Here is a 144,179-nt window from a genome sequence, read left to right as displayed (position 1 = left end):
CTGTCGAGCAATTGATAAAATTGAGCATAGTTATGAGAATATCTAGGTATGATCATGTATATAGGCATCACGTCCGTGACAAGTGGACCGACTCCTGCCTGCATCTACTGCTATTACTCCACACATCGACCGCTATCCAGCATGCATCTAGAATATTAAGTTCATAAGAACAGAGTAACGCTTTAAGCAAGATGGCATGATGTAGATAAATAAACTCATGCAATATGATAAAAACCCCATCTTGTTATCCTCGATGGCAACAATACAATACGTGCCTTGCTGCCCCTGCCGTCACTGGGAAAGGACACCGCAAGATTGAACCCAAAGCTAAGCACTTCTCCCATTGCAAGAAATATCAATCTAGTAGGCCAAACCAAACTGATAATTCGAGGAGACTTGCAAAGATAACCAATCATACATAAAAGAATTCAGAGGAGTTTCAAATATTGTTCATAGATAAACTTGATCATAAACCCACAATTCATCGGTCTCGACAAACACACCGCAAAAGAAGATTACATCGAATAGATCTCCAAGAGAATCGAGGAGAACTTTGTATTGAGATCCAAAGAGAGAGAAGAAGCCATCTAGCTAATAACTATGGACCTGAAGGTCTGAGGTAAACTACTCACACATCATCGGAGAGGCTATGGTGTTGATGTAGAAGCCCTCCGTGATCAATGCCCCCTCCGGCGGAGCGCCGGAAAAGGCCTCAAGATGGGATCTCATGGGTACAGAAGGTTGCGGTGGTGGAAATAGGGTTTTTGCTCCGTATCTGATGTTTCCAGGGTACATGGGTATATATAGGTGGAAGAAGTACGTCGGTGGAGCAACGTAGGCCCCACGAGGGTGGAGGGCGCGCCTGGGAGGGTAGGCGTGCCCCTGCCTCGTGCTCTCCTCGTTGATTGCTTTACGTAGAATCCAAGTCCTCTGGATCACGTTTGTTCCGAAAATCATGTTCCCGAAGGTTTCATTCCGTTTGGACTCCTTTTGATATTCTTTTTCTGCGAAACACTGAAATGGGCAAAAAACAACAATTTGGGCTGGGCCTTCGGTTAATAGGTTAGTCCCAAAAATAATATAAAAGTGTATAATAAAGCCCATTAAACATCCAAAACAGGATATAATATAGCATGGAACAATCAAAAATTATAGATACGTAGGAGACGTATTAATAAGTTTGTCCGAATCATGTTAGCAATTGCCACATTTTATGAAATCTGGCAAATGGATGTCAAAACTGCATTCCTTAATAGATTTCTTAAAGAAGAGTTGTATATGATACAACAATAAGGTTTTGTCAATCCTAAAGGTGCTACCAAAGTGTGCAAGTTCCAGCAATCCATCTATGGACTGGTGCAAGCATCTCGGAGTTGGAATATACGCTTTGATGAGTTGATCAAAGTATATGTAGTCTTATACAAACTTGCGGTGAAGCCTGTATTTACAAGAAAGTGAGTGGGAGCACTACATCATTTCTGATAAGTAGATGTGAATGACATATTGTTGATAAAAATAATGTAGAATTTTCTGGAAAGCATAAAAGAGTGTTTGAAAGGAGTTTTTCAAAGAAAGACCTCGGTGAAGCTGCTTACATATTGAGCATCAAGATCTATAGAGATAGATCAAGACGGTTGATAAATTTTTTCAATGAGAACATACCTTGACAAGTTTTTGAAGTAGTTCAAAATGGAACAGTCAAATAAGGAGTTCTTGCCTGTTTTGCAAGGTGTGAAATTGAGTAAAGACTCAAAACCCGACCATGGCAGAAAATAGAAATAGAATGAAAAGTTATTCCCTATGCCTCTGTCATAGGTTCTATAAAGTATGATATGTTGTGTACCAGACCTATTGTGTACCTCACCATGAGTTTGGCAAGAGGGTACAATAGTGATCCAGGAGTGGATCACTGAACAACGGTCACAATTATCCTTAGTGGAATAAGGAAATGTTTCTCGGTTATGGAGGTGACAAAGAGTTCATCGTAAAGAGTTACATCGATGCAAGCTTTGACACCGATCTGGATGACTCTAAGTCTTGATCTAGATACATATTTAAAGTGGGAGCGATTAGCTAGAGTAGCTTCGTGCAGAGCATTGTAGACATAGAATTTTTTTCAAAATACATACGGCTCTGAATGTGGCAGACCCGTTGACTAAACTTCTCTCACAAGCAAAACATGATCACTCTTTGGGTGTTAATCACATAGCAATGTGAACTAGATTATTGACTCTAGTAAACCCTTTGGGTATTAGTCACATGGAGATGTGAACTAATCACATAAAGATGTGAACTGTTGGTGTGAAATCACATGACGATGTGAACTAGATTATTGACTCTAGTGCAAGTGGGAGACAGAAGGAAATATGCCCTAGAGGCAATAATAAAGTTGTTATTTATATTTCCTTATATCATGATAAATATTTATTATTCATGCTAGAATTGTATTAACCGGAAACTTACTACATGTGTGAATACATAGACAAACAGAGTGTCCTTAGTATGCCTCTACTTGACTAGCTCGTTCATCAAAGATGGTTAAGTTTCGTAGCCATAGACATGTGTTGTTATTTGATGAATGGGATCACATCATTAGAGAATGATGTGATGGACAAGACCCATCCGTTAGCTTAGCACTATGATCGTTTAGTTTATTGCTATTGCTTTCTTCATGACTTATACATGTTCCTATGACTATGAGATTATGAAACTCCCGAATACCGGAGGAACACTTAGTGTGCTATCAAATGTCACAACATAACTGGGTGATTATAAAGATTCTCTACAGGTGTCTCCGATGGTGTTTGTTGAGTTGACATAGATCGAGATTAGGATTTGTCACTCCGATTGTTGGAGAGGTATCTCTGGTCCCTCTCGGTAATGCACATAACTATAAGCCTTGCAAGAAATGTGACTAATGAGTTATTTGCGGTATGATGCATTACGGAACGAGTAAAGAGACTTGCCGGTAACGAGATTGAACTAGGTATGATGATACCGATGATCGAATCTCGGGCAAGTAACATACCGATGACAAAGGGAACAATGTATGTTGTTATGCGGTTTGACCGATAAAGATCTTCGTAGAATATGTAGGGGCCAATATGAGCATCCAGGTTCCGCTATTGGTTATTGACCGGAGATGTGTCTCGGTCATGTCTACATAGTTATCGAACCCATAGGGTCCGCACGCTTAACGTTCGATGATAATTTGTATTATGAGTTATGTGATTTGATGACCGAAGTTTCTTCGGAGTCCCGGATGAGATCACGGACATGATGAGGAGTCTCGAAATGGTTGATACGTAAAGATCGATATATTGGAAGGCTATATTCGGACATCGGAAAGGTTCTGAGTGGTTCGGGTAGTTTTTTGGAGTACCGGAGAGTTACGAGAATTCGCCGGGGGAAGTATTGGGCCTTCATGGGCCTTAGTGAAAAGGAGAGAAGGGCCACAGGGGGAGGCCACGCGCCCCCCCATGGGCTTGTCCGAATTGGACTAGGGAGGGGGCGGCGCCCCCCTCTTTCCTTCTCCCTCTCCTACTCCTTCCCTCTCTTCCCTCTTGGAAATGGAAGGGGACTCCAACTAGGATTGGGAATCCTAGTTGGACTCCCCCTATAGGCGCGCCCCTCTTAGGCCGGCCTCCTCTTCCCCCATCCTTTATATACATGGGCAGGGGGCACCCGAAAGGCACTCCAAGATTTGTCTTAGCTGTGTGCAGTGCCCCCTCCACAGTTACAGACCTCGGTCATATCATCGTAGTGCTTAGGCGAAGCCCTGCGCCAGTAACTTCATCATCACCGTCACCACGCCGTCGTGCTGACGGAACTCTCCCTCGTCCTCAACTGGATCAAGAGCTCGAGGCACGTCATCAAGCTGAACGTGTGCTGAACGGGGAGGTGCCGTACGTTCGGTGCTTGGATCGGTTAGATCCCGAAGACGTTCGACTACATCATCCGCGTTACTAAACGCTTCCGCTTTCGGTCTACGAGGGTACGTGGACACACTCTCCCCGCTCGTTGACATGCTTCTCCTAGATAGATCTTGCATGATTGTAGGAATTTTTTTCAAATACTACGTTCCCCAACAGGAGACGGCCGGCGAAGGGAGTCGCAACGCCCTCGGACCAGCTACCTGCCCTGGCGGCGTCCAACGAGCGTGTTGGTGTCAGGACGAAGGATCTGGCCAGGGCGGCGAGGCGGCTTCTTGGTGGCGGTCGCGGCTGTGTCTGGGGAACGGGGGCGGGAAGCTTTCGGTTCCCCGGTGGCAAGACGGCGGTGGCGGGCGACGTGGGAGGTGGCGGCGTTGCAAGGGGCATGTTGCGGCACCGGCAACTGGTAGAGGCACCGGAGAAATGGGCGGCGGTCGTCGGTGTCAAAACCGGCAGATCTCGGGTAGGGGGTCCTGAACGGTGCGTCTTAGGATCGAAGGTAACAGGATGCAGGGACACGATGTTTACCCAAGTTCGGGCCCTCTTATTGGAGGTAATACCCTACTTGCTGCTTGATTGACTTTAATGAGTATAGGGGTTACAAGAGTGGATCTACCTCGAGATCGTAATGGCTAAACCCTAGATGTATAGCCTGTATGATTATGATTGCCTCTACGGACTAAACCCTCCGGTTTATATAGACACTGGAGGGGGCTAGGGTTATACAGAGTCGGTTTACAGAGAAAGGAATCTTCATATCCGTACGCCAAGCTTGCCTTTCACGCCAAGGAGAGTCCCATCCGGACACGGGGGAGAGCCTTCCATCTTGTATCTTCACGGCCCATCAGTCCGGCCCACATCACATAGCCCGGCCCCTAGTCCAGGACTCCCTCAGTAGCCCCCGAGCCAGGCTTCAATGACGACGTGTCCGGCGCGTAGATTATCTTCGACATTGCAAGGCGGGTTCCTCCTATGAATACTCCAAAGCAAAAAAAGAACTATATTCGATTCCTTAATGATGACGCAGTACCCGGCTTTTATATCTTCGGCTCTGTCAGGTGGGCCCTCCATGACTATCCGGACAGTTTCAGCTCCACATTAAACATCATACCCTTCGGCTTCTGCGCCACCATCGCCTCGGCTTCCACGTGTCGGATGAATACAAAGGGTCCAAGCACTTTTACAGATAACACCTTGACGACATAGGGCAGGCATCTATTTAAGGAGATCGGATCTCAGACGCCATTCTCAACGAGGCGAAAATCCTTAGAGCTTGCCCCAGGAAACCACACAAACATGGCCAGTACTCCCAGTTCTTCCTCACGCCCCCATAGTCCCGAAAAAGGTGATTGGGAGAGCTGTTCGATATCCCATGCCCATCTGACCAAGCTCCAGGTGCAGGGATATCCCCCCCGCCCCGCCCCGCGGATCTAGTGCCTGTTCGGGCGGGATTAACTTCTTTCACTAGCAAAGTCCTGGCAGAAAATTTCCCTAATCCTTCAGAAGGGGAGCGAGTGTGCTTCGTTTCCTTTCTTTCAAGAGGCGTTGGATTTCCAATCCACCCTTTCCTCCAAGGTCTCCTAGAGTACTACGGACTCCAGCTGCACAATCTCACTCCGGGCTCCATACTGCACATCTCGGGCTTCATCGCTCTTTGTGAGTTGTTTCTAGGCTGTGAGGCCCATTTTGAGTTATGGAGGAAGCTTTTCTGCCTCGTCCCTCGCTCCTAAAGGGATCCATATTCGAGGTGGGCGGTGCCGAAGTATTGCGCATAGCTGCGACAGGATACCTATCTGGCACTCTGAAGAAGGCATCCGAAGAGTTCCCTCGGAGTGGTTTTATATTGAAGACGTTGTTCTCTCAGACCCAATCCGACGAGGCCTACTCGAATTTTCCAACGCTTCGTTAAAGAAGCGCCACAGCTGGCGCCCCCGGAGCCTCGAGGAGGAAGATAGTGCGGAGGTTAAAAAGTTAATGGACAAGATAAATATACTCGCCCAATCCGGACTGCCCATAATTGAGGTAATGGCGATTTCCATAACGTGAGGCGTTCAGCCACTCCAATCCAGAGGACTCCCCATGTGGAACTACAATAGGGAGGATGACACATCACGCTACGGGCGCAAGGGTCCGGACAACTTCGCCGCCCTAGCCGCCATGTTTGTTGATCTTTATAAAGGGGAGAAAGAGGAATTCACCTGCCTGAAATGCCGAGAGGGTTTTTCCATGTACAACCCTCCTAGCTGGGTGAGCCGTCGCTCCGTAACCTTACTCGATCCTTTTCCTGAGTCGTACTTCATAGAACTTTAATCCGACTATTTTTAACATGAATGGAGGAAGGTTGTCACGGGGATCTTTTGAAGAGGATCCGGACATATTCATAGAGCTCAAGGAGGGGGTCTTCTATCAGGCGAGCTACGATGGCACGCAAGTGGCCATTATAGCCTATTATCCCGGCCTTCTCCCCTCCTCACATGTAAGTATCCAGGAGACGTCTCCTCCAAAAGAGTTTCCTCATTGCGCCTCACCCACCGTACTGTCTTGTGCTTCAAAGGGGCGGCGCTCATCTCGCCACGCCGCGTCAGAAGCGTCCCTTAAGAAGGCGACGCCTGCACAGGGCGTGTCTTCGAAGAGAAAGGTGGACGGCGATACCGCCAAGCCCCCACCTTCATAAAAAGGTACGGTTTTATAGTACGCCCTTGGCAGATATTCCGAATTGTGACGTTTCCTGCTGCGCCATATTTTTAGGAAAAGCATACGCCGGACTATGTCTGGAGACCTCGCCGGTCATGCATCGCCCAATCCGACCTCCGACCCCGCCCGAGGACTAGGGTTGATACAGGTGCGATGCCGGATTGTTCTCTCCCCGAGGATTCGGATAATGTATCCGTTACCACTTCGAAGTGGAGAGTGCGATGAACCATCGGCGCCGGAGGGCGGCTATGCGTGATCCGGCTTTCACCGAAGAGGCATTCAATGCCTTCAGCTCAGCGGATGCATACATCCGAGCTGCTCGGGATGGGCTCGCTGGAGCCACTCACCAGCTTTCAAAGGATATGTGGGTAAGGCTTTTGTGTAGATTCAATAATCCTGTGCACCAGTAGCCCCCGAGACTTAAAGTAGTTGGAACAACTGATTTAAGGATCGTTGCATAATCAGGTACTCACGGAGAAGAACAACATGCTATCGCAGGAGCTTGAAAAGTGCCGGGCCCAGCTAGCTGCTGTCACCACCGAACTGGAGCAATCCAAGAAGGCACCGACTCGTAATGTCAACTACTGTCCGAAAAATATGATTCTGTACCGGCGATGTTTTAACATAAGCGTCGTTGCGTTGACAGTGGCAGGATCGGCGGATCAGGTAGAAGAGGAACTAATGACCGCGCGGGTGGATAAACAGCATGCCAAAAGGCAAGAAGCCGCTGGTCAACGTATACTAACATGGACCAGGGATGAGAAGAACAAGCTAAAGGATGCTAACAACAAGCAAGCCAAAGAGCTGAAAAACATACGAGCCCAACTGGCGTACGCCTTGAAAGAGAACAGAAAGTTGAAAGGCGGCATATTCAGTATGCCTTTTAACCTTACTTTCGTACAGTTCTCTAATGCGAAGTTTTAACAAGCGTATTTATGCAGGTGTGCTGACTGGGTGGCCCGAAGGAGAGGTGTCCGGATTTCAAGGTGATCTATTACAAGAGCTGTCCAAAGTGCATGAGCGAGCCCGGAAGGCAATGAGGAACATTGCTAAAGCTCTATGGCCAGCCGATTCACCTCCAGGAAGCATGGAGGAGCACGTGAATTTATTCAAGGGAGCTCGTCGCCGCTTTGGGCTATGGAAGATATCAGCCTGCCGAGAAGGCGCACGAGAAGCATGGGCCATGGTGAAAACACGGTACACCGGACTTGATCCGAATCATATGGCCCGGGTCGAGCCTCAGGGACTAGATGGACAGGAAATTCCTGTTAGCTTAGTATATGACCAAGTAAAGATAGCCGCCAAGTTTCCGCAACAGGATTGTAAGCTAGACAACTTATTAGATGGTCTAGAGGAGGAAGAAGTTTTCGAGTCCAAGTAGCAATGTACTGTTATCACCAAACTTTTCTCCAGCCGAACTATAAAACGATTGTCATGGCAGACCTTCTACTTAAACCTTTGAAACTCGTGGTTCGGAGTGTTTCTGAATACTATACCGTTGGTAAACACTAAAGTACGTTCGGAAACTAGGCGGTTCGGTCATAGTTGCTTGGACAGACAAGTTGTATTCGGGGAGTTATGTTATATTACATTTGATCGTAAGAAACATCTTCCAGAGAGAATAGTTCCGTTAAGGGTTCCTTTCCCTGGGCCAGCATGCGTTATTATGCATGCCAAAACTGTGATGCGAAAAATCACAATACACACAATTTTTTGGGGGCTTATATTGCAACGAGGGTAGTTCGTCTTTTGTCCACCGACCAATTATTCCCTTAAGAACGCTAGCTTTCGGCTTCACCCGTCTGAGGTACATGTCCGGATAACCCGGCTGTAACAATCGCAGAGGTGCTCCCTTTATGCCCTAGCCGAGCAAACGGGAACGTAGGGCATAAGCACAGGAGCCAGGCAACCCAGCTTGGCAAAAACTTAAGTCATAAAGGTGCATACAATGGCGAAGAAAGGGCATATATGAGGAGACGACACATATATACAGTGAGCTTGATGCTCCAGAAATAATAATAAGCTTCTGTGACAAGAAGCCCCCAGGTATTGTGGGGTATGTACATTTAAGGATGTAGACCCCTTGAGTGTGCGGTTTATCCGAACACGGGCTAGAAGTCGTATAAAAACGAAAAGGAGAAAAAGAAAACAAAAAGAAAGGTAACGAACAATGAGTCCGGACTTAGGCGTAGAATCTTTGGAGTCTGGCAGCGTTCCATGGGATCGGCTCTAGGCGATTGTCCGACGCATTACGAAGGCGATAGGCTCCTCAAGTGGGAACTTCATCTATAATGAAGGGACCCTCCCATTTGGGCTTGAGCTTGTCCTTTTTCTTCTCTGGTAGGCATAGAACGAGTTCACCGACATTATAAGTCTTGGCCCGCACTTGTCTGCTTTGGTATCTTCGAGCTTGTTGTTGGTAGAATGCTGAACGGGCTTTGGCGACGTCGTGCTCCTCCTCCAGGCCATCTAAGTCATCTTGCCGATCGAGCTCGGCCTCACTCTCTTCGTACATGCGTACTCGAGGTGAGTCATGAATAATATCGCAGAGCAAGGCGGCCTCTGTGTCGTACACCATGAAGAACGGTGTGTATCCGATCGTGCGATTGGGCGTGGTCCGCAGCCCCCAGAGTATGGAGTCGAGCTCCTCGACCCAGTGTTTATCTGACTCCTTTAAGGACCGTACTAGTCTGGGTTTAATGCCGATCATTATCAGGCCATTGGACCATTCGACTTGACCGTTTGTTTGAGGGTGATAGACGGAGGCATAATCGAGCTTGATGCCCAGATTGGCACACCAAGTTTTTACTTCGTGGGCTATGAAGTTAGAGCCATTATCGGTGATGATGCTGTGTGCGACACCATAACGGTGTACGACACCGGATATGGAATCTATCACTCGTCCGGCTTCGGCCGTTTTAACTGGTTCGGCCTCTATCCACTTAGTGAATTTATCTACCATGACCAATAGATATTTTTTCTTATGGCTTACCATGTCAAGCCCCCAAACCGCAAAAGGCCAAGTAATGGGGATTGTTTGCAGGGCGGTAGGTGGCATATGGCTTTGATTAGCGAAAAGCTGGCATCCTACACAACGTTGGACGAGTTCTTTTGCATCTGCTCGGGTCGTAGGCCAGAAAAAGCCGGAACGGAAGGCCTTACTTACAAGGGCCCGAGATGCGGCGTGATGACCGCCAAGACCAGCGTGGATTTTGGCCAGGAGTTGCCGCCCTTCTTCTTCGGAGATACATCTTTGAAGGACTCCGGTAGTACTTTTCTTGTAGAGCTCTTCTTCATGAACCTTGTAGGCTTTCGATCGTCGAACGATGCATCGAGCCTCATTCTGGTCCTCAGGGAGCTATCGCCTATTAAGGTAGGCCAGGAAGGGTTCGGTCCATGGGGCTATTACTTCCATGATTACATGGGCTGATGGTGTTATTTCCATGGCCAAGCCCCCGATGATATCGGGATTGCGTTCGGAATCTGGGGGTATGATCGGATCCGGACTGGTGTTGCCGCTCTTGTCCTGCCATACCACGGATAGTTTCAAAAGCCTCTCCACAAAGGTATTGGGTGGGACGGGGTCGCGCTTAGCGCCCATGCGAGCAAGGATGGCCGCCGCTTGATTACTATCTCGGGCCACGTGATGGAACTCGAGCCCCTCAAACCGAGCTGATATTTTAAGTATAGCATTACGGTAAGCCGCCATCTTCGGATCTTTGGCATCGAATTCTCCGTTTATTTGGGATATTGCGAGGTTGGAATCCCCGCGTACCTCAAGGCGTTGTATGCCCATAGAGACGGCCATTCGAAGACCATGCAATAGGGCCTCATATTCGGTTGCGTTATTGGAGTCTGTATACAGTATTAGGAGCACATAACGGACTGTGTCTCCTCTGGGGGATGTCAGGACGACACCGGCCCCAAGTCCGGCTAGCATTTTAGAGTCGTCGAAGTGCATCACCCAGTTGGAATATGTGTCGTACTCTTTAGGGAGTTCGGCCTCTGTCCATTCGGCGATGAAGTCAGCCAACACCTGAGATTTAATGGCTCGGCGTGGCTTATATGTTATTTCAAATGGTGAGAGCTCAACAGCCCATTTGGCAATCTGGCCGGTGGCGTCTCAGTTGTTTATGATATCATTAAGTGGTACTTCGGAAGCCACCGCGATCAAGCACTCTTGAGAGTAGTGCCGCAGCTTCCTGGATGCCATGAAGACTGCATATGCTATCTTTTGATAATGTGGGTATCGGGATTTGCATGCTGTGAGGACCGTCGATACATAATATACTGGTTTTTGATGTGGGAATTTATCTCCCTCTTCCTCTCGTTCGACGATGAGCACCGCACTCACCACCTGGTGCGTTGCGGATATGTATAATAACATGGATTCGCCGACATTAGGCGCAGCCAGGATTGGGTTGCTTGCTAACAAAGCTTGTATTTATTCTAGTCCGACTGTTGCAGCATCCGTCCACTCGAAGTGGTCAGTGCGTCGGAGCAGGCGATACAATGGTAATGCCTTTTCTCCTAATCTGGAGATAAAGCGGCTCAATGCTGCCACGCACCCGGCTAATTTCTGGACCTGCTTGAGGTCTGTTGGTGTAGCCAACTGTGACAGGGCTCGGATTTTGGCTGGGTTTGCTTCGATTCCCCTATTGGAAACGATGAACCCAAGAAGTTTTCCGGCGGGGACGCCAAAAACGCACTTTTCCGGATTGAGCCGTATGTCATATCTTTGGAGGTTGTCGAATGTAAGGCATAAGTCGTCCACCAATGACTCGACATGCTTAGTTTTGATGACTGCATCATCTACGTATGCCTCGACTGTCTTGCCGATTTGCTTTTCCAGGCACGTTTGAATCATGCATTGGTATGTGGTGCCGGCGTTTCTGAGCCCGAAGGGCATGGTGTTGAAGCAGAAGGGTCCGTAAGGGGTGATGAACGCCGTTGCGGCTTGGTCGGATTCCTTCATTTTTATTTGATGGTATCCGGAGTATGCGTCGAGGAAGCACAGTGAGTCGTGTCCTGCGGTTGCGTCAATAATCTGGCTGATGCGAGGTTGTGGGAAGGGATCCTTAGGGCAGGCTTTATTAAGGTCTTTGAAGTCGACACACAAGTGCCAGGATTTATCCTTCTTTGGCACCATGACCAGGTTTGCTAGCTAGTCCGGATGTTTGATCTCTCTGATAAACCCGAATTCAAGTAGCTTAGCTAGCTCCGCACCCATAGCATGTCGTTTGGGTTCGGAAAATCGCAGCAACATTTTCTTGACTGGTTTATATCCCTTTAATATGTTGAGGCTATGTTCGTCCAGCGCGTGTGGGATCCCTGGCATATCCGAGGGGTGCCAGGCAAAGATGTCCCAATTGTCGTGCAGGAACGCACGCAATGCGGCGTCGATTGTCGGATCCAGCTGTGCCCCGATGGAAGCTGTCTTTTTGGGGTCCGTCGGGTTAACTTGAAATTAGACTATCTCGTCTGCTGGCTTGAAAGAAGTGGATTTAGGCCTTTTATCGAGAATTACGTCGTCTCTATGCACTGTGGAGCGCAGAGAGGTTAGCTCCTCCGCCGCGAGGGCTTCGGATAGTGCCTCAAGGGCCAGGGATGCGGTTTTGTTTTCGGCGCGGAGTGCTATGTCCGGATCACTGGCGATAGTGATAACACCGTTGGGCCCCGGCATTTTGAGCTGTACTCGTAATGAGGTATGGCTTGAAAGCATGTGAATGCGTCTCGCCCTAACAAGGCATGGTATCCGCTGTTGAAAGGGGCCACCTGGAAGATTATTTCTTCGGATCTGTAGTTCTCCGGCGTGCCGAATACCACATCGAGTTTAATTTTCCCCGAGCATCTTTCTTCCCAACTGGGGATGATTCCTCGAAAGGTTGTATTACTTTGCTCGATGCGACTCCTGTCCATTTGCATTTTATTGAGCGTGTCTTCGTAGATGAGGTTCATTCGGCTGCCGCCGTCCATGAGCACCTTAGTGAGGCGAAAGCCGTCAACGATTGGGTTTAGAACCAAAGCAGCCGGTGCTCGGACTGATCGGGCCCTTAGCTCGTCGCTGGCGTTGAAGGTTATCACCATATCATTCCAAGGATTTATTGCGGCCACATGATTGACTTCGGCGAGGTCGCGGAGCGCCCTTTTACGCCGATTGTTTGAAGAAAAGGTCTCAAAGACCGTAAAAACATCGAGGTTGTTATCCTCGGGGGAATGCTTTGCCGGGGTGGTGATGGTGAGGATAGCTTGACCGCTTTTGGCCACCTGCCGGAGAATCCAACATGCCCGAAGGCTATGAGTTGGTTCGAAATTTGGCATCGCGTGTATCTGACAGGGCTTGTTGAGCCATTCATCAAGGACAGTTATGTGTCCCGGTAAGGGCTTAATTTTCCTTTCCGCGAGGTAATGATCAGGTGCCCTGTAAGGGTGCATCCTTTTTGCCCGGCCGATGGGTGGCTTAAAGGCCGGTGGTTCCCACCGAGCTGTCTGGGCTTTCCAAGCGCTTTCCATTGCGCAATATTTCTGTACTATGTGTGCCAAATCTGCAAAGTGCAGTATGCGGCGCCGATTGGGGGCATTGAGGATCCCCTCGTCCGTACAGTTGCGGCAAAAGACTGATACCGCATCGTCGTCGCAGCAATCTTTAATCTTGTTTTGAACAAGTAGGAATCTAGCCCAAAAGTGATGGACTATTTTCTAAGGTTGCTGTCGTATATACATTAAATCACATATGTCCGGAGGACCGGAATTGCTTGGAGAGTATTGATTGTGGTGGGTGGGTGGGCTTAAATTTGAACCCTGACCCACTGTGGAATCCGGATTTTGAAAAATCTCTGAGGTCATTGGCCCAGGATCCGGAGTGTCCTGGGGTTTTTTAGACTCATCACCTGATTCTATTTTCGGAGGACAGATGATCTCATCTTGACGATGAGTGTCCGGCTCATAGGGCTCGGAGATCCGAACATAGTTTGTTTTCAGCATAAGAGGAATGGTATCCTCAACTTGTTCTTCCACGACAGTCACCAGGTGGGTGACAGGTGGAGACCTGATTTCCCTCTGATCGGGTTTAAGCCCAATCAGACCTTAATCTGTTGCGACCCCTAGGGCGGCGATGCGATCTAGCAGTTCGTTTAAAGACGAGACATCCGCTGGATCCATCTTATCAACGCTTTCGGGGTTGATGCGGAGGTGATCTTTGGCAATCCGGGGGACCGCCTTGGGCTTAATGGTCGGGCGGGCGCCTATGGTGAAATTGCCGATTCGGAGATCTGCCCAGGAACTAGGGCCCTTCCAGAGGTGATTTTGCCGCTGACGACGAGGCGAGCCATCGGTCCTTCCATCGACAACATAGAGGAACTCTCAATGAAAGCACCAATGTCGGTGTCAAAACCGGCAGATCTTGGGTAGGGGGTCCCGAACGGTGCGTCTTAGGATCGAAGGTAACAGGAGGCAGGGACACAATGTTTACTCAGGTTCGGGCGCTCTTAATTGAGGTAATACCCTACTTGCTGCTTGATTGACTTTGATGAGTATAGGGGTTACAAGAGTTGATCTACATCGAGATCGTAATGGCTAAACCCTAGATATCTAGCCTGTATAATTATGATTGCCTCTATGGATTAAACCCTCCGGTTTATATAGACACCGGAGGGGGTTAGGGTTATACAGAGTCGGTTTACAAAAAAAGGAATCTTCATATCCGAACGCCAAGCTTGCCTTCCACGTCAAGGAGAGTCCCATCCGGACACGGGGGAGAGCCTTCCATCTTGTATCTTCACGGCCCATCAGTCCGGCCCATATCACATAGCCCGGACGCCCGAGGACCCCCTAGTCCAGGACTCCCTCAGCGGTGTCGGCAACGAAGGAGGCGGGCGAGGGTTTGCTGTAGGAATGGGAGAGGATGGCCAATGTGCCACCGACCAGCGGGCTAGGGGAGGAGTAGGCGGGCGCTCGCGCGCGTCTGTCTCGTGTCCGCGCCGACGCAAATCTGGCTCAAAAATGGGCTGGGAATGGGTCGGCAGGCGGACGAAAAGCGGACGCGCGTCCGTCTGAGTCGATGCGTTGGGCCGACTTTTCTATGCGTCGACTCAAACGGACGCGCGCGGACGAAATGGGTGGGTGCGTTGGAGTTGCTCTAATGTATTTTTTTAGGGGAAGCCTGATATAATGTTTAATACTTCCTCCGTCCCATACTATAATTTTGAGCAACAAAAATATGAGGTCAAAATTATATGCCTACTGTACATACATACTGGTGGTGGTGGATACATGTGTATGGCAACAAGGACAAGCTGTCAGTGTCACCGGGAATACAAAAAGAGGATATGGTTTGCATTGCTTTCGCTCCTAGTCGTAGGCAGGCAGGCACATCATGAGCACCCCCACTTGTGAATAGTCTACTCAGGTATAGTAGTTTCAGTCGTGCGTGCGCTCTTTTGCTGAAGCGTATACGGAACGCCCTCCTGGCCCCGTTCATCTCTACACGTCTTGCCTAATGAAGGTGGTGGATGTAGTACTACACACAGTAACAAACAAGTCAAGACAAACGAAGTGATCTCCAAAAGCTCTACCACGTGTATGGTCCATGCAGCATCATCCATGCGCAATGAGATTCGTTTTACATAGTAAGATTTTCATGGTTAAATAAGCAAAGACAAATGATCCACGAAGAATATGTAAAGATCCGAATCACTACTTCCTTTTTTCTGATATATATAAAAGCTAGTACATGCATTTCCCTAATGAAGCTAGGTTTGCTTTGCTGTGCTCTGATTTAAATTGCAAAACTTAGGGGCTTCTTTAGGTCTATAATTAGCACTCAATGCCTCATGCGCTGCATGGTCCATTATGCATGCCACTACTAACATGGAGCATCAAAAAGTAATGAAAAGCCCTGAAGCATGTATGCAGTACACATGCCCAATTAAAGGTGCATTTGTTGCTTAGTGCACCACTTGATGATCCATCCATCCAGGGGCGCCTTGCATCGGTATGATTAAACTATGACGAGGAATCTGCAAATACGATTAAGACCAGCGCAAAGCCCTGATTAACCATAATCAAATCTGACAAAGAGGGATTCATGTACGTGCAGCAAGTACTCTACTCCTCCTAGTGCTTCTCTTGCTTTCCAACCTTTGCACAATGCATATTATTATAGGCCACCACAAAGATCCAGCTGATCATGCCATGGTTCAAAAAATTTAGGGTTCTAAGCAAAGGTTGGGTTGGGAGGAGGTCAACAACTTCGTTTGTTTTTTGTTTTAGTTAGCCTTTTCGCCCTAACACCTGCGCCATTTTCTAGTACGTACGCCCATAGCTGTGCCCATTTGGCATTGTTTTAGTAGGTAGTCCTAAAGCGTACTGGCACTGCGCCATTTGGAGTATAGCAAATGAGAATGACTTGTCACCGGTACTATTTGATACGTATATAGATATGTATACATGTCTAGAAAATTAGTTAGTGATAACAACTATACTGCTTTGTCTTGCTGGAGATTAGCGAGTTGCATTGACGTGAAACAGTCCATTTATAATACTATCGCGCATTACTTGCTAATCTGCAAACCAGGAGGTTGACACGTACGTGCAGTACAAGGACTTGCTACCAAACGGCGTACTCATGATGTAGATGGACAGGTATTTTGATCATTTGCGCTTTTAAGTACTGGTGTGTCCATTAAACGCACATTTGGTGAATTTTTCCAAGTTGCTTAAAGTGTTTAAAGTCCAAAAATTATACATTTATTTATTTAGGAAGCAGCGATTTGGTGCCCATGTGCAGATGCACATTGGTGTGACCAGTAAATCATTTAAAATCATAAATTTTTCAGAAAAAATGATTATTTTTTCATCCAAGATGCTTGAATGCGTGACGTGCATGCTAAAATTCGTGATGTTTCAACATTTGAGGAGGTTGTAACAAAAAAAAAGGGTGTGAAAGAAACTTTACAAAGTAATCTCTTCGTCCCATAATATAAGAGCATTTTTTATACTAGTCTAGTGTCAAAAACACTCTTATGTTATGGGACGGAGGAATTACATTGGTTGGGCTCGAATTTATTTTTTTTGCCTAGAACTTCTCGAATGTCCAAACATCACCAAAATTTGCATGCTTCTTGGACACTCGATCATCTCCGATGCCAAAAAAATAGTAATCAGATTTTTCCAATTCTTCTACTATTTACTCAGAAGTGGATTACCGATTTATTCTCTGCTACTTAGAAAGGACCAATCCAATTTACAAAACAACTTGTTTTTGTTGTGAAAAAGAATCGGGTGGAATCAGTCGCTTCATTTTGACTTGAAGCTAGTGATTTATAGAATAAAGTTTGGTTCCTTATTATTTTAGTTTGCATTTGTTTTACCCAACGTGGATTCTGCACGAAACTCTAAGAAAATAAGCGGGAAAAGGAAAATAGAAACTAGCTAAAGGAAACAAATGTAGAGGAAATTTTTTTTTTGAAAAGGGGAAAATGTAGAGGAAAATGACTCGTGTCACATGATTTTGGCATTTCGCAAGTGTGTACGCTACACGCCCTGGGTCAAGATTAGCAACCGGTGTGAGTGCACGCAGAATATTGGAAGTAGCGTACCTGTGTCATTAGATTCGATAAAATAGCATCAGCCCTGCATCGAATCGATAAGGTTTGGCAAGTGCACAGCCTGCTTTGGCGTTTTTTTTGGCCCGTAAACCGTAGGACGATTGTTCTGACCTTTAATATTGGTATATATACTGCTTTTTTCTCCTTTTTTTGAAGTTTACTGCTTTTTTTCTTTGAAATGTAAATATGGCAGTGTCCGTTTCGAAAAAAAAAATATGGCAGTGTCACTTTAAGGAAGCTTGGATCACACAAAACCACTGCCGCGCGCACACTCGATGCCCCGAAAGAGGGCACCCCGGTCAACGCTCCTGTGCCTGTGCGCGCGTGCGTTCGTACGTGTGGTGCGCGGCGTAGAATGCTGCTCACGAGGGAGGCCGCCGTATTGCGGGCAGCGGAGTGCATGCCCGTGCCTGTGCTGTGTGGAGGTGCTGCTTTTCCGCCCATATCCTGCAGTGTGTGAAGCAATTTCGCAGTTTTTTACTCACACTGAGACGGTGGCGTGTCGTCCGCACGACTCTTGAGATGTCCCGTCCCGTGCGTGGCAAAGGTCAGCGCCCCCGCTTTGTACTACAAAATCTAATCTATACGGGTGTGTACGTACGGCCTGCGGGCGGCAAAAATGATGATGGCTACGTACTCTACCACCTTTCCGCTTTGTACAGCAGCACATGCATGCAAATAATTTCGGAAGGAGCCCGTGGAGGCACTTTCCTGGTTCAAAAGACAAAACTTGCGAGATCAGTAAACTTAGAGGTAAATACACCGGGAGTCATATAACTTGCACACGACGTTTAATTTGGTGCATAAGCTTGCAAAATACATGTTTTTGGTCATCAAACTTGCGCGAACATGCAAACACAGTGCTTTCTATCATATCCGGCCGTATCCCGTGCATGAGCGGCATGCCAACGTGGCAAGGGCCCGCTGTCAGTGGGCAACCCACGCGTGTTTTTTCCAAAAGGCACCCTTGCATTTCATTTATTTACGCAGAAAATCATGAAATAAAATGAAAAAGGCTGGGGTAGTGAGGGTGGGATTCGACCCATTACCTGCTGCAATTTGCGCGCATATGCTATTTAATCGGCAAACTAACTTTTAACCTTTAACATGCACAATTAGCTTTATATAACAGGACCATACGAAATAAAATAGAAATCAAAACCGGAAAAGGGTTCGCAAAAAAGTGGAAGCCCTGGTTCGACCATCCGGTCACAATGACACATGAAGAGATAAACACAATTTAAGAAAACAACTTATATTCGAGATAATTTTTTCGGACAGATCGACTAGATTTTTGTTTAAATTTGAATAATTTTCAATTAAAACATCTAGATAAAAGAAATATAGTGCAGAATGAATGCATTTTTTTACAGAAAAGTCAACCAAATTTCTGTTTGAATACGTTTTTTAAATTAGTAAATCTAGATAAAACAAAATATAGTGTAGAAGAATGTACTTTTTCGGAAAAATCAACTAAATTTTTGTTTGAATTTGAATAATTTTAAATTAAAAATCTAGATAAAATAAACTATACTACAGAATGAGTGTACATAAATTGTTTTGAAAAAATCAATGAACTTTTTGTCTGAATTAGAATAATTTTAAATTTGAAAATCTGAATAAAAGAAAATATAGGTCAGAATGAATGTACATAATTTTTTCGGACAAATCACCATTCTTTTAGAATTTCAATAATCTAGATAAAAGATAATATAGTTCATAATGAATGTATGTAAATTTCCTTCGAACAAATCAACTAATTTTTTTGAATTCGAATAATTTTAAATTTGAAAAACTTGATAAAAGAAAATATTGGCCTGAATGAATGGACGTCAATTTTCCTGACAAATCAACTAAAATTTTGCTTGAATTCTAACAAGTTTAAATTATAAAGTCTAGACAAAGAAAATGTAGTGCAGGATGAATGTACGTAATTTTCTTTCAGACAAATCTGCGGAAAATTTGTTTGAATCTAAATAACTTAAATTTGATAATGGTGAGAAAAGAAAAATATTGTTCTAAATGTGTACCTTTAGCCTGGTAGTCCAAATGAGAAAAGAAAAATATTGTATATATACCGTGGTAGTCCAAATAAAAGAACAAGATCAGCTGGTGTCATTAGGACGCTAGCGCTACTACAGCTAGTGGCCGGTTCGAACTCCCTCAGACCCATTTTTACAGCACAATTAATTTACAACGCACTATGACGGGTAGGACCCACCGGAGACTGTTTTAACATTTCCTATGTTGGAGGGCTTTTGTACGAAGTTAAGAAAAACTTGAGGGTGTTTCTGTAAAAAAGATATCACGTGCACAGCGCTACAGCTGCTCACAATGGGCCCTGGCCACCCTGGCATGCCACGTAGTCAGTGAATACACCGGCGTATGGGGAAATGTGACCGTATTTGCACGCCCGCGCAAGTTCGATGACCAGAAACACGTATTATACAAGTTTATGCACCAAACTGACTGCCGCGTGCAAGTTCTATGACTCCTGGTGTATTTACCTCTAAAACTTACTCAAAGTTAACTGCAACCCGCTCCCCCACCCCTTCCCTGTTCCCCCACGTCCGCTCGCTCGGCCCCTCGTGCGCGACGGGCGGACTCCAATCCCCCGCTCTCCCAGCCCTCCTCCCCGTCGTTCTTCTCTGTCGCCGTTGTCGGCGTTCCGCCGGGCCCTGCCCGTGCGGCTGTGGCGGCGGCGGGACGGCTTTTCCGCGCGCGCGTAGGGGGCCGCGGGGGCCCTCTGACGGCGGCGGTGCTGCTCGGCCGCCGGGGGTGTGGCTCGGCGGAGGCGATCTCGTGGGCCACAGGTGCCCTTGACGCGGTGACATGATGGCGCTCGCGGTTGGCGACGCCCGTGTCGGTGTCAAAACCGGCCGATTTCGAGTAGAGGCTCCAGAACTGTGCGTCTGAGGATCAAAGGTAACAGGAGGCAGGGGACACGATGTTTACCCAGGTTCGGGCCCTCTTAATGGAGGTAATACCCTACTTCCTGCTTGATTGACTTTGATGAGTATAGGGGTTACAAGAGTTGATCTACCTCGAGATCGTAATGGCTAAACCCTAGATGTCTAGCCTGTATGATTTTTCTTAGCCTCTACGGACTAAACCCTCCGGCTTAACACCGGAGGGGCCTAGGGTTATACAGAGTCGGTTTACAGAGAAAGGAAACTACACATCCAAACGCCAAGGTTGCCATCCACGCAAAGGAGAGTCCCATCCGGACATGGGGGAAGGCCTTCTATCTTGTATCTTCATGGCCACCAATCCGGCCCATGTCATATAGCCCGGACGCCCGGGGACCCCCTAATCCAGGACTCCTTCAGTAACCCCTGAACCATGCTTTAATGACGATGTGTCCGGCGCGTAGATTGTCTTCGGCATTGCAAGGCGGGTTCCTCCTTCGAATACCCCAAAGCAGTTGAACGAGAGAACTATATCGGGATCTGTACAATAGTTACAACCCTGAACCATAAGGTCAAAATAGTTAAACAAAATAAGTCATGTCCACTGACAACTTTTTCGGTGAGACGTTATGACCGGCCTTATTATTATTTCGAACCATTCATAGCCTCTCGCTTCGCGTTCGAGGCGCGGTCTTCATTGACATGTCTTGTCAAAGCAGAGATCATGTCCCCTTATTGCGGGATTCTCATCAATACGAGTTTGGGTAATCCAACCGTGCCGTTTGCACAACCCCTTGGGAATAAGCAAGTTTTAAGGCTCGTGAGGGGGCGCTTGATATTCACTGCCTTTATAAGAGGATAAGGACCCATCTTTTCACCCCACGCCCTCTTCTTCCTCGGCCTTCCCATCCTCGAGCTCCAACTCTCAAGCTTCAATCTTTTCCATCACCACCAAACACTCTAGCATGTCCGGATCCGGCTCTCAAGGCAAGTGGGTGTCCTCCTTCGTGACGGAGAAGAACATCAAGGAGCTCTGGGAGGAGAGGTACTTGACAGCGGAAATCACACACAGGCTCCCTGCAAAAGAGCAAATCATCCCCACTTCAGAGCCCGGTGAGAGGGTTGTGTTCATCCCTCACTTCCTCCGTGGACTAGGGTTTCCCCTCCACCCCTTTGTTCGTGGTCTCATGTTCTATTACGGGCTAGATTTTCACGATCTAGCCCCGAACTCCTTCCTCCATATCTCGGCATTAATCGTCATGTGTGAGGCATTCCTCCGCATTCCCCACAATTCGGCATGTGGCTCAAGGCTTTCAACCTGAAGCCGAATGTGGTTGACGGGCAGCACGCGGATTGCGGTGGCGCCATGGTGAGCAAACGCCCCAATGTTATCTGGCCCAGAGGGGCCTTTGTGGAGACTGTCAAGACATGGTAGCAGCAGTGGTTCTACATCACCGAACCCCGCGGCACCAAGTGGGCGGCCGCTCCTGCTTTCAGATCCGGACCCCCGCCGCGGCTTGCGTCGTGGACCAACAAGGGTCTGGACTGGGGATCATCCGACGAGGTGTTGATGCTACAAAAGCGCATCAAAAGTATCATAGAGAAGGACACCAGCCTCACTGACGTGATCCAGATGATGCTCATCCGCCGAACCCTTCCCTGCCAACGCCGGCCTCTCCGCATGTGGGAGTTCAAGCTGGAAGGGTCGCGGACTCTGCAGCGATTCTTCGGCACGACGCACAAAGTGATTTGGAAGCTGCTCTTCAAGACTCAAAGGTCGTGGCCAGAGACGCCCGAGGACATTGGCCTCGACTGCAATCATCCGGCTTCCCCGGTAAGTGCTAAATTTCCGAACATGACTTAGTTCATCAGTCAAAGGTTGTGCTCTGAGAATTCTATCCTGTAAACAGGGCTAGACAAAGAAGGCGGAGCAGATCAGGTGTCCGGCTCCACTCCCCGAAAACCCAGCTGATCCTCTATTAATGAGGATGCTGGTCCTGGCGCCCTATCAGGTGCCGGAGAAAAAAGGCCAAGAAGAAGAACAAGGAGGCCAAAGGTGGTCTCCGCCGTAGAGGTACTTCAGATGCGGTGTACGGAGAGACCGAAACTCATTCCTCCCATGAGTAAGACGAAGATGAAGAGGAGGAGGAAGAAAGCAAATCTCCCCCTAAGGGGAGGAGGAAGAAAAGGGCGGCCTCTGAGGACCCAGAGGCGGAGGCGCCCAAGAGGGGGAAAATATTCCTCCCGGACGGCTCGGATTAGGATGTTGAAGCCATCCCCGAGTGGCGCCCCTCGCCGCATCATAATTATACGAGGGCGCCTTTCATATGCCCAATCTTTACGATTGAAATCTAACTCGTTGTATGGTGCAGTCCTGCCCGCGATCTCCCCCAACAATCATCGGAGGAAAATTCTTTGGATCCGGGGATGATGGAGAGCGAATCGCCTCCGCGATCCTCCCCGCCTATCGCCACAGACGACACCGAAGTGTTGTCGCGAAGGGCCTCTCCGGGCAACAGAGCGGTATGGGAGGCCGCCAAAACGGCGCCAGAAGATAACGCTTTGGCTGCCGAGAACATGGGGGGAGTAATCCTCATGGAGAATGACGACGGGGGCCTCGACCAGTCCGGCACCCAGCCGAACACTCTTCCGGAAACCCAAGTGGCTCCGGAACCGAATAAACGACCCCCTTCAAGGGAGGGGGGAGCACCAACTCCAGCGGCGACCTCCACTAATCCGGAGGCGCCGAACACACTGATGGAGGCACTACAACGTGCTTCTATCACGGAGGAGCACCGCACCCTGATGGGTTTGGTGGTAGAAAAGGTTCAGTCTGCCAAGAGCGGGCTGAACGAAGCCTTCACTGGCCTGCTAACAGGCTGATACGTCTCCAATGTATCTATAATATTTTGATTGTTCCATGTTGTTTTATTATCAATCTTGGATGTTTTAGTCATTTTATATCATTTTTTGGCACTAACCTATTGACATAGTGCCAAGTGCCAGTTGCTGTTTTTTCCATGTTTTTTACATCGCAGGAAATCAATATCAGACGAAGTCCAAGTGCCACGAAACTCCACGGAGAATTTTTATGGGCCAGAAGGAACACAACGGGCCCTGGTTGCACCTAGGGGGAGTCCCGAGGAGGGGACAACCCACCAGGGCGCGCCAGGAGGGCCAGGCACGCCCCGGTGGGTTGTGCCCACCTCGGGTGCCCCCCGGACCGCCTCTTTGCTCTATAAATACCCCAAAAATCCAGAAACCCTAGGGGAGTCGACGAAATATTCATCCAGCCGCCGGAGAGTCAAGAACCACCAGATCCGATCTAGACACCATCTCGGATGGGGTTCACCACCTCCATTGGTGCCTCTCCGATGATGTGTGAGTAGTTCTTTGTAGACCTTCGGGTCCGTAGTTAGTAGCTAGATGGCTTTCTCTCTCTCGCTGGATTCTCAATACAATGGTCTCTTGGAGATCCATATGATGTAACTCTTTTGCGGTGTATTTGTTGGGATCTGATGAACTTTGAGTTTATGATCAGTTATATCTTTTTATATCCATGAAAGTTATTTGAGTTTCTTTGATCTCTTATATGCATGATTTCATGTAGCCTCGTATTTCTTCTCCGATATTTGGGTTTTTGTTTGGCCAACTTGATCTATTTATCTTGCAACGGAAAGAGGTGCCCGGTAGTGGGTTCGATCTTACGGTGCTTGATCCCAGTGACAGAAAGGGAAACAACATGTATGTATCGTTGCTACTAAGGATAAAAAGATGGGATCTATATCTACGCAATAGATAAACGGATCTTGTCTACATCATGTCATCGTTTTTATTGCATTATTTCGTTTTTCCATGAACTTAATCTCTAGATGCATGCTGGATAGCGGTCGATGTGTGGAGTAATAGTAGTAGATGCAGGCATGAGTCAGTCTACTAATCTTGGACGTGATGCCTATGTAATGATCATTGCCTGGATAGCGTCATAATTATTTGAGGTTCTATCAATTGCCCAACAGTAATTTGTTTACCCACCGTTTGCTATCTTTCTCGAGAGAAGCCGCTAGTGAAACCTACGGCCCCCGGGTATTCTTCCTCATATATTGGCTTGCGATCTACTTTTCCTTTGCATTTTTATTCAGATCTATTAAACCAAAAATACAAAAATACTTTTCTGCACTTTATTTTATTTGCGATCTATTATTTCAATCTATTACCAATTTCTGGCATCGTTACCCGTAAGGGACTGACAACCCCTTTAACACGTGAGTTTGCGAGGTGTTGTTATTTGTGTGCAGGTGTTGTTTACGTTGTGTTGCTTGGTTCTCCTACTGGTTCGATAACCTTGCTTTCTTCACTGAGGGAAATACCTACCGTCGTTGTGCTGCATCATCCCTTCCTCTTTGGGGAAATACCGACGTAGTCCTAGTAGACAGGAGCTTTTCTGGCGCTATAGTCAGAGAGCAATCAAAAGGAATTTCTGGCGCCGTTGCCGAGGAGGATCTTCAACATAACCAGGTTCCTAATCACAAATCTCATCTCCTCTCAATTTACATTATTTGCCATTTGCCTCTCGTTTTCCTCTCCCCCACTTCACAAAAATTTACCGTTTTATTCGCCTCTTTTTTTCCGTTCGCCGTTTCCTTGCCAGATCTGTTTTTGAGTGCAATCTTGTTATGTAGTCATCATGACTCAAGAGAACACCAAGTTATGTGATTTCTCAAATACCAACAACAATGATTTTATTGGCACTCCGCTTGCTCCTCCCGCCACTAGTGCGTATACTTGTGATATTAATACTGCTTTGTTGAATCTTGTTATGAAAGATCAATTTTCCGGTACTCCTAATGAGGATGTTGCGTCCCATCTTAATACCTTCGTGGAATTATGCGATATGCAAAATAAAAAAGACGTGGACAATGATGTGGTCAAGATGAAATTATTTCCGTTTTCTTTGCGTGATTCTGCACAAATTTGGTTCTCTTCTTTGCCTCGTAATAGTATCGATTCTTGGAATAAGTACAAAGATGCTTTTATCACTAAGTATTTTCCTCCCACAAAAATTATTTCCCTTAGAACCCAGATCATGAATTTCAAGCAACTTGAGCATGAGCATGTTGCACAATCTTGGGAAAGGATGAAAATGATGCTAAGAAATTGCCCAACTCATGGGTTAAATCTTTGGATGATCATACAAACTTTTATGCGGGGTTGAACTTTGTTTCTCGTAATCTTTTAGATTCCACCGCGGGTGGAACTTTTATGTAAATTACTTTGGGTGGAGCCACCAAATTTCTTGATAATATCATGGCAAATTATTCACAATGGCATACCGAAAGAGCTCCTACTAGTAAAAAAGTTAATTCGGCTGAAGAAATTTCTTCCTTGAGTGATAAAGTTGATGTTCTTATGAAATTGGTTGCTAGTAAAAGTGCTCCTATTGATTTTAATGATATGCCTTTGTCTAGTTTGATTGAGCAAAATAGTGATGCCATTGATGTGAATTTTATTTCTCGCAATAATTTCAACAACAATGCTTATAGAGCAAATTTTAATCCTAGGCCTTTTCCTAGTAATTCCTATAATAATTATGGTAATTCCTATGGAAATCAATCTTAAAATAATAATAGGAATACCTTTGATCTTGAGAATAATATTAATGAATTTATCAACACGCAAAAAGTTCTCAACACTTCCATAGAAGAAAAGTTGAATAAGATTGATGATTTGTCTAGAAGTGTTGATAGAAGTGCTCATGATGTGGAAAATCTCAAGTTGGAAATTTTTGCGCCTAAAGTTGATGAATCAATTAAATCTCTTTATGTTTCTATGGATGAAAGTAAGAAAAGAACTGCTATGCTTAGAGCTAAAATAGAATTTTTAGAGAAAACCTGTTCTAGTGATTATTCTTGCAAAAATGATGAAGATCTTAAAATAATTGGTGTTTCTTCTATTGATTCCTTGTTTAGTAAAGATAAGATTGATGAAAAAGGGACTGGAGAAGAGTCAACTTTAGGTAGAAGGCGTCCCAATATTTCGGAGGGTGAAAATCTTGTTGAGAAAATTGATAAAAGTGGATTTGGAGAGGTCAAAACTTTAGTTAGTGATGCACCCACTCTTCTGGATTACAAAGACTTTAATTATGATAGTTGCTCTTTGATTGATTGTATTTCTTTGTTGCAATCTATGCTAAATTCACCCCTTGCTTATGAACAAAACAAAGCTTTTACTAAACATATTGTTGATGCTATGATGGAAGCTTTGGAAGAAAATTGGAATTAGAAGTTTCAATTCCTAGAAAATTGCATGATGAATGGGAACCTAGTATCAAAGTCAAGATTAAAAATTATGAGTGTTTTGCTTTGTGTGACTTGGGTGCTAGTGTTTCCAGAATTCTGAAATCTTTATGTGATGTGCTTGGTCTTACTAATCTTGAAGAATGTTCTTTGAATTTGCACTTGGCGGATTCTACTATTAAAAAGCCTATGGGAAGAATTAATGATGTTCTTATTCTTGCAAATAGGAATTATTTTCCCATAGATTTTATTTTTCTTGATATTGATTGCAATCCATCTTGCCCAATTATTCTTGGTAGACCATTTTTACACACTATCGGTGCCATGATTGATATGAAAGAAGGCAATATTAAGTTCCAATTTCCTTTGAGGAAAGGTATGGAACACTTTCCTAGAACAAAAATCAGGCCACCTTAAGAAACAATCATGAGGGAATCTTATGGATCTTGAACCAAAGATGACAAAACTTAGATCCTTGCCTTATGCCTAGCTAAGGGCGTAAAACTATAGCGATTGTTGGGAGGCAACCCAATGAATACAATTTATTTTTGCTTTTTGATTTATGTTCTTGTGTGTTAGCACAATTATGCTACTGGTATTATTGTGTTTTTGTGTTTAAATTAGTGTTTGTGCCAAGTAGAACCAATAGGATCTTCTTGGGTGATAGTTGTTTGATCTTGCTGAAAAAGACAGAAACTTTGTGCTCACGAAACTAATTGTTAAAAATCACCAGAACGTGATAAAATGCCAATTATTTTTGAAAAATATCAATATACAAATTATCTAGGTTTTCCTAGTTTTTCAGAATTTGTAGAGTTCCAGAAGTATTCGAAAAAATCAGATTGCTACAGACTGTTCTGTTTCGACAGATTCTATTTGCTTTGTGTTGTGTGCTTATTTTGATGGCTCTATGGTTTTATTTGATGAGTTTTTGCCATAGAAAAGTTAAAATACAGTAGATATAATACAAAAACAAAATACGAATTGGTTTGATACAACACTTATAGTAGTGATTTATTTTTCTTACACTAACGGATCTCACGAAGGTTTTGTTGAGTTTTGTGTGATTGAAGTTTTCAAGTTTTGGGTTATCTTACGGTGGATGAAAGAAGGATAGAAGAGCCTAAGCTTGGGGATGCCCCGGCATCCCAAGCTATTATCCAATAATGAGCAACCAACTAAAAGTGGGGATGCCCCCGAGTGGCATCCCCTCTTTCTTCTAACGACCATCGGTATTTTACTCGAGGCTATATTTTTATTCGTCACATGATATGTGTTTTGCTTGGAGCATCTTGTATGATATGTGTCTTTGCTTGTTTTATTTTGTGTTTTAAGTCATCAATCCTTGCTGGACACACCTATTTGAGAGAGCCAAAATTATATCATGACTTGTTAGATTTGCTCTCTATGCTTCACTTAAATCTTTTATGAGCTAGGACTTGCTCTAGTGCTTCACTTATATCTTTTTGAGCACGGTGTTCTTTCTTATTTTTTGAAGAAATGCTCTCTTGCTTCACTTAGATTTATTTGAGAGTTAGTAAAATTTTGAAGAAATTCTCTCTTGCTTCACTTAGATTATTTTGAGAGAAAGAAAAATTTGTTATGCTCATGATCTTCAGTTATATTTGTTTGAGCTTATGAAAAGCAACACATGAAAATTAGTCCCAAAGTTATAGATATCCAAGAAGGATATAATAAAAACTTTCATGAAGATCATTCGACAAAATAAACTTGATTCTTAGCAATAGTTTTGAGATATGATGATATGATATGCGAGTTATGTTGATGAGTAATTGTGCTCTAGTTAGAATGTTGGTGTTAAGGTTTGTGATTCCCTATGCACGTACGAAAGTCAATAATCATGTAATGAAAATTATATCCTTGTGGTGCATTATTCGGTGTTAATTATGCTTAATGCTTGCTTATGAGATTATTCGTTTCTTGGTTGGTCGCTTCTCAATCTTTTTGCTGGCCTTCATTTTGCACTAAGTGTGACCTCTACTTGTGCATACAAAATCCTTTAAACCAGTTTTGCCACATGAGTCCAATATATCTACCTATATGAGGTATTCTTTTTCCGTTCTAAGAAAATTTGCATGTGCCATCTCTAATTTTCAAAATAAACTTCTCTTTTGTGTGTTTGTTTCGCTTGCGGAATAGTAACGCGTGGCTAATATTTTTCATGTTGGATGTGTTATTCTCACGATGAGTGTTTACTCACTTGTCATTGCACGAGAGTAAGGCAAAGGTTTTAGGGATTCCCAGTCCCGAAATGCAAGAATGAATTTATTTTATGTTGTCAAATAATAAATTCCTTAGAAAGTGTTGGTGTGGAAGGCACCCGTGGATATGGCTAGCCATGGAAAGTGAAAGAATGGTGGAAAAAGGAATAAACTTTATTTTCTGTTTGGGAACCGCCTATGGCATATCTAGCATGCAAAGTGTTGGGAACTCTGAGTCGTTTCTGTTGGTGGGATGGATACACCTCCCAAAATGTTTTTATCTCTAATTTTTTTGCTTTGAGCTCTCGCACCTCTACAAATCCATACTTCCCTCTGCGAAGGGCCTTTCTTTTACTTTATGCAATTTTTTTATTTTGAATTTGAGTATCCATCTTCTCTTATAAAAGCACCAAATAGGAGGCAATATGATCGTACTTAAGTATTGGGTGTAGCTAATATTCGAGTGTGTTTCATGAATGGATCAATGTTTGAGCATGATGGGCTAGGGATAACTTGTTTTAGCATTGATATTTTGAAAGACATGGTTGCTTGTTGATATGCTTGAGTATCTGATACGTCTCCAACGTATCTATAATTTTTGATTGTTCCATGCTATTATATTATCTATTTTGGATGTTTAATGGGCTTTATTATGCTCTTTTATATTATTTTTGGGACTAACCTATTAACCGAAGGCCCAGTGCAAATTGTTGTTTTTATGCCTATTTCAGTGTTTCGCAGAAAAGGAATATCAAACGGAATCCAAACGGAACGAAACCTTCGCGAGGATCTTTTTTTGAACAAACGCAATCCAGGAGACTTGGAGTGGAAGTCAAGGAAGCAACGAGGCAGCCACGAGGTAGGAGAGCGCGCCCAGGGGGGTAGGCGCGCCCCCACCCTCGTGGGCCCCTCGTAGCTCCACCTACCTATTTCTTTCGCCTATATATTCTCTTATACCATGAAAACATCCAGGAGAGCCACGAAAAAAAAATTCCACCGCAGCAACCTTCTGTACCCGTGAGATCCCATCTTGGGGCCTCTTCCGGTGATCGGCCGGAGGGGGATTCTAGCACGGAGGGCTTCTACATCAACACCATAGCCTCTCCGATGATGTGTGAGTAGTTTACCACAGACCTTCGGGTCCATAGTTATTAGCTAGATGGCTTCTTCTCTCTCTTTGGATCTCAATACAAAGTTCTCCTCGATCTTCTTGGAGATCTATTCGATGTAATACTCTTTTGCGGTGTGTTTGCCGAGATCCGATGAATTGTGGGTTTACGGACTTGATTAGCTATGAATATTCTTTGGTTCTTCTCTGAATTCTTACATGCATGATTTGATATCTTTGCAAGTCTCTTCGAATTATCATTTTAGTTTGGCCTACTAGATTGATCTTTCTTGCAATGGGAGAAGTGCTTAGCTTTGGGTTCAATCTTGCGGTGCTCGATCCCAGTGACAGAAAGGGAAACGACACGTATTGTCTTGTTTCCATCAAGGATAAAAAGATGGGGTTTATATCATATTGCTTGAGTTTATCCCTCTACATCATGTCATCTTGCCTAATACGTTACTCCGTTCTTATGAACTTAATACTCTAGATGCATGCTGGATAGCGGTCGATGTGTGGAGTAATAGTAGTAGATGCAGAATCGTTTCGGTCTACTTGACACGGACGTGATGCCTATATTCATGATCATTGCCTTAGATATCATCATTTCGGTCTACTACTATTACTCCACACATCGACCACTATCCAGCATGCATCTAGAGTATTAAGTTCATAAGAACGGAGTAACGTATTAGGAAAGATGACATGATGTAGAGGGATAAACTCATGCAATATGATATAAACCCCATCTTTTTATCCTCGATGGAAACAATACAATACGTGCCTTGCTGCCCCTGCTGTCACTGGGAAAGGACACCGCAAGATTGAACCCAAAGCTAAGCACTTCTCCCATTGCAAGAAAGATCAATCTAGTAGGCCAAACCAAACTGATAATTCGAAGAGACATGCAAAGATAACCAATCATACATAAAAGAATTCAGAGAAGATTCAAATATTGTTCATAGATAAACTTGATCATAAACCCACAATTCATCGGTCTCGACAAACACACCGCAAAAGAAGATTACATTGAATAGATCTCCACAAGAATCATGGAGAACTTTGTATTGAGATCCAAAAAGAGAGAAGAAGCCATCTAGCTAATAACTATGGACCCAAAGGTCTGAGGTAAACTACTCACACATCATCGGAGGGGCTATGGTGTTGATGTAGAAGCCCTCCGTGATCAATGCCCCCTCCGGAAAAACACCGGAAAAGGCCCCAAGATGGGATCTCACGGGTACAGAAGGTTGCGGCGGTGGAATTAGGTTTTCCTGGATGCTTCTGTTGGTTTGGGGGTACGTAGGTATATATAGGAGGAAGAAGTACGTCGGTGGAGCAACATGGGCCCCACGAGGGTGGAGGGCGCGCCTGGGGGGGTAGGCGCGCCCTCCTGCCTCGTGCTCTAATCGTTGCTTTCTTTGCGTGGACTCCAAGTCCTCTGGATCACGTTTGTTCCGATAATCACGTTCCCGAAGGTTTCATTCTGTTTGGACTCCGTTTGATATTCTTTTTCTGCGAAACTCTGAAATAGGCAAAAAAAACAGCAATTTGGGCTGGGCCTCCGGTTAATAGGTTAGTCCCAAAAATAATATAAAAGTGTATAATAAAGCCCATTAAACATCCAAAACAGAATATAATATAGCATGGAACAATAAAAAATTATAGATACGTTTGAGACGTATCAGACTGCCATTCTGCAGGGTAGACCGGATTCGTTTGATAGCGTCTGAGGGCTTGGCTGCCGATTTAGTATTTGGCTCAACAAGGCCACCCTGTACTTCGGCTGCTAGGGCCGCGGTATGCTCCTCAGTACGGAGGGAGCGCTTCGTGTTTCCATGAACTGTAATAACGTCGCGAGGTCCAGGCATTTTGAGCTTTAAGTAAGCATAATGCGGGACCGCATTGAAGCGGGCGAAGGCGGTTCTCCCGAGCAGTGCGTGGTAACCACTACGGAAAGGGACGATGTCGAAGATCAAGTCTTCGCTTTGGAAGTTGTCTAGCGAACCGAAGACCACTTCCAATGTTATTGAGCCCATCTGGCGGGCTTCTACAATAGGTATTACTCCTTTAAAGGTGGTTTTAGTGGGCTTGATTCTTAACGGATCGATGCCCATTTTGCGGACAGTGTCCTGATAAAGCAGGTTAAGGCTGCTGCCGCCGTCCATAAGGACTCGCGTGAGATGGAATCCGTCGATAATTGGATCGAGGACCAATGCTGCCGAACCTCCACGACGGATACTGGTCGGATGGTCTCTACGATCGAAAGTGATCGGACAAGTTGACCATGGGTTAAATTTTTGGGCGACTGGCTCTATGACATAAACGTCCCTTAGTGCGCGCTTGCGCTCCCGCTTGGGGATATGAGTGACATAGATCATGTTCACTATTTTCACCTCGGGGGAAATTCCTTTTGCCCCCCTGTGCCCGTTGGGCGAGGCTCTTCATCGTCGTCCTCGCTGTGTGGCCCTTTCCCCATGTGTTCGGTGTTTATTTTACCGGCCTGTTTAAAGACCCAACAATTTCTGTTGGTATGGTTGGCAGGCTTGTCCGGGGTGCCGTGGATTTGGCAAGGCCGGTCTAGTATTCGGTCCAAGCTGGATGGACCATCTTTGTTTCCTTTGAATGCCTTCTTCCGCTGACCGGGTTTAGAGCCACTGAATCCGGCGTTGACCGCGGTGTCTTTGGTATCTTCATTGTTGCTTGGACGCTTGTGTTTGTTGCGTCGTGGCTTGCCGTTGCCATCTCTGGCTTCGGAGGTACCATGGTCACTGGTGTTGTTGCTTCTACGAGCTAACCAGCTATCTTCTCCCGCACAAAAGCAGGTCATGAGTGCGGTGAGAGCTGCCATAGACTTCAGCTTTTCTTGGACGAGGTGTCGGGCAAGCCACTCGTCGCGGACGCTGTGTTTAAAGGTCGCAAGGGCTTCGGCGTCCGGACAATCGACAATTTGGTTCTTTTTAATTAAGAACCTGGTCCAGAGTTTTCGGGCTGACTCTCCGGGTTGCTGGACTATGTGGTTGAGGTCATCGGCATCTGGAGGCCGAACATAGGTACCTTGGAAGTTGTCTCTAAAGGCATCTTCCAAATCTTCCCAGCTACCAATGGAGTTTTCTGGGAGGCTGTTCAGCCAGTGCCGAGCTGGTCCCTTTAATTTTGGCGGGAGGTACTTGATGGCATGGAGATCATCACCGCGAGCCATGTGGATATGGAGAAGAAAATCTTCAATCCATACTGCGGGATCTGTCGTTCCATCGTATGATTCAATGTTCGCGGGTTTAAACCCTTCTAGGAACTGGTGCTCCATTACCTCATCAGTGAAGCATAAGGGTGTGCGGCGCCTCTGTATCGGGCGATGTCACGACGCAGTTCGGATGAAGTCCGTATGCGGTTTTCGGCCCGGGTGAGGTTGTGCTTGTCACGCCAGGCCTGATGACCGTCTTCTCGCGTTGGAGCACGCCCCCTTGATCCATAGATTGATCTGGTCTGACCGGCTCTATTGTCTAGGTCCTTACGTAGGTCGTAGGTATAGCCCGTAGCTGTTACCTCCTTGCCTCTACGGCGGGGAGGTGCGGGCTGATGTTCGGCATAAGTAGCCGCTCTGTCCTGCCCACGTGGTGGTCGGTGAGGTTCATCGGCAGCTTGATACTTTGGCGGTATTGGCTCAAGAGCCTCGTCGTCAAATTGTGGTAGTAGCTTGCGCTCCGGGTAGCTCTTTGTTAGGCGTTCGAGGCCGTATTCTTCGGCTGCCAGGACTTTAGTCCATCTTTCATTGAGCGTATCTTGTTCGGCTTGAAGCTGTTGCTTCTTCTTCTTTAGGCTTCTCGCTGTTGCGATTAGCTGGCGCTGGAAGCGCTCTTGCTCGAGGGGTTCCTCTGGCACGATGAAATCTTCGTCGCCGAGGCTCACATCATCCTCGGAGAGTGGTAGATAATTACTATCTTCTGAGTCCTTGTTCTCGACCGGATCGTCGGGGTTAACTTGCCCCTCCTCCCAATCATCCTATTCGGATGTTGGTTCGACGGGGGCTTCGGGGTCTTCGGCGTTCTCCGGAGTGTCATTGTATCCAGTGCCGGTACTGCTGTCCTTTCCGCGACGCGATTTTGAGCGGCGCCGCTGACATCGACGCTTTGGAGGTGCCTCAGCAGGCTTGTCCTCAACCGGATCCTTCCCGCCGTCGCCGTCATTCTCTTTGGGTGTGTCCACCGTATACACGTCATATGTGGAGGTGGCCGTCCAACGTCCGGTTAACGGCGGGTCTTGGCCTTGTTCGTCTCTGGCATCGTCATCCATGCCGTCAATGTCTGCGGAGGCGTAGTCCAGCATGTCGGTTAAATCTTCGACAATGGCTATGAAGTGGGTGGTGGGTGGGACGTGAAATTCCCCGCTCTCAGCCCCTAGTCCAGGTTGGGCGTAATTCGTAAGCGATTCCTCTGTAATGGTGAGGGATCGCATTAAGTTCAAAGCCTCATTTAAGAGCGAGGTTTGGACGAGGAAGCGAGAGTCCGCGGGGCTGGCCGGGGTGAGAGCCGCCTGGCCACGCCCGCTTGGCGTGGACTTCGAGAGTTCGGATCTGGAGTCCGGGGGCGAGTCCGGCTTTTTGACAAGGGGAGCTCGGTTCGACTCCGGGTTTGCCAATGACGCAGTCCCCTCCGGATCTCCCGCAGTGAGCTCCATAATTGCCGAGAGTCCGGCGGGCTCTAAACTCCCATCTTCGGACCTAGTAGTCTGCTCTGGGTCTAATGCCAGGGCGGTGGTTGGGGCCGCGAACCCTTCGAAGATCAAGTCTCCTCGGATATCAGCGACATATTTCAGATTTCCAAAACTGATCTGATGACCAGGGGCGTAGTTGCCGATCTGCTCCAGGTGGTCAATCAAGTTGGCGCGCAGTGCGAAGCCGCCGAATATGAAAATTCGGTCGGGGAGGAAAATCTCCCCCGAAACGGCATCATTGTGGATGATCGATCGAGCCATCGAACCTTCTTTCGACAGTACAGTGGAACTCTCAATGAAAGCACCAATGTCGGTGTCAAAACCGGCCGATCTCGGGTAGGGGGTCCCGAACTGTGCGTCTGAGGATCGAAGGTAACAGGAGACAGGGGACACGATGTTTACCCAGGTTCGGGCCCTCTTAATGGAGGTAATACCCTACTTCCTGCTTGATTGACTTTGATGAGTATAGGCACTAGTAGGAAAAGGGGCTTTTACCCCGGTTCATAAGGGCCTTTAGTCCCGGTTCAGGAACCGGGACTAAAGGGTCGTTACTAATGCCCTAGCCCTTTAGTCCCGGTTCTTACACGAACCGGGACTAAAGGCCGTCCACGTGGCCGGTGCGGGGAGCCCAGGCAGGAGGGCCTTTGGTCCTGGTTGGTGCCACCAACCGGGACCAATAGGCATCCACGCGTCAGCACCTGGCAGGAGCTGAGGTTTTTGTTTTTTTTGAAGGGGGGGGGGGGTTGGGGGTTTTGGGGGGTTAATTTAGGTTGTTATTAGGTAGCTATTAGAGAGAAGTGTCCTCTCTTATATCTCCGTGCTTGGTTTACCAACGCTACGTACTGCTATGCCTAAACATGGCTTAGATTGAAGTGAAGGCAACATGTGGTGCATGTCAAAAGTAATACTAATCCGGACTTGATCAAGTTTGGATTGTACTACTTTCGACACGCACCACATGCATGTTGCCTTCACTTCAATCCAATCCATGTTCATTTCACCCGCTGATATATAATAACTCTTCATGCACGCATCATGCATCATCATATATATATAATAACAAGTCCTACTAATCATCATCATACAACTTCTACTCGTTATTAATAACAAGTCATACGATCGATCATCATCCTCACAGTCATCGAACCAACCCTACTTAATTGTTCTTAGCACATGATCATCAGTATTAGGTAGGACCGAAATACCCTCTTTAAGGTAAAATAGCATAAAACAATATAGACCCTGACTCTCCATTATGGAGAATGGAGATCATCCTGTCTCCAATTCTTGCGCCTCGCTTCCTTTTGCTTCCAAGAAGCTCCTTGCGACTGTCCATACATTTTTTCCATTCTTTGATTTGCATGTCTCCACTTCTTTTAGAAATCCGGTATGGACAGTTGAGATTCGTAGGATGACCTGGTTGTATATTCAAAACATCAAGCCTACCATTCTGATACATCAAATGAGGCACACAATCCTCTGGGATTATCTGTTGAAAAACATAGTAATAACTTCATAGTTAGCAATGATAATGCACTAGTTTTAGAACTATGCAAAATATGCACGGATGTCGTAATAGTAAGAAATCTTACCAGGGTATCTCCATAGTAGTTACCGTAGTTCACCACGTGCACTAGTGGCACGTATGGAGGACCATAATGATGAGGAGTTTGATTGTAGATATTGTAATTCTCAATATCAGTACAAAATCCGACCAGATGAGTTTTCTCCTTATAAGTTAACTCAGAGCCATCGGTGTAGTAGGTTCTGTCTACCATGTTCCGCACATTGTTTGAACAATCAAAATAAGCTGTCAATGAAAATAAGCTGTCAACTATTTTGAAATGAACAATATAAATTAGCTAATAACTATGTTTGAGAAACTCACATAGCGGTAGAATTGGAGGCGTATCAACAAGGACCCAAATGTCCATATTGTCTTGCTCGATGTCAGGATCACCAAGATCCATGGTGACAAGCATACCCTCATCAAAACCATACATCTTGCAAAATGCTTCCCAATTTTTGCAACCAAAATGGGTTACGCTCTCAGAATTATACAGCTTTACTTCAAAATCTATATCATGATGGGTCCTTAGGTGAATTTTCTTTGTTTCCATACTTTCATGGTCTTCAAAACCCATCCTCTCCAAGACGTAGCGTCTTGCATGGCATGGGATAAGCTAGCCGAATTGTAAAAGATGAAAAGTACACGTTGAAATAGTTGAAGTCGTGCTTAATTACGAAAAAATAACACTTGTCGTCGTTGCGTACCGTTTCAACATCGAACGTCTCCTCCAGCTTAATACTGAAGCGCCGATCTTCGTCCAGGTGAGGCCTGTCGCACTGACCTCGGTCGTCGTGGCACCAGTCGCACTCCCCCGGGAGACTTTCGTCGTCCGAGTACGACATTTCCTATGTTCATATATAATTCAAATATTAAACATCTACAATTAAATATATGTACTAAAAAACCTAAGTTAGATCATTATTATTCATCACGGGTTGACTATCGGTTTGTCGAGTCTTTTCTTGAAAACTCTCAGCTCACGTGGTGTATACATTCGACCGTTGGTGATGGTCGCTCCTCCCTTTGTCCCCGTGTGCATTACACCAAAATGTCTAGCTAGCACACGGGAACAAAGGAGAAGCGACCCCCACGACAACAGTCGGGATTCTTCGTCCTCTCATATATATATGGTGGAACTCTCCCTCACTGATTCCTCTCTGACATTTGCGACCGTCGGTGATGGTAGCTCCTCCTTTCGTTCTCGAGTGCATTACACCAAATTGTCTAGCACACGGGAACGAAGGAGAAGCTACCCCCACGACAACACAGTCGGGATTCTTCGTCCTCTCATATATGGTGGAGACTCGACAGACTTACAGTCAACCCGAAATATCGTTTAATTATCTTTCTAAAAGAGGATTTGGCTGGTCTCACCTCGATGTCGGAGGGGGCGGTGACGGGGACGACGGCGGGGATGATGGAGGGGCCGGGGGGCTCCTAGATTTCTGCGAAAACAAAAACCCTATAAGCTATCAACTAATCATAGTGCTCTCCAATTTTAGCATTCAAAGTAGGATCGGAGTAGTTTTCCACTTTGAGCATTCAATAAGCAAAATCAAATCACAAAATAAAGTAGTATTCAAATTAGGATGCATTCAATTATAAGCAAAACTACATCATCTCCATGCGTCCGTACATCGCCGAATATTATCACTAATACACCTCGAATACTATCATACATATAGCATCGCTAGTACAGCTAGAACAGTAGCGCCCGACGGACATCGGCGCGGGCGGTGGACACCCAAAGGGACGGAACCATCACAGGATCATAGCTCCAGTGAGATCCCTGAAGAACCTGCCAGGTACTGTCGAACCTGCCCTCCAACGCAACCATGTAGCGACGGACGTGCTGGTCCTCCTCGCTGACACGGTGACGTACCTCCTCCGCGGTGTCCGGAAGCCTCGGCACCGTCACTGGCCCACGCGAGCGCCACCAAACAAGGATCGGGTCAACGACGGGCTGGTTCCTCACCAACCTACGCCCACCGGAAGGTAGCACCTCCCAAAACCAGCCCGGCGGAGCCCAGTCCCGGACATGGCCCCTCTGATCAAGCCGGCCTCCTCCGCCGAGTCGACGACGAGGATGCGGGATAGGCATCGTCGACGTCGATGCGGGAATAATTGCTTTAACTAAAAAAACAAACTAGTTCTATTAATTTCCTTACTATAAATAGAATAAAGTAGTACTTACTAAAAATAAACTAGCTAGTTTAACTAGTTCTATTATTTTTCTAACTAATTCTATTAAACACTTTCTAGGTAGTACTTACTAAAAGTTATCGGGGAGGGGGGTACATATATCGACAACGACATACCCGATAAAAAATAAGAAGAGGAAGAAGACGCAAAAAAAGAGGAGAAGAAGAACGGAATAGAGGAGGAGATCGAAGAAAAAAAGAAAAAAAGAGGAGAAGAAGAAGAAATAGAGGAGAAGAAGAAGAAATAGAATAATATATTATTCTATTTCTTCTTCTTCTACTCTTTTTTTTCTTCTTTTTCATCTTCTTATTTATTTCTCCTCTACTTCCTCTCCTCTTCTTCTCTTCTTCTCTTCTTCTTTTCCTTATTATTTTCCTTTTTTCTCTCCTTCTTTTTCTTCTAAATATGAACATACATAAATGACTTTGATCATACACAATTTCTATGAACAAAAAAAATCATAAACATTCTATGAACAAAATTACAACAGAAAAAATCATAAAAATTCTATGAAAAAATTGATATATCCTTTGCATATGAACATACAAACATTTGCATATTCAATAATAATATCACCAAAAAAATCTAAACTACACATCTAAATTAATACATCTAAATTACAACAACTAAATTATCTAATTAACTACACATCCAAATTAATACAACTAAATTACAAATCTAACTACACATCCAAATTAATACTACACATACAAATCTAATTACATCCGAATTAATACTACACATACAAATCTAATTACAACAATCTAATTACAAATCTAACTACACATCCATTATAGGAAGGAGGAGGAGGGGATCGGGGCGGCGCTCACAGGGTGGCGGAGGGCGACGGCGTGGATGGCGGAGGGCGACGACTGGCGACCGCGGCGGGCCGGGGGCGGAGGGCGGCGACAGTGACGTACGGGGCGATGGCTCGGGGGCGCGCGGCGGATGCCGATGGCGACGGCGGCGGGGGCGGAGGACGACGGCGACGGGCGATGGCGTGGGCTCGGGGGCACGGGCGACGGCGACGACGACGGGGCAGCCTGGCGGCGTAGTCGTTGGGCGTCGGGGGGGACACTGGCGATGGAAATCAGCAAATTTCCAAAGTGTTACTTATATAGCAAAGGCTTTGGTCCCGGTTGGTGGCTCCAACCGGAACCAATACCCACCCTTTGGTCCCGGTTGGTGCCACCAACCGGGACTAAAGGCCTCTTTTCACCAGCGCAAAGGGCGGGAAGCAGAGGCCTTTGGTCCCGGTTGGTGGCACCAACCGGGACTAAAGGGGGGGCATTGGTCCCGGTTGGTGCCACCAACCGGGACCAAAGGCCTTGCGCTGCCCGCGGCCAAAAGTTTAGTCCCACCTCGCTAGTTGAGAGGGGCTCGGAGTGGTTTATAAGCTCCACTGCGGCTGCCCTCTCGAGCTCCTCTCAAATGCAGGCTTACTGGGCCTAATGTCACACTGTGCTGTCTGTTGGCCTATTGGGCCTTCTGCGGGCCTGAATCCTGGCCCAGGTTGGGTTTCTAGTCGTATTCAGGCCGTGGTGGCCCAATAGGTGGCAGTTTTTTAAATTTTTTGCATTATTTATTTTCTTTTGTTTTTTGCTTTATTTTTTAATTCTTTTTGCTTTTAGGTCAGCAAAATTATAAACTGTCTGTTAGTGCCATTAGTTTTAGAAAACATATAAACTTTCTATTAGTGCCATTAGTTCTTTATGAAAATTCTTTTTGCTGTATTTAGTTTTTTTATTTTCTTTTTTGCTATATTTATTTTGTTTTATTTCTACTTACAACAAAAAACTTATTTATTTTTATTTTTCTAATTACTTATTTATTTTACTTTATGATAATTCTTTCTGCTATTAAAGTTTCTATCAAAAAAGTTCTTTATGAAAATTCTTTTTGCTTTTAATGATTAAAAATAAAAAAGAGGCGCAATGCGCGTTGATTTGCTTCAAGCCTTTCGGAATAGTCTAGACCGCACTGCACATAGCTCGATGCAGTCTACCTTATTCCTCAAGGCTTGAAGCTAAGCAACGTGAGCATTGCGCCTCTTCTTCATCGTCTCTGCACTCAGGGCTTATAAACCGCTCCTAGTGCCTCTCAGCTAGCAAGGTGGGACTAAAAAACTGCTTAGCTAGTAAGAAACTCTAGTACCGGTTCGTGCCACGAACAGGTACTAAAGGTGCTCGTGGGGCCACAGCCTCATTAGTACCGGTTCGTGGCACCAACAGGGACCAAAGGGTGGAATTGGTCCCGGTTCAAAATGCACCATTCAAAGCCACATCATCATTTGTCAATCCTTTCTGACTTCATTTGTTATTTTTCATGCATTTACTAATTATTTTGAGCTATAAGACCCTAAAATTGAAAAGCATTTCAAATGAACTCTGAAAAGGTTGAAAGTTGGCATGATATCATCATTTCATCCACATAGCATGTGCAAGAAAGTTGAGAGGGTTACGGCAAAAACAGGATGCACTTCGTGTAAAACGGACAATCTCTTTCAAAGTATCAGGATTTCATCCGGAAACTCGTCTGTTACAAAGGGATTTCATTTTTTAAAACTTATTTGAACTCCTGACTTTTTGTGTGTTCAAAATGCACCATTCAAAGCCACATCATCATTTGTCAATCCTTTCTGACTTCATTTGTTATTTTTCATGCATTTACTAATTATTTTGAGCTATAAGACCCTAATATTGAAAAGCATTTCAAATGAACTCTGAAAAGGTTGAAAGTTGGCATGATATCATCATTTCATCCACATAGCATGTGCAAGAAAGTTGAGAGGGTTACGGCAAAAACTGGATGCACTTCGTGTACAAAACGGACAATCTCTTCCAGACGCATTTTATTTTTATTTATTTTACTGCTGCTATTTTTATTTATTTTACTGCTGCTATTTTTACTTAATTTATTAAGGTTTATTTATTGTAGTTACTATAGTTTATTTTATTTTATTTTATTAAGGTTTATTTAGTTTTATTTATTTTATTAAGGTTTATTTATTTTATAAATATAAAAAATGAAAATAGATGCGCTTATAGAGAAAATTCAACCTAAATTCATAATAAATTTCTATGAAATTTACTGTGAATTTAGGTCAAATTCCCTATATAAGGGCATCTATTTTCACTTTAAAAGGCAGAGAGGGACGGGCTTATAAACTGGTGTGAGCCCCCTTCGGTTGGCGAGGTGGGACTAAACACTGGCTGCAACTAGGACCAGCCCTTTAGTCCCGGTTTGTGGTATGAACCGGGACTAAAGGGTGGTGGGCCAGGAGCGTGGCCCATTGGTCCCGGTTTGTACCACCAACCGGGACCAAAGGGTCCATACGAACCGGGACCAATGCCCACGAGGCCCCGGACGGCCCCCTGGGCTCACGAACTGGGACCAATGCTCACATTAGTCCCGGTTCGTGACTGAACCGGGGCTAATGTGAAAACTGCCCTGTGACCTTTGCCCCGTTTTCTACTAGTGAGGGGTTACAAGAGTTGATCTACCTCGAGATCGTAATGGCTAAACCCTAGATTTCTAGCCTGTATGATTTTTCTTGGCCTCTACGGACTAAATCCTCAGGCTTATATAGACATCGGAGGGGCCTAAGATTGTACGGAGTCGGTTTACAAAGAAAAGAAACTACACATCCGAACGCCAAGCTTGCCATCCACGCAAAGGAGAGTCCCGGACACGGGGGAAGGCCTTCTATCTTGTATCTTCACGGCCCACCAATCCGGCCCATGTCATATAGCCCGGACGCACGGGGACCCCCTAATCCAGGACTCCCTCAGACCGCTCGGCGCGATCTGGGCTGGCGCGGGCCTACTGCTCGGCGCGCAGTGGCCTTGCTCCCTGGTGGTGGTGGCTAGGCGCCGGTGATCTATGGGCGGTGCTGGCTTCGTTGGCCGGCGTGCTGTAGTGTGGGGACAGGAACTGTCCGGACTCATTTGGGTCCGGCCGGACCGTCGGGGCCTGGCAACTCCTTGTCGCCGCGACCAGTCAGCCCCACATGGGCGATGGAGGTTGTCCCCTCCCACCGGTCGAGCTGCGGTTGCTCCCGTGGCCGTTGTCTCCTTTCCCTTCCTCCAGGTCTCGTGTTGGCGATCCCAGTGAGACGACGATGTTGGTTTGGTGACCATGGTGGCACAGGCTGGTGGGCGGCAGATTGCGTGGTGCATTACGGAGAGTCTGGGGTGGTGGTGGTTGTTTGGTTCGGGAGAAATCCCTGGCGGCTCGTCCGACTCCGACGTGACGACACCTGCAGGCGCCGCCGGACCATCTTGAAGGGCGTCGGGGATACCCCTTCCCGACTGCCCTCCGCGTACCGGGGAAAATCCTAGGACTCATTCGGGCAACAGCGGCGGCGCCGTTGCATTCCTTCTTAAAGGTGTTGCTTGGTACGCGACGCTCCTAAATGCTAGGAATGCGGTGGTACTTCTCCGGAGGGTCAAGCGGTTGCCGGTCTTCATCGCTTAGTTGATCTGCCGGTGTCGGTATTTGTTTCTCTTTTCTTTCTCTTGTTTTTCCTTTTGGATTTGTTTGTGTTGTGGTCCCAGCGAGTTGGATGCATCGAATGGTTGCTTTTATCTTTACCAATATAAAAAGACCCAAAAGGGCATATCCAATTAATCTCGGCCATCGACTCATGTCAATCCAGCGACCTAGACTATTTCAATGTCGAGCGCTCAATACATTTAGTGTGCAGTTAATTTCATGCAAAAAATAATGATAATCACATAATAACAGGCAAATAATATCCTACTTAATATCCGCATGCACTGAATATACTTCCAAATTAACGTGCATTGCACGTACACATTGACTAGTCTACACCAATATAAAAAGACCCAAAGGGGCAGATTCAATTAATCCCAGTCATCAAATCATGTCAATCCAATGACCTACACTGCTTCAATGTTGAGCGCTCAACACGTTTAGCGTGCAGTTAATTTCATGTCAAATATAGTGCTAATCACATAATAACACGCAACTAATATCCTACTTAATATCCGCATGCACTTAATATACTTCCAAATTAATCTATATCTATACCAATATAAAAAGAACCAAAGGGGCAGATCCGATTAATCTCGGCCATTAAATCATGTCAATCCAACGACCTACACTGCTTCAATGTCGAGCGCTCAACACATTTAGCGTGCAGTTAATTTCATGCCAAATATAATGCTAATTACGTAATAACACACAAATAATATTTTACTTAATACCCGCATGCACTTAATACACTTTCAAATTAACGTGCATTGCACGTACACATTGACTAATCATAAAATCATAGAAATTAACACACAAATAACGGCATACCTAATATCCACGTGCATTATATTGCCTAAATATTAACTTGCGTTGCACGTGCGTATTTACTAATAATATAAAGGAGGGAAATCCTTTATCATAGAAAAAAAAGACAAAACTTGCACCAGTTGTGAACACGCGGGGAATTCATGAGAAATGCACACGATTCAGTTTGATTTTCGCAGACGAGGGAGGGCAGGAAACCTGCTGTTTGCACGTAAACCAAGACTGCTGCAATAAAGCGCCAACAGCGTGCAACAGTGCCGGAATAAGACTGCGAATTAAGCATGAACAGGCTACAGAGCAACCTAGGAATCACATGCATCACTGTGCCTCGTCGCTGACAGCGGGCTCGCCACGGACTCGTATTCTTATTCCAAGATCGATTTTTATATATTCCCGCGCTCCTGAAATCCACAGTAGTTTTCAACAACGCAAGCTTAATTGCTAGTGACAAAACAGATACTTAACCCTGCCATTTGGCCCTTGCACATACCACACATGACCACATCACAACAGCTTGCCAGCATTGATTGTTGTTTGGGTGACACAAGCAGGGGCTAGCTAGCTTCCCGTGTCACGTCTGGTATGAGCTCATCTTTTGGCCCGAACCAAGTGGCCGGCGCCATCACCTTTCTTCCTTTTTCTTTTCTGCCGTCCCCTGTTGCTACACCAACTTTCACAATGACACAATTGAAATATTGAACAATAGTTTACACGTATTGATGTATTACTGTACATACTGGCCTTAATTTCCGGGCCTAGTTAATTCAAAGTTTCACTTATCAGAGAGTCCATCGCATCTTATTTCTAAAACAAGTGCCTGGCAATAAGGATCCAATAATGCTACACCTACGTGATGCTTTACGGAAGGTTACGTAAATCCATCCCACGATACCCCCCCCCCCCCCCAATTTTCAGGGTGGGCCCGTGTGGCCAGGTAAGGCCCAATATAATTCCATTACGTCAGATCGCAAGTACGGTACGTAAAATCCTTACGTAAATGTAGCATCTCTCTCAAGAACCTCTAAGATAGTATTCCCTCTAAGGCTTTCCGAAATTCTCGCGACGATTTTCCTTCAAAACAGACATCGAGACGGAAGAGACATTTTTTATTGACAGAATTGAATTTGCTTGATTTAATCGTCACAATGAGATGATTATTTATTTATTTATTAGAAAAGAAGGTTAAACCCCGGCCTCTGCATCAATCGATGCACGCAGCCATCTTTATTAATTATTTTACAAAGGGCTCACAAGAATATACATCAATCCACCGAAGCCATCACTCACACCTACAAACTCGATAATGTGGAGTGCTCTCACTCCCCATATCTAAAACCAGTGTCGTCGTCGATCCGTCCACATAATGTATCGATACCAACAGCCGGTGCAGCCTACCGAAAGCGCACACCATATGCATACGTTTTAGAAGCCGCCATCATCATCAGACCACTGACCCATCTTCAGAAGAGAGATCCGCATCTTCCTTGCCAGTCCGGACATCCATCGACACCACCACGGCGCCCAACGGCGCCACGCCCTGCGCTCGTCCGTCCAGACGCGAAGACTCTAGAAGATCCGTCGTGCGTAGCACCTGCCAACCAGGCATGACTCAGCGTAGCACCTGTTGGCCATGCATGACTTGACAGCTCCATTGAAGCTCCGTGGAAGACGAAGCGCTCCATCTCCTACCTTTGTCTTCCCGCACGGCTCCATAAACGATGCTCCCAAGAGAGAAACGACACCGTAGTACCGCCATCATCCGATCTAGAAGACCAGATCCTAGGGTTTCCCCCGAAGCAGCACGAGTGGGTCGACAACAGTTACACGAACATGCCTTCATCAAGGTAACGACGCAAAATGCCGCCATCCCCCGCCAACGGCTCGGTTTTCACCGACAACTATGTCTCCCCGACTCATAGCCGGGACTAGATGACGAATCTTGAGATCCGACCACCCAACCACAGGCCGGCCACATTTGACGGAAGAGATGACCACCATCGCCGGCTGCACCGGTCAGAACAGATATAACCGGAGGTGCCGCCGACGCGACCACCAGGCCCTCCACGCCACCGCCGCCGATCCAAAGGCAGATGGCGCGCCGCGGCCCGAACAGGGCAGGCCGCCGCGCACGTAGCCCTGTGCCGCCTCGGACGCCGCCACGCCACAACCAATCGCCGTCGCCAGCACTGCCACCACAGCAGCCATTAAGACGTTGGCCGGCCGCCGCACCGCCGTAATCCAGATCTGGGCCATCATGAACCAGATCGGTGCCGCCGCAGCCCAAATTAGGGTCACACCCTCGAGTCAGGGAACCCTGCGTCACCCTATGACCCGCGAGAGGGAGGAGTGCCTCCGCCGCCATCGTCGCACGCACAGGCTATGCCCGATGCCGGCCACCGGCGACGACAGAGGGAAGGGAGAGGAAGGAGCGGTGACCTGGCGGTTAGGGTTGGAGCCCCTCGGCCGCCCGCGCGGGGAGCGACGGATGGGAGGGTTTAAAAGATGGCAAAATGGCGACAACTGGTTCATTAACCAGAGGAAACGTCACAATGAGATGATATATCCACAAAGACTTCATACACATCATTTACTCACTCCGTCCCATAATTTAAGAGCGTTTTTTGTATTATGAGATGGAGGAAGTAGTACATAATAAGATGAACACATCCCTAACAAACACGCATGGCCACGGTAATGAAAAACTGATACCCCTTAGCACAAAGAAGTTTGTGTGCCGGAGGAGGAGGATCGATTCGAAGACTAAACTGTGGTCCATGCAAAGTAAAAAAACAAGAAGAACACCTGAGCAACTTACTCCAGCCAAATAGCTAGCTAATCAAGACAAGCAAGTAGATTAATGAACCACTGATCCTATTGACATCTCTATCTAGCTAGCTTTTTGACCGGAGTTAATCCCCTTTCCATTAAAGATATAACGGAAATACAGCCAGTTTCGAGTTCAAACAAGGGAAAGGGAAAAAGCGAGATCAAGCACTTCAGGGAAACCTGCTGTGGGCGTTCGCAATCGAAACGCCCACTACGAGGCGAAAACCCTGAAGCACCATCAACACGCAACGAACCAAACTAAAGTTCAGACCACATTACAGCCCGCACAAAGGCAACACAGGTAAGTAGGACATCAGAAACAAACTCCACACAAAAGCTTCCAAGTGTCTTGGCATCTCGGCCCGATCACTCCAAAAGGCTTCCAAATGTCTTGGCATCTCGGCCCGATCACTCCACGGCGTCGCCCGCGTGTGCAGTCGCGCAGAGTCTCATCATCTCTTTAGCGTTCTCCTTCAGAATCATCGCACCACGCTCCAGCTCCATTCGCCTTTCGCCCTTCAGGAGACCTGCCCAATAAGATAGGTGCATCAAAGCATTGAAATAATCTCAAAAGGAGATGACAATTTCTTGAATTCAAAAGTAGCCTGGTTTCTACGATTCCAAATAGCCCAACATATAGCCGCCAGCCCCATAGTGAAATATCGTTCCCCTTGAGGAAGAAATGCATAGCACCAAGAGTAAAACTGGCACAGATTGTTGGGACATAAATCGGACCCAAGCATCGCCCCCACAGTGCGCCAGGCTACCCTTGGCACTGGACAGAGAAAGAACAAATGTAGATAGGTTTCTGTGCAATCGCAGTAAGAACAACTGGGATTGCTAGCCCAGTTCCGACGCTTCATAACATCCCTAGTCAGGACAGCATCCTGGAAAAGTTGCCAAAGGAAAATCTGGATTTTGGTAGGTAATTGGCCCTCCAAATCCATTTATAGTCACAACCAGCAAGATCTCTCTCCAGATAAGAATACATGGATTTAGTGGTATATTTGCCTTTGGGTCCAGCAGCCCACACAATCTTATCTGGACCAGCCGAAGTGTCAATGTTGTCAACAATTTTTTTGACCTCATCGAATTGATAGCACAGGTCTGCATTCAGCCTGCGTCTGAACATATCTCCACCAGCACGATTCATAAACTGAGCAACAGTATCGTCCTGATAGTTAGCAATACTGAACAAGGCCAGATAGGTGATATCCAAAGGCGGATGGGTGCCAATGGGGTTATGCCACAACCTGGCAACATTGCCATTATTGACAATCACTTCCCTCCCGGCCATATACATCTCTTTTACTTTAAGTAAGGCTTTCCAAACAGGGGAGTCATGAAATTTTGTTTTCACACTAGCTAGTGAATTCTTAAGATATTTTGCTCTCACCACATCTTGCCACAACCCCTCCCCTGTATCCAACTTCCACCACCACTTTGCTAAGAGTGAGATATTCTATTTATGGAGGTCTTTCACACCCAGCCCTCCTTTATTCTTAGATCGACACACCCTGGTCCATTTTACCGGATAGTAACGTTTTTCCCATCCCACCACACCAAAAAAACTTATGGCGATATTTATCGAGTCTCCCGATAAATGTCTTAGAAAGTAGAAACATCGACATATAATAGTAGGCAATGCTCGAGAAGGATGAGTTCAACAGAGTTAATCTCCCACCAGAGGAGGCAAAGTTGCCAATCCACGAATCACAACATTTAAGATATTGAATTGCTATATACTCCCAGTCAGAATTCCTCAAGGAAGAGTAGCTAACCGGTACTCCTAGATATTTCATAGGGAAATGCCCTATCTGGCACCCAAACAGATCAACATATTTTTGAAGGGTCACATCGTCCCTCCCCCCCCCACACATAGCACTTCACTTTTAAGAAAGTTAATTTTCAGACCGGACATAAGTTCGAACAAGTATAGCAAGAGCTTGAGATTAATTGCTTTATCAATATCATCTTCAATGCAGAGGACTGTGTCATCTGCGTACTGTAACACAGCAATTCCATTTGGAATGAGATCTGCTGCCAGCCCATTAAACAAACCATTTTTATGGGCATTGAGAATCATTTTCGAGAGGCATTCAGCCGCTAGGTTAAAGAGAAAGGGGGATATGGAATCTCCTTGCCTCACCCCCTTACTACTTTGGAAATAGGGGCCTAAGGTGTTATTAATCTTAACACTAACAATGCCATTCCGTAGAATTTGGCCGATCCAGCCGCACCACTTCTCATTGAAGCCTCTCATTTTGTGACATTCTAAAAGAAAATCCCAATTCACTTTATCATACGCCTTTTCAAAGTCAAGTTTTAGGACTATCCCACACTTCTTCTTAATATGTGTGTGATGCAACACTTCATGCAGTGTTAGTATTCCATCCATAATGTTCCGTTTTTTGATAAAAGCGTTTTGGTGCCGGCTGATGAGCTTATCAGCAAACATCGCCACTCGATTATCCAACACTTTGGTAATGAGCTTGTAAGGGCACCGCAACAAACAGATTGGCCGGAATTCTTGGATTTTTTGGCCCCATTGACCTTTGGAATTAGGGTGATCACCCCATAATTCAGTCTTTCAACGTCTAGGGAGCCTTCATGAAATGCAACAAACTGGTTCATAATATGCTGTTTGACAATATCCCAGCAGAGTCGATAGAATTCTGCTGGAATGTTGTCGGGGCCAGGTGCTCTATTGCTTTTCATGGAGAATAAGGCCTTCTTAACTTCTTCTTCACTAAAAGGTCTGGTTAAAAACTCATTTTCCTCAGCTATTAGTTTTTCATCCTGCCCCTAAGTGTCAGGGTCTAAATGGAAAATGTTTCCCGGGGCTGGCCCGAAGAGTTCTTTATAGTAATCTGTAGCATGTCTGAGCAAATCATCTGTCCCTTCAATCACAGTGTCACCACACGAAAAGGAGTGGATGGTATTCTTTCTTTTCTTTCCATTGCTATGGAAGAATGCAGTGTTCTGGTCTCCCTTCACAACCATGTCTCATGGGATTGCTGGAGCCAGAACAACTCCTCGTTGACCATGAGTTGTTGCAATTCACCACTCAAGGTAGCACGCCTATCCAGAATGTCAGGTCCAAGAGGACCGTATTCTTCCATAAGCTCAATATCTGCGAGCTCCTCTTTAATTATTTTCTTCCTTTTCTTTCTCATGACCAAACTTGTCTGAACCCCATCCTTTTAAGTAATGCTTGAATCATTTTAATTTGATGTTAAGCACATCAATTGGATTAGAGGATCTAACAGGCCTTTGCCAAAAAAATTGACCAAAGGCAAAAATTCCTCATTGGTCATCCAGCTCATCTCGAACCTAAACTCTCTAGGTTTAGGTGATTGGGGACAGGCACTGTTAGTAGACAAAACAAGAGGGTTATGGTCTGATATGTCTCTAACCAGTTTTCTGGTAGTGACCAAAGGGAATAGATCTTTCCATTCACTATTCATCAGGATCCTATCCAGTTTTTCTAGAGTAGGATGGGCTTGATTGTTAGACCAGGTAAACATCCCCCCTTGACATAGATCTCTCGTAAACACATAGTGTTAATGATGGCATTGAATCTGTCTATATATCGTGAGGCCACCATTTTTTATTCTTCTCTCCACAATGGCTTAAGATATTAAAATCACCCCAAATTATATAGGGTATTGTCAAGTGACTACAAAAATTAGCCAGCTCAGAAAGGAATTCTTCCTTCTGTTCATCATGGGCAGCCCCATATACATTAAGCAAAGCCCAAACACATTTCTTAGCCACATCAAACATGATCACTTGTAGGATATATTTACCCATAGACCAAGAAATTATTTCTAGCTTTTCTTTCTTTACCCCACAAAGCACCTCCTGATTTACCAATAGAGGGAATCCAGTTCCACTCAAAGATTTTATAAGGATCAATATTTCTAAAAAAACTAGAAGAGAATTTTTTCTTCATAGTTTCTTGCAAGCACAAAAAATCTAGGGAATGATCATTTATGAGGTCAGAGAAGCAGGTCATCATCCCTTTTTTTCCTGCTCCTCTGCAATTCCAAAAAATTCCATTCATTTGGGGCATTTTCTCCCCCCCTCCCCCTGGTCACTCTGCTAGGAGATTTAGCAGCATTACCAGTATTAGCAATGGACTCCATTGCTTTTTGACTTCTAGTTCTAGATCTAGATAGAGGTGTCTGAACTTTTTTAGAACTTGGTTTTTTCCTAGGCCCCACCACTGTAAAATCAGAGGTGTCTCCCTCAGGATCATCCCCCATCTCATGTCAATAGGGATGTCCTCTCCTTTCCCATTAGTAAGAAACATAACCTCATCAGGAGGTGTATGTTTTTCTACAGCGCTATTTCTCACATTTTCAAGTTCCCTAAGAATATCATTTTTAGATAATTCCATATCAGGTATCATAACTCCCATTTTCCTAGCTCTAAGCATCATCTCAGGGTTAGATAGAACTACAAAGGAATTAACAGAGGTGTTACCTTCCAAATCTCTCTTCTTGCAGACTGCTCTTGCCCTGTCCTCCACTCTCTCCAGATTGAGTAGTGTGTTTCTGGTACTGAACCTGAGTACATTTTCAGGTAAGAGAGGTGGTGTCGTACACTGTACTCAATTGTATTGTCTTCATTAGCCACAAAAGGGCCTTCCATCTCAACCACCTCAATATTCTGCTTCACACTCTCAGCATAAGATTTGTTCATTTTGTTTGTGTCAACACCGCGCATAACAGTCTGAGCATCCATTTCAGGAGTATTCGGATTTTTTTCTCATCACTTTTAATCCCAGCAGCAATGACCTCTTGTTCCATGATGTGGATCAGCAGGGTATCATGATTAGAACTATCAGATGTAACTGAGACAGGTGATTCCATGGGGTCAGCAGCGCATTGTTTTCCCAGCTGAACCCTTTCTCTTATATCACCCCTCCCTCCTGAAGAACTCCCCACAATATCATCAAGCACATTAGATCTCTTCTGCTTTTTATCTGAAGGGCCATCCTAATCAGCAGGATCAGCAGGAGCCCTATTGTGCAGATTTTCCCTGTCTGGGTCTCTCACCAGCACTTGTTCCACATTAAAGGTGAAGTCATAGAAGCGGTCACCCAGGACTGATTCAACCACTAGGATAATCTCATCCACATTGCGACACCCGAGCTTAACTCTAAGAGAATCAGGACGATGCAGGGTAGCCATGTCTATCTCCAGAGGGATTCCTGCCAGAGATGAAACAAAAGCCACATTCCTCTCACATATTTTGTCCATCGGGATCATGCCCACCTTGACCCAAGCTTTTTCAAGAATACGTTTGGCACCATCATCATGGTTCCATCTAGTAACCCTCACCACTGCCCCGCATGGTTTCATGGTCATGCGATCACTATAGCAAGCCTTTTCCACCTCTCTAGTATTAGGAAATCACATTAAAAACACACCAGGTTCCACTAACTTAGCAGAACACCTCCAGGTTTTACCCAAATAAAGGAAGAACGCATCGTTCATCTGTTTCACAGTAGGGTTCCCTTTCAGCACAATGATAATAACATTGCATGATCTCTCTCTAGCCTGCTGTGCTGAACAATAGTCATGCACATAGAAAAACCCCTACCCCCTAGCTTGAAACGCACACATAGGAGCGATACACTCCGATGGCAAGAATTCCACGCATATAGAAGCTAGGTGACCCAACTTGCTGCATCTCTCACAGAAAGCTAACGGGCAACGAGTCGGAGCATGACCACCAGATTTGCAGATGGGACAGAGATCTCCAGAATTGGAAGGGGGCACCTGATTTTTGGCCATGGCCCACGAGGTCGAAGGAGCAGTAGTTGTTGGGGCCGATTCAGTAGCTTGGTGCGAGCTCCCTCCACCCGAAGCCGCCGAACCCTTGTTCTTCTCCACCCACACGCCCCCAGAGCTAGAGCTCCGTCGCTCCGTCGCCGCCGCCGCCGCCTCCCAACGCGAGGCCTCGGACGTGTCGGAGATGCCAGTCTTGTCGGTGTTGTTGTTGTTGGAATCCCTCCGCCATGAGAAACGGCCACCGCCGCGGTCGAATCTGCCCGCACCGCGGTCGAACCGACCACCGCGGTCGAAGCGCCCGCCGCAGCGGTCAAAACGACCCGCGCCGCGGCCTACGCGTCCAGCACGGAATCCCTCCCTGCGGTCGCCACGAAATCCCTGCCCCGCCTTGTCAGCCATGGGATCTGGCGGGCGCGGAGGAGACGCGACAACCTCGGCGAACGATCTGCAATCACCGCCGATTTTTCCCCGCCACCAGGAGAAGGAAGAAGGGGATTAGATCTAGGGTTCTGCTGTGCCACCCACAAATGCGAGAGGGCAGCGTCTAGGTCAAGGGGGAGGTGAGATTTGGCTTTTGCACTCCCCCTGGGCGCATGGCGCGGTGGTAGGCGTCCAGGATTGCCGTCCACGTGGTCGGCATCCGCCATTGGTGGCGCCTCCCCCCCCCCCCCCCCCCGCGGCCCCATGCGTAGTGGGTCGGGTGCGGTGGCGCGACGCCCTGTGCCGTGTACCGCAGGATCTGTCACGTTGCTCTGGTCCGATCCCCCACCGACCCGCCGTGGATCCACTCCGGCGGTTGTCGGAATCCTGTCAATCACCCTCGCAAAAAAACATGGGAACGAGACGATGAAACCAATATCCACCAACTCGTGCTCACGAAGCGCCCGCGCGTCGATCACCCTGTCCTCATCCTCGAAGAGGACGAGGCACAGAGCATCTCCACGGAGGAGGAGCTCGCCGTCGCGTAGATGGACGGTGCGCGCCGTCGCCAGATCGTGTGTCGTCAAGCGTCATCGCGGCTGGAACATGAACAAACAGTGATCAATAACCTCTATCTAGCTAGCTAGCCTCCAAAACCAGCCGTGCCACAAACTAGAAGGCAAAGCCAGCTTTCAAACACACACGAAGAAGTCTCCATTTTCAACTAGGCCAAGACTCACGGGGTGAGCTTCATGTGACTGACCTCTTCCAACTAGGCCTAGTTAATCAGATTGTTAACCAGCTAGCTAGATGTTATTACACCTGGTCTACTTGTACACCATGGAGAGAGACACACAACACAAAGTCACAAACATCTAACCAGCCTAACCACTAGAGACTCTCTCTGTCTGACTAGCTTTTGTTCCCATGCCCTTGTTTGTGAGCTGTGACAACAAAACGTAGCTTGCATGCAGCTCGCAGAGGGCGCAGGAAAGCAGCTAGGCTGCCCAGCCGATGGGCACGCCAAGCTCGCGGTTTGTGGTTGGGCTCCTGCCTAATTGTCTCATTAGACGACATAGATCCTCCTGCCTAAGTGCAATTGTCCCGTCGATCCCCAATCATGGGGGGCAACGCAAGGACGCCGAGCAGAGAAGTGTTTGGAAAGCAAGCAACAATGGCGCGTCATCATTGACATGGATAGCCAAAGAGAATATACATAAAGGCCAATGTTGAACTGAAAAGGCATGGGTAGTTGTTGCACCAGCTCACAGCCTCACACTTGCTTGCGTGAAATGAGTGGAAATTTCTGAAGCAAATCCGAACCCAAAGTTGCCTCAAGGTGCCATGTTGAAATCTCCCTGGACGGATGGGCAGTGTGATCACTACGGGCCGACGTCGACGGTAACTTTCTAGAGTAGTTTCTAGGCCTACATGTAACACGTCGCAATTCGCAGCAACTTTGCAACTTTTCTCCAAGCTGTGTCTGTATCCAGCTATCCACGGGTAGAATGGAATGATGGGCACGGAGGAATCGTCTCAGGGTGCATGGCAAAAGCCAAAAGGTGGATCCTGTCATCCCACACTAGTGCCTGTTTCTCTGCCTTTTTGGTCCTACAGGGTGTTGTTTAGCGGTGACAGGCGGGCCCGGGCAGATACCACGTCTGGTCTTGGAGTGGTCATTAGGGTTTGACCGGCCTGTCACTTTTAGAAAGTAACTAGTGTACGTGTTAAGTGTCCGTGTCTATCCGGAGCTTTCTATCTACTCCTAGTACTGTAAAATAAAATTAAGTTCAGTGATCAGGTAAGAAAATTGCTTGCTTTTGAGCTGACGAGACTAATTGCATGGGCATTAAATACGTGCGTACTCCTACATTGCAACCATGGCAGATGAGGAAGGTAGGTGAGCAAGTGTGAGCGTGTGACCTCATCGTAAATTTGCAGTGTCACTCCTATTGTAGTACTCCTGCCATCCTTGTTTCAGGGCATGTACATGATAAAAAATAATTTGAAGCATCTATATTTATTTTTTCTCCTCAATGCAAGCTATCATTAGTGGGCCTCATTAAAAAAAGAAAATAAAGACTCTAATACACATGCATCTTTACTTTTTACTCCAACTTTTCAGCTTTTGTCACTGGACCACACTTTTTCTCTTCAAGCACCCGCCTTCTGAAAAGGATCCTGCTTCCCTATCCGAACCTACTTTACGTCATATCCGATCCTACATGGTATGCGAGGCATTACCTTGAGGCTATATGCATTGTACATGCCCTCATGGAAGAAACGGTTCGTTGCATCACGGTGGTTGAGCGTCTCCGCATAGATATAGACAACGACGCCATCAGCGTTTAGGTTGGGCCTCGACCCCCATGCAGGTTCTGGGGGTCCGATTCCGTCTTCTCACGTACTCTTAGGCTTCAACGCCGCCCACATAATGCTACAGTCTCTGGGCGTTGGGGCGTCAATAAAGCTAAGTGCAAGAAGGTCACCCTGCCCGCCCTAGCTATAGTTCGTTGCGCGATCGATGGGTCGATGTGGTCTCGGCGACCGAGATATCCGATCGAGCTGTGCGAGTTAACAGCATTCATATCGTTCACAAGATCTCCGTGTCTGCCTGCCTCATATCTCATAGCTAGGGACGTCTAGTGTTGGTGGTGTCTATGTCTGAGTGTCTCCCGTGCACATGACCGACGCAACTGGTCCGTAGGGACGTGGCCACCGGTGCTCTGCATTCATGCATGGCACGGTTAAGTGCGTGTTGGAAAAGATTAAGTAGTTACCTGAGTCCAAAAGAAAAGTTGAAGCTGGAGATATTACCTCAGATTCAACAACATCATGGGACTTCTCGTCCGATGATGAACAACATATGCTAGCGCTTGTAGTTTGGATTTCCTTTTTTCCGTAGGACGTGTGTCAACTGTCCAGCGTGACATCTTCTTCTTCTTCTTCTTCTTCTTCTTCTTCTTAGTTACCTGAGTCCAAAAGAAAAGTTGAAGCTGGAGATATTACCTCAGATTCAACAACATCATGGGACTTCTCGTCCGATGATGAACAACATATGCTAGCGCTTGTAGTTTGCATTTCCTTTTTTCCGTAGGACGTGTGTCAACTGTCCAGCGTGACATTTTCTTCTTCTTCTTCTTCTTCTTCTTCTTCTTCTTCTTGTCTGTGTTGCAAGGAACAGCGATCTTCAGCCATGGACGCTGATATGGCTTTTTATAGTGTCTTCCTTCATCATTTTACTTATATGGGAATTCGCTGGCTTTTTCTCTCTCTCGGGAATCGTTTGGTGCAGATGGAATAACTATCATTGTCCAAAGGCGAAGAGTAGTAACGCGGAATTCTAGAACACTATTCGTACTTAGCGCTTCAAGTGCCAGTTACTTCGTTAACAAAATGGCCCGCTCAAATCACTTACTCCCAGCACTGGCCCCTCCAGTTTTTTTTGGCTAGGTTCCTGTGGTTTTCGTGTTTTGCCGGTTTTTGTTTATTTTCTGCTCCTTTTTTCCTTCTTAATTCATAATTCTGTAAAATTCGTGATTTTTTCTGAACTTGCAAACTTTTATTCAAATTCGTAAACTTTTTTTAAATTCATGAACATTTCTCAAATTCGTGATTTTTTCTCCAAAATTTTCCTTTTGCAAGTTTGTGAAGTTTTTCAATTTTCATTTTTTTTAAAATTTCTTCAATTTATCTAAATTTTTCACATATATTTTTTGAAGTCGTATTGTTTCTGAAAAAAAAATCAATTTTCCAAGAAAAGTCAATGGTCAACTGTTCAGCGGCGGACCGATCAACTACTGTGAAGCAGGCGACCAGGGTGGATCCTTACACGACGCAAAAGGCGTTTTCTTTTTTGAGGGAAACCATAGTCGCTTTGTTCAACTAAAATATAGGGTACAATTATAGTGTCATGAGGCTACACTAGCCAATTATATCGACCATGGGCTAAAGATATCACACCCTTTACAAGATTATGAGCCTCCATATTGGATGCTCTTCCTTCATGAATTATTCGAACCTCATCAATCTCCTGTCAGTCGTATGTTGATCTCTCTTAGAATGGAACTGTAGGTGTACCTGCTGTCTTCGTTAATGTGTTTCACCACCGATTCTGAGTCACATGTGATGATGATCCGGTGTATGTTCAGGTCAGCTACGAGAGATAAGGCCTCCAGGCATGCCATAGCTTCCAGCGTGTCCGGGTCATCGCATATGTTCACTACTAGAGAAATGCCTATACACAGGAGCTTAGTAGTAGCGTAGCGCTTGAACACGGTAAGCGTTACTACTATGCACTTGCCAGTAGCGTTGTATTCATAAAACACGCTACTACTATAATTGCCAGACCGTTGCCGGTAGGCCAGGCATAATAGTAGCGCTTGTATGTAGAACATAGCAGTAGCGCTTTCTACATACGAGCACTACTACTACGGGCACCTTATCCACGCTCTGGCCCGCGCTCGACCTCACTCTCCCCCTCACACACTCTCACTCGCGCGCCTCCGCCGCGCGCCGTCGCTGCCGCCGTCCCCCGCGCCGGTCTTCTCCCGCCGGCCGCCCTCGTCCGCGCCGGCTCTCCTCCCCGCCGGCCACCCTCCCCCGCGCCGGCCTCCTACCCCGCCGGCCGCCCTCCCGCGCCGGCCCTCCTCCTCCGCCGGCCGCCCCCCTAGCGGGCCGTCCTCCACCGAGAGGTACTCCTCCCCCCTCCTCCCTCTCCTCCCTAGTTAATTTTGAACCCTAGCTAGTTGAAAATTTTAGGTTAAATCTTAGAATAATGTAGTAGGTTATGATCTTACGTGTTTAATCTTAGGTGTTTAATTTTAGAACAATGTAGTATGAACCCTAGCTAGTTATGATCGAACCATGTTCAAAATGAAGGTTTTTAATTAGGTGTAGTTAATATAATTTAGGTGTTTAATCTTAGAATAATGTAGTATGAACCCTAGTTATGATCGAACCATGTTCAACATGTCAGATTTGTTGTTATTTTTTAGTTAAAGCGATTATTCTCGCATCGACGTCGATGATGCCTATCCCCCATCTTTGCCGTCGACTCGGCGGAGGAGGCCTGCTTGATCAGAGGGGCCATGTGTGGGACTGGGCTCCCCCGGGCTGGTACTGGGAGGTGCTACCTTCCAGGGGGCGCAACTTGGTGAGGAGCCAGCCCGCCGTTGACTCGAACCTTCTTTGGTGGCGGTCGCGTGGGCTAGTGACGGTGCGGAGGCTTGAGGACCCCGCGGAGGTGGTACATCACCGTGTCAGCGAGGAGGACGAGCACGTCCGTCGCTACATGGTTGCGTTGGAGGGCAGGTTCTCCAATACCTGGCAGGTTCTTCAGGTATCTCACTGGAGCTATGATCCTGTGATGGTTCCTTCTCTTTGGGTGTCCACCATCCGCGCCGATACCTGTCGTTCGCTAGGGTTATAGCTGTATTAGTGATAATATTCGATGATGTACGGACGCAAGAGATGATTTAGTTTTGCTTATTGAATGCATGCTAATTTGAATACTAATTTATTTTATGATTTTGTTTTGCTTATTGAATGCTCAAATAGGAGAACTATTCCTATTTTGAATACTCAAATTGGAGAGCACTATGCAAAGCGAATGCATTTGATTAGTTGATAGCTTATAGGGTTTTTGTTTTTGCAGAAATCAAGGAGCCCCTCCATCATCCCCGCCGTCGTCCCCGTCACCGACCCCCTCCGACCTCGAGGTGAGACCAGCCAAATCTCCATGTCAATATGAAATGTTTTCAGGTAACACCTCCGAGTGGCCTATGTTTTGCCGGAGTGTTGATTAATTTTCGTTCCGGCAAATTTCAGGTGCTCGATATGCCCTTTTTTAGCAAAGGTCATGCCGGATTTTTCCGTGAATTTTGGCATGACTTGTGCTAGAATATGTAGGAAATATCGAGTGGCCTGGATTTTCTAGAAAGATAACTAAACGACATTTCGGGTTGACTTTAAGTCTATCAAGGCTCCATACATGACAGTCAATAAATGAGTGAGGGAGGAAGTCTGCACCATATATGAGAGAAGAAGAATCCCGACTGTGTGAGTTAACAGCATTCATATCGTTCACAAGATCTCCGTGTCTGCCTGCCTCATATCTCATAGCTTCCGGGCTTTGGAAGATTGCCTCATGGGTTGCTTTCCTTCTAGCACCCAAGATCGCCCACAACGTGATGATCAACTTTGTAATGTCTGCATGTGGCACAGATTCTAGCATGTGGAAGTGGAACAACCACTCCTTGGCATCTGGACTATTCGACAAGATCATATGTTCTCTAAGTGTGATTCGTCAACGAGCGCCCATAGGCACCTCGCCATGGTGCAATCAAGGAGGGAATGGCGCCATGTATCATTTTCTGCCCTGCATAGCTCACATCTCGGTGTTGTTGCCATATGTCTGCAGTGTAGCTCGGTACTAGAAGGCATAGATCGCCGAGCCAAGCGCCAACAAAAACCCGGACTTTGGATGGGACTTTAATCTTCTAGAGTGTTGTCTAGGCCTTCTCTGGCCGGGTTGAGCTCGAACTTGGTCTACCTTCCAACCAGTCTTCCTCTACTTTCTTAGTTGTGATCAGCAATGCGATAACAAGATCTTACTGAGAAGATGCTTGTGTTCTCATGATGCCATCACTACTACTAGAATTAGCTTATTTGCCGTCTGCCAGTTCTTTGTCGTCTGCTGGCTGACGGCAAAGAAGGTCTTTGCCGTCCACTTCATGAAAATGGACGACAACGAACTGACTGATGCCAAAGAATCTTTGCCATCGGCCAATTCTTTGCCGTCCGCTAGCGGACGGCAAAGAATCTTTGCCGTCGGCTGGCAGACGGCAAAGAGAGAGGTGGCCCCCGCTAACGAGCTGATCATAAAAAACTTAACGGGCCCCCTTCTTTGCCGTCTGCCAGCAGACGACAAAAAGAAAAAAAGCGGACGACAAAGGTGGGGCGGACGGCAAAGAGCTAACCTAACTAACGGCCGAGCCACACCCCGCCCCTCCATCTCTCTGTTTCTGTCTCCTCCCCGACAACCACCGCCACCCGCCGCCGCCCCCTTACCCCGCCACCCGCCCACCCGCCGCCCCCGCCCCCAGCACCCGCCACCGCCCCCTTGCCCCGCCACCCGCCCACCCATCGCCCCTCGCTCCGTCGCCCCGACCACCCGCCGCCCCCTTGCCCCACCACCCGCCGCCGCCCCCTTGCCCCGCCGCCCGAACGGCCCACAGCCGCGGCGCCCCGCCGCCCCCACCACCTGCCCAGCGCCCCGGCGCCACCGTCGCCCCCGGCGCCACCGCCCCGAAGCCCTGCGGCCCCCGTCGCCACCGCGACCCTGCCGTTGCGAAGCCCCGGCCAACGCCATCTCCGGTGAGTTTTTTTTTCTGTTTTTTTCTTTTTTGCTGTTTAATTGTTAGATTAGACTAGATATGTGTTAGTGTTAGATTTAGTGCTAGATTATATTAGATTAGACTAGTGCATGGGTTTTAGTTAATTAGTTATATAATTATAAGAAGTAGAAAAAAGATGAAAAAAGAAGAAGAAGAAAAGAAGAATATGTAGAAGGGGGAAGAAGAAGAAGAAGAAGAAGAGGAGGAGGAGGAGAAGAAGAAGAAGAAGAAAAAGAAAAAGAGGAGAAGATGAGAAGAAGAGGAAAAAGGAAAATAAGGAAGAAATAAAAGAAGAAGAAGAGAAGGAAAAAAGAAAAAGAAGAAAGGAAAGAAGAAGAAGAAGAGAAGGAAAGAAGAAGAAGGAGAGAACAAAACACCCCGACCTCGTGACCCCCTGACCCCGACACCCCGACCCCGACACCACACCCCGACACCCCGACCCCCTGACCCCGACACCCTGACCCCGACATCACACCCCGACACCCCGACCCCCTGACCCCGACACCCCGACCCCGACACCACACCCCGACACCCCGACCCCGACACGACACCCCGACACGACACCCCGACACCGAAACAGCACTCCGACCCCGACACGGCACCCCGACACCGATACGACACCCCGACCCCCGACACCCAGACCCCGAAACAGCACCCCGACCGCGACACGACACCCCGACCCCGACACGCCACCCCGACACCCCGGCACGACACCCCGACCCCCGACACCCTGACATCATATATTTTTCGATTTTGTTATGAGAAACATCATATATAATTGTGTTGATCGGGTAGATTTAAACATCATATATATATTTTTGATTTTGTTATGAAAAACATCATATATTATTATTCACGTCGGTATTTTTTTTAGGTTGTACTAATTTCGTTTACTCTTTGTCATGGCAGGTGTTGAAAGATGGTGGGTGCTGGTCGGGAGCGCTCCGAGGCCCCTTCTTCGTCGGCGCGTGGTGGGAGGTCTTCCATTCCACACGCACCTCTCCGCCGAGCATTGCTGGACAATATGGCGACACCGCCGGGCCCTTCTTCGTCGACAGCGGTGCCCAGCAGGGGACGAGGTAAGGGAGGGAAGAAGAGAGGAGCATGTGGTCGCGGGAGAGGAGGTAGGGTGACTGCTAGGGCGCCTTCCTCGCCGCCACCCCCAGTTGTTTCACCCGAGCACGTGACTGCTAGGGTGGACTCGTCCGAGGAGGAGGCTACACGGACTCCGGTCCACGAGCCTTCGGCCCACGAGCCTCGGGTCGTCGGGCCTTCGGCCCACGAGCCTTCGGCCCACGAGACCCCGGAGGAGCACACGTCTGGATGGGGTACCTGGCCGGATGAGCCTGAGGGGCCAAGTGGCCATGCTGATGATGGCGGGGAGCCGACTGATATTGAGGAGGAGGGGGGCACCGTCTACCAGCGTGGTTGTACACGGCTCCCGTCCGTGCCGGCGACCCGCGAGCATAGGTGGTTGATTTACCCTGATGGGGAGTGGTAAGTGCATTTAATCTTTTTGTACCTTCCGCATTCACGTTTCTTCAAATATCTAATGCGTTGGCCTTGTCATGCTGTAGGGGTTGGGACCACCATCATAGTGTCCGCCGGCCCAACTCCGTCCTTGGAGTGCTTTGCCGGCAAAACTTCGCGGGGTTTGTCACGTTGCCTGGTGAGGGTCGGCTTCCAGAGCTTGGATTGAGCTGGGAGCACTACTTGGCTGCCCTGGCCCCGCCGGGTGAGATTATCGACGGTGTCTTGTGCGACACGAGGGAAGACGTGGTGATCAGAAAGTTCTGGGTAATTTCTCCTTTACACATTTAAAAATCTTCAACTAGCTAGTTATTAATTGTACTAATCAATATTATCTCATTTGATTGCAGACATTCTATAGGTGTGAGGAGGGATACGAGGAGGAGGCGGCAAATGTTATCGAGAACGTCTGCAAGCGCCTACTACAGAACTTACGACACGAGGCTCGGGTGCAGGCTGTTCGAGACTACTACGCCTTGCGTGGTATCAAGAAGCCCAAGCCGGCGTGCTGCGATAAGTTCCTAAGTAAGGAGCAGTACATGAAGGAAATTCTTAAGGCCTTGTACTTACTTCCTTCATTTAGTAATTCATAGCCGTAGCGCTCAAGTTTCTATTTGCTAACTTAGGCGCCTCCGAGATGGTGTCGGATCGGATGGATTGTTGGGAGGTGTTGGTCAATGAGTGGTGCTCAAAAGAATGGCTAGCCGTCCACAACGCGGCCAAGGACAAACATGCCCAAATGGAAGGTGTGCCACACCATCAAGGCAGCTCCAACTTATATCAGTTCGGGCGGAACTGGGTATGTGGTTTGCTTCATGATTCATGCAATTCATTCATCATGCTAGCTTGAGCCCTTTAATTACTAATTTACTTTGTTTCTCTCTTTCAGGACACTACAATAAGGCAGATAAGGTGCCAGAGGTGTACGACCTGTATGCCATGGCCCACAGTGCCTATTTCAAGAAAGTCAAGGCATTCTCTCCGTCTGGCCTCGATGATGCAAACAACTTCACTAACATCTCCTCCCACGACAAGCTCGTGAAATATAGAGATGAGGGGAAGGCGAGGAAAGGGGAGGACTTTAACCCGAGCCAGGGTCCCATTGATCCAGAGATGGTGATGATATCTGGTGGCGGGAGGTCCCATGGCTCCATAGCCATTGGTGATGGACTTATCCGTTGTCCTAGCACTCTCCCGGAGATCAAGGCGCGCCAGTCGAGCTCCGCTCCTGAGATAAGGCCTCGTGAACGGCCAGTCCAACTCGCCATCAAGGTTAGTTATACGTACTCAGCTATCTTTCTCCATTACATTGTGTGTGCTTCCATCAATAATTACAAATGGTAACGAGGAGTGGTGTTGCGGGCTGCTATACAGAGTGAGAGAGATAGAACGGAGAATCTTCTGGCGGAGGCGGCGGAGAGGCAGCGGGAGTTAGAGGAGAGGACGACAAAGATGTTGGAGGACGAGAGGGCACGGAATGACATGCAGGCAAGGGCCATGTACAAGCTCCTTGTGGTAAGTTTCCTCTGCGGATTAGCCAAAACATTCATGTAGTGTTTGTCTCATTACTAACTAGTATGACTGAGTCATCAAAACCAAATGTGCAGTCTGTGTGCGAGAAGACCGGTTAGACCGCTCCGCCGATGCCAGTGATTGCTCCTGGGACCACGGTGAGTTTAATTTAAATGAACATTACTTGCTAGTCTTAACATTTGAGTGTCATCATGCTAACGAGACATTGGAAATGATTTTTGGTGCAGCGTAACTCTAGACAAGCATCGCACGATCCTTCTCCAGCTACCGGCACGAGCCAGCCCGCTCCTACACCTCCATGATCATGGTAAGTTTCTCTAGTGTTTTGCTTAACAAATGCATAAAGAACTAGACTTAGCCTTATTTCCTCCAATATGCTTACCACAATGACGTAGACTTAGAATAATTAGCTTAGTTAGCTCATAAACAATCCATTTTACCCAAGTTAGCTCTAAAATGACCCATTTTACCTTAGTTAGCTCATAAATGATCAATTTTACCCAAGTTAGCTCTAAAATGACCCATTTTACCTAGACTAGCTCCAAAATGATCCATTTTACCTATGTTAGCTCTAAAATGACCCATTTTACCTAGGTTAGCTCCAAAATGACCCATCTTACCTAGGTTAGCTCCAAAATGATGCATTTTACCCAAGTTAACTCTAAAATGACCCATTTTACCTAGATTAGCTCATAAATGATCCATTTCACCTAGGTTAGCGCACAAACGATCAATTTCACCTAAATTAGCTCATAAATGTCATATATTCTTCTTCTTCTTCTTCATTTTCTTCTTCTTCTTCTTCTCCAAAATGACATAAGTTAGCTATGAGTTAGCTCTAATATGCTTAGTTCACTCAAAGATGGCATAATTAGCTAGGTTGGCTCCATTTTACCTATGTTGGCTCTAATATGCTAAGTTATCTCTAATATGCTTAGTTTCCTATAGGTTAACTCCAAAATTACTTATGTTAGCACAAAATGACCAAGTTAACATAATAAGCTTAATTATAGTCTTCTTCTTCTTCTTCTAGTATTCTTCTAGTCTTCTTCTAGTATTCTTCTAGTCTTCTTCTTCTTCTTCTTCTTCTTCTTCTTCTTGTTCTTCTTCTTCATTTTCTTCTAGGTTAGCTCCATTTTACTTAAGTATGCTTACTTCTTATAGTCTTCTTCTTCTTCTTTTTCTTCTTCTTTTTCTAACATCTTGTTTATCATTTTGCAGATTTGATTTAATTCATGGAAGCTTGCATGGATGGAGTGCTTCTTTTCCATTTGTGCTTTTATAGATGGAGTGCTTGTTTGGATGAACTATGTTTCTTTTGTATCGATGAACTATGCATGTATGGTAGGATGACACTATCGTAATATGTATGGTTGGATGCATGTATGTGGAACTTGCTATGTATGGTTGATGGAACTATGCATGTATGATGAAATTATATGTGTTGGATATCTCATATGTTTGCTGTGAACTTGCCATGTGAAAAATATATATGTATAATCTATTTGCTATGAAAATGGTTGGGTATAAGAAAAAACAGAAAAGAGGCAATGCAGGCTCTTTGCCGTCCGCCGCGGACGGCAAAGAAGCCACGTGGCAACCACCTGTGCTTCCTGGCAGCTGACCCATTTGGTCAGTTTGCCTACAGTGGCAGACGACAAAGGCTTGATGCTCTTTGCCGTTAGCGGCGGACGGCAAAGGCTGCCGTTAGACGCCTAACGGACTAACAGCGAATTTATTGTCGTCGGCTTTCTTTGTCGTCCGCCGCTGATGGCAAAGGCCCATTTGTCGTCCGCTTCAGAAAGCAGACGACAAATAAGCTTTTTACCGTAGCCTACTTTGCCGGAGCCTTTTGCCGTCCACGGCAGACGGCAAAGGCCTTTGCCGTCCGCCATCCTTGCCTTTGCCGTCTGCCGTGGCAGACGGCAAAGTAGCTGATTCCTGTAGTGCATGCCCAAAATTCCTCCTGTTGGACCGTGTGCTGATGGGAATCCTTGAAATAGCCTCGACATCCATGGGCAAGAAATGCCTGCTAAGCTCAGCCCTGTCCCACCAACCTGCTGTTGCGTTGATCAATTCAGATACTAACGGGGGTGGCGCATCTAAAATGGCCACCACCGGAGATAAACGTTGTGATCTTGGTATCAAGCTATCCTGCCATACATGAGTCGACTGCCCATTACCTATTCTCCGAATAAGACCAAATTTGAGTATGTCTCTGCCTTCAATTCAAAGCACGCCACACCTTGGAGGGTGATGAACCAAGGGTTTGCCTGTTGTATATCGGTGTCTGGATCATAGACGGACTTGATAAGTCTCGCACTGAGGGTTTTTAATCCGATGATTAGCTCACAGTGGTTTCAGAGATGCTGCTGCTGCTCTGGCCCGCCGCGGCTTCGGAGATGCTCTGCAGGGACAGCCGCCAGTGCTGGCCCTTGCCGCTCCCGGCCGGCTGCGCGCCACCGGAGCCCCGGTGCTGGTCCTTCTCCCCCCGCTGCTTCGCATCATGAGGAGGCAGGAGAGCGTATAGGAATCAACATAGCGCTTATGGCATTTGCAGTTAGGAAGAGACCATCGTCATCAGGAGAATGGGGAGGCACTGACCTTGTCAGAGGCGCCCTGCTCCGGCCCGTCGCCGCGCCGGAGCTGGTCGTGCTGCTGCTTGATGGCCTCGCACTGCCGCATCTTGTCGTTCTTCCTCGCCCGCAGCGCCTTGGTCACCTCTGCGCACCACGACACCAATAGGCATCGATTTTTGTTTGGAAAGAAGGATGATCCCCGGCCTCTACATCTGGGAGATGCATGCGGCCATTTTATTGATTATTCTCGAGAATCTTACAAAGTAGAACAACAATTGACATGTCTCCAATGTATCTACTTTTTCTCACGCTTTTCCTCTTGTTTTGGACTCTAATTTGTATGATTTGAATGAAACTAACCCCGGACTGAAGCTGTTTTCAATAGAACTACCATGGTGTTGTTTTTGTGCAGAAATAAAAGTTCTCGGAATGGAACGAAACTTTGCGAGGATTTTTTATAGTATAAATAAGGATTTTTGGAGCCAAAAACCACCAAAGAGGGGCCCCTGGTTGGGCACAACCCACCATCGCCAATTCCATGATGCTCCCCACTGGGAGTGAGTAATTCCTTCGTAGGCTCGCTGGTCAGTGAGGAGTTGGATGAGATTCATCATGTAATCGAGTTAGTTTTATTAGGGCCCGATCCCTAGTGTCCACTATGTTCTTAGACTGGTGTTGCTATGACTTTGCCATGCTTAATGCTTGTCACTTTAGGCCCGGGTGCCATGAACTCAGATCTGAACTGTTTATGAATTTCATCATTATATCCATGTTTTAGATCCGATCTTGCAAATTATAGTCACCTACTACGTATTATGATCCGGCAACCCCGGAGTGACAACAACCGGGCCCACTCTCGGTGATGACCGTAGTTTGAGGAGTTCATGTATTCACTATGTGATAATGCTTTGTTCTGTTCTCTATTAAAAGGAGGCCTTAATATCCCTTAGTTTCCAATATGGACCCCGCTGCCACGAGAGGGTAGGACAAAAGATGTCATGCAAGTTCTTTTAATAAAGCATGTATGACTATTTACGGAATACATGCCTACATTATATCGATGAACTGGAGCTAGTGCCGTATCGCCCTAGGTTATAACTGTCTCATGATGAATATCATCCAACAAGTCACCGATCCAATGCCTACGAATTTATCCTTATTGATCTTGATGTGTTACTATTGTTATCATCACTGCTACACTTGCTACAAATTACTGTTATCACTGTTACTGTTACCGTTGCTGCTGTCACTACTATCAAAACTATCAAACTGCTTTGCTACTGATCACTTTGCTACAGAAAATTAATCTCCAGGTGTGGTTGAATTGACAACTCAGCTGCTAATACCTTCACATATTCTTTGGCTCCCCTTGTGTCGAATCTATAAATTTGGGTTAAATACTTTACCCTCGAAAACTGCTGCAATCCCCTATACTTGTGGGTTATCAAGACCTTTTTCTGGCACCGTTGCCGGGGAGCATAGCTATATTTGTTGAGTCACTTGGGATTATTATCATATTATCACTATGAAGAATCTGAAGGATCCTAAACCGAAGATATTTCCCTCAAGTACGAGGGGAGGTAAGAAACTGCCATCCAGTCCTGCTTTAGATTCACCTTCTGTTATGAGTAAACTTGCAACACCACCACATGCTATGAATCCTGATATGTCGCAAGTTATTGATGATGCTACTTCAACTATGAATGATGCTTATGATTATGCTACCTTCCCTTGATAATGATGTTGTGCCACTAGGTGAATTTCTTGATAAACAAATTGCTAGAGTTATACAACATGATGTTGTTGAATCTAATGATGAGCTTGAAACTGAATCTCCTGAAACACCTGCTAGAACTAGTCTTCCTAGGTATGAATTGCCGAAGGTACAGGAAGGTTATGTTATGAGTGAAGAAACAACTAGAGATATTCTTGCTTGCAATGATAGAGATGATCTAGAGAAATTACTATGCAAGTATAAACAAAAATCTTTAAATGCTAGAATGAAATGTGATAGTAAGTTTGCTACTTCACCTATCTGTATTTATGATAAGGGTTATGAATTCTTTGTCGACCCGGAGTTAATTACTTTGGTTGAATCTGATCCTTTCTATGGTTATGAAACTGAAACTGTTGTGGCACATCTTACTAAGTTGAATGATATAGCCACCCTTTTTACTCATGATGAGAAAACTCGCTATTACTTTATTCTCAAATTATTTCCGTTCTCATTAAAGGGTGATGCTAAAGCTTGGTACTATACTCTTGCTCCTGGTTGTGTGCGTAGTCCCCAGGATATGATTTATTACTTCTCTGGAAAATATTTTCCTGCTCATATGAAACAAGCTGCCTTACAGGAAATATTTAACTTTGTGCAAACTAAAGAAGAGAGTCTCCCACAAGCTTGGGGGAGGCTTTGCCAGTTACTTAATGCTTTGCCTGATCATCCTCTTAAGAAAAATGAAATAGTTGATATATTCTATAATGGACTAACCGATGCTTCTAGGGACTTCCTAGATAGTTGTGCTGGTTGTGTTTTCAGGGAACAAACTATTGCTCAAGCTGAAGAATTATTGAATAACATATTGAAAAATTATGATGATTGGACTCTTCCTGAACCACCGGATAAACCCACTCCGAAGAAGAGGGGTATATTATATCTCAGTCCTGAAGATATGCAAGAGACAAAAAAGAAATCTATGAAGGAAAAAGGTATTAAAGCCGAGGACATTAAAAATTTACCTCCTATTGAAGAAATACATGGGCTTAATACACCACCACTGCCTAAGGTGGTAGAGGTAAATTCTCTTATGAAGTTCAATGAAAATGATAATCCTCACAATATGCATCCTAGCAAATGCCTTTATGAGTTCGAAAACTACATTAGAAAACAAGATCACTTCAATGCAAATGTTATGAAACAACTGAAATATAATTCTGATATGATTGCTCGCTTGAGTGACTTGTTATTTAGAATATCAAATGATGTTAGAGGTGTTGGAAAACATGCTTCTATGGTTCAAACTCAACTAGAACAAGTTGCTAAATCACAAAGAGAATTGCTTGATGAAATGAATCATAATTTGCATGACTTTGCTGTTAGAGTTACAACTAGAGGAGGTAAAATGACTCAGGAACCACTTTATCCTGAGGGACACCCAAAAAGAATAGAACAAGATTCACAAAGAGCTAACACTAGTGCACCTAGTCCTTCTAAAAAGAAAAAGAAAAAGAAAAATGATAGGACTTTGCATACTTCACTACAAAAAAAGACACTTCTGTGATGATACGGGTTTGTCACAGTAGGTCACGTTTTCTGTCATGCATGTACATCCATGACAATTTTATGACAAAATCAAGATAGTCATACTTGTGCTGTCGTAGAAGTGTTCCATGACATTACCAAAATTATCATCACGGAAGTGTCCACTTCCATGACGATAAATGACGCGTCATGAAAGTGCTTTCATCAAGGGTGACTGACACATGGCATCTACTGTAACGGGTCGCCGTTAAGCTATCGGGTCTAGTTTCGGATCCGATAACCCGTTAACAGCCCGGGCCAATGGGGATTTTCCACGTGTAAAATTCTCATTGGCCGGAGGAAACACATGTTGGCTCACGTGGCACCACTCATTGGACAGGAGGCGCCTATGATAGGTCGACACGTGGCACGACCCAACAGTGGCCCATTCCGGTGAAAAAGGCCGGCCTAGTAAAAATTAGCAGGCCGGCCCATATAAGGCCTACTTGTGCCAGGTCCATTTAAGCCCAGGGCCCATGCGAGATGTGCCAATTCGGCCCGTCAACGACCCGTTAAATATTTGACACCATTGCAGCCCATCTCAGTTCGAGCCCGTTAACAGCCCGCTATATATTTGGGCTCAATATCGGCCCGATGTGATTTCGGCCTATTAACGGCCCATTCAAGGGATGGGCCAATTTTCGGGATGTACATCTTTCGGCCTTTTAGCGTCCCATTTAAGTGTTGGGCCAATTTCCGGCCCGGTGTGTCTATCAACCTGTTGATGGCCCATAAATGAGTTGGGCCATTCGTAGTCGGACCTAAGTTTTGGCGTTTTAGCGACCCATTTAAGTGTTGGGCCAATTCCCGGTCCGGTGTGTCTTTCAGCCGGTTGACGGCCCATAAATGAGTTGGGCCATTTGTAGTTGGACCTGAGTTTTGGCCTTTTAACGGCCCATGCTCTTCATGGTCCAATACCAGCCAGGTTTCTCTTTCGGCCTGCTAAAGGCCCACAACACAGTTGGGCCATTTACTGTACGACCTGACTTTCGGCCTCTTAGTGGCCCATACTCTTCATGGTCCAGTACGAGCCCGTTGTCTCTTTTGGCCTGCTAAAGGCCCAGAGTATAGTTGGGCCATATGTAGCCCGACCTTAGTAACGGCCTGTTAACGGCCCGTGAAATCAAATGGGCCAACCTATCGCCCACTTCGATGTCGGCCTGTTAACGACCCGGGAGGTAAGAGGGCCGACCATTAACTTTCGGCCTGGTAATGACCCATTAACTTAATGGGACCACTAAAGTTCGTACATGTATTTAGGCCCAATTAGATAATTTGAGCCCATTACGACGAGCAATTATGCATAGGACCAAAATCGATCAAGCAAAGGTACGGCATACAGGGAAAAACGTTGCACATCCAGCATATATTGCAGGAAATTACATCCACTGGGCAATCAAAGATTGATGCCAGTGCAAATAAATGAACAGAACCTAACGATCTACAACATCACAATCTGCAACCTCAGCGCGGATGATGCCCATAAGCATGTGGGCAAGTTCTTGCTGCTTTGCTTCACTGTCTCTGAAAACATTGATCAGTTGTTGTTGCGCACGAATGTGCACCTCTGATTCCTCCACCATTTCCATCATTGCTTCAGCCATTAATTGGTTCACAAACATACATTTTTTCGTTGCATTCGAGACAGAGGAAACTGAACAGATTCAGATGGCGATTTTGGCAGGCTTGTATTATTGATAGTGGAGAGTTGATACGTCTCCATCGTATCTATCATTTTTTTATTGTTACATGCTATATTATATTCTGTTTTGGACATTAATGAGCTTTATTATACACTTTTATATTATTTTTGGGACTAACCTATTAACCGGAGGCCCAGCCCAGAATTGTTGTTTCTTTGCCTATTTTAGAGTTTCACAGAAAAAGAATATCAAACGGAGTCCAAACGGAATGAAACCTTCGGGAACGTGATTTTCGGAACGAACGTGATCCACAGGACTTGGACCCTACGTCAAGACATCAACCAGGAGGGCACGAGGTAGGGGGCGCGCCTACCCCCTAGGCGCGCCCTCCACCCTCGTGGGCCCCACATTGCTCCACAGACGTACTTCTTCCTCCTATATATACCTACGTACCCCCAAACTACCTGATACGGACCAAAAACCTAATTCCACCGCCCCAACCTTCTGTACCCGTGAGATCCCATCTTGGGGCCTTTTCTGGAGCTCCGCCGGAGGGGGCATCGATCACGGAGGGCCTCTACATCAAAACCATAACCTCTCCGATGATGTGTGAGTAGTTTACCTCAGTCCTTCGGGTCCATAGTTATTATCTAGATGGCTTCCTCTCTCTTTTTGGATCTCAATACAATGTTCTCCCCCTCTCTTGTGGAGATCTATTCGATGTAATCTTCTTTTGCGGTGTGTTTGTTGAGACCGATGAATTGTGGGTTTATGATCAAGTTTATCTTTGAACAATATTTGAATCTTCTCTGAATTCTTTTATGTATGATTGGTTATCTTTGCAAGTCTCTTCGAATTATCAGTTTGGTTTGGCCTACTAGATTGATCTTTCTTGCAATGGGAGAAGTGCTTAGCTTTTGGTTCAAACTTGCGGTGTCCTTTCCCAGTGACAGTAGGGGCAACAAGGCACGTATTGTATTGTTGCCATCGAGGATAACAAGATGGGGTTTATATCATATTGCATGAGTTTATCCCTCTACATCATGTCATCTTGCTTAAAGCGTTACTCTGTTCTTATGAACTTAATACTCTAGATGCATGCTGGATAGCGGTCGATGTGTGGAGTAATAGTAGTAGATGCAGGCAGGAGTCGGTCTACTTGTCTCGAACGTGATGCCTATATACATGATCATACCTAGATATTCTCATAACTATGCTCAATTCTGTGAATTGCTCAACAGTAATTTGTTCACCCACCGTAATACTTATGCTCTTGAGAGAAGCCACTAGTGAAACCTATGCCCCCCGGGTCTATTTTCCATCATATTAATTTCCCGACAACAAGCTATTTCTGGCGCCGTTTTTATTTTGCTTTCTTTACTTTGCATCTTTATCATAAAAATACCAAAAATATTATCTTATGATATCTATCAGATCTCACTCTCGTAAGTGACCGTGAAGGGATTGACAACCGCTTTATTGCGTTGGTTGCGAGGATTTATTTGTTTGTGTAGGTGCGAGGGACTCGTGCGTGGCCTCCTACTGGATTGATACCTTGGTTCTCAAAAACTGATGGAAATACTTACGCTACTTTGCTGCATCACCCTTTCCTCTTCAAGGGAAAACCAACGCAGTGCTCTAGAGGTAGCAAGTAGGATTTCTGGCGCCGTTGCCGGGGAGTCTACGCAAAAGTCAACATACCAAGTACCCATCACAAACCCTTATCTCCCTCATTACATTATTTGCCATTTGCCTCTCGTTTTCCTCTCCCCCACTTCACCCTTGTCGTTTTATTCGCCCTCTCTTTTCCGTTCGCCTCCCTCTTTCTTTTTGCTCCTCGCACTTTCTGCCGTTATGTCTGAAATTGGGGAAACTATTGTCGATATGGACAATAGTAATGACATGGAAAATTCTGATGCTCCTGCTGAAGAACCCCCTACCTTACATACAAAAAAATTCTGAATTGGTAGTGGTAATATTATTGGAAAAGGGGTTATTCAAGATTTCTTTACTTGTGCCGGTGCTTTACCTTCTATGGGTAGTTCTATTCTTCATAGAACCAGTAGTCTTGCGGACACTATTGCCATGCTTGTAGTTGAACTTGAAAGGCAATTTATGCACATGCACCCTTGCATACAAAGGATTTTCCTAGAATTTTCTAATATTGAGCATTCTTCTGTTAAGCGTGCCGCTACTATCTTTTTGGCTCATGAGTTCAGATTTATAATAAAAGAGGCCAAAGAAATCTTTGCGCACTATAGGGTGGACGCTGGCCGTCCTCCCACAGAGACTATTTTATTTGATCAAGAGGAAATAATGCGTTTTCAGTCTCTAGACTATGTTGCTTTTAATGAAAACCTTAGAAAAAAGGTTCCTACCAATGTTCTAGTTGATAGAATTTCTGAACTTAATAATGATTTTGCTATTCGAAATAATGAGCTAGGATATTCTCTCGAGTATAGGCTCACAAAGTTCTGTCAGAATAATGCTTATAATGATGAATTGGTTGTGCAATACGAAGGGCCGAAGGAGGAACCTATACCTCCTAAAGTTGATCTTGGGGACTTTTGTCCCATTAAATTTAGCCCTTTTGATTACTTTTGCTTGCCTCAAAGAAAACTTGCTGCTGAACGTAGAGAATATGAAATGAGTTTTCATGATCTATCCTATTATTATGGCAATACCTAGATCTATCCTTGCTTTTATGCCTAGCTAGGGGCGTTAAACGATAGCGCTTGTTGGGAGGCAACCCAATTTTATTTTTAGTTTTTTTGCTTTTTGCTTCTGTTTAGGAATAAATCTTTGATCTAGCCTCTGGTTAGATGTGTTTTTATGTTTTAATTAGTGTTTGTGCCAAGTTTAACCTATAGGATCTTCTTGGATGATAGTTATTTGATCTTGCTGAAAATTGCAGAAACTTTCTGTTCACGAAAATAATTGTTAAAAATCACCAGAACGTGATAAAATATTGATTCCAATTGCTGCTGATCAATAAACAAATTGTCTAGGTCGTCCTATTTTGGCTGAATTTTTGGAGTTCCAGAAGTTTGCGTTAGTTACAGATTACTACAGACTGTTCTGTTTTTGACAGATTCTGTTTTTCGTGTGTTGTTTGCTTATTTTGATGAATCTATGGCTAGTAAAATAGTTTATAAACCATAGAGAAGTTGGAATACAGTAGGTTTAACACCAATATAAATAAAGAATGAGTTCATTACAGTACCTTGAAGTGGTGTTTTGTTTTCTTTCGCTAACGGAGCTCACGAGATTTTCTGTTAAGTTTTGTGTTGTGAAGTTTTCAAGTTTTGGGTGAAAGATTTGATGGATTATGGAACAAGGAGTGGCAAGAGCCTAAGCTTGGGGATGCCCATGGCACCCCAAGATAATCTAAGGACACCAAAAAGCCAAAGCTTGGGGATGCCCCGGAAGGCATCCCCTCTTTCGTCTACTTCCATCGGTAACTTTACTTGGAGCTATATTTTTATTCACCACATGATATGTGTTTTGCTTGGAGCGTCTTGTATTATTTGAGTCTTTGCTTTTTAGTTTACCACAATCATATTTGCTTTACACACCTTTTGAGAGAGACACACTTGATTCGGAATTTATTAAAATACTATATGTGCTTCACTTATATCTTTTGAGTTATATAGTTTTTGCTCTAGTGCTTCACTTATATCTTTTAGAGCACGGTGGTGATTTTGTTTTATAGAAACTATTGTTCTCTCATGCTTCACTTAGATTATTTTGAGAGTCCTACAAAACAGCATGGTAGTTTGCTTTGACAATGATAGGCATTCAAGATTAGTAAAAAAAAAATCTTATGAGTGTGTTGAATACTATGAGAAGTTAGATGCTTGATAATTGTTTTGAGATATTAAGATGGTGATATTAGAGTCATGCTACTTGAGTGGTTTTGAATTTGAGAAATACTTGTGTTAAAGTTTGTGATTCCCGTAGCATGCACGTATGGTGAACCGTTATGTGATGAAGTCGGAGCATGATTTATTTATTGATTGTCTTCCTTATGAGTGGCGGTCGGGGACGAGCGATGGTCTTTTCCTACCAATCTATCCCCCTAGGAGCATGCGCGTAATACTTTGCTTTGATAACTTGTAGATTTTTGCAATAAGTATATGAGTTCTTTATGACTAATGTTGAGTCCATGGATTATACGCACTTTTCTCCTTCCACCATTGCTAGCCTCTCTAATACCGCGCACTTTTCGCCGGTATCATACACCCACCATATACCTTCCTCAAAACAGCCACCATACCTACCTATCATGGCATTTCCATAGCCATTCCGAGATATATTGCCATGCAACTTACCACCGTTCCGTTTATTATGACACGCTCCATCATTGTCATATTGCTTCGCATGATCATGTAGTTGACATCGTATTTGTGGCAAAGCCACCATTCATAATTCTTTCATACATGTCACTCTTGATTCATTGCATATCCCGGTACACCGCCGGAGGCATTCACATAGAGTCATATTTTGTTCTAAGTATTGAGTTGTAATTGTTGAGTTGTAAGTAAATAAAAGTGTGATGATCATCATTTTTAGAGCATTGTCCCAAGTGAGGAAAGGATGATGGAGACTATGATTCCCCCACAAGTCAGGATGAGACTCCGGACGAAATAAAAAAAATTAAAAAAAGAGGCCATAAAAAAAGAGAAGGCCCAAATAAAAAAAATGAGAGAAAAAGAGAGAAGGGACAATGTTACTATCCTTTTACCACACTTGTGCTTCAAAGTAGCACCATGATCTTCATGATAGAGAGTCTCCTATGATATCACTTTCATATACTAGTGGGAAATTTTCATTATAGAACTTGGCTTGTATATTCCAATGATGGGCTTCCTCAAAATGCCCTAGGTCTTCGTGAGCGAGCGAGTTGGATGCACACCCACTTAGTTTCTTTTGTTGAGCTTTCATATACTTATAGCTCTAGTGCATCCGTTGCATGGCAATCCCTACTCACTCACATTGATATCTATTAATGGGCATCTCCATAGCCCGTTGATACGCCTAGTTGATGTGAGACTATCTTCTCCCTTTTTTGTCTTCTCCACAACCACCATTCTATTCCACATATAGTGCTATGTCCATGGCTCACGCTCATGTATTGCGTGAAGATTGAAAAAGTTTGAGAACACTAAAAGTATGAAACAATTGCTTGGCTTGTCATCGGGGTTGTGCATGATTTAAATACTTTGTGTGGTGAAGATAGAGCATAGCCAGACTATATGATTTTGTAGGGATAACTTTCTTTGGCCATGTTATTTTGAGAAGACATAATTGCTTAGTTAGTATGCTTGAAGTATTATTATTTTTATGTCAATATTAAACTTTTGTCTTGAATCTTTCGGATCTGAATATTCATACCACAATTAAGAGAATTACATTGAAATTATGCCAAGTAGCATTCCACATCAAAAATTCTGTTTTTATCATTTACCTACTCGAGGACGAGCAGGAATTAAGCTTGGGGATGCTTGATACGTCTCCAACGTATCTATAATTTTTGATTGTTCCATGCTATATTATATTCTGTTTTGGACATCAATGGGCTTTATTATACACTTTTATATTATTTTTGGGACTAACCTATTAACCGGAGGCCCAGCCCAGAATTGTTGTTTCTTTGCATATTTCAGAGTTTCGCAGAAAAAGAATATCAAACGGAGTCCAAACGGAATGAAACTTTCGGGAATGTGATTTTCGGAACGAACGTGATCCAGAGGACTTGGACCCTACGTCAAGACATCAACTAGGAGGGCACGAGGTAGGGGGGCGTGCCCTCCACCCTCGTGGGCCCCATGTTGCTCCACCGACGTAATTCTTTCTCCTATATATACCTACGTACCCCCAAACTACCTGATACGGAACCGAAAACCTAATTCCACCGCCGCAACCTTCTGTACCCGTGAGATCCCATCTTGGGGCCTTTTCCGGAGCTCCGCCGGAGGGGGCATCGATCACGGAGGGCTTCTACATCAACACCATAGCATCTCCGATGATGTGTGAGTAGTTTACCTCAGACCTACGGGTCCATAGTTATTAGCTAGATGGCTTCTTCTCTCTTTTTGGATCTCAATACAATGTTCTCCCCCTCTCTTGTGGAGATCTATTCGATGTAATCTTCTTTTGTGGTGTGTTTGTTGAGACCGATGAATTGTGGGTTTATGATCAAGTTTATCTTTGAACAATATTTGAATCTTCTCTGAATTCTTTTATGTATGATTGGTTATCTTTGCAAGTCTCTTCGAATTATCAGTTTGGTTTGGCCTACTAGATTGATCTTTCTTGCAATGGGGAAGTGCTTAGCTTTGGGTTCAATCTTGCGGTGTCCTTTCCCAGTGACAGTAGGGGCAGCAAGGCACGTATTGTATTGTTGCCATCGAGGATAACAAGATGGGGTTTATATCATATTGCATGAGTTTATCCCTCTACATCATGTCATCTTGCTTAAAGCGTTACTCTGTTCTTATGAACTTAATACTCTAGATGCATGCTGGATAGCGGTCGATGTGTGGAGTAATAGTAGTAGATGCAGGCAGGAGTCAGTCTACTTGTCTCGGACGTGATGCCTATATACATGATCATACCTAGATATTCTCATAACTATGCTCAATTCTGTCAATTGCTCAACAGTAATTTGTTCACCCACCGTAATACTTATGCTCTTGAGAGAAGCCACTAGTGAAACCTATGGCCCCCGGGTCTATTTTCCATCATATTAATTTCCCGACAACAAGCTATTTCTGGCGCCGTTTTTATTTTGCTTTCTTTACTTTGCATCTTTATCATAAAAATACCAAAAATATTATCTTATCATATCTATCAGATCTCACTCTCATAAGTGACCGTGAAGGGATTGACAACCCCTTTATTGCGTTGGTTGCGAGGATTTATTTGTTTGTGTAGGTGCGAGGGACTCGTGCGTGGCCTCCTACTGGATTGATACCTTGGTTCTCAAAAACTCAGGGAAATACTTACGCTACTTTGCTGTATCACCCTTTCCTCTTCAAAGGAAAACCAACGCAGTGCTCAAGAGGTAGCAAGAGTGTCTCTACCACTACATCATTATATAAATTAGGAGGGGAACCAAACAGATTAATCATGAGTTATTGCCATATTACCTGGCCTAGATTTATTGGAAAGAAACAATGGGGTTGCCTTGCTATTTTCAGAGTTTGTCTTCTTATCTACAGCAGCCTGCACCAAATTAACACACTAGCATTGCTATCATTGGCCAGGTCAGATAATAGGAAAGCAACATTGACACAACGAACGTTTGGGCAAGTAGCATACACCAAATTAACACATATGGCACAGCTATCATCAGCCAGGTAAGGTAATACGAAAGCAACATTGACAAAATGAATGAATTGGCAACCAGAGCAACACTACAATTCATTAATGTGCATGCTATGAGATAGTACACTCATGCAGCTCAGTATGCAAAACTATCAGCTAGTTTTCCTTACAAAAATCAACATTGACGCCTTTAACATTTTGCTACAACTAATTTTAGATCAGATAAAGGTTGGATTCACGTAGATTAACAAAATACATGCTAATGTAAAAATATAGTGATATACAACAAGTACTTACATCAGCATTGGAGCACAGAGAATTCCCGCAAGATATTTTCCTCGAATACGATCCCAATGGAGGAAGTCTTCTATCGGTTAACCTTATTTTCTAAAAGAGAGATGAGTAAGAAACATGTAGAAAATATGATCAGAATGCTATAAAATTTCATGATGCGAGGATACACACATGCTTCTTAGAATGGAGTTGACATATTTTTCTAGACTGGAGCGGACTAGTTCTTTGGCCACTGGAATCTGCTTATTATCAGTGGGAGTTGGGTTTCTCTGTGTTGGAGCAGTATCTATGACAACTGGAGTTGGTTTATTATCTCCTGGCGTTTGGATCTTTTGCAAAGACCTGGTTTGTAACCCTTCAGGTTCTAACATAGACGTCTTCCCCTTGCATGCCTTATATAGAAGAATGGTGCTTCAATTATAAAACATGCTACAACAGAGATGGAATATGTACTGAAGAATAGAAAGGCATGACATATTGACATGTATTCCCTCCATACGGAAATAAATGGATGGGTCTAGGCGTATTTCAGTTCTAGATACATCCAGTTTTATCCATTTCTGCGACATGTAATCCGGACGGAGGGAGTATGATGTAAGAGCTAGGGATACGACATGACAACATTGTAAAAAACACTACCTGAATGTAAAACTGTATGCTAGCAGAATACATACATAAAAACACTAAGGCAACATATGCATGTATGATTGGGAAACTAAGATGGCATTGCAAGAGACCACTAGAAAAGCACTTCAATGTAAAAAAACATGGTATGGTAGACAGATGAAGTACATACTGATGAATAACAATGCATAAGATATTGAGAAGCATGATGTCCAAACTAAGTAGATGGCATTGAGAAAGGGTAGAATGACAGTACTTGAATTTGAAAACATGTTATCATGAATGGAATAGGTACTGAAAACAGGAAGGCATGCCATATTTACATGCATGATCAGCAGGCTAAGCACAAGGCATTGCAACAGAGTAGATGCACTCGAGGACATTATATGCATGCAGTACCCATATCAAGGGCCAAGCTAGAGCAAGGACCTTATGGGGTGAATAGGATTCATCATCTTTCCGCAAGTCTTGTGAAGAACTGCCTTTACATGTTCCATCATATTGGGTATCATTGACGTCAAGTTTGTTGGCCGTTACATTGCTCCGTGAGGTTCTTGTGGATAATCAGTGTGTGCAATTATACCTGACATGCGTGGAAGACAACTAGTAGTTAGATTTATGTAATGAGTGCCTATAGGAGACAACATAAATAGTAGGGGGGTTAACTAGCTGCAACAGGTCTCAAAAACTAAAGGGAGAACACATATGAAAGATACAGAATATGTATCGTTTGTACTCGAGATTAACTAGATGGCACACAAAAGTATTAAGGAACAACATAGGTTATACTAGAAGTGGTATAATATTATAATCACCGGCCTGTGGGATAGCACTGGCTGATGGATGATAACTATGGAACAACGTTACCTAAAGAACAAGTCTCTTAGTTGAATTATGGAACAACGTTAACTCCTGAACAAGACCCGTAAGAGACCAGCATGAATATACAGTGAAATGTGATAATCTATTTTCCATGCTTAGATGAATAACAAAGCCATAAATGTTGCACACAAGTAATATGAGGGTACAACCTATCTGGCCGCCATCCATAGGATTGAGCATCATGTGCTGACTTGTCGATGGCCCTGCAGTTGTTGTGGTTGTCCCATCTAAAACTCTATCTCACTCGCACTCGATAGACCCATGTAAAACTCTATCTCTCTCCCTCGTTCTCTCTCCATCTCACACGCTCGCACACACAATATCATGCCTAGCCAAGTATGATGGTCTCTCACTCAAATGTAGGCACATGCAGCCCCCCTATATGTGTATGACTAGCTAATCTTAGTCTCCATCACAAACATGTGCATGGTCTATCTCGATTTCTCTCGGGGCATCTTTCTATCGCGCACGCACCTCCCTCGATCTCCCACCCATATAGTCCCCTCACGATCTCGAGAGGATCTCTCTATCACAAACACACCCTCTCTCCCTCCCCATGCGTCCATGTTCACCATGTGTCCCTCTCGACCATTGTTCCTTGTTGGCCAAACCTCTATTGGACATGTGCTATAGGGGTGTCTCTCTCCGTTGCAAACAATCACGCACTAGCTATCTTCGTGTATCTCCTCACCTCGCTTTTCTATCTCGGAGATGCATGCGTGATATGTTTGCATAAGAAACGAAAAAACACACCCTCTCTCTAATTTATCATTTGTTGTCCCTTTCTCGTTCACACACATACTCTTTTTGCACACTCACTCATTCTCCTTCACACGCACTTGATCTCTCTCGACTTAGGCACTCTCTTCGGTCCATAGCATATAGATTTAATGAAAAGTCAAACATCACAAAGTTGGACCATGTTCGTGGAGAAAAACATTTACATCTAGAACGGCAAACATATACCATTAGATTCATCATGAGATGTAGTTTCGTATGGTGTATCTTTGGTATTGTAGATATAAATAACATTTGCGTAAACCTGATCAAAGTTCCCAAAGTTTGACTTCTAAAAAATTTACATGCACTGCATTATCGAGCGGAGGAATATCTCTTTCCCCCTCTCAGCTATCTGATGCACCACTCAGCCTTATCGGGGCTCCTCTATCTCTCTCAAACTTTATATCTCCCAGGTTCACACATACACATGTCTCGCTCGCGCTACATATAGACCCATCCAACACTCTCCGCCCTTGTTCTCTCTCTATGTGACACGCACCCCCTAAGTACCATAATCCCTCACTCCATCATAGGCGCACGCACTCCCCCCTAAGTATGATTATCTCTCACTAGCCATGCGGAACACACACATTGTCTCCTTCCATCCATACGTCTATCTAGATATCTCTCGGGGTACCTTCTATCGCGCACACACCTTGTCACTCGATCTCCCACCCATGTAGTCCCATCACGATCTCCAGGGGATCTCTCTATGACAAACATACACTCTCTCCTCCCCATGTCTGCATTTTCTCCGTACGTCTCTTGCGACCTCTCTCCCTTGTTTGTCAGACCCCTCTTGGCCACGTGCTAGGGGTCTTTCTCTCTCGGTTGCACACAACCACACACTATCTCCTCACCTTGCTTCCGTTGTCGAAGATGCATGTGTGATATGTTTGCATAAGACACACACACCTTTTCTCTACTTTTATCGTGTGTTGTCCATGTCTCTTTCACACACGCACACACACTTTTTTCACTCACTCTTTCTATTTCACTCTCTCTCTCTCTCTCTCTCTAGTTAGGGACTCTCTCACGTCCATAAGCATATGGATGTTTTGAAAAGTCAAACCTCATAAAAGTTTGACCAGGTATATGTGGAGAAAAACATTTACATATGGAACGATCATTAGATTCATCACAACATGTACTTACTTCATACTACCATTTATCTTTGGTATTGTAGATATAAGTAATTTCTTTATAAACTTGGTCAAAGTATCAAAAGTTTGACTTTAAAAAAATGTTGGCACTACATTATCGAACGGAGGGATGAGCTCTTTCTCTCTCTGCTATCTCTCATGGGCCTCCTCTCTCACTTGAACTCTCTATACCGACGGATTATACGCTCATTGTGTTAGCGTATAGCTCCATATATTGTTTAGTTGACTGGTCAACCGGTCCACATGCTGCCTTGTCAGCTCGTATTCTCTATCTTCGTGTGCTGGCCCATGTGGCAGTGGGTGAAAATAAGTAAACTAGAGGCCCATCTGACACGCGGTGAAATAAACAAAGTTGAAACCACTCGGGGTAGCACCCCGCACGCTAGTAAACTGAGGGCGCATTGAGCACACACTTCTTCCGCGTGAAGGACGCACTCGCGCACAATTCACCACTGCGCGGCGGCATGCACAGAAGGACGCACTCGCGCACACCCAGCAGGCCAGCACACCACACACACCAGCACATGTGTACACCAGCGTCACCGCCGGTTGAGATGGATGGCGAGGCAGCCAACAAGCGGAGCCGGCTCGAGCCAAAACCGCATCCGGCGAGCATGGACTTCATCAGCAGCCTCCCCGACGACATGCTACTCGTCATCATCGGCCTCCTCCCCACCAAATCTGCCGTGCGGACCGCCCTGCTCTCCCGGCGGTGGCGCCTGATACGTCTCCAACATACCTATAATTTAGGAAGTATTCATGCTATTATATTATCCAGCTTGGATGTTTAATGGGCTTTACTATGCACTTTTATATTATTTTTGGGACTAATTTATTAACCCAGAGGCCAGTGCCAGTTTTTGTTTTTCTCCTTGTTTCAGTGTTTCGCAGAAAAGGAATATCAAACGGAGTCCAGATGGAATAAAACCTTCGGGAGAGTTATTTTTGGAACGGAAGCAATCCAGAAGACTTGGAGTGTACGTAAGGGAAGCAACGAGGAAGGCACGAGGCAGGGGGCGCGCCCTCCACCCTCGTGGGCCCCTCATGGATCCACTGACCGACTTCTTTCGCCTATATATATCCATATACCCTAAAACCATCGGGGAATAGAATAGATCAGGAGTTCCGCCGCCGCAAGCCTATGTAGCCACCAAAAACCAATCGGGACCCTGTTCCGGCACCCTGCCGGAGGGGGGGAATCCATAATCGTTCAGGTACAGCACTCATATTCTTCTACGTCTTCTTGAAATTCACATTTTTAAATTTCTTCTTGATGTATTTACGACCGTCTTCCAGAAAATGATTCCCACAAGCTTCACCCAGTCTATGCGCACAGTGAAGATCTTGGCAATAAAATCTATCGGCCCCAATCTAGATCAAGTTTTTGGATTCCTTACATGCTTTCCGTGCACGGAGAAGCTACTCATCGAGGTGAAACTTCTTTCCTATTTGTAAATGGTAATCACAATGTAGCTCAATTTTTTCGTAATTATCTCAAATTACGATGACAACTGCAGTTTTCAAAACTGCATCTACGCACTGCGCCGAAAGAAATGTTTCTAGTATTTTTTCTCACGTGAGCACCTGCATCGTTTTTTTGTTGTACTACTATAGTAGCCTAGGCTAGTCATAGTGGAAAGTAACTTAGACTAGTAACTCTATGGTTACCCTAAGAGCAAGTACTACCTCTGTCCTGGTTTACTCTTCCTATTTTGTAGTATCAAAATTTGACCATAAATTTAACAGACAAAATGTTAATGCATGTCACTAAAAACTATATCGTTGGATTCGTATTTGAAGATAATTTCAAATGGTATAATTTTTGGTGACATGCATTGGCATTTTCTTAGGTAAATCTATTTTTTTAAGGAGGATGACCCCCAGCCTCTGCATCTAGGAGATGCATGCGGCCATTTTATTGATTATTCTCGAGGACCTTACAAAGTATAACAACAATATGCCTGAATCCGCCATCTTAGGTAAATCTATGCTCAAAATTTTACACTAAATACGAGGTAGTACAAAAGTGGACTATAATGGCCCTCCACTATGTAGGCCAAAACACGTGACAAATTCACTTGTGATGCATTTGGCATCGATGCCCCTCCATTGCTCACCTGGTGCTCCAATCTGGATCACCTCCTTTGCTCCGTTGCCAAATTAACTCACGCAATGAAAAAACACTTGCGTGGGAGAGAGAGGACTGAGGCAATAAAAAAACACTTGTTTGGGAGAGTGAGAGGCTGGTGTAGTTGGTTTGATTGATATGTTTATACATGTGGGTATGTGTGCACACCGGTGCCAACTCTCTCACATCGCGAGAGCGGTGCCAAAATCTTTTGATTTGACATCGATGCGTATTATGTGGCATACTTTTGAGAAATATGGCATCGGCCACATAGTGGAAGGCAACAAATGCCCAAGCTCTTCATGTGCTCCTAGGTAAATGAGAGGAAAGAGAAAGAGAGAGTGAGAGAGAGAGAGTGAAAAAATATCACTAGCCAGCCAACCCTATCGTATGAGCGAATGATATTGGTACCTCTTGATGACACAGCAATCTTATACAGCCAGCTGCTCTAATATGTTCTCTTCTTTTGCAGATAAAAAAAGACCCGAAAGTGAAAAATGTGCTGCACTATAGCAATCTCATCGAATGCCTTGATCTCCATCTTACAGAAATTGATTTGATCGACTACCGAGGCAGCACATCTGAGATTAAATTGGCCAGGTTCTTTGTTCTGGAGGCAAGTGTGCTCAAGGTAATGAGGTTTGGCGTTCTCTGGCGCAACAATGAATGGCGTGCTGGTCGCCGCAAGCGTCTAAGCCTAAATGACAAAGTCTCTACAGAAGCTGAATTTGTTTTTGAAACATCAAGTGGCCAGAGACTCAAAAATTTATTTGCCCATTAGTGACTTGTCAGGGCGGTGGATTTTAGTTTGTACGATAATGCTGCATCCACCTAAAGTAACGAAAGTTCTTACGTAAACTTCCTAGATTCCCTCTTTGTAGGTGCGGCATTACTCCTAACATTTGTAATATCAGTTTGAAACTTGTAATACTGCCGTGTCCTATTCCCGCGTTTTCAAAATCCTGCGAATCAAAGAGGTCCTGAGTTGGTGATGATGTTGTGCCTGCCATCTTTCACCAATAGCCGTCGGATCTAGATCTGACGCATACAAACCAAACTTCTCCAGTTTACAAAAAGATGCCCGCACTTGTTCCCTATTTACAAACAACTCCTTGTATCTCACAATCAGCCTTATCTCCTCCCACCACATCTAGAAGGCCATGGGAAAATTTGGCGCAATGGCCGCTGCCGGCACCGTCCACCCCCAATCTTGGTATTCCATGCAATGCACGGGCATCTACGCACGGGAAATTATGTCGAACACGGCTAGTTGTAAGGAGGCTAGCTCTACAGCCATGATGATAGTGACTGCAGACGGTGAGGCTGACTTATGTTATGCCGAACACGGCGCCTATACTCAGGTGTCATCTTCGGCGCAGGGTCTTGTCACTTCACTGCGACGAGCAGCACGTAATAATTTGACAAACGGGTAGTACAGTGCTACTACGTTGGTAGTACTACTACTAGTACTAGCACCATCGTCTGGATTTAGTAGTACTACCATGTCCATCTGGATTTAGTATTTGACTAGCAATATCTAGTAATGCATGTCACAAAAAATGCACTACTCCCTCTGTAAATAAATACATAGTGTATTGTTTTATTCCTTCCGGTAGATGGCTCAAATCTGAAGTCTCATCAATCAGACTACTATTGTACTCACCGAGCGCTCAGCTTTGGCCCTGTTTGGATACTCTAACTCAGAGATAGGTTAGAGTTAGATTCTAACCCTGAACCCACCCTGAACTAACTCTAACCAAAGAGGTGTTTGGATGGCAGGGTTAGATTGATAATAAATGCTCTGCTGGATTTGGCGGAGCGAGCCCTGGCCGAGGCAGACGGGGACGTGCCCGGCAAAGAGCCGCGCTGGCCTCTCGCGCAGCCCGCCGACCGAATCCGCGTCTCTACGCAAGGAGTTGCGCTGGCCAAGGCCGACGGGGATGGGCCGCGCAAGGAGCCGCGACTGCTTACCGGCGTGCGGACAGGCCGCGGGAGACGAGGGGGTATGCTGCAGGGAGAGTGAGAGGAAAAGGTGTTTTTCTAGTGGTTCCAAGGCGAACTAACCCAAATGAGCACCTCTTGGGTGGGTTAGATTTTTTGGGTTGGTTAGATGCATCTAACCCAAACTAACCCTCCTGTTTGGATATTTTTGGGTTAGTTGAGTCCAAACTAACCCAAACTAACTCTAACTCATGGAACCAAACAAGGCCTTTGTAAGCTACCAACAAAAAATTGCAATCAAAGACTACTATTGTACTCCCTCCGTACTGGTGCATTAGTCACGTTACGAAAACCAAATAGTGATCCCAATACTTTTAGGTGCTGTGCATTAACTACCCACCTCGTTCCCTGTTTCTTGCCACGAAAAAAGAAATCACCCAATACAAATACGAGACGTGGGGTGCATATGCATCCAATGACTTGAGACTACTCCCTCCATCTAGGTGTATGACTAGGCACAATGAAGAGTAACATACACTAGTAACATATACATATCCCTAAACTATGTTACTACCTTTCATAGTGGGTAGTAACATAAGTATGGTAACATGCAAAGCCTCATTTATTAGGTTATAAACTCATATTGCATTGGACATGTGATGTTACAGTAATAACTAGCTAAGTTACTCAAACTACCTCTCGCCTCATTAACTCATTGCCACATAAGCAAATTCGTTGAGTTGGAATCGATGTTACTGCTGAAGTTACTCCCACTGTGGCTAGTCTAAGTCATCTTAGAGCAAGTGAAAAAGAGGAGTGGGCTCTCATGCAAGAGCCTAGCTATATGCGGATTCCTAGGCCGATATACAATAAATATTGAGAAAGAGAGAGAGAAGATGAGAAAAAGTAGTACTCTTATAGCCAGCCTTATAGCTAACCTTATTGTATGAGTGTCTACAAGTGATGACTCTACTATGACATGGCAACATCATATAGCCAGCAGCTGGCTATACTATTAAGTATTAACCATGCTCTTAGGTTGTGCACCATGACCAAGACGAAGGGGAAAGCGAGAGAACTTAATGTATTTTTGCTAATTAATAGGATTACATGCAATGAACTAACCACTGCATGTCATGTTTGGTAGTCTCAAGTCATTGAAAGCATGCACGACCCACATCTCTCATTGGTTGATATGTCACGAAATAAGAAACGAGGAGGGAGTTAATGTACCGTGCCTAAGTGTTTTGGGACGGAGGGGGACGCAGCTTCATTGACTTACTGCACCTGCGTTTGGGTGAATGACACGTGGGCCCAACAGGTGGCTGGCCCACCTGTCATACAACCAAAGGCAGGTGCAGTAGAGGGCCGAGGAGTAGATGGCCAACACACACGTGAATGCAGCGCAGTCTGCACTTCTCATATAAAGGATCCCTGCCAGTCCAATCTATGAAATCCTACGCACCTACGCACCCTAACCAAGGGCAAGAGTGATCACTCCAATCGCAAGATCAGTTGACTAGAAGCTACACCCATGGAGGCGATGAGCGCGAGCATCAGCCAGCTGTGCCAAATGCTCCATGTCGCCGGCCTGCGGCCTGGCACCGAGGAACGTCTCCAGGTCGTGCTTGAGGCCGCCAGGGCGAGAGGCCGCTTGGACGACAGCTTCGTCTCCTTGTTCTACAAGGTCCTCGTCGGCTTCCTCGACAAGTTCACAGGTGTCAAGAAGCTCGCGGACGACCTTGACGTACGCCTCCAGCCCATGCGCCCAGGCTCTGTGATGCCCGCCACCCTCAACGGCCTCTATGTTGACAACCTCTTCGACGCACTGGTGGCCCTGCGACTGCCCGCCGTCGCGCCGGAGAATGTCCACCTCGAGGTCGCGCTCACCGCGCAGCGCCTGGCGCAGCAAGACACCATCAACATAATCACCCATGTCTACGCGCAAATCGTCCACAAGGACTACTACGTGCCAGAGGAGGACGATAGGTCGCTGGCCTTCTTGATCCGCAGGGCAACCTTGCACGGCATTGTTCAGAAGCACGTTCAGCTTGCCGCCAACGCCGCTGCTCCTCACACATCGGTTGGTGACCCGGTGCACTAGGGCGTGAGGATGTCGTTGATGGATCCGTATGTATCTTTATCTTTCCGTCAAATCCATGTAGTAGTATATGGTACTACTAGTAATTATCTTACCTTTCACATCAACTTCGTAATTTTCGTGTGTACTCCATGCATGAACCGCGCCAGAACCAAACTTCTCATTACTCTAGGGAAAATCGTTATTTCTATCTATCGGTCGCGCCATGGAGCAGAACCAAATTTTACAAGTTACAAGTTCAAAAGGAAAAGCCTGCCGTGTTCACGTCGCACCCCCACACGGTTGGTCCGGCACGCCGGGAATGCGTGTTGTGTTGCATTTTCACTTACAAGTGGGACCGCAGTTGAGCAAACCGACTATCGGCAAACCCCCACCCCGCCCATTGCACGATGGCTGAGAAAGCAGGAGGGAGAAGAGATGGCTGTAGCACGGACTCCTGGAAAATTGGTGTCGCATGGGACTCGTGTGGGTGGTGTGTGCCATACTACTAGACGTGAATGCTAGTTATGGCCCATGCCACCCCACCATATCGAGCCTATATCGAGGTGCTGGTTACGTAGAACAAATTTCCTGGAGTCTGATACGTCTCCAACGTATCTATAATTTTTGATTGTTCCATGCTATATTATATTCTGTTTTGGACATTAATGGGCTTTATTATACACTTCTATATTATTTTTGGGACTAACCTATTAACCGGAGGCCCAGCCCAGAATTGCTGTTTTTTTGCCTATTTCGGAGTTTCACACAAAAAGAATATCAAACGGAGTCCAAACGGAATGAAACCTTCGGGAATGTGATTTTCGGAATGAACGTGATCCAGAGGACTTGGACCCTACGTCAAGACATCAACCAGGAGGGCACGAGGTAGGGGGCGCACCTACCCCCCCCCCCCAGGCGCGCCCTCCACCCTCGTGGGCCCCATGTTGCTCCACCGACATACTCCTTCCTACTATATATACCTACGTACCCCCAAACTACCGGATACAGAGCCAAAAACCTAATTCCACCGCCGCAACCTTCTGTACCCGTGAGATCCCATCTTGGGGCCTTTTCCGGAGTTCCGCCGGAGGGGGCATCGATCACGGAGGGCTTCTACATCAACACCATAGCCTCTCCGATGATGTGTGAGTAGTTTACCTCAGACCTTCGGGTCCATAGTTATTAGCTAGATGGCTTCTTCTCTCTTTTTGGATCTCAATACAATGTTCTCCCCCTCTCTCGTGGAGATCTATTCAATGTAATCTTCTTTTGTGGTGTGTTTGTTGAGACCGATGAATTGTGGGTTTATGATCAAGTTTATCTATGAACAATATTTGAATCTTCTCTGAATTCTTTTATGTATGATTGGTTATCTTTGCAAGTCTCTTCGAATTATCAGTTTGGTTTGGCCTACTAGATTGATCTTTCTTGCAATGGGAGAAGTGCTTAGCTTTGGGTTCAATCTTGCGGTGTCCTTTCCCAGTGACAGTAGGGGCAGCAAGGCACGTATTGTATTGTTGCCATCGAGGATAACAAGATGGGGTTTATATCATATTGCATGAGTTTATCCCTCTACATCATGTCATCTTGCTTAAAGCGTTACTCTGTTCTTATGAACTTAATACTCTAGATGCATGCTGGATAGCGGTCGATGTGTGGAGTAATAGTAGTAGATGCAGGCAGGAGTCGGTCTACTTGTCTCGGACGTGATGCCTATATACATGATCATACCTAGATATTCTCATAACTATGCTCAATTCTGTCAATTGCTCAATAGTAATTTGTTCACCCACCGTAATACTTATGCTCTTGAGAGAAGCCACTAGTGAAACCTATTGCCCTCTGGTCTATTTTCCATCATATTAATCTCCCGACAACAAGCTATTTCTGGCGCCGTTTTTATTTTACTTTCTTTACTTTGCATCTTTATCATAAAAATAGCAAAAATATTATCTTATCATATCTATTAGATCTCACTCTCGTAAGTGACCGTGAAGGGATTGACAACCCCTTTATTGCGTTGGTTGCGAGGATTTATTTGTTTGTGTAGGTGCGAGGGACTCGATCGTGGCCTCCTACTGGATTGATACCTTGGTTCTCAAAAACAGAGGGAAATACTTACGCTACTTTGCTGCATCACCATTTCCTCTTCAAGGGAAAACCAACGCAGTTCTGAAGAGGTAGCAAGAAGGATTTCTGGCGCCGTTGCCGGGGAGTCTACGCAAAAGTCAACATACCAAGTACCCATGACAAACCCTTATCTCCCGCATTACATTATTTGCCATTTGCCTCTCGTTTTCCTCTCCCCCACTTACCCTTGCCGTTTTATTCGCCCTCTCTCCTTTCTGTTCGCCTCTTTTATGCTTTGCTTCTTGTTTGCTCGTGTGTTGGATTGCTTGCTTGTCACGATGGCTCAAGATAATACCAAATTGTGTGACTTTACCAATACCAACAACAATGATTTCCTTAGCACTCCGATTGCTCCTCTTACCGATACTGAATCTTGTGAAATCAATACTGCTTTATTGAATATTGTCATGAAAGATCAATTCGCCGGCCTTCCTAGTGAAGATGTCGGTACCCATCTAAATAGCTTCGTTGATTTGTGTGATATGCAAAAGAAGAAAGATGTGGACAATGATATTGTTAAATTGAAGCTATTTCCTTTTTCGCTTAGAGATCGTGCTAAAGATTGGTTTTCATCTTTGCCTAAAAATAGTATTGATTCTTGGAATAAGTGCAAAGATGCTTTTATCTCTAAATACTTTCCTCCCGCTAAAATCATCTCTCTTAGAAATGATATTATGAATTTTAAGCAACCTGATCATGAACATGTTGCACAAGCTTGGGAGAGGATGAAATTAATGATACGTAATTGCCCTACGCATGGTTTGAATTTGTGGATGATTATACAAATTTTTATGCCGGATTGAATTTTGCTTCTAGAAATCTTTTAGATTCGGCCGCGGGAGGCACTTTTATGGAAATCACTTTAGGAGAAGCTACGAAACTCCTAGATAATATTATTTTTAATTATTCTCAATGGCACACTGAAAGATCTACTAATAAAAAAGTGCATGCGATAGAAGAAATTAATGTTTTGAGTGGAAAGATGGATGAACTTATGAAATTATTTGCTACTAAGAGTGTTTCTTCTGATCCTAATGATATGCCTTTGTCTACTTTGATTGAGAATAATAATGAATCTATGGATGTGAATTTTGTTGGTAGGAATAATTTTGGTAACAACGCGTATAGAGGAAACTTTAATCCTAGGCCTTATCCTAGTAATTCCTCTAATAATTATGGTAATTCCTACAACAATTCTTATGGAAACTTTAATAAGATGCCTTCTGAATTTGAGACTAGTGTTAAGGAATTTATGAATTCGCAAAAGAATTTCAATGCTTTGCTTGAAGAAAAATTGCTTAAAGTTGATGAATTGGCTAGGAACGTTGATAGAATTTCTCTTGATGTTGATTCTTTAAAACTTAGATCTATTCCTCCTAAGCATGATATCAATGAGTCTCTCAAAGCCATGAGAATTTCCATTGATGAGTGCAAAGAAAGAACCGCTAGGATGCGTGCTAAGAAAGATTGCTTTGTGAAAGCGTGTTCTTCAAATTTCTATGAAAATAAAGATGAAGATCTAAAAGTTATTGATGTGTCCCCTATTAAATCTTTGTTTTGCAATATGAATCTTGATAATGATGGGACTGAATATGATCCACCTTTACCTAGAAGGCGTTCCAGAAATTCGGAGTTTTTAGATCTTGATGCTAAAATTGATAAAAGTGGGATTGAAGAGATCAAAACATTAGATATTAATGAACCCACTATTTTGGATTCAAGGAATTTAATTATGATAATTGCTCTTTGATAGATTGTATTTCCTTGTTGCAATCCGTGCTAAATTCTCCTCATGCTTATAGTCAAAATAAAGCCTTTACAAACATATCGTTGATGCTTTGATGCAATCTTGAAGAAAAACTTGAGTTGGAAGTTTCTATCCCTAGAAAACTTTATGACGAATGGGAACCTACTATTAAAATTAAAATTAAAGATCATGAATGCTATGCTTTGTGTGATTTGGGTGCTAGTGTTTCCACGATTCCAAAGACTTTGTGCGATTTGTTAGGTTTCCGTAATTTTGATGATTGCTCTTTAAACTTGCACCTTGCGGATTCAACCATTAAGAAACCTATGGGAAGAATTAATGATGTTCTTATTGTTGCAAATAGGAACTATGTGCCCGTAGGTTTTATTGTTCTTGATATCGATTGCAATCCTTCATGTCCTATTATTCTTGGTAGACCTTTCCTTGAACGATCGGTGCAATTATTGATATGAAGGAAGGAAATATTAGATTCCAACTTCCGTTAAGGAAAGGCATGGAACAATTTCATAGAAAGAAAATAAAATTACCATATGAATCTATCATGAGAGCCACTTATGGATTGCCTACCAAAGATGGCAATACCTAGATCTATCCTTGCTTTTATGCCTTGCTAGGGGCGTTAAACGATAGCGCTTGTTGGGAGGCAACCCAATTTTATTTTTAGTTTTTTGCTTTTTGCTTCTGTTGAGGAATAAATATTTGATGTAGCCTCTGGTTAGACTTGTTTTTATGTTTTAATTAGTATTTGTGCCAAGTTAAACCTATAGGATCTTCTTGGGTGATAGTTATTTGATCTTGATGTAAATTCCAGAAACTTTCTGTTCATGAAAATAATTTTTAAAAATCACCCGAACGTGATAAAATATTGATTCCAATTGATGCTAATCAATAAACAAAGTTTCTAGGTTGTCCTATTTTGGTTGAATTTTTGGTGTTCCAGAAGTTTCTGTTAGTTACAGATTACTACAGACTGTTCTGTTTTTGACAGATTCTGTTTTTCGTGTGTTGTTTCCTTATTTTGATGAATCTATGGCTAGTAAAATAGTTTATAAACCATAGAGAAGTTGGAATACAGTAGGTTTAACACCAATATAAATAAAGAATGGGTTCATTACAGTACCTTGAAGTGGTCTTTTGTTTTCTTTCGCTAACGGAGCTCACGAGATTTTCTGCTGAGTTTTGTGTTGTGAAGTTTTCAAGTTTTGGGTGAAAGATTTGATGGATTATGGAACAAGGAGTGGCAAGAGCCTAAGCTTGGGGATGCCCAAGGCACCCCAAGATAATCTAAGAACACCAAAAAGCCAAAGCTTGGGGATGCCCAAGGCACCCCAAGATAATCTAAGAACACCAAAAAGCCAAAGCTTGGGGATGCCCCGGAAGGCATCCCCTCTTTCGTCTACTTCCATCGGTAACTTTACTTGGAGCTATATTTCTATTCACCACATGATATGTGTTTTGCTTGGAGCGTCTTGTATTATTTGAGTCTTTGCTTTTTAGTTTACCAAAATCATCCTTGCTGTACACACCTTTTGAGAGAGACACACTTGATTCGGAAATTATTAGAATACTCTATGTGCTTCCCTTATATCTTTTGAGTTATATAGTTTTTGCTCTAGTGCTTCATTTATATCTTTTAGAGCATGGTGGTGGATTTGTTTTATAGAAACTATTGTTCTCTCATGCTTCACTTAGATTATTTTGAGAGTCCTAAAAAACAGCATGGTAGTTTGCTTTAACAATAATAGGCATTCAAGATTAGTAAAAAAAGGGAAGAAAAATTCTTATGAGTGTGTTGAATACTATGAGAAGTTTGATGCTTGATAATTGTTTTGAGATATGAGGATGGTGATATTAGAGTCATGATAGTTGAGTAGTTTTGAATTTGAGAAATACTTGTGTTAAAGTTTGTGATTCCCGTAGCATGCACGTATGGTGACCCGTTATGTGATGAAGTCGGAGCATGATTTATTTATTGATTGTCTTCCTCATGAGTGGCGGTCGGGGACGAGCGATGGTCTTTTCCTACCAATCTACCCCCCTAGGAGCATGCATGTAATACTTTGCTTTGATAACTTGTAGATTTTTGCAATAAGTATATGAGTTCATTATGGCTAATGTTGAGTCCATGGATTATACGCACTTTTCCTCCTTCCACCATTGCTAGCCTCTCTAACACCGCGCACTTTTCGCCGGTATCACACACCCACCATATACCTTCCTCAAAACAGCCACCATACCTACCTATCATGGCATTTCCATAGCCATTCCGAGATATATTGCCATGCGACTTACCACCGTTTCGTTTACTATGACACGCTCCATCATTGTCATATTGCTTCGCATGATCATGTAGTTGACATTGTATTTGTGGCAAAGCCACCGTTCATAATTCTTTCATACATGTCACTCTTGATTCATTGCATATCCCGGTACACCGCCGAAGGCATCCACATAGAGTCATATTTTGTTCTAATATTGAGTTGTAATTGTTTAGTTGTAAGTAAATAAAAGTGTGATGATCATCATTTTTTTAGAGCATTGTCCCAAGTGAGGAAAGGATGATGGAGACTATGATTCCCCCACAAGTCGGGATGAGACTCCGGACGAAAAAGAAAAAAAGAAAAAAATAAGAGGCCATAAAAAAAGAGAAGAAAAGGCCCAAACAAAAAATGAGAGAAAAAGAGAGAAGGGACAATGTTACTATCCTTTTACCACACTTGTGCTTCAAAGTAGCACCATGATCTTCATGATAGAGAGTCTCCTATGATATCCCTTTCATATACTAGTGGGAAATTTTCATTATAGAACTTGGCTTGTATATTCCAATGAAGGGCTTCCTCAAAATGCCCTAGGTGTTCGTGAGCAAGCGAGTTGGATGCACACCCACTTAGTTCCTTTTGTTGAGCTTTCATATACTTATAGCTCTATTGCATCCGTTGCATGGTAATCCCTACTCACTCACATTGTTATCTATTAATGGGCATCTCCATAGCCCGTTGATACGCCTAGTTGATGTGAGACTATCTTCTCCTTTATGTCTTCTCCACAACCACCATTCTATTCCACATAAAGTGCTATGTCCATGGCTCACGCTCATGTATTGCGTGAAGATTGAAAAAGTTTGAGAACACTAAAAGTATGAAACAATTGCTTGGCTTGTCATCGGGGTTGTGCATGATTTAAATATTTTGTGTGGTGAAGATAGAGCATAGCCAGACTATATGATTTTGTAGGGATAACTTTCTTTGGCCATGTTAATTTGAGAAGACATAATTGCTTAGTTAGTATGCTTGAAGTATTATTATTTTTATGTCAATATTTAACTTTTGTCTTGAATCTTTCGGATCTGAATATTCATACCACAACTAAGAGAATTACATTGAAATTATGCCAAGTGGCATTCCACATAAAAAATTCAGTTTTTTTCATTCACCTGCTCGAGGACGAGCAGGAATTAAGCTTGGGGATGCTTGATATGTCTCCAACGTATCTATAGTTTTGATTGTTCCATGCTATATTATATTCTGTTTTGGACATTAATGGGCTTTATTATAAACTTTTATATTATTTTTGGGACTAACCTATTAACCGGAGGCCCAGCCCAGAATTGCTGTTTTTTGCCTATTTCAGAGTTTCACAGAAAAACAATATCAAAAGGAGTCCAAACGAAATGAATCCTTCGGGAATGTGATTTTCGGAACGAACGTGATCCAGAGGACTTGGACCCTACGTCAAGACATCAACCAGGAGGGCACGAGGTAGGGGGCGCACCTACCCCCCCCCCCCCCGGCGCGCCCTCTACCCTCGTGGGCCCCATGTTGCACCACCGACATACTCCTTCCTACTATATATACCTACGTACCCCCAAACTACCGGATACAGAGCCAAAAACCTAATTCCACCGCCGCAACCTTCTGTACCCTTGAGATCCCATCTTGGGGCCTTTTCCGGAGCTCCGCCGGAGGGGGCATCGATCACGGAGGGCTTCTACATCAACACCATAGCCTCTCCGATGATGTGTGAGTAGTTTACCTCACACCTTCAGGTCCATAGTTATTAGCTAGATGGCTTCTTCTCTCTTTTTGGATCTCAATACAATGTTCTCCCCCTCTCTCGTGGAGATCTATTCGATGTAATCTTCTTTTGCGGTGTGTTTGCTGAGACCGATGAATTGTGGGTTTATGATCAAGTTTATCTATGAACAATATTTGAATCTTCTCTGAATTCTTTTATGTATGATTGGTTATCTTTGCAAGTCTCTTCGAATTATCAGTTTGGTTTGGCCTACTAGATTGATCTTTCTTGCAATGGGAGAAGTGCTTAGCTTTGGGTTCAATCTTGCGGTGTCCTTTCCCAGTGACAGTAGGGGCAGCAAGGCACGTATTGTATTGTTGCCATCGAGGATAACAAGATGGGGTTTATATCATATTGCATGAGTTTATCCCTCTACATCATGTCATCTTGCTTAAAGCGTTACTCTGTTCTTATGAACTTAATACTCTAGATGCATGCTGGATAGCGGTCGATGTGTGGAGTAATAGTAGTAGATGCAGGCAGGAGTCGGTCTGCTTGTCTCGGACGTGATGCCTATATACATGATCATACTTAGATATTCTCATAACTATGCTCAATTCTGTCAATTGCTCAACAGTAATTTGTTCACCCACCATAATACTTATGCTCTTGAGAGAAGCCACTAGTGAAACCAATGGCCCCCGGGTCTATTTTCCATCAAATTAATCTCCCGAAAACAAGCTATTTATGGCGCCATTTTTATCTTATTTTGTTTACTTTGCATGTTTATCATAAAATACCAAAAATATTATCTTATCATATCTATCAAATCTCACTCTCGTAAGTGACCGTGAAGGGATTGACAACCCCTTTATTGCGTTGGTTGCGAGCATTTATTTGTTTGTGTAGGTGCGAGGGACTCGTGCGTGGCCTCCTACTAGATTGATACCTTGGTTCTCAAAAACTAAGGGAAATACTTACGCTACTTTGCTGCATCACCCTTTCCTCTTCAAGGGAAAACCAACGCAGTGCTCAAGAGGTAGCAGAGTCCATGCTCAGCCCTCCTCTATCTCTCTTCTCAGCCAGCCAGCAGATGCGCGGAGCCCATCGTCTGTTTTCTCACATGTGGTCCCACATGTCAGTGAAAATGCAAGAGGACCCACTGAACCTGCACATCTTTCACCTCGACGTGCTAGTGAAGAAAAATAAATCCAATAAAGATCTTCGCTCGCCGCTTTTGGAGTTACTCAAAAGTAGTAAGATTCTATTTACAGTTTAATCCAAGATGCACATCACGTGGCTTCAACTACCACTCAATTTTCTTGCATGACACGACCTCGATGCTGGATGTCCCACATGTCGGCAAGAGGAGGAAGAACTCGACCAAATCTTCTCCACATTTAGACCGTTGGAGTAGGAAACACGGCAAGCCCTGTGCCTACATCATACTACGTACAAGCCCACCTCACGCAGTCACACTATCACCATATTTCTCGGCCTCCGTGCGACACCTAGCTCTGGTTGATCTAACTAGAACTAAGTATTGGTTGGCTCTATGTGATGTGGCAACTTCATACTACTACGGATGCTGGCTATACTACTACGGCACTAACACTCCAAGAAGTGAGTCAAAAACCATTTATAAATTGAGTTTATGACATGCATATGCAAATGTACCATTCATTACATACAACAAGTCATCAATACACAACGACAACGAGGATACATGTTGGATTATAGATTAATTCCAACAAAACATTCTAGTAAATACTAAAGTTTTCATCACACAACAAATAACGAGCAATGAAATGAACTTCAGCTCAACCACTCCTCGGGGTTGGAAACGCTTGCTTTGAACTAGAAGAGTTTGTCTTGGAAGGGCCAGCTACTGTCAATCTCGAGACCAACGCATGACTGATCATCCATGCTGAAGCGGCCTATTTCATGACACATATTGTGATATCCACGGTAGGGAAGCATAGCAATGTTAGAGGTATAGATACAGTTGCTTCTCATAAATGGTAGCAACGTTGTGTCAACAGCAGCTGGATCGCCTTTCACCATGATTGGATAGTTTTGTCCAAGGAAGAGCGAGTTTCCTCCAAGAGTATCAATACTAAACCAGGGAGAAGGTGTTGGCGCTAGCACAGTAGTATCCATCCCGAATACCCTGCAACGGACGTTGGAATAGGTCCGGAGAGTGCGACCATGGGAGACAACACCTGCTTCCTTAGTTACATCAGTGGTGCCCTGTATACAGACAAGAAGAGGTGATCCATCGGAATAAGTTGCCAGGCGCCACTGAGTATATGGGTCCTCATGCTCGTGATCATCATCATCGTCATCTCCCCCTTGGTTATAAAATTTTTCAAGTATAGGTGGTGGAATGTTCACAGGACCTTGGAAACACAAGAAGGTTAATTAGTAAAGGGAAACTAGCTAACCCGCATGCATGTGGATGAAACAATTATAATTACGGTGGAAGACAAACGTACTGAAAGCATAAGGATTCCATGCAAAAACAGTGCCACGAGTGGTGCCAGCAAACACAAGACCCTCGTATTGAATTGCATCACAGTACTCATCCTTGTATAGAAACTGATTTTTGAGGAATATCCATCCAGTCGGACTATGAAGGAAGGCAACAAGCTTGTCGGAGATAGCAACAACTACATATTCCATTAAATCCCAAGAGCAGTCGGGAACTTGACAAATTGCTATCTTCTGTAGACGACAGTCACCATGACCGTAGTTGAAAGTACGGTCATAACCGGTGTGCTCAACCTCTGGGCAGTCAGAGATTTTTGGAAGTGGAACCCGGTGACGATTGTACACATTCACAAGTTCCCACTCGCAGTTGGACCTAATATAAACAACCCAATCTCCATTTGCGCCTGCCAAAGCCTTACCCTCAAGCGATGGCATCTTAACATCACGTATCATTATCAAGCGGCACCAACATGCACAAGGCAAGGCCTCCGTCGTCCGCGCGCCAGTGAGAAGGGTCACTGTCGTGGTTTTGTCACGGCAGAGGTCCTAGAGAAAGGACTTAGTCGTGGAGCCATCGCTACGGGTTAGCTTAAAGGGGTTAAAGCGGACAAGGGACGCAAGAGAGTTTTATACTAGTTCGGCCCCTTACGATGAAGGTAAAAGCCTACGTCTAGTTGTGATGGAATTGATGGGGTTTGATGACCAGGGAGCGAATACGCTTTGCCTGAGTCTCGAGGTGTTGTCTGTTGTCCCTGAACCGCCAGCGGGTTATATACATGGGTTGACGCCCGTCGGTTTACAGACTCCGAGGCCGGCTCATAATCGTGTCCGGCTCGGCCTCTGCTACCTCTATCTTACAACACAAGTTTACATATCAATGTCGGTTTGTGTCTACAGGCCTTAAACCGGCTTTGGGCCCTGGGCCCTCATGAAGCGTCATCGTCTGTCTTCATAGGCTTCAGATACAGATGAACTACTTATGGGGTTAACCCGGCCTCTCCTGGCCGGTTTACGCCCAGTGGTAATATCCCCAACAGTCACGGTGAAGAAGATAGGGGAGATCAAACCGCTCCTGGACCCTTGGGTTCGTTGTAATGATGTTACTAGTTGAGTCGAGAATGGTCTTGAACGAACCTTCCATGCTAGCCGAGGTGATGACGTCGCACCGATCAATGAGTTCCTTCACCACGTCTTCATTCAGATCGGGGTAAGAATAACGGGGTCGTTTCCGGTTTGTTCCCTCCATGGAGAAGACGATTGAACAATGGCAGAAGGAAGGGTGAAGGCAAATGGAGGAGGGAGGAACAGCGTGCGACAACAGTTCCAAATCGAGAGGGAAAGGCGAAGAGTCAGTGGACGGTTGCCACGGTATACGAAGAGGCGCCCCGGCCTACATAGACGTCCGTTCGGAAATTGTACAAAAGGACTCGCCGTCGTCTCACTGACATGTTGGAACGGGACCACATGTCAACAAAGAGGCTAGTGGGGAGCGAACGGTTGCCACAGAGGTCACACACTGACGACAAGGCCGTCCTGTCAGACCTAGCGCCCGCGCGGGATGGCTTCTGTCCCCCACACGAGCGAAGCCACTTCGCACCCCCACACGGTTGGTTCGCCACACCGCTAGGCCAACTCCAGCGCGTGCATCTCGGACGCGCGCTCGCTCAGCCCCCTTTCCCTCGACACCCCAGAGCTACCCAACCACGGCTACGTGTTTTGTGCACCCGGCGGCTGGAATTGGAGCGGATCCGGTGGGGCTTGAGCTCGCCCGGCTGTGGGAGGCCGCACCGCGCCATGGACTGGCCGAGGTACGGGCCGGAAGGCCCCGGCAAGGCCGCAAGGCCGCATGCAGGTACTGACTCCTCCTCTAGCCACTTGGATCTACACCGTCGGTGGTCCGCCAGCAAATTCATGAATGGCGGTCGGCCGGGCTCGGTGCTGGCCCAAAAGCTCGTCGGCGCACCATTGCCACTCATTACGTGCGACGACTGCTCAAAGAAGGTCTTGCGCCGCGTGTCTACAACGCCGGAACATCCCGGATGGGTGTTCATCAAGTGCTCAACCGATGGGGTATGTGCTACTTTAGCTTCGGTTGTGCTCTCGGATTAGACTAGTTGTGCTAACTTAAAATTTTATTGTGTAGAATGGATGCAAGTTTTGGTATTGGGAAGAAGAGTACATCGATATATTGATAGAGCGCAATTTAGTAGATGTTCTAGCACTTTTAGCTAGCATAGAGGCTAGAGATGAGACTAGTGCACTTGTTGATAGAATAGAGGCTAGACATGAGACTAGATGCGAGGAAGCAACGTCTACTTCTTTACACTCGAAGAAGAAAGAAGCACGCAAGATCGAGCCTCCGCAGATCAACAATGAATGCATCGAGAAGGCACTAATCCAACTTACAGGAGCAGTTATGGAAGTTGGATATCTTCTAAAATGTATTCTTGTGGTTCTTGTTTTCTTTGGTCTTGCTTTTCTAGTCAAATTTTGGTGATGTATTTCCATGTACCAAAAATCAAATGATGAAAAAAAAATATGTGTTTGCAAAGAAAAATGTACGCAGCCGGGATGCGTCCGCGCGTTGGGCGCACGGCCACCGCATCCGAGAAATGGCCCGGACACGACCCCATTGCCCTACCCAAACGGACAGAATCCGGGCAAAACGGAGGTCCGTTTGGGGTCGTGCGTTGGAGTTGGCCTTACAAGTGGGACCGCAGTTGAGGAAACCAACTGTCGGCAAACCCACACCTCGCCCGCCGCGCGATGGCTGAGTTAGAGAAACGACGAGGTTGAAGAGATAGTTGTAGCACGGACTCCAAGAAATATGGTGTCAGATGGAAGTCGTGCTGGTGGCGTGTGCCGTACTCCTGGACGTGAATGCTTGTTCTGGCCCATGCCACCCTACTACATATATCGAGGATTCGAGGTGCTGGTTACGTACAACGAACACATTAACATATGGCCCACCTCACACTGTGGCCAAATTTCCTGGAGTCTGTGCTAGGTTAAAAAGTGTTCTTTGTGAGGGTGGGTGGCTGGTCTCAAGTTTAAAACTTGTTGTATTACGTATATGTAGACGTAGAGATAGTGCAGCAGTTTTGAAAGTTTGAACCCAAACATCATAATGCAATTTCTACTGGACTCATTCGAGGACCTAGGATGATGGGATTCGCAGCTACAGTAAAAACACCCACCCGACGCGCGAAGCTTGTGAAGCTACTACAAATAGTAGTAGTACTATTGTTGATTGGACTCATCCGATAACCTGTTGCAATGCACGTAAAATTATGTATTCAGAAAATATATTTTTCCCTCGTCGCAGCACCCACTCAGAGAAGCGACTCGAAAGCCACTCGTAAATTTAGTAAGTTTATCACAGGCATATCATTTTATTACATACAACAGGTCATGAACCCACAACGACAACGACGATACATTCTAGTAAATACTAAAGTTTTCATCACACAACAAATAACAAGCAATGAAATGAACTTCAGCTCAACCAATCCTCGACGTTGGAAACGCTTGCTTTGAACCAGAAGTGATTCTCTGGGAAGGGGCAGCTACTGTCAATCTCGAGACCAACGCAGGACTGATCATCCAGGCTGAAGCGGCCTATGTCAGGACGCATATTGTGATAGCCACGATAGGGAACCATAGCAATGTCCGAGGTATAGATACAGTTGCTTCTCATAAATGGTAGTAACGTTGTGTCAACAGCAGTTGGATCGCCTTTCACCATCATTGGATAGTTTTGTCCAAGGAAGAGCGAGTTTCCTCCAAGAGTATTAATACTAAACCAGGGAGAAGGTGTTGGCGCTAGCACAGTAGTATCCATCCCGAATACCCTGCAACGGATGTTGGAATAGGTCCGGAGAGTGCGACCATGGGAGACAACACCTGCTTCCTTAGTAACATCAGCAGTGCCCTGTATACAGACAAGAAGAGGTGATCCATCGGAATAAGTTGCCAGGCGCCACTGAGTATATGGGTCCTCATGCTCGTGATCATCATCGTCGTCATCTCCCCCTTGGTTATAAATTTTTTCAAGTATAGGTGGTGGAATGTTCACAGGACCTTGGAAAGACAAGAAGGTTAATTAGTAAAGGGAAACTAGCTAACCCGCATGCATGTGGATGAAACAATTATAATTATGGTGGAAGACAAACGTACCGAAAGCATAAGGATTCCATGCAAAAACAGTGCCACGAGTGGTGCCAGCAAACACAAGACCCTCGTATTGAATTGCATCACAGTACTCATTCGTGTATAGAAACTGATTTTTGAGCAATATCCATCGAGTCGAACCATGAAGGATGGCAACAAGCTTGTCGAAGATAGCGACAACACAAGCATTCCTATAACCCCAAGAGCGGCCGGGAACTCGACAAATTGCTATCTTCTATAGACGACAGTCACCATGATTGTAGTTGAACATATGTAGAATACCGGTGTGCTCAACCTCTGGGCAGTCTGTGATTTTTGGAAGTGGAACCCGGTGATGAGTGTACACATTGACAAGTTCCCACTCTCAGTTGTACCCAATATAAACAACCCAATCTCTATTTGCACCTGCCCAAGCCTTACCCTCAAGCGATGGCATCTTAACATCACACGTATCAATATCAAGCGGCACCAACTTGCACAAGGCGAGGCCTCCGTCGTACGCGTGCCAATCAGCAGGGTAACAGCGAAGAAGATAGGGGAGATCAAACCGCTCCTGGACCCTTGGGTTCCTTGTAATGATGTTATTTGTTGAGTCGAGAATGGTCTTGAACGAACCTGCCATGCTAGCCTAGGTGATGACGTCGCACCGATCAATGAGTTCCTCCACCACGTCATCTTTCAGATCGGGACAAGAATAATGGGGTCGTTTCCCCCTGTTCCCTCCATGGAGAAGACGATCGAACAATGGCAGAAGGAAGGGTCAGGCAAATGGAGGAGGGAGGAAGAGCGTGCGACAACAGTTCCAAATCGAGAGGGAAAGGCGTAGAGTCGGTGGACGGTTGCCACGGTACATGAAGAGGTGCCCCGGCCTACATAGACGTCCGTTTGGAAATTGTACAAAAGGACTCGTTGTCGTCTCACTGACATGTTGGAACGGGACCACATGTCAACAAAACATGTTTTGTAATTTCTCGTGCAAAATGCTATCTGGCCGCGTTGGCCCGAGGTGCCGCATTAGATATCGACCTTTATTCTTTTAATGGCGTGCCGTTCTGTTTTGAAGCAAGACTAACTGGTACTGTATGCAGAGAAAATATAAACTACTCTACCACTACTCCACCTCTAGTGCTAGTAGTATAAAAAAGATATATAGGCTGGAGCTTCAGTGCTTTATTGCTAAGGGCTGCCCTTGCTTCTCACACTATCACCCTCTCTCCAGATCTAAAAAAGACGGCCTCTCTCTTCCTCCTCACCGGTGGTCAAAGATCCGCCGGGGAAGAAAAGGACATGCAGCGTTGACGCACTCGTCGTCGGCGAGCGAGGTCACGCACTGACGACAAGGCCGTCCTCTCAGACCTAGCGCCCGCGCGGGATGGCCTCCGTCCCCAAGCTCGCTGCCGTAGTGTGTGCGGAGGACGACGACCACGAGCGAAGCCACTTCCCGCGACCCTCAGGTATGCTACCTCTTTTCGAACCATACCCTTGTTCTATTGCCCCATCTGCCACGTCGCTGCATGTGGATCTTTTTCCACTCCACCATCTTCCCAATTTGCTATCCTCTGCTCTGCTGGTCACGCAGACGAAAACCTTAACTTGCACTATTAAAGGAAACCCTACTTCATGCAGACTAATCCATGTCTGGGTTGAATAAGGAAAGGAAGGGAGATTGTACTTTCCAAGAGACTAGGCATCAAACCCGCATCTAGGTTGAAAAGGTGAAAATCAGTAGCTAAAGAGAACAAAAATGGGACGTAATCCACATATGCTGCCTGGATATTTGTTGCTCTGGGCAACCATACCTCCCTCACCACTCTATGCGTCCGTGGAGGTACATCGTACTGGTGCGCCCACTGTCCGAATGGGCCTCCCATGCTCTTATTGCCACTTTTTTGCTGTTAGTATAACGCCAGCGGTCAAGCCAAGCAATGCTACTGCTAAAGTGGTGCCACATTTAACTAATGCCGCACTCAGTCTAATGCCACCGATAAATTTAAGCAATGCCATTTAATGTCACTGGATTATTTCAGGGTTAGCTGTTGATTGTGGATGTATTAAAGATTTTTCAGCTAAGGCATTCTAATGCTGTTGCACAGCCAGTATACCAACGATGAATCTTGTTACTACCTTCAGATTTTTGCACTGTTAATGCTTATAGATTACATACCTCACTTTCATGAGATAAGTCATTTTTTTGTATAGTGTCAAGAGGAAAGGTCAAGAGTGGGCACCTCCTCCTCCGGCTGTTCTCTTGATTCGTTCGATCAAGTTTTTATGTTTGATCGATTATCAAGATTGGGATAGCAATTTTTAGGTCCCCTCGAGTTCGAAATGATATTTACCTTGAAGGTACATGGTTTGCAATTTTTTTATACTGTCATTAGTTAATAAAGCTAGTTACCTTCAGACTTTGTATTTGGTTTAATGCTCTTGCACAGCTAGTATACCAATGCTGAAACTTGTTACCTTTACATTTTGTATTGTTAATTCTTATAGAAATCTTCCAGTGCTAGAGCTTATGGAAATCTGTTCAGTAAAACCATTGTACTGTACCCTGTAATAAAATAACTACTCTACTGTTGCACTAGCCACTGGATTAGTGTATATTTGTACTATTCGAATGGTGTTGCATTAGCGTATGGACATATATAAAGTGTGGCAAGCTTTCCCAGATATGTGCTCAAGAAAACTACTACCTGTTTTTCTAAATACTAGACGTTTGGGTACTTTAAATTGAACTGCGAAAACGTCTTATATTAAGGAACAGAGGGTGTAGAGTTCACTCAAATTATCCCGGTAAAGCTAGTCACACCTTTGTTAAAATTAATGTTCATTATGTTATCGGAGGAGGTCTGTATGTTTGTCTCTAATGCCTGTCGACTACATACCTGACATCATGATGTAATGTTAAGTCATTTCCTTTTGTACAGTGTCACTGAATTGTCAAGGCGGTGATGGCATTTTATTTTAGTTGAACTGCACAAAATATGCTTAAAAGAAGAGGAAAGGTCAGGAATGGCTCAATTTTTCAGAAAAAACTATGTATGCCTTCCTGACATCAGCCGTTGTTGCCTTATTTATTCCTTCAAACAGGTGGTTAGAAACAGTCTTGCTACCTTTTCCCATTAAGAAATTGGAATGCTTATATTTGTGAGTCTATGCTTCAACTAGTGCCACTTTTATAGTAATCACACTTTCAATATCTATGCAAACAGGGATGCTCGATTTTAGTGGAACTGCACAAAAAGTCCAAATGGTTCAACATTAGGAGCATGTTTTCTTCCGAACCTTTATATCCAATTGGTGGCACTATGAGTTGTTCATTACGAAGGTACATGGTTTGCTACTATCTTGCTACTCTTTTTGTACTATCATTAGATAGTAATACTAGTGGTTTGCATGTGAATTTATTGGCAGGGTGGACCTACATTTGTGGTGCAGGACAAGATTCAATGATTGGATGCTCAATTTCGGTTGTATTGATTTCACCTCTTCCATCACTGCGAACATGGATATCCTTGGTCTGATGAAGAATAGGCGCTATATTTCTGCTCTGAACCAGCAAATAAATTCAGTATGAAATTGTCCATGGCAAAACATGACAGTATCAAATTGTCCAGTGCAAAACATGACATATGCTAAGCGGAAGAGACGTGTTTAAACCAAAAATATAAGGTGGGGTATATGTTTACTAGCTACTTGATATTTGTGCAGATAGAGATGTCTGCCCGTTGCTATTTGGCAAACAAACAAAGTGACCGCAATTTTGGTTGAACTGCACAAGAGAATAGTATAGTCACTGCATGCAGCGCCATTTGAAAATAGACACAAAAAGATTGGATACTCACTTCATGGACTGCAGAAAAGTAGTACTATACTATTTATTGGCCAACACTAGGTGCTTCATTGCTTTTGAAGCTTCAGTGCTTTATTGGCCAACATAGTCACTCCAGCTGTTGGTGAAACTAGTTACGTTTGCAAATGGAATTGTAGACTTCACAAACAAATGTGTCTTTCACTCTGTACTGAATGCTGGCCAAGAGAAGCATCCATGTTAGTGGGAAGAACAGATGTTTTTTCTATATCTTTGCTTTTGGAGCTACATATTTGTATATGATCTATGAATCATTGAGATGCATTAACATGTTGATCTTATGTATGGGAATCGCACTAGTTGGTTTTGAATTTGGGCTACTAATGTGAACATATTACAATGCCAGGCCTGTGAGTCTCGTGTGAACATTTTGAACGGATCGGCTCTTACTGCTGTGCACAGCATGATCCTTATTTCTGTGTTCTCAGTGTTTACAAGTTACTAACAGTTCCTTATTTCTGTTCCCTCAGTGTTTACAAGTTACTGATCGATCACTAGCTAGCCTACTAATGCGCTCCTGGCAGTTTTAGTTGCGACGCAAGATCCGAAGTGGCAGTTTTTTGAATAAAAATGCCTACCTCTGAAGAAACTGACAATTTACTCTGGAGAAAATGCCATGCGAATCTGAAGAAAACGCCAGCAAAAAAGTTCGCAAATGCCCTATCTCCCAGCGAACGTTCATCAGCTAATGCGATCGTACACGTACACCATCCGACCTACTCGATCCTACACGTACACCATCCGACCTACTCGATCCTACACGTACACTATCTGACCTACTCGATCCTAAACGGATAAATAGCGGATCACGCACGTACTACCTCCTTTCCGGTTTGCAGGGCTCAATTCAAAAAACGACCTACTCGATCCTACATGAATAAATAGCGGATCACGCACGTAGTACCTCCTTTCCGGTTTGCAGGGCTTAAGTCAAAAATCTCACCAACCAAGGTAGATGATGAGCGGTGGAATCATTTTTGACAAGGAGGGAGTACCTCATTTGGATGATTTGAGTGCACTCATTTGACCGTCATGCCGGCGTGCAACCCAGCACGGACGGGACGCACCACTGACGGGACGGGATGGCACAGTCATAATTTCAGTTTTTCTAGTTTTCCACGTCAAGCTAGTGCGCTAAGCCATGTCTCCTTATGCATTGAATTCCGATGACCGCGATGACCATCGCGTTTCCCGCGACATGCTGGTTCGCCTACCTTCCGCCTATAATTACTGTTTCCCAGGCTTCTCCGGTGGCACCATCACCCAACTCGCCCTATCCTCATAAGCCCCACCGGCCCGACGTCTCTCGTCACTTATCCTTGCTCTCGCCACATCCGCCACGCCCCCGCCCGTCCGCGATAGGCGATGCCGGAGGCAGTCACCGCCGGAACTAGTGTTCGGTTTTTCACCGGAAGGCAGACGGAGGGAGGAGGCATTCTATCGGTCTTTAGATGGCAATGCGGAGTATGAGGAGTTGTTGGAGCAGGACCGCCTGGCGGAGGAGCAGCGTATCGCCGATTTGCGGCGCCAGCGGGACATGGAGCAGCAGCGCACCGACGCTCTGAGTCGCGATCAGAGCGCCCGCAACTGGGCCGACTACATGGAGGCCGGCGCTCGGCAAATAGCCCCGGAGGCTGTCGGGCACGCACGGGTTTGCGACGCTGAATTTTACTACAAGCTTGTCAAGTGGGTTTCCCCCTTAGAAGCTGAAGCTTCGGTGGACCACGCCGGCATGGAAAGGGCCAACACGCGCAACAACGCGCCCTATCGTACCTCTGGCAAGTCCAAGGCGAGGCGGAGGACGCCGGTGCCGGCGTTTAGCGTGTACCCCAGATGGCGGCCGACATCGTCTAGTTAGCTAAGAGTAAGTTAGTACTTCTACACTACTAGAGTATTAGTGGGAGTAGATAGGTAACTTGGCTATGATGGTTGTCAACCTGGAAGTTCAGTACTCTATATCTGGATCAGACCTGTTACTTTGCTCTAAATGTTGAACTTTCCGTTTGAACGTATGGAATGGGCTGTTATTTATTTTAACGGGTTGTATTTGTCCGCCACGGGTTTAGAGGCTGACTTGTGGGCCTACCAGGTTGACGCGTACACAATCAGGAGATGATTGTACGTGGAGAGGATGACAGCAGGGACCCACCAAGGTCATGGCAGTACGCAAGCAAGTGCCTCCTTATTTCAAGCCAATAAAAAATGGCTCCTCCTAATGGATTTCTGACATCTGGGTCCCATGCCATTGTCAACGTAGTCAATAAACGAGAGAATTGCACAACGAGCGGCTGACACCAGGGACCCAGCAGCTCGCCCAGTTATTTTTGTTTTGGGTTAATTTGATAAATGCCACTCCAAATCTGGTGATTCCGAGAAATGCCACTGCAATTTCCAAACTTTGAAAAATGCCATTTCATGCCATTTCCAGTGGCATTTTTCGAAGTCTGGAGTGGCGTTTTTCAAAGTTTGCAAAAATTGCAGTGGCATTTTTCAAAGTTTGCAAAAATTGCAGTGGCATTTTTCAAAGTTTGGAAATTGCAGTGGCATTTTTATGAATCACCATAATTGGAGTGGCATTTATCTAATTTGTTTTTGAGACGGAAGCAGGGTGTCAACTGGGCTGTGCGGGGCACTCTGGCCTGTCTAGACAGCCTTTTCTTTTATGTTTACCACAGACCAGCCCAGTAGTTTTGTTTTCTTTCTGAAAATGGCTAGCCCAGTTTTTTTGTGATTTGTCAAGTAAGTCGCTTTGTCAGGCCTGTTGGGCTGCAAATCTTTCAAGACGAGGAGAGCTTCATTCGGCTGGCCGAGAAAATGGCCTATCAGTAATGAGAAATGGGTTGTACATTTTTAAAACACATCAAACCGGCAATTAGTTTCAAATTTCTTTTTTTCATTTCGAGATTTTAAATTGCATTGATTTTTATGCGTGGACAATTTGTTGGATTTTATATTGATATACATTTATTTTTAAAATCAGTTTGAATGTGACTCGAAATTTCGGGATTAAAAACAGTTCGGACCGCACCGAAATATGCAAAATTTCGTATAATTTTTTAACCGTGGCCACAATATGGGCTGTAATGCTAACAAAAAGAATATGGGCTCCAAAAAAACCTTAAGAATTAGCAAATGGGCTGTAAATTATTAGAAATAATGGCAGATGGGTTGTATGCTGTTTTCCACAGATTTGAGGCTTTCCTAAAAAAAAGGTTGACGCACAAGCAGTGACTGTTGGATGTCCATCCAACGGCCGTCGTGCTTCTTCAATCTCTGCTCTTCCTGCTCCAGCCGCTCAAACAAGCGCCGGCGGGACTGCCTGCTCCCTCCTCCCGCGGCCGGCTGTGCTGCCGCGCAGGCCTCACCGCCCCACCGTACTCCCATCGCTGGCCTAGCCATCCCTCTACTCACCCACACCTGCTATTATTCTCCGGCGATGGCAGACGAACCAGTAAACCCTCGTACTCCCCTCCGCGTGGGAAACAACTGCTGAGTCTTCCCTGGCTCCGTGTCGTTCCCTTCCTAGCCTCGCCGTCGTCCACCGCCCTGGTGCTCTCGGCGCGGCGTGGTCAATGGTCAACGACGACATGCATCTGAAGTGGACTGTACGTGGAGAGGCTGACAGCTGGGTCCACGGCCGCACGCAAGGAAATGCCTCCTTATTACGCGCAAAATAATGATTCATCCACCTGACATCTGGGACCCACCGTAAGGACCTCTGTATTTCACGAAAAAAACGTTCCCGCCGCTGACAGCTTAGACCCACCAGCTATATCTTCGCACACAAGGAAGTGCTCCTTATTACGCACAAAAAAAATGAATACTCCCCCTGCTAGCTGGGACCCAGTGTAATGAGAGGCTGACTTGTGGGACTACTAAGTTGACAGGGACGGAGGGCTTTGTCAACTTAGTCAATATGAACGATTCTAGTTCCAGTGATCATACGATGTCCATCCAATGGTCGTAGTGCTTCTTCAACCTCTGGTCTTCTTGCTCCAGCCGCCCAAAGCAGCGTCGGTCGTGCCGCGTGCTCCTGCCTCTCGTGGCCCGGCTGTGATGCCGCGGAGGCCTCACCACCCCCTACTACTCCCACCGTGCCTCGGCCATCCCTCTACTTACCCACACCCCCTGTTATTCTGCCAGCGACGACAGCTCACACCACAGCCGAACCAGTGAACCCTCATACTCCTCTCCGCGTGGGCAACCCACTGCCGCGTCTTCCCGGCTCCGCGTCGTCCCCTTCCTAGGCCTCGCTGTCGTCCACCGCCCTGGTGCTCTTGGTGCGGTGTGGTCAACGTGGTCAAGGAACGACTTCCATCGGAAGAGTACTGTACGTGGAGAGGCTGACAGCTGGGTCCACGGCCGCCAGCAAGGAAGTGCCTCCTTATGATGCGCAAAATAATGATTCCTCCACCTAAGAGCGGGGCCCCACCGGACGGGCCACCGTATTTCGCAAAAAAATGTTTCTCCCCTGACTGCTGGGACCTACCAGCTATATCTTCGCAACGCAAGAAGTGCGTCCATATTACGGGAAAAAATGATTCGCCCCCTGACTGCTGGGACCCACCAGCTACATCTTCGCACGCAAGGAAGTGCCTGACAGTCGGGGACCCACACCGGTCGAAACGTACGTAGCGTTGCCATTCTGGTCGCGAACGTGTACGTACATACTGGTCAACCGTCTGTCTGCAGGCTGCCAGCGATGAACCTTGGCCGTGTAGAAAGGGCACGTGTGGTAGTAGAGGCGCGCATGTGTCGTAGTAGAGGCGCGCACGTAGCATCTACACGTACGTACAGTGGCCAGGGCGCAAGAAAGTAAATACAGCCACGTACGTACATACGGGCGGGGTCTCAAACGCCTACTCGCGCATACGTACGCCAGGCTCGTGTACAATGGCTGTGGCTGGGTCGGAACGGAGAACCTGCATCGTCGTTGTGTTCATGGGGAGCAACGGAATGTGTCGTGTTCATACGGGAGGCAACGGAACGCGTGTTGTTCATCGGGAGCCAACCGCTTGGACGGAAGAGCGATGGAAATGATGCCTGGCGTACCGCAGAACGGAGGAAACGGCCTTGTGTTCGAGCGGCCACGATGGAAACGGGATCCTGTTCATCAGGAGGGGTCTGGCGTACCGCAAAACGGAGGAAACGGACCTCCTACGGTGAAATGGGGTCTTGTTGATCGGGAGGGGTGTGGCGTACCGCAAAACGGAGGAAACTGACTTGTGTTGGAGCGCTACGGTCGAAACGGGAGTCCTGTTCATCGGGAGAGGTGAGGCGTACTGCAAAACGGGACTCCACGGGATACTGTTCATCTCAACCGTCGACCTCCTCCAGCCTCCAGGGGCTATCTGTTCATCCACCATCGACCTCCTCCAGCCTCCACCTGCGGACTGTTCATCACGGGATCCTGTTCATCCAGCCTCCACGGCGCTCCTCCACCGGCTACTGTTCAACCAGCCCTCTCCACGGGGTCCTGTTCAACCACCCCTCCACGGGCTACTGTTCATCCAGCCCTCCACCGGCTACTGTTCAACCAGCCCTCCACCGGGTCCTGTTCATCCAGCCCTCCACGGGGTCCTGTTCATCCACCGGCTCGATCGATCGGGGTCCTGTTCATCCAGCGGCAACGGCCTCTATACCACGGGTCCTGTTCATCCAACCCCCACCGGGAACTGTTCATCCAAACCCCCAACAACGCTCACTGTTCATCCAGAGGCAGCATCGATCGGCTTCAGTTAGTAGTAGTAGCGAAGGAATCACTCGGGTTCAGTTAACAGCAAGGGATCGATCGATCACTCAGGTTCAGTAACGCGTAGCCTGCAGTGCAAACTCTCGGGTTCAGTTAGATCCCAACGCCTCGCTCGGGTTCAGTTAGAGCCCAATGTCTCGCACACACGCGCGTACGTGTGAGAGAAACGCGCATCGCTCGGCCCCCGAGTACCCACCGTAACCGGGAACTCCCCGATATTTTCCTCGCCCTCGCTTCTACCACGGTTTTTTCCGTCATGCACGGCCCAAAGAATGTCATGCAGCTGCGTCTCCGGCCCGCCCAGGACGAAAAGCCCATTTCCGGTCATGATTTTTTGTCATAGAAGTAGGACCCCACCACATCTATGATGATACCGGGTTTTGACACAATTATCGTCATAGAAGTGTCATAAGTATGACAGTAATAAATTTCGTTCGGCCCAAAATGTCACGGATGTGTCTTTTTTTTGTAGTGCTTCTAGTGAACCTGAAATAGAGAAACCTCCTGATAATGAAAATGAAACTTCTATCTCATATGCTGAAACTCAATCTGGTAATGAACACTCACCTAGTGATAATGAAAAAGATAATGATGAGGTTCATGAAGACACTCAACCAAATAATGAAAAAGAACCAGATAATGATGTTGAGATAGAACCACCTGTTGATCTTGATAACCCACAACCTAAAAATAAAAGGTATGATAAAAGAGACTTTGTGGCAAGAAAACACGGTAAAGAAAGAGAACCGTGGGTTAAAAAACCTATGCCTTTTCCACCCAAGTCAACTAAAAAGAATGATGATGAAGAATTTGAACGCTTTGCTGAAATGCTGAGGCCGGTCTTTTTGCGTACTCGCTTGACTGATATCCTAAAAATGCCTCCTTATGCAAAGTATATGAAAGACATCATCACTAATAAGAGAAAAATAGCAGAAGCTGAAATCTCCACTATGCTTGCTAATTACACTTTTAAAGATGGAGTACCTAAAAAACTTGGAGATCCGGGTATACCAACTATACCTTGCTCCATTAAAAAGAAGAGTTTTTTACATCTCTACCCCTGGTTCCTTAGCTCTACTCATTCATCCCCACGCTCTTAACTTTTGCTTAGTTTTCCCCACTCCCTTGCCCGAAACCCTCAGAAGAGGTCACAACGGACGTTGCCGTCGGGTCAGTGCTTTGACCGTTAACTCTGATGAGTGGGGCCTGTTGGGGAACGTAGTAATTTCAAAAAAAATCCTACGCACACGCAAGATCCATCTAGGTGATGCATAGCAACGAGAGGGGAGAGTGTATTCCACGTACCCTCATAGACCGTAAGCGGAAGCGTTATGACAACGCGGTTGATGTAGTTGTACGTCGTCATGATCCGACCGATCCTAGCACCGAAGGTAGGGCACCTCCGTGATCTGCACACGTTTAGCTTGGTGAAGTCCCGCGAACTCTAGATCCAGCTGAAGTTGAGGGAGAGTTTCGTCGGCACGACGGCGTGGTGCTGGTGATGATGAAGCTACCGGCGCAGGGCTTCGCCTAAGCACTGCAATGATATAACCGAGGTGGAAATCTGTGGAGGGGGGCACCGCACACGGCTAAGACAACAGTCAACTTGTGTGTCCTAGGGTGCCCCCCTGCCCCCATATATAAAGGAGCAGGGGAGCCGGCGGCCTGTGGGCGCGCCACGAGAGGGGAATCCTCTCCAAGTCAGGTTCACCTAGCCAAGAAGGAGGGAGGGGAGAGGGAAGGAAAGGGGGCGCCCCCCTCCCCTAGCCAATTCGGACCCATGGGGGGCGCCAGCCCCTTGGGCCCTTCTCTCTCCCACTAAGCCCATGAAGGCCCATTAGTTCCCCGGGGGTTCCGGTAACCCTCCGACTCCGGGTTCCGGTAACCCAGAACTTCGGTGTCCGAATAACTTGTCCAATATATCAATCTTTATGTCTCGACCATTTCAGGACTCCTCGCATGTCCGTGGATAACATCCGGACTAACGAACTACCTTCGGTACATCAAAACACATAAAAACTTCATAAACCCGCATCGTCATCGAACGTTTAAGCGTGCGGACCCTACGGGTTCGGAAACTATGTAGACATGACCGAGACTCACTTCCGGTCAATAACCAATAGCGGAACCTGGATGCTCATATTGGCTTCCTACATATTCTACGAAGATCTTTATCGGTCAAAACCGCATAACAACATACGTTGTTCCCTTTGTCATCGATATGTTACTTGCCCGAGATTCGATCGTTGGTATCACCATACCTAGTTCAATCTCGTCACTGGCAAGTCTCTTTACTCATTCCGAATACATCATCCGCAAACTAACTCATTAGTCACATTGCTTGCAAGCCTTATAGTGATGTGCATTACCGAGAGGGCCCAGAGATACCTCTGCCGATAATCGGAGTGAAAAATCCTAATCTCGATCTATGCCAACCCAACAACACCCTTCGGAGAACACCTGTAGAGCATCTTTATAATCACCCAGTTACGTTGTGACGTTGATAGCACACAAGTGTTCAACTCCGGTATTCGGGAGTTGCATAATCTCATAGTCTGAGGAACATGTATAAGTCATAAAGAAAGCAATAGTAGAGAAACTAAACGATCATATGCTAAGCTAACAGATGGGTCAAGTCAATCACATCATTCTCTAATGATGTGATCCCGTTCATCAAATGACAACTCTTTGTCCATGGCTAGGAAACTTAACCATCTTTAATTAACGAGCTAGTTCAAGTAGAAGCATACTAGTGACACTCTGTTTGTCTATGTATTCACCCATGTACTAAGTTTCCGGTTAATACAATTCTAGCATGAATAATAAACATTTATCATGATATAAGGAAATATAAATAACAACTTTATTATTGCCTCTAGGGCATATTTCCTTCAGTCTCCCACTTGCACTAGAGTCAATAATCTAGATTACATAGTAATGATTCTAACACCCATGGAGTCTTGGTGCGGATCATGTGTTGCTCGTGAGAGAGGCTTAGTCAACGGGTCTGCAACATTCAGATCCGTATGTATCTTGCAAATCTCTATGTCTCCCTCCTTGACTTGATCGCGGATGGAATTGAAGCATCTCTTGATGTGCTTGGTTCTTTTGTGAAATCTGGATTCCTTTGCCAAGGCAATTGCGCCAGTATTGTCACAAAAGTTTTTCATTGGACCCGATGCACTAGGTATGACACCTAGATCGGATATGAACTCCTTCATCCAGACTCCTTCATTTGCTGCTTCCGAAGTAGCTATGTACTCCGCTTCACACGTAGATCCCGCCACGACGCTCTGCTTGGGACTGCACCAACTGACAGCTCCACCATTCAATAAAAATACGTATCCAGTTTGTGACTTAGAGTCATCCAAATCAGTGTCAAAGCTTGCATCGACGTAACCATTTACGACGATCTCTTTGTCACCTCCATAAATGAGAAACACATCCTTAGTCTTTTTAGGTACTTCAGGATCTTCTTGACCGTTGTCCAGTGATCCACTCTTGGATTACTTTGGTACCTCCTCGCTAGACTTATAGCATGGCACACATCAGGTCTGGTACACAGCATTGCATACATGATAGAACCTATGGCTGAGGCATAGGGAATGACTTTCATTTTCTCTCCATCTTCTACAATCTTCGAGCATTGAGTCTGACTCAACTTCACACCTTGTAACACAGGCAAGGACCCTTTCTTTGCTTGATCCATTTTGAACTTCTTTAAAACCTTATCAATGTATGTGCTTTGTGAAAGTCCAATTAGGCGTCTTGATCTATCTCTATAGATCTTAGTGCCCAATATATAAGCAGCTTCTCCGAGGTCTTTCATTGAAAAATTCTTATTCAAGTATGCTTTTTATGCTATTCAGAAATTCAGTATCATTTCCGATCAACAATATGTCATCCACATATAATATCAGAAATGCTACAGAGCTCCCACTCACTTTCTTGTAAATACAGGGTTCTCCAAAAGTCTTTATAAAACCATATGCTTTGATCACACTATCAAAGCGTATATTCCAACTCCGAGATGCTTGCTCCAGTCCATAAATGGATCGCTGGAGCTTACACACTTTGTTAGCAACTTTTGGATCGACAAAACCTTCTGGTTGCATCATATACAACTCTTCTTTAAGATATCCATTAAGGAATGCAGTTTTGACATCCATTTGCCAAATTTCATAATCATAAAATGCGGCAATTGCTAACATGATTCAAACGGACTTAAGCATCGCTACGGGTGAGAAGGTCTCATCGTAGTCAACTCCTTGAACTTGTTGAAAACCTTTCGCAACAAGTCGAGCTTTGTAGACAGTAACATTACCGTTTAAAGTCAGTCTTCTTCTCGAAGATTCATTTATTCTCTATGGCTTGCCGATCATCGGGCAAGTCAACCAAAGTCCGCACTTTGTTCTCATACATGGATCCCATCTCAGATTTCATGGCCTCAAGCCATTTTGTGGAAACTGGGCTCATCATCGCTTCCTCATAGTCCGTAGGTTCGTCATGGTCAAGTAACATGACCTCCAGAACAGGATTACCGTACCACTCTGGTGCGGATCTTACTCTGGTTGACCTACGAGTTTCGGTAGTAACTTTATCAGAAGTTTCATGATCATCATCATTAACTTCCTCACAAGTTGGTGTAGGAATCACTGGAACTGACTTCTGTGATGAACAACTTTCCAATAAGGGAGCACATCAAGTTCTACTTTCCTCCCACTCACTTCTTTTGAGAGAAACTCCTTCTCTAGAAAGGATCCATTTGTACCAACGAATATCTGCCTTCGAATATGTGATAGAAAGTGTACCCAACTGTCTCCTTTGGGTATCCTATGAAGACACATTTCTCCGATTTGGGTTCGAGCTTATCAAGTTGAAGCTTTTTCACATAAGCATCGCAGCCCCCAACTTTAAGAAACGACAACTTGGGTTTCTTGCCAAACCATAGTTCATAAGGTGTCGTCTCAACGGACTTAGATGGTGCCCTATTTAATGTGAATGCAGCCGTCTCTAAATCATAAGCCCAAAATGATAGCGGTAAATCAGTGAGAGACATCATAGATCGCACCATGTCTAGTAAAGTACAATTACGACGTTCGGACACACCATTATGCTGTGGTGTTCTAGGTGGCGTGAGTTGCGAAACTATTCCGCATTGTTTCAAATGAAGACCAAACTCGTAACTCAAATATTCTCCTCCACGATCAGATCGTAGAAACTTTATTTTCTTGTTACGATGATTTTCCACTTCACTCTGAAATTCTTTGAACTTTTCAAATGTTTCAGACTTATGTTTCATCAAGTAGATATACCCATATATGCTCAAATCATCTGTGAAGGTCAGAAAATAACGATACCCGCCGCGAGCGTCTACACTCATCGGACTGCATACATCAGTATGTATTATTTCCAACAAGCCTGTTGCTCGCTCCATTGTTCCGGAGAACAGAGTTTTAGTCATCTTGCCCATGAGGCATGGTTCGCAAGCATCAAGTGATTCATAATCAAGTGATTCCAAAAGTCCATCAGCATGGAGTTTCTTCATACGCTTTACACCAATATGACCTAAACGGCAGTGCCACAAATAAGTTGCACTATCATTATTAAACTTATATCTTTTGGCTTCAATACTATGAACATGTGTATCACTTCAATCAAGATTTAGTAAAAAGAGACCACTCATCAAGGGTGCATGACCATAAAAGATATTACTCATATAAATAGAACAACCATTATTCTCTGATTTAAATGAATAACCGTCTCGCATCAAACAAGATCCAGATATAATGTTCATGCTCAACGCTGGCACAAAATAACAATTATTTACGTCTAAAACTAATCCTGAAGGTAGATGTACAGGTAGCTTGCCGACGGCGATCACATCGACTTTGGAACCGTTTCCCACGCGCATCATCACCTCGTCCTTAGCCAATCTTCGCTTAATCCATAGCCCCTGTTTCGAATTGCAAATATTAGCAACAGAACCAATATCAAATATCCAGGCGCTACTACGAGCATTAGTTAAGTACACATCAATAACATGTATATCAAATATACCTTTTACTTTGCCATCCTTCTTCTCCGCCAAATACTTGGGGCAGTCCCGCTTCCAGTGACCAGTCCCTTTGCAGTAGAAGCACTCAGTCCCAGGCTTAGGTCCAGACTTGGGTTTCTTCACTGGAGCAGCAACTTGCTTGCTGTTGTTCTTGATTCTTGAAACAGGTGGTCTTGTTGACCATCAACACTTGATGCTCCTTCTTGATTTCTACCTCCGCAGCCTTTAGCATTGTGAAGAGCTCGGGAATTGTCTTATCCATCCCTTGCATATTATAGTTCATCACGAAGATCTTGTAGCTTGGTGGCAGTGATTGAAGAACTCTGTCAATGACACTATCATCAGCAAGATTAACTCCGAGTTGAGTCAAGTGGTTGTGGTACCCAGACATTCTGAGTATATGTTCACTGGCAGAACTATTCTCCTCTATTTTGCAGCTATAGAACCTATTGGAGACTTCATATCTCTCAATCCGGGCATTTGCTTGAAATATTAACTTCAACTCCTAGAACATCTCATATGCTCCATGACGTTCAAAACGTCGTTGAAGTCCCGGTTCTAAGCCGTAAAGCATGGCACACTAAACTATCGAGTAGTCATCAGCTTTGCTCTGCCAGACGTTCATAACATCTGGCGTAGCTCCTGCAGCGGGTTTGGCACATAGCGGTGCTTCCAGGACGTAATTCTTCTATGCAGCAATGAGGACAATCCTCAAGTTATGGACCCAGTCCGTGTAATTGCTACCATCATCTTTCAACTTAGCTTTCTCTAGGAACGCATTACAATTCAGCAGAACAACAACACGGGCCATTTATCTAGTACAACATAGACATGCAAAATACTATCAGGTACTAAGTTCATGATAAATTAAAGTTCAATTAATCATATTACTTAAGAACTCCCACTTAGATAGACATCCCTCTAATCATCTAAGTGATCACGTGATCCATATCAACTAAACCATGTCCGATCATCACATGAGATGGAGTAGTTTTCAATGGTGAACATCACTACGTTGATCATATCAATTATATGATTCACGCTCGACCTTTCAGTCTCAGTGTTCCGAGGCCATATCTGCATATGCTAGGCTCATGAAGTTTAACCCGAGTATTCTGCATGTGCAAAACTAGCTTGCACCCGTTGTATGTGAATGTAGAGCTCATCACACCCGATCATCATGTGTTGTCTCGGCACGACGAACTGTAGCAACGGTGCATACTCAGGGAGAACACTTATACCTTGAAATTTAGTGAGAGATCATCTTATAATGCTACCGCCGAACTAAGCAAAATAAGATGCATAAAGGATAAACATCACATGCAATCAATATAAGTGATATGATATGACCATCATCATATTGTGCCTTTGATCTCCATCTCTAAAGCACCGTCATGATCACCATCGTCACCGGCGCGACACTTTGATCTCCATCGTAGCATCGTTGTCGTCTCGCCAACTATTGCTTCTACGACTATTGCTACCGCTTAGTGATAAAGTAAAGCAATTACATGGTGATTGCATTTCATACAATAAAGCAACAACCATATGGCTCTAGCCAGTTGTCGATAACTATTTATGCAATCACGTCTTGACCATATCACATCACAACATGCCCTGCAAAAACAAGTTTGACGTCCTCTACTTTGTTGTTGCAAGTTTTACGTGGCTGCTACGGGCTTAGCAAGAACCGTTCTTACCTACGTATCAAAACCACAACGATTTTTCGTCAAGTTTGATGTTTTAACTTTCAACAAGGACCGGACGTAGTCACACTCGATTCAACTAAAGTTGGAGAAACAGACACCCACTAGCCACATGTGTGCGAAGCACGTCGGTAGAACCAGTCTCGCGTAAGACGCGTAATGTCGGTCTGAGCCGCTTCATCCAACAATACCGCGTAATCAAAGTATGACATGCTGGTAAGCAGTATGACTATTATCGCCCACAACTCTTTGTGTTCTACTTGTGCATATAACATCTACGCATAGACCTGGCTCGGATGCCACTTCTGGGGAACACAGTAATTTCAAAAAAATTGCTACGCACACGCAAGATCCATCTAGGTGATGCATAGCAACAAGAGGGGAGAGTGTAGTCCACGTACCCTCTTAGACCGTAAGCAGAAGCGCTATGACAACGCGGTTGATGTAGTCGTACGTCTTCACGATCCGACCGATCATAGCACCGAAGGTACGACACCTCCACGATCTGCACACATTCAGCTCGGTGACGTCCCGCGAACTCTAGATCCAGCTGAGGTCGAGGGAGAGTTTCGTCAGCATGACGGCGTGGTGACGGTGATGATGAAGCTACCGGCGCAGGGCTTCACCCAAGCACTGCAATGATATGAACGAGGTGGAAATCAGTGGAGGGGGGCACCGCACACGGCTAAGACAACAGTCAACTTGTGTGTCCTAGGGTGCCCCCTGCCCCCGTATATAAAGGAGCAAGGGGGAGGCCAGCCGGCCCTATGGGCGCGCCAAGGAGGGGAGGAATCCTCCTCCTAGTAGGAGTAGGATTCCTCCTTTCCTAGTCCTACTAGGAGGGGGAAGGAAGGAGAGGGGAGGGAGAGGGAAAGAGGGGCCGCGCCGCCCTCCCCTAGTCCAATTAGGACTCCCTTGGCGGGGGCGCCACCTCCTGGCTGCTGCCCTCTCTCTCCCCTAAAGCCCACCAAGGGCCCAATAACTTCCCGGGGGGTTTCGGTAACCCTCCGGCACTCCGGTTTTATCTGAAAACTCCCAGAACACTTCCGGTGTCCGAATAACATGGTCCAATATATCAATCTTTATGTCTCGACCATTTTGAGACTCCTTGTCATGTCCGTGATCACATCCGGGACTCTGAACAACCTTCGGTACATCAAAACACATAAACTCATAATACCGACGTCATCGAACGATAAGCGTGCGGACCCTACGGGTTTGAGAACTATGTAGACATGACCGAGACTCACCTCTGGTCAATAACCGATAGCGGAACCTGGATGCTCATATTGGTTCCTACGTATTCTATGAAGTCTTTATCGGTCAAACCGCATAACAACATACGTTGTTCCCTTTGTCATCGGTATGTTACTTGCCTGAGATTTGATCGTCGGTATCTCAATACCTAGTTCAATCTCGTTACCGGCAAGTCTCTTTACTCGTTCTGTAATGCATCATCTCATAACTAACTCATTAGTCACATTGCTTGCAAGGCTTATAGTGATGTGCATTGCCGAGAGGGCCCTGAGAGATACCTCTCCGACAATCAGAGTGACAAATCCTAATCTCGATCTATGCCAACTCAAAAAACACCATCGGAGACACCTGTAGAGCATCTTTATAATCATCCAGTTACGCTGTGATGTTTGATAGCACACTAAGTGTTCCTCCGGTATTCGGGAGTTGCATAATCTCATAGTCATAGGAACATGTATAAGTTATGAAGAAAGCAATAGCAACAAACTAAACGATCATCGTGCTAAGCTAACGGATGGGTCAAGTCAATCACATCATTCTCTAATGATGTGATCTCGTTCATCAAATGACAACTCTTTGTCCATGGCTAGGAAACTTAACCATCTTCAATTAACGAGCTAGTTCAAGTAGAGGCATACTAGTGGCACTCTGTTTGCCTATGTATTCACACATGTACTAAGTTTCTGGTTAATACAATTCTAGCATGAATAATAAACATTTATCATGATATAAGGAAATATAAATAACAACTTTATTATTGCCTCTAGGGCATATTTCCTTCAGGGCCGCGTTGGGCGGTGTAGCTATTCGAGCGTTGGGCAGTTGTTTCGTTGGGCTGTCCCTTGCATTAAACGCATACGCGCGCCGCCACGACAGAAGCCTGCTATGCAGGCACCCACCAAGCCTGCATGCATGCGTCGATGCACGCTGCCACGATGCGCCGACCGAGCCTACATGCACTGATGCGTGCCGCCATGATGCACTGACCGAGCCGCTTTCGTGCACGCCAGCCGCCATGCATGCAGCGACTGTCGCTGCCTCTGGTTCCTCTCTTCTCGCAGGCTTGTCTCCTCGATTTAGAGCATCGGTTTTTATGATCAGTTACAGCCTTTTCGATCCACTCGCATCTGCACCCGTTTTTCTACGACAAATAAATTGAGCAAATATGTTGTGGCTGCATGCACTAGCTAGGTGGCTACATATTTGTGGCTTGTGTAAAAAAAGAAGGGTTCGTTGTGGCTGCATGCACTAGGTGGTTACTAACAAAGCGAGCTCTCTAAGAAAACAATCAACAAACATCTAGATAGGGCCAACAAGCCCATAGCATGATCACATAGCTGAATCTAGGAAGAACTTCATAATAGAATAGATAGAAAACTTAATAATAGAACTTGATAAAAGGACCAACAAGCTCATAGCATCTCCAACATAGTTCAATTACAACTTAACATAACATAGACTCAAAAAAAGAAAAATAGATAGAGGGTTTAGAACCCTAGACGCCGCCTTATCCACCTCACTCCTCCTCCGGGCGCGCTTCACTGCTCCTCCGGGGCGTTGTTGATGGGGTACGGAAGAGTGTGCATGAGCGACGCGGTGGGGAAGATGTTGGTGTACTCCGTGAACATTTTGTGGGTGGTGAAAGCGATGAACTCGCAGCCACACGAAAACACCCGGCCGAGGAGGTAGAAGGCGTCGAATGTGTTGGTGAAGTGGGCAAGGAGAGCAACCACCACCCCATTTTGGATGACCTCCTCGACACGGAACATCCTTGGAGATCCCCGCGGGAGGTGGTGGTAGCCGAACGCGAGGAAGAACTCGGTGAAGCTCCTTGCGGTCCTCCACCTTGATATCGCCCACACACGTAGTGTGCGCTCAACGTACACGCCAGGAGGGTAGAGCCTCTCCGGCACGGTGGGTGGGAAGCGGTAGGTTGGTCCGGTGTACTGCATGGCTGAGGATGTGCTAGAAGAAGGAGAAGTGGTCGAAGAGCAAGAAGGGCAGATAGCAGAGAGGATGGGAGATGGATGAGGGATGGCAGAGGCAGAGGGTGGCTTAAATAGCCGTAGTGGTACATGTTATTTGGCCGTGGCAATAACAGGGTCAAATGTGAAGTAGCCCGTTTTCAAACCCACCACAGCATCGGGAATGTACAAGCGTGGGAAACGGTGTTTTGAAAAAGAAGAAGAAAAAGAAGCTAATTGCACGCGTGGGAATCCGTGGTCAAAAAGAGACAATTTTTGAATAGTTTGTGGCCATTTTGCATGATAAAAATAAATTTGGCCCTTAAAAATTTCTTCATTTTGCATTTATATAGAACAAAAAGAACTAAATTTTGCTACGCAATGTCAATTGATTTCAAACGATGCAAAAAATACAGAGCCAGCATGTTCACAAAAAACAGAGCAAACGATGCAAAAAAAAACCACGCAATTCGACGGCCCAACCAGAGCTGGGTTTCCTTTTGGGCCCAATAACAATGTTTTTTTTCTCGACGTCAGTGGTGGGCGAGGAGCCGAGCACAACCAATAGGATCGCCCGAAGATCCTACGATGCAGAGCCTTCCTTGTGATCCAACGGCGCGGAGCCTGCACGCAGCCAGCCCACCTAATTCCTTCTAGAAGACCCGATCTAAGGGCTGTCACTTGGCGCGAGGGTATGATCGGACGGCTGACGTTGGGAGCTAGGGTTACGTGAAACCCTGCGGGGTTTAGAGGGGTTTTGAGCTAGTCAACGGGGTTTCGAAGGCTTTGACTGAGCATAACTAATTTTAAAAAATCGAAAAAATATGAAACCTTCGCCGTTCATCGTTTTATAAGACAAACTAACGAGGAGAAATACTAAACTTGGTCTATGGTCATTTTCATGAAAAAACCCTAGCTGGCACAATCGAGGTTAAATGAGCACCATTAATTTTAAAAAATCAAAAAAAATATAAAACCTGCGCACAATGTTGTCTTATGTGACATGTTACCAACCAAAAATCATAAACTTGGTCTATGGTCATTTTCATGAGAAAACCTTCACACATATGAGCTATCATGTACATGATTTCATAGAGTTCAAGGAGAGGAGGTAGGGGTCCCTTCTGTTTTTGAATTTAAAAAAAATCAAAAAATCACCAAAACATGTTTTTAATAGTTTTTATATTAAAGCATATGTTTTCAAAATAAAATGTAAAAATATGAAGATTAATTCAAAAATAGTGAGACTTCGAATCTGCACTATGGAAAGTGAATATGTGTTAATAAAAAACATTTGGCTCATTTCCAAAAAAACTTGATTACAAATGGGCTGTTTACCCTAGCCTGGGAGCTCATTTGAAGCACATTTCTAAAATTCAAATTTATTTGACCTCCTATAAAGCACCTCAAATTTTGCACACATGATCTCCTACACAAACATAGATAGTTTGCCAAGGTTTTACTTGTTTTTGCATTTTCTTGAATTTATACTGTACAGGTTTGCCAAGGTTTACATGATCTCATTTGGAGCATGCATTTGATTTCCTACACAACATATGTGATCATTGAAGCACCTAAAATCATAGTTCACAACATCTAAACATAACTAATCATAGATTCAGGACAGACAAATATACCACAGGCAGATTTAAGGACAGACAAATATAGATAGCAACCAGATTACTAGCATCAACATAGCCAACCATAACCAAATTCATGAAAACTAAATTCAGTTCAACAGACCAAAAGTAACCCAACAGATAAACTTAAAGATTCAATTCACGGCATCACATCCTCGATCACATCACGCCGAACTCAGGGCCTTCGCGAGGGCGGCCTGCTGCCCCCTGATCATGTAGTCCTCCCCGTGAATCGCTACATCCTCCGCATGAGACAGAAGGTGATCGAGGCGGCCATCCTTGGGCTTTGGCTTGGTGCTGTAGTAGGGGCAGTGCCACTTCTTGAACTTGCGGTTGTAGAAGGAAGCAACTCCCTTGGCCTTGATCTTCTCCACCTCCTTGGCTGTGAAGGACGCGACGTTGCCCTTGTACACATCATCTCCAGAATCATACTACACACATGAATGAATTGCATTAATACATTATAGATTCATATACACCATGTCAAAGGAACTAAATGAACAAGGGATAGCCTTACCTCATATTAAGAATCATCACTAAACGCTCCCTCGCACGGGTCGTAGTCGGCCAGCTTCCTCTTTCTCCCCCCCCCCAACCATCATCCTCCTGAATATGCACACATGACACATTGATCATAGGGCTAATATACTCCCAATATCAGAAATGTTTTAGAAGTGGGGTTTTTTTATTTCTGTGCCCCTTAGCTCTATGCATTCAAAAACCACATCCATCATTAGTATATCAATGTATTAGATTTGTACACACATTGATCAAAAACCCCAATATGACATTCAAATAACACATTGATCATTGGTCATGCACTTGAAGAACAGAGCTAATATAATGGACAAATTTATATACTAATGAATCAAATAACTTCTTAATCAATGTATTCCATTTGGGCATATGACATTCAAAACCCCAAACTAAGTAGCATTAAAAAACAAATCTAATAGGGACCCAATCTCCCAATCTAATAAGCATACATGTCTGTAGCATTAAAAACCCCAATCTGTGAGCATTCAAAACAAATCTAATAAGCATACATATGTGTAGCATTGAAGCACATCTAATAAATAGATCTATCTAGCATTTTTGCATCGAATTTATCCAACAAACCCTAGTACAAAACTCCCATCCCCCCAATACAGAAAACCCCGGCCCATTTGTCAAACCAACTACTCTAACCATCTGAACTACGATATGAATCCACAATCTAACCAATCCAACTAACTCTACAAGCTAATATCCCAAAGCAAAGCAAGTGCAAATACCTCCTGCTCCTCGCCAGGCTGCACATGGGGGGTATCGGGATTGACTGCGCTGCTCGACACCGTCACCTTCTGCAGCGCTGAGGCGGAGCCCGCCACCTTCTTATCCACATCCGCGGCGATTGCGAGTTTCCCCGCACCACCGTGGACGTCGCCGACATCCACGATCACCGCGCCCTGCAGCTCACCACATCTCCGCGGTCACCGCGCCCTGCAGCTCGACCACGGGATTCGGCCATCTCCGGGTGAAGGCGATGAAGGTGAGGAAGAGGATGCGGTGGGGGAGAGCGAGACGGTGCGGTCGAGGCAGTGGAGGAGAGCGAGACGATGTCGAGGGGGATAGGAAGACGATGCGGCAGGGAGGGGATTTGGGGGAAAATGGTAGGGGCAATGGAGGTGGTTGCCCCTCTTTATATGATGGGACATTTCGGGCACGTCCATGGACATGTGCTACCCCACGACCGCGGTCTTGCATGCGCCCACGTATACGCGGCCCCACTCATCAGTGTTAACGATCAAAGGCATTGACCCGACGGCAACGTCCGTTACAACCTGTTCTGAGGGTTTCGGGCAAGGGAGTGGGGGAAAGTGAGCAAAATTTAATAGAGTGGGGATGAATGAGTAGAGCTATGGAACGAGGGGCACAGAAATAAAAATCCCTAAAAAGAATTATGTGAAAACTGCTTTGTGTGATTTAGGAGCTGGTGTTAGTGTTATGCCTTTCTCTTTATATAAAAGACTTGATTTGAATAAACTCACACCTACGGAAATATCTTTGCAAATGGCTGATAAATCAACTGCCATACCTATCGGTATCTGTGAGAATGTGCCCGTTGTTGTTGCTAATGTTACTATTTTGACTGACTTTGTTATACTTGAGATGCCCGAGGACGACAACATGTCGATTATCCTTGGTAGACCCTTCTTGAATACTGCAGGGGTTGTTATTGATTGCAATAAAATCAAGGTCACTTTTCATATAAATGGTAATGAGCATACGGTGCACTTTCCGAAGAAACAATTCCAAGTGAATGGTAGTAATGTTATTGAAAAATCTTCGACAATCACTATTGGAAGTTCTCAAATACCTCTACCTACTGTAAAAAAGAAATATGAAATGCTTATTGTTGGGGAAATGCATATCCCCATTGAGGTAACTAAGTGATTTACGAAAGTTCTTCGGTTTCATAGTAACCGAAAGTGGTTGTTAATAAGACTTGATGAACCTTATTGATGAATCATTTTTGAGCGGTATGAAGTTGATAAATTTAGTAAGCACTACTTTCTGTCCTTACTTTTTGTTTTCTGTTTTTATTAGTTAAATAAAATAAAATGCCATGTTTTGTCTGTTTTCTGAATTTCCCGTGCAATAAAAAATGACCCAAAAATAAAAGTTCTCACAATGCCCTAAAAAATATGTATGATTTTTTCCTGAATATTTAAGAATTTTTGGTGCAAAAATTACCAGAGGGAGGTGCACCAGGTGGGCACAACCCACCTGGGCACGCCAGAGCCCCCAGGCGCGCCCTCATGGGTTGTGGTCCCCACGTGGGTCCCCTCACTTACTTGTTCATCCCACATTGTCACCTACCTCTAGAAAAAAATCACTCCTGCTCTCTCTCCCGTGTTCTTGCTTATTTGGCTGCCATTTTCGATCTCTTTGCTCGAAGCTCCATTTCCAAAACTGTTTCAGGGATTTGTTGCTTGGTATGTGACTCCTTCATTTGTCCAATTAGTTTTTGTTTTAGTGGTTTATACTTTGAATAAATAGCTACTCTTGGTGCTGCTGTAGATGTGCTTGCATGTTCAATTCTTAGTGTTCTAAGTAGTTTGAATGCTTGCTATGGCCTCTATATATCCCTATGAGTAGTTGCTATTAGTTTTGTGAAGTTCTGTTGGAAAAAATTTGTGAACTAAAAATTCAGATTTTTGTTTATAGGAAAAATTGTACGCGGACATGATGAACCTATTTGGAAGGAGTTCCTCAAGGAGACGATCCTCGGGGGCATCTTCTAGTGACAGTTCTGCTCGTCGGTCCTATGTTGAACGAAGTGAAAGTTCCACGCGAGATCCCGCCACCAAAACATGCTTATGGCCTTGCAATGAATATATGGTGCAGGTGGGCATCAAGGAGGAATTTGAGCAATATGTTCACAATGCCGATCTCGGTCCCTACCTCTCAGATAAGTGTGAACAGCGCCATCTACTCACTGAATCTTTTGTCAAAGGATTTAAATATTTTCCAGGTGAGTCTAGGGTGTCTTTTATGCTTTGTGATGAACCATTTACTATCTCACTAGATAATTTTGCTTACCATTGCAAAATCCCATTTTGGGGTTCGCTTGATGAGCCATCAATGGCTGAGTATGAGTCTTTCTTGACTAGCCTTTGTTACGGTGAAAATAGAGGAGTGAGACAAGGGAGAATAAAAAGTGTTCACTTTCCTGCAATCCAGTATTTTGCATTATTTAACGGGAAATGCATAGTAGGCAAGCAAGACTGGAGCATACTTTGTTCGCCAGACTTGAGCCTCATTCACACCGCTCTCAGTGGTGAAAGGAATTATAACCTTGGAGCGATTGTTGCATGTAGACTTCAGCATAACACCAAAAGTGGCTGGTTCTATGGTGGAATTTATGCCACACGTCTAGCACGAGGACTGGGTGTTTTCACCTTTACCCTTTGATCATATTCTACCCAATCAGTATTTAGATTTTGATGCCTTAAAAGATCATAAGATTCTCAAGGGAAGTGCTGATAACTTCACTTATAATTTGTTGTTTAACCAATCACATGTTGTGGACACATATTTGCCTCCGCCTGCTCTCTTTGACTGTAAACAGCAGGGGAAGATATTTTGTTCTTGAGAGCGAGGCCCGAGCTCATAACGCAGCAGTGCTGGCGGCACGTCGTGCTGAGGCATCTGCACCAAGAGCCTCTGTGAGCTAGCACGCCGACTACTACCCTCCAGGCTACTGATCGATTACCAACTTAGGCCAAAAGCCTAAGCTTGGGGGAGTACGTGTTCTCACCGACATTATATTCATGTTCACATATCATTCTATCTGTCAGTGCTTACACTTTTTCATTGTATCATCCATGCTTAGATTTATTTTCTTGCTTTCTTCTTGTGTGTTTGAAAAACTTTAAGAAAAACCAAAAAAATTAGTTGTAGTAATCTACTTTCTATGCATGCTTAGTAGTAGTATTAAAAAGAAAATCCAAAAAGATTTCCTTGTTCTTCTTTTGCTTGTTGGGAGCTTTCCCGTGTAAATAGTTTTTCTCGTTTTTGCTATTGCTTTTTATTTGCTTGTTGAAGAAAACCAAAAACTCCAAAAATATTTCAGTGTGTTTCTCTGAATTTCTTTTCTTCTTATTCGAGTTGTACCGAGGAGAAGACCACGATGAAAATGTTGAGTGGCTCTCATATGAATAACTATTGAACTAATAAAGAGCCCATTTTACCTTGTCTTCTCTTGTTGAATAAAATGTTTTGCAGATTCCAGCTTGGTACACGACACTCTTGCACTATTATTATTTTCATATCATTCGGTCGTGCAAGTGAAAGGCAATAATGACGATATTCGATGAGCTGGCCGTGGCAAAGAGAAATTGATATGAACTCAACTTGTTCTGTCCATGTAAATATGTTTAACCTAGTTCCCATGATTCAGCCCATTATGATTAAACATGTTTGCAATGACAATTAGAGATTATAGTTTCTCATGCCATGCATAAGTAGCTGGGAGTTGATAATGATTTTTCTTGGATATCAACATAGCGTTAAAATGATTGTGATGTAGTATGATGATATGGCATCCTCCTTTGAATGTTCAAGTGGCTTGACTTGGTACATGTTCATGCATGTAGTTGAATCAAAACCAACATAGCCTCTATAATTTTTATGTTCATGGTGTTCATATCCTACTCATGCTAGTGTCCAATGTTACTTATGCATAAAGCCTGGTCATGATCGTTGTTGCTCTCTAGCTGGCCGCTTCCCAATCTTAAAATTGCTTGCCTTCGCCTGTACTAAGTGGGAATTCTGCTTGTACATCAAAAACCTTGAACCCAAAGTTACTCCAGATGAGTCCACCATACCTACCTATATGCGGTATTACCCTGCCATCCTAAGTAAATTTGCATGTGCCACCTCTAAAAACTTCTAAAAAAATTTATCCGTTTTGTGTGCCTGGATCGTTCGTGGAACGACATGAGGTGGTCGATATCTTCCGTGCTAAGCATGTTATCCTCATGTCGAGTGTTTATTCACTCGCCACCGCCGAGGAAATGGGTGGTATTAGGGGTGCCGAGTCCCAAATTGCAAATATGAAAAAGAGTTCATCTCTTGAATAATCAAACAAAAACTCCCAATGGAGTCAAAACTTTTACTTTCCGCTTGGGGACCGCCACTAGCGTGCTTAGCATGGAAGATGTTGATAACTGATGGTCGTGAAGTGAATGAGAAGGGTGCATGTCTCAAAATTATCATTTATCTGTGTTTTAAAAATTGAGCTCTCGCACCTCTGCAAATCACTGCTTCCCTCTGTGAAGGTACTTTCTATTTACTTTATGTTGTGTCATCACCTTCTATAAACCAAGCGCCAGAAACTGAGTAGAGCACAGCTGTCATGATTTATGCATTGTGTATAGCTAATGTTGGGTGCATATGACTGGATCTTTTCTACCATGAATTACAATGTTTAGTCACTTCTTGAACTTTGGAGGTGCTCTGCATTTATGTTTTGCGGTCTCAGAAAGGGCTAGCGAGATACCATTATTGTCATATTATATCATGGTTGTTTTGAAAACATGTTGTTGTTGGAAATATCTTATTATTGCTCACTAGCTGATTATGTCATTGATATGAATCATTATAATCTTTAAGAGTTATTGTCGACAGGGTTAGTTATAATGCTGGCTGAAAACCAGGGTGTTGTTTAAGCTTATTTATGCAAACAAGAGCAAAAGAGTTCGGAAAAGTTTTTCTTTCTCACTTTCAGTTTATCAACTGAATTGCTTGAGGACAAGCAAAGGTTTAAGCTTGGGGGAGTTGATACGTCTCCAACGTATCTACTTTTTTCTCACGCTTTCCTCTTGTTTTGGACTCTAATTTGCATGATTTGAATGAAACTAACCCCGGACTGACGTTGTTTTCAACAGAACTACCATGGTATTGTTTTTTGTGCAGAAATAAAAGTTCTCGGAATGGAACGAAACTTTGCGAGGATTTTTTATGGAATAAATAAGGATTTTTGGAGCCAACAACCACCAGAGAGGGGCCCCTGGTTGGGCACAACCCACCAGGGCGCGCCCCCCTCTCCTGGCGCACGCAGGTGGGTTGTACCCACCTGGTGGCCCCGCTGACGACCCCCCTGATACTATAAATTCACATATTTCCAGAAAAAATCCAGGGAGAAAGAATTATCGCGATCCACGAGACGGAGCCGCGGCCAAGCCCTGTTCTTCCTCGGGAGGGCAGATCTGGAGTCCGTTTGGGGCTCTGGAGAGGGGGATCTTCATTCTTCGTCATCACCAACCCATCTCCATCGCCAATTCCATGATGCTCCCCACCGGGAGTGAGTAATTCCTTCGTAGGCTCGCTGGTCGGTGAGGAGTTGGATGAGATTCATCATGTAATCAAGTTAGTTTTATTAGGGCCCGATCCCTAGTGTCTACTATGTTCTTAGACTGATGTTGCTATGACTTTTCCATGCTTAATGCTTGTCACTTTGGGCCCGGGTGCCATGAACTTAGATCTGAACCGTTTATGAATTCATCATTATATCCATGTTTTAGATCTGATCTTGCAAGTTATAGTCACCTATTACGTGTTATGATCCGGCAACCCCGGAGTGACAACAACTGGGCCCACTCTCGGTGATGACCGTAGTTTGAGGAGTTCATGTATTCACTATGTGTTAATGCTTTGATCCAGTTCTCTATTAAAAGGAGGCCTTAATATCCCTTAGTTTCCAATATGGACCCCGCTGCCACGGGAGGGTAGGACAAAAGATGTCATGCAAGTTCTTTTAATAAAGCACATATGACTATTTACGGAATACATGCCTACATTATATCGATGAACTGGAGGTAGTGCAGTATCGCCCTAGATTATAACTGTCTCATGATGAATATCATCCAACAAGTCACCGATCCAATGCCTATGAATTTATCCTTATTGATCTTGCTACCTTACTATTGCTATCATCACTGCTACACTTGCTACAAATTATTGTTATCACTGTTACTATTATCGTTGCTGCTGTCACTACTATCAAAACTATCAAACTACTGTTCTACTGATCACTTTGTTGTAGATAATTAATCTCCAGGTGTGGTTGAATTGACAAATCAGGTGGTTGAATTGACAAATCAGCTGCTAATACCTTCAAATATTCTTTGGCTCCCTTGTGTAGAATCTATAAATTTGGGTTAAATACTTTACCCTCGAAAACTGTTGTGATCCCCTATACTTGTGGGATATCAACAATATGCCTGAATCCGCCATCTTGGCAACATCTTCCGCTACTCCTATCCAAATGGTGAAGGGGTGCAAGCTGGGCCACATACCCAGACCTCTCACCTAAGCCTAACATCTAAAGCCGGAGACCCCGACCGAGCCATCTGCCGGGTCCGGGGCTCAAACCGGTCCGACGCACTCACATGTGTCGTCGCCGCCATCTTCCACTGGTCCATCTTCAGAGCAGATTGAGGTGACAACCTTGGCAGGTCCTCCGCCATCGACGCCACCACGACGCCAAACAACGAACTCCACCTACGCGAGCCTTGGCAGGTCCTCCGCCATTGACGCCACCACGACGCCAGCCGACGACCTCCACCTACGCGAGTCCATCTCCAAGCAACGGACGTAAATACATGCTTGGATAGGGCCGCACCACCGCTGTCGCCCACCACCCACAAGCGCCACCCGACCCCAAGGTTCCCAAAGCGGCGCCTTCAAGAAGGGAACGACGCCGTGAGCGCGGCCGCCGCCCAACAAAGTTAGGGCTTTCACCCGGGAGACCTATGGGAAGGTGAAGTGAGGAGATCAGTCCATACCGATGCCTCCAAGGAGGGGAACGGCGCCCTCAGGCATCACCATCGGCGCGACCGGTCATGGTCGGCCAGGGATTTCAGCCGAATTAGATCCCCGCCACAAGCGGCAACTCCTGTACAAAACCGGCGACCAAGAGGAAGCACGTCCCGACCAGGCTGGCCCGCACGCCGAACAGGGGAGGAGGGGAGGCGCCTGATCACTGCAACGGACGTCGGAATCCAGGCACAAGAACTAGCTGCTTCCATGGACGACGAGGAAGGAGAGCGCGGCGACTCTGTGTCTGATGTCGACGGGCGTAGGGAGGAGGGGAGGACTGTACACGAACCTTGCGCGGTGATGAGTGTTGGGGAACTTAGTAATTTCAAAAAAAAACCTACGCACACGCAAGATCATGGTGATGCATAGCAACGAGAGGGGAGAGTGTCGTCTACGTACCCTCATAGACCGTAAGCGGAAGCGTTATAAAAACGCGGTTGATGTAGTCGTACGTCTTCACGATCGACCGATCGTCAGCACCAAACGTATGGCACCTCCGCGTTCAGCACACGTTCAGCTCGGTGACGTCCCGCGAACTCACGATCCAGTAGAGCTTCCGGGAAGAGCTTCGTCAGCACGACGGCGTGGTGACGGTGATGATGATACTACCGACGCAGGGCTTCGCCTAAGCACCGCTATGATATGACCGAGGTTGATTATGGTGGAGGGGGCAGCGCACACGGCTAAGAGATCAATGATCAATTGTTGTTTCTTAGGGTGCCCCCCTGGCCCCGTATATAAAGGAGCTAGCGGGAGGCGACCGCCCAGTAGGACTCCTCCTTTCCTAGTAGGAGTAGGAGAAGGGGGAAGGAGGAGAGAGAGGGGAAGGAAAGGGGGGTGCCGCCCCCCTCCTTGTCCAATTCGGACTAGAGGGGGAGGGAGCGCGCGGCCTGCCCTGGCCGCCCCTCCTCTTCTCCACCAAGGCCCAATAGGCCCATTATACTCCCCGGGGGGTTCCGGTAATCCCCCGGTACTCCGGTATATGTCTGAAACCTCCCGAAACACTTCCGGTGTCCGAACATAGTTGTCCAATATATCGATCTTTACGTCCCGACCATTTCGAGACTCCTCGTCATGTCCGTGATCATATCCGGGACTCCGAACTACCTTCAATACATCAAAACACAAAAACTCTTAATACCGATCGTCACAGAACTTTAAGCGTGTGGACCCTACGGGTTCGAGAACTATGTAGACATGACCGAGACATGTCTCCGGTCAATAACCAATAGCGGAACCTGGATGCTCATATTGGTTCCTACATATTCTACGAAGATCTTTATCGGTCAAACCGCATAACAACATACGTTGTTCCCTTTGTCATCGGAATGTCACTTGCCCGAAATTCGATCGTCGGTATCTTAATACCTAGCTCAATCTCATTACCGGCAAGTCTCTTTACTCATTCCGTAATGCATCATCCTGCAACTAACTCATTAGTCACATTGCTTGCAAGGCTTATTGTGATGTGCATTACCGAGAGGGCCTAGAGATCCCTCTCTGACAATCGGAGTGACAAATCCTAATCTCGATCTATGCCAACTCAACAAACACCATCGGAGAAACCTGTAGAGCACCTTTATAATCACCCAGTTACGTTGTGATGTTTGGTAGCACACAAAGTGTTCTTCAGGTATTCGGGAGTTGCATAATCTCATAGTCACAGGAACATGTATAAGTCATGGAGAAAGCAATAGCAGTAAACTAAACGATCAAGTGTTAAGCTAACGGAATGGGTCAAGTCAATCACATCATTCTCCTAATGATGTGATCTCTTTAATCAAATGACAACTCATGTCCATGGCTAGGAAACTCAACCATCTTTGATTAACGGGCTAGTCAAGTAGAGGCATACTAGTGACACTATGTTTGTCTATGTATTCACACATGTCACACATGTATTATGTTTCCGGTTAATACAATTCTAGCATGAATAATAAACATTTATCATGATATGAGGAAATAAATAATAACTTTATTATTTCCTCTAGGGCATATTTCCTTCAATGAGGAGGTAGACCTGGCCGAGGTGGAGCACGTCCTTGGGCTCGAGGAGCTTGACCCGGGTGGTCTTGGCGGCGACGCCCGCGCCACCGACGGCGGCCGCCGCCGTGGCCTCGTCCCCCGCGGCCGCCTTGTCGTCGGGGGAGAGGCGGAGGATGACGAGCGCGACGTGGAAGAGGCTTAGTCAACGGGTCTGCAACATTCAAATACGTAATTATCTTGCAAATCTCTATGTCTCCCACCTGGACTTGACCCCGGATGGAATTTGAAGCGTCTCTTGATGTGCTTGGTTCTCTTGTGAAAATTGGATACCTTTGCTAAGGCAATTGCACCAGTATTGTCACAAAAGATTTTCATTGGACCCGATGCACTAGGTATGACACCTAGATCGGATATGAACTTCTTCATCCATACTCCTTCATTTGCTGCTTCCAAAGCAGCTATGTACTCCGCTTCACACGTAGATCCCACCACGACGCTTTGTTTAGAACTGCACCAATTGACAGCTCCACCGTTCAATATAAACACGTATCCGGTTTGCGATTTAGAATCGTCCGGATCAGTGTCAAAGCTTGCATCGACGTAACCATTTACGACGAGCTCTTTGTCACCTCCATAAACGAGAAACATATCCTTAGTCCTCATTAGGTACTTCAGGATGTTCTTGACCGTTGTCCAGTGATCCACTCCTGGATTACTTTGGTACCTCCCTGCTAAACTAATAGCAAGGCACACATCAGGTCTGGTACACAGCATTGCATACATGATAGAGCCTATGGCTAAAGCATAGGGAACACTTTTCATTTTCTCTCTATTTTCTGCAGTGGTCGGGCATTGAGTCTGACTCAACTTCACACCATGTAAGACAGGCAAGAACCCTTTCTTTGCTTGATCCATTTTGAACTTTTTCAAAACTTTGTCAAGGTATGTGCTTTGTGAAAGTCCAATTAAGCGTCTTGATCTATCTCTATAGATCTTGATGCCCAATATGTAAGCAGCTTCACCGAGGTCTTTCATTGAAAAACTCTTATTCAAGTATCCGTTTATGCTATCCATAAATTTAGTATCATTTCTGATCAACAATATGTCATCTACATATAATATCAGAAATGCTACAGAGCTCCCACTCACTTTCTTGTAAATACAGGCTTCTCCAAAAGTCTGTATAAAACCATATGCTTTGATCACACTATCAAAACGTTTATTCCAACTCCGAGAGGCTTGCACCAGTCCATAAATGGATCGCTGGAGCTTGCACACTTTGTTAGCTCCCTTTGGATCGACAAAACCGTCTGGTTGCATCATATACAACTCTTCTTCCAGAAATCTATTCAGGAATGCAGTTTTGACATCCATTTGCCAAATTTCATAATCATAAAATGCGGCAATTGCTAACATGATTCGGACAGACTTAAGCATTGCTACGGGTGAGAAAGTCTCATTGCAGTCAACCCCTTGAACTTGTCGAAAACCTTTCACAGCAAGTCGAGCTTTGTAGACAGTAACATTACCGTCAGCGTCAGTCATCTTCTTGAAGATCCATTTATTCTCTATGGCTTGCCGATCATCGGGCAAGCCAACCAAAGTCCACACTTTGTTCTCATACATGGATCCCATCTCAGATTTCATGGCCTCAAGCCATTTTGCGGAATCTGGGATCACCATCGCTTCTTCATAGTTCGTAGGTTCGCCTTGGTCAAGTAACATGACCTCCAGAATAGGATTGACGTACCACTCTAGTGCGGATCTTACTCTAGTTGACCTACGAGGTTCGGTAGTAACTTGATCTGAAGTTTCATGATCAACATCATTAGCTTCCTCACTAATTGGTGTAGGTGTCACAGGAACCGGTTTCTGTGATGAATTACTTTCCAATAAGGGAGCAGGTACAGTTACCTCATCAAGTTCTACTTTCCTCCCACTCACTTCTTCGAGAGAAACTCCTTCTCTAAAAATGATCCATTTTTAGCAACAAATGTCTTGCCTTCGGATCTGTGATAGAAGGTGTACCCAATAGTTTCCTTTGGGTATCCTATGAAGACACATTTCTCCGATTTGGGTTCGAGCTTATCAGGTTGAAGCTTTTTCACATATGCATCGCAGCCCCAAACTTTAAGAAACGACAACTTTGGTTTCTTGCCAAACCACAGTTCATAAGGTGTCATCTCAATGGATTTCGATGGTGCCCTATTTAACGTGAATGCAGCCGTCTCTAAAGCATAACCTCAAAATGATAGCGGTAAATCAGTAAGAGACATTATAGATCGTACCATATCTAGTAAAGTACGATTACAACGTTCGGACACACCATTACGCTGTGGTGTTCCGGGTGGCGTGAGTTGCGAAACTACTCCGCACTATTTCAAATGTAGACCAAACTCGTAACTCAAATATTCTCCTCCACGATCAGATCGTAGAAACTTTATTTCTTGTTACGATTATTTTCCACTTCACTCTGAAATTCTTTGAACTTTTCAAATGTTTCAGACTTATGTTTCATTAAGTAGATATACCCATATGTTCTCAAATCGTCGTGAAGGTGAGAAAATAACGATACCCGCCGCAAGCCTCAATATTCATCGGACCACATACATCAGTATGTATGATTTCCAATAAATCTGTTGCTCGCTCCATTGTTCCGGAGAACGGCATTTTAGTCATCTTGCCCATGAGGCATGGTTCGCAAGTACCAAGTGATCATATTCAAGTGATTCTAGAAGTCCATCAGTATGGAGTTTCTTCATGCGCTTTACACCAATATGACCCAAACGGCAGTGCCACAAATAAGTTGCACTATCATTATCAACTCTGTATCTTTTGGCTTCAACATTTTGAATATGTGTATCACTACTATCGAGATTCAACACAAAGAGACCACTCTTCAAGGGTGCATGACCATAAAAGATATTACTCATATAAATAGAACAACCATTATTCTCATATTTAAATGAATAACCGTCTTGCATCAAAGAAGATCCAGATATAATGTTCATGCTTAACGCTGGCACCAAATAACAATTATTCAGGTCTAAAACTAATCCCGAAGGTAGATGTAGAGGTAGCGTGCCGACGGCGATCACATTGACTTTGGAACCATTTCCCACGCGCATCGTCACCTCGTCCTTAGCCAGTCTTCGCTTAATCCGTAGTCCATGTTTCGAGTTGCAAATATTAGCAATAGAGCCAGTATCAAATACCCAGGTGCTACTGCGAGCTCTACTAAGGTACATATCAATAACATGTATATCACATATACCTTTGTTCACCTTGCCATCCTTCTTATCCGCCAAATACTTGGGGCAGTTCCGCTTCCAGTGACAAGTCTGTTTGCAATAGAAGCACTCAGTCTCAGGCTTAGGTCCAGACTTAGGTTTCTTCTCTTGAGCAGCAAGTTGTTTGCCATTCTTCTTCAAGTTCCCGTTCTTCTTCCCTTTACCCTTTTTCTTGAAACTGGTGGTCTTGTTGACCATCAACACTTGATGCTCCTTTTTGATTTCTACCTCCGCAGCCTTTAGCATTGCGAAGAGCTCGGGAATTGTCTTATCCATCCCTTGCATATTATAGTTCATCACGAAGCTCTTGTAGCTTGGTGGCAGTGATTGAAGAATTCTGTCAATGACACTATCATTCGGAAGATTAACTCCCAGTTGAATCAAGTGATTGTTATACCCAGACATTTTGAGCATATGTTCACTGACAGAACTATTCTCCTCCATCTTGCAGCTGTAGAACTTATTGGAGACTTCATATCTCTCAATCCGGGCATTTGCTTGAAATATTAACTTCAACTCCTGGAACATCTCATATGCTCCATGACGTTCAAAACGTCGTTGAAGTCTCGGTTCTAAGCCGTAAAGCATGGCACACTGAACTATCGAGTAGTCATCAGCTTTGCTCTGCCAAATGTTCTTAACGTTGTCAGTTGCATCTGCAGCAGGCCTGGCACCGAGCGGTCCTTCCAGGACGTAATTCTTCTGTGTAGCAATGAGGATAATCCTCAAGTTACGGACCCAGTCCGTGTAATTGCTACCATCATCTTTTAACTTTGCTTTCTCAAGGAACGCATTAAAATTCAACGGAACAACAGCACGGGCCATCTATCTACAACAACATAGACAAGCAAAATACTATCAGGTACTAAGTTCATGATAAATTTAAGTTTATTTAATCATATTACTTAAGAACTCCCACTTAGATAGACATCCCTCTAATCATCTAAGTGATCACGTGATCCATATCAACTAAACCATAACCGATCATCACGTGAGATGGAGTAGTTTTCAATGGTGAACATCACTATGTTGATCATATCTACAATATGATTCACGCTCGACCTTTCGGTCTCAGTGTTCCGAGGCCATATCTGCATATGCTAGGCTCGTCAAGTTTAACCCGAGTATTCTGCGTGTGCAAAACTGTCTTACACCCGTTGTAGATGAACGTTGAGCTTATCACACCCGATCATCACGTGGTGTCTCGGCACGACGAACTTTGGCAACGGTGCATACTTAGGGAGAACACTTTTTACCTTGAAATTTAGTGAGAGGTCATCTTATAATGCTACCGTCAAACAAAGCAGAATAAGATGCATAAAGGATAAACATCACATGCAATCAATATAAGTGATATGATATGGCCATCATCATCTTGTGCCTTTGATCTCCATCTCCAAAGCACCATCATGATCACCATCGTCACCGGCGTGACACCTTGATCTCCATCGTAGCATCGTTGTCGTCTCGCCAACTATTGCTTCTACGACTATCGCTACCGCTTAGTGATAAAGTAAAGCAATTACAGGGCGATTGCATTGCATACAATAAAGCAACAACCATATGGCTCCTGCCAGTTGCCGATAACTCCGTTTACAAAACATGATCATATCATACAATAAATATAGCATCATGCCTTGACCATATCACATCACAACATGCCCTGCAAAAACAAGTTAGACGTCCTCTACTTTGTTGTTGCAAGTTTTACGTGGCTGCTACGGGCTCAGCAAGAACCATTCTAACCAACGCATCAAAACCACAATGATATTTCGTCAAGTTAGTGTTGTTTTAACCTTCACAAGGACCGGGCGTAGCCACACTCGGTTCAACTAAAGTTGGAGAAACTGACACCCGCCAGCCACCTGTGTGCAAAGCACGTCGGTAGAACCAGTCTCGCGTAAGCGTACGCGTAATGTCGGTCCGGGCCGCTTCATCCAACAATACCGCCGAACCAAAGTATGACATGCTGGTAAGCAGTATGACTTGTATCGCCCACAACTCACTTGTGTTCTACTCGTGCATATAACATCTACGCATAAACCAGGCTCGGATACCACTGTTGGGGAATGTAGTAATTTAAAAAAAAATCCTACGCACACGCAAGATCATGGTGATGCATAGCAACGAGAGGGGAGAGTGTCGTCTACGTACCCTTGTAGACCGTAAGCGGAAGCGTTATAACAACGCGGTTGATGTAGTCGTACGTCTTCACGATCGACTGATCCTCAGCACCGAACGTACGGTACCTCCGCGTTCAGCACACGTTCAGCTCGGTGACGTCCCGCGAACTCACGATCCAGTAGAGCTTCCGGGAAGAGCTTCGTCAGCACGACGGCGTGGTGATGGTGATGATGATGCTACCGACGCAGGGCTTCGCCTAAGCACCGCTACGATATGACCGAGGTGGATTATGGTGGAGGGGGGCACCGCACACGGCTAAGAGATCAATGATCAATTGTTGTTTCTTGGGGTGCCCCCCTGCCCCGTATATAAAGGAGCTACGGGGGGTGGCGGCCGGCTAGGAGGAGGGCGCACCAAGGGGGGAGTCCTTCTCCCACCGGGAGTAGGACTCCTTTCCTAGTAGGAGTAGGAGAAGGGGGAAGGAGGAGAGAGAGGGGAAGGAAAGGGGGGCGCCGCCCCCCCCCCTCCTCGTCCAATTCGGACTAGAGGGGGAGGGGGCGCGGCCTGCCCTGGCCGCCCCTCCTCTTCTCCACCAAGGCCAAATAGGCCCATTATACTCCCCGGGGGGTTCCGGTAATCCCCTGGTACTCCGGTATATGTCCGAAACCTCCCGAAACACTTCCGGTGTCCGAACATAGTCGTCCAATATATTGATCTTTACGTCTCAACCATTTCGAGACTCCTCCTCATGTTCGTGATCATATCCGAGACTCCGAACTACCTTCGGTACATCAAAACACAAAAACTCATAATACCGATTGTCACAGAACTTTAAGCGTGCGGACCCTATGGGTTCGAGAACTATGTAGACATGAACGAGACATGTCTCCGGTCAATAACCAATAGCGGAACCTGGATGCTCATCTTGGTTCCTACATATTCTATGAAGATCTTTATCGGTCAAACCGCATAACAACATACGTTGTTCCCTTTGTCATCGGTATGTTACTTGCCCGAGACTCGATCGTCGGTATCTTAATACCTAGCTCAATCTCGTTACCGGCAAGTGTCTTTAATCGTTCCGTAATGCATCATCCCGCAACTAACTCATTAGTCACATTGCTTGCAAGGCTTATTGTGATGTGCATTATCGAGAGGGCCCAGAGATACCTCTCCGACAATCGGAGTGACAAATCCTAATCTCGATCTATGCCAACTCAACAAACACCATCGAAGACACCTGTAGAGCACCTTTATAATCACCCAGTTACGTTGTGACGTTTGGTAGCACACAAAGTGTTCTTCCGGTATTCGGGAGTTGCATAATCTCATAGTCACAGGAACATGTATAAGTCATGAAAAAAGCAATAGCAGTAAACTAAACGATCAAGTGCTAAGCTAACGGAATGGGTCAAGTCAATCACATCATTCTCCTAATGATGTGATCCCATTAATCAAATGACAACTCATGTCCATGGCTAGGAAACTCCACCATCTTTGATTAACGAGCTAGTCAAGAAGAGGCATACTAGTGACACTATGTTTGTCTATGTATTTACACATGTATTATGTTTCCGGTTAATACAATTCTAGCATGAATAATAAACATTTATCATGATATGAGGAAATAAATAATAACTTTATTATTGCCTCTAGGGCATATTTCCTTCAATGATGCGGTAGACCAGGCCGAGGTGGAGCACGTCCTTGGGTTTGAGGAGCTTGACCCGGGTGATCTTGGCAGCGGCGCCCGCGCCACCGACGGCGGCCGCCTTGTCGCCGGGGGAGAAGCGGAGGATGACGAGCGCTACGTAGTGGCCGGGGTTGGTCTTCATGACCTCGGCGGCGGGGGTGGGCCAGTAGAGGCGCTCCACCTTGCCACCGGGGTGCTGGACGATGACCTCTGCCGCCTCGGCCGCCTGGCAGTTGCCCATCGCGCGCGCGGCCCCATGCCTCGCTTCTGTCGGTGGATTAGTGGTGTGTGGTGAGCTCTGGGGGAGAGGGAGGTGGTGGTGGAGGGGCAGAGCAGAGGAGAGGGGGAGCAGGAGGTCACACAGTTGCCGTTGTTGGCTTTTCCCAAGGATCGAACACACGATCACACTGCAGCTCGACAGGTCGTGTATGCGCAACTCGTCTCGACGTATACGAACTAGCTGTAGCACTTGATAGTTCGTCAGCGCTCACGCAAACACCGGGACCAGAACACACACACGAACGCAGCAACTCGAAGTTGGCCAAAGGCAGGTGTTGTGCCTCGTAATAATCTCTTTATTGCTTTTTATTTTTCTGGTACAAAACTCACGTACCCTTCCATACTAGTACATGACGCCTATTACATGGAAGAACAAACAGACTCAATAGACTATTCTAGTTTTACTATGTTTGGATTAACATTCACCCCCTAATTCAAACTTTCCACTCGTAGACTCAGAACCATCACATCACCTGGATTACCAGCCCACGCCATCACATTTTAGCGTGCTACATGTAGACTAAACACATAGCCTCTCATGCAGGAACTCAACTTAACCGATTGCATCCATCTTCACGCTGGCCTTCGTCTTCTCGCCGAGACACACGGACGATTCAAACACAAACAAAACTAATGACACGACTCTTTTTGTTTTTGTTTTTTTCAATCGCCACTTCTTTATTAAAGCAACCTCGGGTCGTCATCCATGCCCACTTCAGCTAGTTGTAGAGTCCCGTGCTCCTTCTTTGCCTCCTTCCGCGGATTAGGACACTCTCGCGAATAGTGTCCATGGTCCTGACAATTGTAGCAACGGACTTTAGATTTGTCGAACTTCCGGTACTTCTGCTTATCTTTCTCCCTACTACGCAAGAACATCAAATGCTCTTCTTCTTGGTCGCGTTCACGCCCCTTCAACGTCAACTCATAGGTCTTCAGCCTCCCGATCACCTCCATCACCGAGATCTTCGTCACATCGCCCCACTGCTCTATGGTGCCAACGATCGGTAAAAACTTATCGGGAACGGCTCGTAGTAACTTCTCCACAACTGCGATGTCCTCCATCTTTGATCCGAGAGCCCCCATCTCATTAACCAGGGAGGTTAGCTTCAACGCAAATTCACCGACCCCTTCTGATTCTTTCATGCTTATCCTCTCGAACTCCCTCCTTAGAGCTTGAACACGAGCCTTCTTGACACGATCATCTCCAGCATGCATCTCCTTGAGAGCTTCCCAAGCTTCCTTTGTCGTCTCTTTATCCAGTATGGTCATGAAAACGGCATCAGGCACAACTTGGGCTATGGCGGCGAAAGCCTCTTGGTCCTTTGTCTCTTCAACCGCACCATTACCTTCCACCGATGCCCAGACTCCATGTGCACGCATGAAGATCTTCATCTTCGCAGCCCACACCCCATAATTGTCGCCTTCATGCATGGGGTACTGGATGGTCAGACCACCACCACTTGCCTTCGAAGTCGACATGATCCTCATCGATTTTCCGTCATCCGTGACACAATTTGACGGGGACGAAGAATCCTTTAATTCCGCCGTGACACAACTTGACAGCGAAGCCTTCACACCTTGCTCTAGATACCAATTGTTGGCTTTTCACAAGGATCGAACACACGATCACGCTGCAGCCTGACAGGTTGTGTGCGCGCTACTCGTCTCGACGTATACGAACTAGCTGTAGCACTTGATAGTTCGCCGGCGCTCGCAAACACCGGGACCGGAACACACACACGAACGCAGCAACTCGAAGTTGGCCAGAGGCACGTGTCGTGCCTCGTAATA

General features: G+C 45.3%; 1 protein-coding gene across 1 annotated transcript; it reads right to left on the bottom strand.

Moving 5' to 3' along the window:
- Positions 1–65,426: 65,426 nt before the first annotated feature.
- LOC123124758 (uncharacterized) lies at positions 65,427–142,350 on the bottom strand. Its single transcript, XM_044545318.1, has 5 exons — positions 142,180–142,350; positions 135,025–135,150; positions 72,449–72,461; positions 65,681–65,805; positions 65,427–65,576 (listed from the first exon to the last, which is right to left on the bottom strand). The coding sequence occupies exons 1-5, from the start codon at positions 142,348–142,350 to the stop codon at positions 65,427–65,429; spliced, it is 585 nt and encodes a 194-aa protein (XP_044401253.1).
- Positions 142,351–144,179: the final 1,829 nt, after the last annotated feature.

This window comes from Triticum aestivum, chromosome 5D (genome assembly GCF_018294505.1).
Source record: "Triticum aestivum cultivar Chinese Spring chromosome 5D, IWGSC CS RefSeq v2.1, whole genome shotgun sequence".
Lineage (NCBI taxonomy): Eukaryota > Viridiplantae > Streptophyta > Magnoliopsida > Poales > Poaceae > Triticum > Triticum aestivum.
This window is presented reverse-complemented; position numbering and strand designations above follow the sequence as displayed.

Bases quoted from the DNA above. Each gene is read 5' to 3' on its own strand.
- LOC123124758 (XM_044545318.1), bottom strand. From the start codon at position 142,350: ATGGGCAACTGCCAGGCGGCCGAGGCGGCAGAGGTCATCGTCCAGCAC. The intron at 135,151-142,179 runs GTCGGTGGCGCG...CCCGACGACAAG, and splicing joins CCGGCGACAAGGCGGCCGCC to GCGGCCGCGGGGGACGAGGC. The intron at 65,577-65,680 runs GCCTCCCCATTC...GATGCGAAGCAG, and splicing joins GCGCCTCTGACAAGGTCAGT to CGGGGGGAGAAGGACCAGCA.